General features: G+C 36.2%; 1 pseudogene; it reads left to right on the top strand.

Annotated features, from left to right (window-relative positions):
* The first annotated feature begins 83,068 nt into the window (after positions 1 to 83,068).
* On the top strand, positions 83,069 to 84,875 carry LOC128057583 (T-complex protein 1 subunit zeta-like; annotated as a pseudogene).
* The last annotated feature ends 59,304 nt before the right edge of the window (positions 84,876 to 144,179 follow it).

Here is a 144,179-nt window from a genome sequence, read left to right as displayed (position 1 = left end):
GGTATAGGAAGTATTAGCATGACCACATGTAAAACAGGTCATGTACCCCAATTGGAAGCTATGAGACACCGTTTCTAGACTTTCTTTGGCAAAGTATATAGAGCACACACTCTACTTTTCACATGAGCTTCTAGTCTGGAGCTCACAATTGGGAACTGGTTTGGTGTCACAGCATGCTGTCAGTGCACATTATTTGATGAATGTTCAGCTGTAACACGAAAAGAGAAGGTACTGGGGACATAGTGGAGAATCTAGGACCAGTTTCATTAAACTCTGGATTTTGAGTAGAGTAGCTTCAAGTTCCATCTCACTTTAAAGAAGCTTATGTTGAGTTTTCCTTTCACTTGAATTTTAAAAATAATATATCAGAAACCTGAAAATCCAAGAGCAAGGTAGGCTCTAAGACATCAATTTTTAAGATGAGCTAAGGTGCCATTTAGGGTACTGGGCTCCTTCTCAACTATCCCTTCTCTTTTGCCTTTTGTTGGTTCCCTACTTCCAAAGGATTTTATTATACACCCCCAAATCATATGTGCATAAAATAGCCTACCTCCTCATCACTGCAAGTTATATCTCAGAAAGTGAAAGTGAAGTTGCTCAGTCATGTCTGACTCTTTGCGACCCCATGGACTGTAGCCTACCAGGCTCCTCCCTCCATGGGATTCTCCAGGCAAGAGTACTGGAATGTGTTGCCATTTTCCTTCTCCAGGAGAACTTCCCAACCCAGAGATCAAACCTGGGTCTCCCGCATTCCAGGCAGACGCTTTAACCTCTGAGCCACCAGGGACTCAAATATATTCAAATTCAGAAATAATTGAATATAACATTAAGAGGTCTCAGTCTATCATCTGTTTGCAATATAGCTTAAAAAAACAAATGAGCAGGAAGTGAAAGAAATGTATACAAGTGCATGTAGCATTATAACAAATTTATCTCCCCTCTTTATATATATATATATATATTTACTTGACACCATGCTGTCTACCAAATATATTAAGCAACTTCATTACTTTTGAAGCTATACAGGAAGCAGAAACCATAAGATGTGGAGGATTTGTTTGTTATTCTGTGTAGCATGACATGTAGCCTCCAAGTTCATTTTCTCTGTTTTCCTGCCTTATTCTCCTCTTTCTCTTTCTTATCTTAGACTCCTTTACCCTGCTGAGTTTACTCTATGATCTTCCAGCAGCATCAGAGGGAGCTAGAATAAAAATAAAAATTTTATAGTGTAGTAATTAGAGTAACAGGTAGAAAGATCGCTGAGTACATGGCTCAGTCTAAATTCTTGCAGATGTTTCTGACTGAATCCTTGCCAACTGAGCTTGAAAGCAATATATGAGTGTTTCAGGATGCCACAGACAATCAGCTCTCCCTTTCTGCACTTTTAAGGCCAAGCTACTTGCAGTCAACATAATAAAACAACTTACATCTCTCCAGTGTATTTAGCTGAAGACAACATTTCATAATTGGGTGACTTTTTCAAAAACTCTCACTCTAAAACTTTTTCAAAAGCATGATTGTATTATTATTATAAGCAAATGTAGCCTTTAAATCATAATTATCTACATTTCAAACATCTGTTGATAATTAGCACTCTCATTCATACAAAATTATTTTTAGTCCAAAATTGTCCCAGGCATTTTGGATTCTGAGATTGTCTAGCGACTTAAATAAAAGTATAGATATTCTTAGATCCACCCTAATACTAATACACCAGAATCTACAATGGAGGGTCTTGTACCCATACTTTTATAAGACTCCCAAGTAATTTTTATACTCAGGCAAATTTTTAAAATATTGATTTGCTCTTGAAGTAAATTTAAAGTTGAAGCTCTCCTGCTTCTTCTTTAACTTCTATACCTGAAAGTGTAGTAACTATTCTTCTCTTCTTCGGTAAATCCGTTCCTCAGTCTATGCTAGAGTCTACATCTTCTGCCTGTGTCCTTCATATAAATTCTTGTTCCTAGAATTATACTGCTTTCCCCATGTTTTTGTTTCCTTGATACATAGCATGCAGTTACATCGTGAATTTACCTTTGGTTTGAGTAGGCTACATGATGTGAGATTAAATCAGTTTTCAGCACTCACATATTGCCATTTATTTAGGTTCTCAGCTACTTACGTGCTTTTAGTGTATGTCAGTTTGGGTGCTGGGTGGGAAACAAGAGAAATATATTGTAACTAACTTAAGCAATAAAAAGGAACTTATTGGAAGGTTATCTAGAGGCTCAGAGAATTATCAAAAAGACTAAATAAAAAGGTTTAGAAAATTGTCAGGAAAAATGAAACCTAGGCAATGTAACACTTACAAGTATCATTTCACAGAAACTGATTATTTTGGATGCTCCCAATACTCCTCCTCCATTGGCTTCCAGCATTACCTCTATACCATTGCTGTGATTAGCCATTTATATTTAAGCTATTCTTTCAATATGTAAAGTTACAAATGGAAGCATTTAAATGGGTGACTGTAGGTCAGGAGCCTACAACTTTCTAAGAGCTGAAAAAAGTGAGTCTTTATTCATCCATGGTATAAGCAGAAGAATAGTTCAAAATAACATAATAGGAGACCAAGTTACAATAGGTAATCTGTTCACATGCTGAGTAATAGACTAAAATGAATGACTATAATAGTCCACAACTTGGCTGCTCGACATACACATAAACCATTCTTCCTGTACATAAACTTCCAAACCAAAAATTTTCCTCCAAGAAATGTAATGCAATAATTTCTTTTTCAATGCAAATTTCACTCATATATAACCATGTGAACCAAAGGAAGCAAACCCATAAGCAATAAGGATATATTATATGGTACAACAGAGAAATATAGCCATCATTTTGTAATAGCTTTAAGTGGAGTATAAGCTATAGGAATATTGAAACACTATGTTATGCAGCTAAAATATATAATATTGTAAATCAACTATATTCCAATTAAAAAAGGGTGGCAGCCTCAACAATTCTAAACCGATATAATTATTTCATACAATTCTGAGTTCAAGATATAGTGATATTGTTCATTTCTCATCTAATTCTGATCGAATGCCTAAATATTATCTCGCTTATGGGTTAGGTTCAACTGGTAACCAGAAACAAAACTCTTTCTCCAAAATATATATTGGAGATAAGGAGTAATATATATATTAGAAAAGCAAGGCATTTATTCTAAAGGATAGTTCATCATTTCTACAACTAATAAAACCATAGATTGAATTCATGATTTTTCTCCTCCATTAACTACACTGTACTCCCTTTGATTTCAGCTATAACTCAACTAGTAAGGTGCTAGCTAAACCTTTTTTTTTTTGTAACATAAACCTTTACTTCTAAATGATATGAACTCATGGTCGTACTGCTTTTATACTTTTGCATTAACGTTCACTGGCTCAGAGGTTAGAGCGTTTGCCTCCAATGCAGGAGAACCGGGTTCGATCCCTGGGTCAGGAAGATCCCCTGGAGAAGGAAATGGTAACCCACTCCAGTATTCTTGCCTGGAGAATCCCATGGACGAAGAAGCCTAGTAGGCTACAGTCCATGGGGTCACAAAGAGTCAGACACTACTGAGCGACTTCACTCACTATTACATAAAAAAAAAAAGAAATATCCCCAAATAAAATGTGGACTCCATCCAAACTCTGCCACGTTTTCGATCTGTGAAAATCACCCAAACTAACATCAAAATTTCTATTTTTCTCCAAATGGCATGATAATCCTCAAAAGGCAACTTGCTGTCCTTTTCTAATTCAATGAAATCATGGCTCCACTAGCGGAAACCTATGTTTGAGGTACTAAAATCTCCAAGGTGCACAAAAGGACAGTCCTAGAAATAGTAATTTAATATTCTGTGAATGGATACTTAAAAGCAACTGTGAAAGTTATCATCTTCTACTTCTATGCATTACTTCTAGACCTATGCAGACTACACTTTTCATAATGCAGTTGATAACTGATACCTGACCTGGAAAACTGAATGATTTCCGTGGACTTAGGCCACTGCTGTCTTTACTTTGCTGTATAAAGGCTACCTCAGTCAAAAGCCTTGTTCTGTAAAGTACTAAGGTGGTTTGTCATCATCTAATCAGTATGTGGACTTTGTTACTGGTAGCGTCACAAAGTCACAATATTTTTGAAACCTGAATGAGTATCTATTCAAGTGAGGACAAACTGCTATACTCTCTAAGACAAAAGGAATAAATAAAATTGTTTTAAAGCTACCCTTTGCATATTATACAAGATTAGAGGTTTGAGGCTGTTAACTTCTACTAGCAGGTTTGTGTACTCAGTGGTAGCAATGACTGAAATAGCTATAGTTATGGGAAGTTCATGCCATTGTTTTCCTGCATAGCCTGCTCTTTGCAAAATAACTTCTTGCTTGTGATGTCCTTGTGAAAGCATTGCAGTGGCACTTGAAGGAGTCTCACACGTATTTCATTTAAGAAACTTTGTGCAGCTGATTATTAAAACTTCCTCTGACATAATGGCCTTTTGATAAGAATTCACATCTGACATAAATATGTTCACACTCTAGACCATTATACAAATATCTCTGCAAGAATCCTCCTCATTCTTTCTTATTTCTAAAACTTGCTACTTTCATTTCCTTGGATATCCTACAAAATTAAGCATCCATACTATGAACTGTGGAGTATCCTGACATTATGCCTTATCTACAAGTGGATGATAAGATGTACCACTCTCTCCTGACAAGCCATCCCTCATCCCCATGGCCTTAAGAACTGTTTCTGAGAAGGCTATATTATCACAATGCATTTTTCATTGTTATACTAGTATATAAGGAAGAATGGTTGATAAAATGTTATTTTCCACCTCCATTGCCAGATGATCAAAGAAAATTCCTTATAGAAAAGTGTGAGTTGAAGAAGAGACACTAACCTTGTGGGAAAAATCATAGTAGGAAGGTTAATGACCTGATTTGATCATGCAACTTATTTATGCATATCAAAAAATAACAAATATACTTCAAGTTCTGTTTTAGGATGGTGTGTACTTCAAACTATATAAATTCAACAAAAACAATTCATAAAGAACATATAGGATTTTATGATAATACAGTGACCATTCAGTATTCTTTAGTACTCTTCCATGGCCCATTGCCAACTTAAAAGCTATTTCTGAAAATTATCATGGTAATATGCAAAAGATGGCATGGTCTAACTTGGAAGTTAAAGTCTCTATTTTGGTTTCCAATCGTAGTTTGTTAAAGCTTCTGTGGATCGTTCTGAAATGTCATAAATGCTTTAGTGTTACTCAGTTTGTTGGGTTAAAGAGCCAAATGACAGACTCACTGAGCTATCATGAAAGTTAACTAGAGAAGCTTATCTTTCTGTCAGTCTCTTCTAGGTTTGGCGGTCTTTCAGATCACAAAGTGAACAGACTAAACAAATCTCTATGTCTCCTTTTTAATGATACTGAGGCAAAGGAATAGCAATTTATTCTCTGATGTGGAAGAATCATATAAATTTCCTGGTATGAATTCTTACACATTTTGTGGAACACATTTTCCCCTCTTTGATAAATGTATTATTCTGTCATTTAAGCTACTTGTTAATTTTAATTCTACAGTCCTATTGACAATGATATCAGTATAATGAGTTAGTTCATAAGTTGACATCTTTTGGAGTGAGGAGACACTAAAGATCCCTGAGGACTAAGTGATACCAAGTTTGAAATGACCTAACCCTCAGGAAATATATTAATGTACATTGGTGTGCCTACTAGGCTAAAGCAAACTATGACATGCTATATTCAGGAGGATAAAGAGAGTATCCTACATTAACAGTAAGATGCAAGTTGATAGGAAATGAATTGATTTGCTCCAGAAATACTTGATCTAGAAAAGAATGAGCTACAATTATGATTTTATGCACTATCAACCTCCAAGACTTCTTAAATTTCTGTTCAAACTTAGTGATTTAAGTTGGCTTGTAATAACAATCACCATCTTCATATATTAACACTCTCTAAACATCTATGGTTCAGGCAAAGATATGTAATTGCATTTGATAAACTAATTTGGTAGTGACAAAGAACTCCAGAGGTAGTGCTTAAGTTATTACTTTATTCTTTAGAACAAGGAATCAATGCAATGATATTGAATTTATGACAATTCCTAACGATATCTTTTATAATTTCACAGCTAAAATTTGCTACTGTTACAATTAAATGGGTTCAGGCAAGAAGGGGGATCCCTTCCAGGGCCCAAAACTGGGCTCTTGTCTAACACTCAGGAATGAATTGTCCAAGGAGACACATGTGCTGACAAAGCAAGAGATTTTATTGGAAAAAGATGCCAGGGTGGAGAGCAGTAGGGTAAGGGAACCCAGAACAGCTGGCTCAAATTCTTGGGTTTAATGTGTTGGGATTACTTTCTGGGTTATCTTTAGCCAATCATTCTGACTCAGAGTCCCTCCTGGTGGTGCACACCTTGTTCAGCCAAGATGGATGCCAAAAAGAAGGATTCTGGGAGACGGTCAGACATGTGGTGTCTCCTTTTGACCTTTCCTGAATTCTTCTGGTTGGTGGAGGCTTATTAGTTCCATGTTCCTTACCAGGACCTCCTGCCATAAAACAACTCAAACAAATGGTTACTATGGTGACTGGCCAGGGTGGGCAGTTTCAATCAGTGTGGTTCCCCTAACAGCTTCAGGTCAAATTCCATTTACATACCTTTTCTTCTATAAGGCTATATTCTAGCCAATTGACCACTCTCATATTCTGGGTATCTAGTAAATGTGAGCTCAGAGCATTCTGTTTTAATTCTTTAAATAAATTTGTTTTTCCTATTGCTTAGTTTTCTTCATAAAAATACCATGATAATTTTGCATCACCTTGGAAAAAGATTCATAGTAAGTATTTTTCTGTTATTATTTTAAGGTCATCTTTCAAATATATACCAGTCTTATAGCTATATATTTATTATGGATATATATATATATAAACATAAAATATTTAATGTAAAATAGCATTTTCTGCTTCAAAATAAATATCATATATGTTAGAATGCAGACATGATGAAATACAACTTTTAAGACAGATGAGGTGGAATCAAAAGAAATTTAAGTGGTTCACATACTGAGGATATGCTAGGAAATATATCATCTTTAGGGAACAGTATGGTGGGCCAAAAAAGATTGAGAGATTCCTGTTTTCAATAATAATAAACTAGATGTGAGAAAGAACTTCTTGCTGAGAACAACTATTTATTGAACTAAGTAAAAATACATCAGAGAAGAACAAGTCAGTGAGTCAGTGTGAAATCAGCGTCTGGGAGAGGAGAGAAGAGTAATGGGTGAAATGGACATCTGAGATTTTTTTTTTTTTAGAAAAATGTGATTTGGAAGTAGCATCTGTGAAGTTGGGGAGCTGAGGAAAGTTTTCCACAGCCTTATGGACATAGAAGAAGAAGCTTAGAGGTCAAGGCTACCTGGGGCCAGGGGGAAACAGAATTTGGAATGGACTCTCCAACATCTACAGTAATAGAATAAAAGTGAGCTAGATAGAAATACTTTACTTAAACTGAAGTCGGTTTCAAATCATCTCATCCTCATAATATTGCCAAATGAAAAATAAATTCTCTCCGGGTGAAGTTTATATAATCTAGAGCCTCAAATTATCTTAATGAAGTATAATAATATATGGCAAGCACTTAAAATTAACCAGGTACAAACATTTTGTTTGTTTGTACAAGCAAAATGTGAATGAAAATCAAGAGAAGCACTGGCTAGAAGTACTGACCCTTGGTGGATACAGATAGTGTTATCAGTGACAGACTTTAAAAGCAGCAATGATTAGCATGCCTAAGAAGCTGAAAGACCAAAGAAATACAGAGAGAGAAAGAATGTTGGCAGGGAACCAGAATTTATAATAAAAATGTAATTAGAACTAAGACATAATAAGTGAAATTAAAAACCAGTAAATTCATTGAAGATCAGATTAGGCACTGCTGAAAAAAATTATTAAACTAGAAGATACCCCCTGCCCCCCCCCCCCCAAATAACATGCAGAATAAAAGAGATATATGCAAACAATTGTGAACTATTTGGGATTATACCCAGCTTGTGATTCAGAAAAATTATTCTTTCTCGGTTTCTTAGATGCTGCCAGAAAGGGGGAGATTCTTCACTTAGGAGCAATGAACTTTAGTAGAGAACGCAGCAGGTAGCATGGTAGCTACCCACTGCCCTCCCCATTCTTAACAAATCCCATGGGGATAGTGCTGAGGTAGACCAGGTAGATGCTGGATTTGTTTCACAGCTAAGACAGATTTTGCTTAGCAAACCCCTAGTCTTCTAAGGAAGTTGCAAGCAAGCCTGTTCAACTCTTCCTCTAGAGGTAAATCTTACCTTTATTACTCTGGACAAAAAAGAATTCTTCCTTATACCATGGGGAAGACACCATCTCTATTTCCAATGTTATTTGGTTAATCAACCTCCTTGAAAATAGTCTGAATCAAAATCTGTCCCAAGATAAACATGGAGAATTGCCCACAAGCAACATATATCCCTCACTTCTGCATCACCACAGATTCTGGAAATTTTTTCTTTTGCATGTATCACCCCATTGTCTACTCCTGTTAATCTGAAAGACATGGGCTGACATTCAGTAAGACTTCAATGATCAGGGTTATAAGTAGCAGGATAAGGCTCATCAGTATGTTCCTCAGTACTATGTAAGTACGATGTAAGTTCAATAAAAGTACTGATATTATTTATAATAACCTCCACGCAAAAAACTGCTTGGGATTCCCAGGTGGCTTAGGGGTAAAGATTCCATCTGCCAAGGAGGAGATGCAGGTTCAATACCTGCATTGGGAAGATCCCATGGAAAAAAGAATGGCTACCCACTCCAGTATTCTTCCCTGGGAAACCCCATGAATAGTGGAGCCTGGTGGGCTACAGCCCATAGGGTCACACAAATTTGGACATGACTTAGTGACTAAACAAACAACAAAGAAATTGCTCAAATGATCACTATAGTAGAAAAGATTCACACATAGAATACTCCTGAAATTAATAGTACAAATTGAAACTACGTGAACTAGCAGAAAGGAATCTCGGGAAATAATTTGGAGTGAAAAAGTCAAATACAAAAAAGTACATATATGTCTAATTCAAATTACATAAAGTTCAGTTCAGTTCAGTCAATCAGTTATGTCTGACTCTTTGTGACCTCATGAATTGCAGCACGCCAGGCCTCCCTGTCCATCACCAACTCCCAGAGTTTACCCAAACTCATGTCCATCGAGTCAGTGATGCTATCCAGCCATCTCATCCTCTGTCATCCCCTTCTCCTCCTGCCCTCAATCCCTCCCAGCATCAGGGTCTTTTCCAATGAGTCAACTCTTCACATGAGGTGGCCAAAGTTAAAAAGAGACAAAACTAATACATGCAGTTAGAAGTCTGACTAGTTTGGTTATTCTCTGGGAGAAAACATCAGAGGGGTTGGGGACTGAGTGTAGTTTTTCTTAATCTGCACAGGGATTACATAGGGTTAAGTATATGGATATTTCATTGAGTTGTAGATCTAGGATTTTTTCATTTCAATAAAAGGGCCCCAAATAATCTGTAAGTATATTAACAAAATAAGGACAGAAAAGATGCAAATCATGACAACTAATTAATATAGATATTGTATATTAAGCAGTACAGATAAGGCATTTGATAAAAGTAACATTCATTAGTGGTTAAAATACTTAGAAATTTTACTGTAGAAATTCTCTATTCAAAATTAAAAGGTATGTACAGAAAATTTACATTAAACGCTATAGTTAATATGAAAGGTTGAACTCATTTTTTTGTCAGAAAATAGAAAAGATAATTAATTTTTGCTACTTTCACTCAATATTTTACTGAAAGTCTTAACCAATAAACTAGACAGAAATATTAATAGTATAAGAATTGAAAATAAATACAGCTTAATTACTCACAGATGAAATACTTGTGAATGTCCCACATCAAACATGTCTGCAAATAGATGATCAAAGTTCATTATATTTAGTAATGTATTTGAATACAAGCTCAATGTGCTAAAATCAACATACAATTTCAATATGCAAAATCAATTGCTTTTATATAGAAAGAAATCAAACAGTTATAAAAAACAATATAAAAGAATAAAATTTAAAATGTCAAATATCTAAGAATTAATAAAACTTACAAGAGTATCTATCAATATATTGTTGAGTAAAATTGAAGATGTTAGCAAATGGAGAGATATATTCTTAAATTTAAGGATTTCAAATGGTGAAAATATACATTTTCCTAAATTGATCTACAATAAATTCAATATAAATCCAATGAAAACTATAGAAGCTTTCTTCTTTTTTGACTTAATTGTCAAGTTGACTCTAAAATGTGTTAAAAAAATAAAATGTGTATAATGTTTCAAAGAATCAAGAACAATAAAAATAAAATGAACAAAAATTACTTACTGTAGTAGACATAATAATTTTTATAAAATGACACTAGTAAAAAATTCTGCTTTATTTCCTAAAGTACAGGCAAGGAAACTCAGGAATCAAAATAGCAATTTCAGAAAGAAACTCATTTAATTTAATACAAAATTAATATTTCAGGGCCTAACAAAGATTACTTTAAATGGTGCTGTGTCAGTCTGACAGTCTTATATAAAAGTATGAAGTTGACATTTACCTCATACTATTTGTACAAATGATTATTATTTTGCTGCTGCTGTTATATGCCTAAATGTGAAAATTAAGCCAATAAATCTTTCAGATTAGAGAATATCTTCATAAACTCAGAGCAGGAAACAATTCATAACTAAAACTTAAAAAGTTGTAAACATTAAGAACCACCTTGCTAATCAATTACATTTGAAAGAACAACTTCTCTTCATTAAAAGACAGAAAGGAATGAAAAAGTAAAGCAAAGAGGGGAGAAGCTAATTGCCACAAAGATAGCTAGGTGCTTCTATTCAGAACAGAGAATGAATTCCTAGAAATCAATAACAAAATGACAGAAAACACAGTTGAAAAATTTTAGAAGTGCTTCAGAAAAAGAAGAAATGTCCAAGGTGGTCATTTGGCAAAAGTACAAACTGAAAGAGACTCTGCCATCACCATCAGCACGGATACTAGCAGCTTCTACATCAGTAGACCTAGGACATGACTCTCCAAGGAAACATCCTTAGAGTGGGTATCAGCAGAACTATATCTCCTGCAATGGGATTAGTCTGCAAAGCTCCCAGTGTTTCTACTGACAATAATGAACTTTATTCAAGCAAGCCTGCGTAGTTAAAAAAAAAAAAAAACCCTCTCAGGGTATATGAATAGAATTGTATGAACAGAAGATCACTCAGAAAAGGTCCAGAAACAGTCCGAAACATTCCTAAAGCAACAGGGAAGGAATTGGACTGATACACCATTTTCTGAATGGGAAGAAATGGCACCAGAGATGCCATTCACAGAGGTGCCCAGTGAATATCCTATGTGATTGTTATGATGACTCTCTTTTATGATCATCCTAGCATGGCCACAGAGATATCTTTACATACAAATGGATAGCAGTCAAGTAATATTGACCATAATCCAGAGGAAATTAATGAGCTATAATTCATTATGAAAATTCTATGCATTTGCTCCTAAGCTTTTCATTTTTTTTTTTTTTAGCCAACTTATTCTAATTTGAAATAAGCCTTCTGGGAAATCTGCAGTCTTCAGGATAAGCCAGAATCACATTATGAGACAATTTTTTTGCTTACCATGATTGTTTTCCACAAAGGCCTTTGGCTGTTTAATGAACTAAGTCATGAAAACTGAATTCCTTAAAGTTTCTCAATCACGTTATTTTGTCAATCCTTCAGAAAAGCTAGTTAAGTTTGAAAAAGCAGCCATTTGTTTAAAATCAAAAACGTTGACATTTGAAGGCATAGCTTTAGGAAAGAATTTTTTTTCCCCACTTTTCAATGAGTGAAGCAAGAGTTATTTTCTAGAAGTATGTTATTTTGTGTTAATTTAAGATGCTTCTTTAGTCCGTAACAAACATAAATATAATTTTAAGCATATGAGGAAAATATTTTTAAATGTCAAAGGACAAAAACAGTTTGAAAATTAAAAAGGTGCCTTGAAAAAAAGAGATACTGTGTAATTCCAAAACCTGAAAATATCTTGCACAGATATTGTCCTTCAATTCATATTATTTTGCCAATGGAATAGCAACCACCCTTGTCTTGAATCTGAATTTCTTCTCCATGACTATTGGACCTAATTTATTCCTCTCTTAGTCACCTTGCTACACTTTCTCATCAGATGACAGTTTCCCATCATAGAATTTTTGTTCTGTGCTTCATTAACTCCCCCAGTGTTCCTATGCTGTTGCTAAGTCACAGGATGTCAAAGGCAACAAGATTTGATATGAATATTAAATAAGCCAGAAAAGAAACCAAGATAGAATTAAAAATACTTTGGAATCCATTGAGGGTGTCTTGCAAGTATAAAAAAGAAACAAATGTTTCTTCATTTGAAATGAAATACAAATTCAAAACCTTATCATACTAGTGAAAACATATTTCTGGAGACCAGTTTTAGAATTTTAACACATTTTAATCAATAAGACTGAAATAAATGCTGAAATTAAATTTCTGTCAATCTAAGAAAATTAATGTTGAGGTAATTGAATGAATAATTAGTTAATATTGAAATAAATTTTCTGTCAATTTGAGTAAATATACAAATCATCATAAAGAATTCCATTTATCCTGCACTAATCTCATAAACACATCAAATTGACTGATTTGACTATATTTTTTTTGCTCCCATCATTTCTAATGTGTTTGATTTTGATAGAAAAATATATTAAATGGTTCATTGAAATATAAATTTGCCAGGTTCAATGGGGTTGGCTATTTTTCTCCAATTGAGAGAGACGGGAATAAATGAAGATCACCCAAACGAGGACAAGACCACTCATCCAGAGCTTGCCCTCGGAGATAATAAACTATATACCATCACTTGTGTTTGCCAGAGCCTTGAAGGCAGACAAAAAGAGTAAGAAGGCTTTATGCTGGAATGAAAGGAAGGGCTTCCTATATGCCCTGATTGGAGATTGTTGTCATGGAGAAACTGGAAGTCACCTACTTAGTGAGGTATCCTATATGAATGGTTAGAGCATACTTGATTTTCCTTGGTTTTCTGTGTTTGGTTCTAAGTTGGAAGTAAAAGTAAGAAGGGGGGCAAAAACAGTCATTAAGTCCTGACCATTTGGAACCAATTGCTACAATACTACAGAGGTTCAGGTTTGGCTTCTGGGCTATTAAATATGGGAGAGAGTTTTGTGTGTCAGAATTCTGTTTTCATGTATGATCTGGCCATTGTCCACTGGTTTATTCAGTGTCTCATACTAATATAATGAATCTCAAATTTTCTTCTATTAGATATTTTCATGCTACCAATAAATGTGCATTTTTTTCAAGATATTTAACCCAATTTAGTGGCTAAAATTAATTTACATATAGAAAGATAGTGAATTTCCAAATACGGTGGAAACATTCACACCAATGTTAGTCACTCAATCATGTCCAACTTTATGCAACCATGGACTGTAGCCCACCAAGGTCCTCTGTCCATGGAATCCTCCAGGCAGAAATACTGGAGTGGGTAGCCATTCCCTTCTCCAGGGGATCTTCCCAACCCAGGGATCAAACCCAGGTCTCTTGCATTGCAGGTGGACACTTTCCCATCTGAGCCATGAGAGAAGTCCTCCTAACACATAAGGAGAAACATATGTAAGAAGAAACATATACGTCTGTTACCAAAAGCAGAATTAAATGCTTTTTGACACTGAAAGTCTTGGCAGATCTTTAGGTAGCAACTTGGTTTCTAAGAAATAATGCCTGTGAGAAGAGTAGTTTTTTCACATCACTTATATAATGTAAGTAAGTCTTCAGGAGTTGTTTTCAATTTCCTATTTGCAAGATGGTAATTTTGGTGGCTTTTCCAAATTTCAACATATGCAGGCCCATTTATGCAGAAAACAGAGAGGGCTGTTCAGTCTTACAACATATGTAGAACAGAGACTGTTAAAGCTGTGCAACTCCAACTCAGACACAGCCACTGAGTTGAGTGAATGAGATCATCCCAGAGGATAGGGGATCCCAAATACAGACAATACTCAATGGAATTTTGTGAAAGAGCTTAAAAAGAGTCAATGAGTCAATCTCATATCTTCAGGGTGGAGCCCTGGGGGCACAAATTTCACACATAGATATGTTGTTGTTGTTTTCTGTATTTACCTTTTACTGAGGAAGCCTTTCTCTATTCCTAATATATTCAGAGTCTTGGTAGTTGACTTTTAAAAAATGCTTTTGAGCATCTATTAAACTGACCATATATGTTTCTTCTTTATAAAATCAGTTGAGGAACTTCCCTGGTGGTTCAGTGGTTAAGACTTTGTGCTCCAATCCTTGGTCTGGGAACTAAGATTCCACATGACATGGGGCCTGGAGAAAAAAAAAAAAAAAAAAATCAATTGAAAAGTGTTTCTTTCTTTTTTCTTTTTAAAAAATGTGTAGAATTGGTGTTCTGGACTGTTGTTTAAGGTTAAGTTTTTGAAAATGAATTCAATTTTTGATAGATACAGCACCAGAAAAAAATTGTATCTGGCACCTTTGGTCATTGCTGATAAGTTTAATTTTTTTTTATAAGATTTGTTCATTTAATGTAAGTTGAATTCATTGTCATTATTGCTGTATAGTCACTTATCTCTCATCTTTTGTGGGCGTATAAGAGACACTTTGGTTGGCAACTTGCTCCAATTTACCAAACTTTCCTGCCATAGAAATATGAGAGGTTTATTTTTATTTTTTGGATAAAACCAGTTAACTAACAAAAATAATCGCCTTAGTTACCAGGTGAATCTAGGATGAACTACTCGTGACAAACAGTGCTGTCAAGCCCTCTTACATGTGATTATGAACAGAGTGGGTTGGATAAGCTTGGCTGTATAAAGGGCCGAGGTTTCTTTATCTTTACAATGTCTTTAGTGGATCCCTTATGATGAGCATCACATCGTGGATTAAAGCTTATGCAATATTAACACTGATTTTCTTCTTTTCTATCATTGTGGGAAAGTTTTCTGGAGATTTTGTGAAGAGATTTTCTCATATTTCCCCAACAATTGTGGGTTTATTTTTGGTTAACATTCATAACATATTGTTTCTTTGTAACAGTGTGGAGTTTTTAAATTCCCTTGAGTTTTATTCTTAGATGCATACATTACTTAGAGCTATGTTTCACAATTTTCAAATACTTGAACTTATTAATTTTTCTCTTTGTTACTAATTAACTCAGAATTCTTTTTTTCAATATATTAAAATTTCAAATGTGTTATTGTGGACGAAAATAGGACTTACATCAATAATTCTTAACTTGCAAGTACTTAATATGTGTGACTTTGCAGATATTAGTTCATATCATCTCTAAAACTTAATTTCTTATCTGTAAAATAAAAAAAATATGTAGTTTATTGTTTTAAGATATAAGTGAAAGTGCGTGTATGGAGGTGTTAAAGACTAGAATTATTACTACATGTATGTTTTCATAGGACACACATCAAACTCCCCATGCAAAAATATTTATTATTGTTGCTCAAAATTAGCCTGTATCTGTGATGAAATCAATATACTCTCATTACTAATGAGAGAATAAAGGGTGTGGTAAGCAATAGAGATAACATTATTCCTGAAAGACTGAAAGTAATATCACTATTTTATTGAGGAGGCAAGTTTCATATCTAATGGATAGTTAACTGAAATAGCAAATCACAATTTTTATCACTAGTTCAGTTCAGTTCAGTCGCTCAGTCGTGTCCATCTTTTTTCAACCCCATGAATTGCAGCATGCCAGGCCTCCCTGTCCGTCATCAACTGCCAGAGTCTACCCAAACTCATGTCCATTGAGTCGGTGATGCCATCCAACCATCTCATCCTCTGTTGTCCCCTTCTCCTCCTGCCTCCTATCCCTCCCCGCATCAGGGTCTTTTCCAATGGGTCAATTCTTCGCATCGTTTGGCCAAAGTATTGGAGTTTCAGTTTCAACATCAGTCCTTCCAATGAACACCCAGGACTGATCTCCTTTAGGGTGGGCTGCTTGGATCTCCTTGTTGGATCTCAAGGGACTCCTTGAGAGTCTCTTTGACTCTCAAGAGTCTTCTCTAATACCATATTTCAAAAGCATCAATTCTTCAGTGCTCAGCTTTCTTTATAATCCAACTCTCACATCCATACATGATTACTGGAAAAACCATAGCCTTGACTAGATGGACCTTTGTTAACAAAGTAACGTCTCTGCTTTTTAATATGCTGTCTAGGTTGGTCATAACTTTCCTTCCAAGGAATAAATGTCTTTTAATTTCATGGCTGCAATCACCATCTGCAGTGATTTTGCAGCCTCCAAAAATAGTCAGCCACTGTTTCCACTGTTTCCCCATCTATTTCCAAAGAAGTGATGGGACCAGATGCCATGATCTTCATTTTCTGAATGTTGAGCTTTAAGCCAACTTTTTCTCTCTCCTCTTTCACTTTCATCAAGAGGCTCTTTATTTCTTCACTTTCTGCCATAAGGGTGGTGTCATCTGCATAACTGAAGTTATTGATATTTCTCCCAGCAGTCTTGATTCCAGCTTATGCTTCCTCCAGTCCAGCGTTTCTCATGATGTACTCTGCATATAAGTTAAATAAGCAGGGTGACAATATACAGCCTTGATGTACTCCTTTTCCTATTTGGAACCAGTCTGTTCCATGTCCAGTTCTAACTGTTGCTTCCTGACCTGCATATAGGTTTCTCAAGAGGCAGGTCAGGTGCTTTGTTATTCCCATTTCCTTCAGAATTTTCTGCAATTTATTGTGATCCACACAGTCAAAGGCTTTAGCACAGTAAATAATTTTACCACTAATTATTATTTAATGTTTTGCACCAATCCTAAAATATGAGTTTTTCTACTTATACTCTAACTATAGTGTAGAATTTCAGTTCAGTTTTGCTCCTGGAGTTGTACCTTAATGATTTATCTGTGTGTGCTAAATGATAGTTTATTCAAATATATGGTGCTTGATTTTGGTTATTGTAACTACAATATTTACTTTTGCTTTTAAAAATGACATGCACAGAATTTTGGAGAAAAAAAGGCCCTGCTCCAAAGAATATTCATTTTTTATTCTAAGAATTTAAATGTTCTGACTTAGTTATTGAGTGTCAGGGAAAAGGCCAATAAAAATTTCAAACAATGAATAATTTATTATTAGGGGACATTATGTGATAATTATTTCTAATTTCTGGGCTCCTAATTTCCAAAGAATCAAAATCATTACATTGTTATTGGAATGGTGACAGTTGAAAGATGTAGAGATGTTAAAAGATGTTTTACCAACAAAGCATCCAAGATTATATCAACAATGACAACAAACATTAGACTTTTGAAGTTAGTCTTATCACAGATATTTTTTGTTTTCTAAATATTTTTATCGTATGCCATCTGCAATCTTAAAAAAAAAAGTTCAAACAATAAATACTATAGCACGTTAGGTAAAAATTTTAAATGAATATTCTCTTTGTAATTCAAAAAACTCATACAATATATAAGAATAGATATTGCTAAGTTTCCATTGTACTTATGAATAAGAAATTGACTAAAGTTTGAATGTCCATATATAACAGACATATTGTGAACTTATACAGGGATAACTTCAAATTTTTACTACCTCTTTTGTTTGTGATTCTCTGTTTTCAGTGTCCATAAGAATCATCTGGGCTAGGGCCCTTGAGAAATTATATTCAGGTCCCAGAATCCTATCACAAGTAATCTAATGAAACTCAAATCTGCCTTTTAAATAAGCACCAGTGATTTTTCACAAATGGCTTATCTACTGGCCACAGTTTGCTTTTCAATCTGTGCTTTTGTTCCTATTGAACTTGCATCATTAGCTTCAGGCATACACTATCTCTATTATGTTCCATCTTTCAACTGAAATAAACATAATACCTTTGTTTTTGTTACATGATTGTTGAGTGTGTCTAGAATACCCACAAGGTTTTCAGAATGTCAGACATTTGCTATCAAAACTTGCTTAAAGGTTATTATGTGTATTTTCTACATAAATAAATGGGTTATGCAAGTTTTTATGCACCCCTTAATTAAACCTGCACCCTAAACTCCAATTATATTTTCACCTCTTGTTTGGATTTGATTAACATCTTTTCTAATCCTACAAAGTAATTTCCAGTCTCTGTTAAATTATTGTACTATAAATAAGAAATAATCATTTAAACTTCAACCTTCTCTTTTCAAAGATTATGACAATCAGGTTTGATGGTATTACTGCAGAAATGTCAGCTCCATTATTTTTAGAATAATTAGCTTCATTACACAGAGAAGGCACACAGATATAAAATTCAGCTTCTTGATTCTTAAGTAGCTTCAGTAGCAATCAAATCCAAATTGAAAGAAGCTCACACCTGCTACCTTCATCCTTTGTCATTCTCCTATGGAAAGATTTACTATCATAGAACCTAATCAATTATTAACTATGAGCATAGAAATGAATTTTAAACATCAACACATGTATCCAGAAGTTACTGAATTAAAATCAACCAAACTTTTTTTTCCAATAATTGAAAAATACAATATGATATAGTGTTGCTCGTGTATCTACAGTATCGGAGATATAAAGAGGCCATATTATTTGATCAGGATAAAGCTTGAGATAGGTCTTTCCTGGTGGCTTAGATGGTAAAGAATCAGCCAGTAATGCAGGAGACCCTGATTCGATCCCCGGATCGGGAAGATCCCTGGAGAACAGACTAGCTTCCCACTCCAGTATTCTTGCCTGTAGAATTCCACGGACAAAGGAGCCTGGTGGGCTACACAGTCCCTGGGTTCCCAGAGAGTCAGACACGACTGAGCGACTAATACTTGCACTTTCACTTCACTTCAGGACTAAGGTGTTCTGACATAATCGCTTCTGTTATGCCAGTTTATCAGTTAAACACACTCACAGAACATAGCCATTTTCTGTATCAACTCAAAACTCTCCTGAGATGAATAAAAATTTACCTCTGAATCAGAAACTTTGACTGTAAGTCCATTTGATTATCCAAGTACAGAAATTTTTTTAAGATCATCCAATAAATTATATGTTTGTGGAGAAAAAGTAACATTAGTTTCAATTACTAGAAAAAATGAGGGTAAGGGAGTAAGATAATCATATACAGAATAAGTCAGGGGAAAAGAGTTAACAATTGAGGGTTGTTTGTCTGCAAATTAGCCCAGAGGATACACTGGGGCTTCTCAGGTTTTATACATCATTAGTTAGACAAGTAACACTTCATATCTGAATAAATAATATGAAGATATTTTAAAGAAGTAAACCTTGCTATACCCTTCCAGAGTTATGTCCATACAATTATTTGTTTGTGTGAGGAAGCAATTTCTGGGACTTGAAAGGTGTGTTTTTTGTTTGTTAGTTTGTTTTAATGTCTGTACTTGTTGTATAATGGTTAATACTTTATCAAAGGGAGATTACTAGATGACTTTGATTTTTTGTTTTACTTAAAATAAGAAACACTGTTGCTGTGAAAATTGTAAAGATACTTCTATTTTTACAAATAATTTAAAACTGTAATTTTTATTTACTGTTCTAAAATTGATGAATACATATGCACAAAAATATGTCTTAACAAATGGATGTAATTTGATAGCTAAAGCACTGCTAACATTAAGGTTATTGTATGATCCATGAACCAACTGGTGGGGTTGCTCAGCTTAAAGGGAAGCCTTTTCTTATCATAGATCTGGCAAGGAAAATTGCCACTTTAGTCCTCCTTGGGAAAGCATATTGATGTCGTTTTTTAAGACTTCTGTTGCAAAGGATTACTTGAACCATCTGATGAATCTTGGTAGTAGAGGATATTTTCTGGACTTTGTAAACAATCAAGCATTTAAAGAATGAGATTACTAGGAAAATGAAAAGGAAAGATAAGGTCAATGGTTGGAGAGGAATTTAAACTCAGTTTCTGGGTCCATAGGACAGCCAGTCAAGATTTTTAGACAGTGGGCTCAGAGCATCTTTAGATGGTACAGTGAAGAAAGCAGTGGAAGTCTGGTATATTTCCCAGTTTGCAATTTGATGTTTTTGATAATGATATAGACTAGATATTAGAGAAGTTTTGAGTCAGTGGTATTAATGGCACAACTTTCTTGTGAGACTATAATGTTAAGGCATATAGAAAAAAATGCATTCCATTCATAGTATGCACAGTGTGCACTACATCAAGTGTTGTTATATTATTATTCCATGAATGATTCAATATTATCTTGTTTATATTATTATATAAACTGAAATGTAGAAAACATAACACAAAACATGTGAAATGATCTATAATACTGAAGAATATTTCTCCCTAAGCTTTCAATATAAATATAAGCTCCATAAGAGGATATTCTGACTTCTAAATCTTTTCTACATTAGACATTTCTTAAGTACTAGAAACATAATTTTACATTTTATAAAGGCTGGCAGATAAGAAAGGAATTTACAGTCTCTCTTAGATTAAAATTCAGTTCAGTTCAGTTGATCAGTTGTGTCTGACTCTGCGACCCCATGGACTACAGCATGTCAGGCTTACGTGTCCATCACCAACTCCTGGAGCTTGCTCAAACTCATGTTCATTGAGTCAATGATCCCATCCGACCATCTCAGCCTCTGTTGTCTCCTTATTCTCCTGCCTTCAATCTTTCCTGGCATCAGGGTCTTTTCCAATGAGTGAGCTCTTCACATCAGGTGGCCAAAATATTGGAGTTTCAGCTTCAGCATCAGTCCTTCCAATGAATGAATATTCAGGACTGATTTCCTTTAGGACTGACTGGTTGGATCTCCTTACAGAGCAGGGAACTCTCAAGAGTCTTCTCCAACACCACAGTTCAAAAGCATCAATTCTTTGTCATTCAGCTTTCTTTATGGTCCAGCTCTCACATCCATACCTGACTACTGGAAAAACCATAGCTTTGACTAGATGGACCTTTGTTGACAACGTAATGTCTCTGCTTTTTAACATGTTGTCTAGGTTGGTCACAGCTTTTCTTCCAAGGAACAAGTATCTTTTAATTTCACAGCTGCAGTCACCACCTGCAGTGATTTTGGGGCCCCAGAATTAAAGTCTGTCACTATTTCCATTGTCTCCTCATCTATTTACCATGAAGTGATGGGACTGGATACCAGGATCTTAGTTTCCTGAATGTTGAGTTTTAAGCCAGCTTTTTCATTCTCTTCTTTCACTTTCATCCAGAGATAATAGATAAGGGTAACAGTATGCAAATAGCATACAGCTGTATATTCTGCTGTGCTATCACTGTTGTGTCTCCATTTTTCCACTAGTGAGCATAATCAGAGAAGAAAATTGAGTCCATATTAAGTGAGGGCATAATGTTGGTTATTTTACTCAATCACCATTAACTTAAATGGCATAGTCAATTTTTAAAACACTGACTAAAAACAAAGTTCATGTAGTAAAGTTAAAAAGTGTTGAGAAATGTACTTAGGTTTGGTAATGGATAATTTTCCTTAAAGTGAATTTCAAAATAACATATAAATCATTGTTTCCATCTAAAGTGTTTCAGTTACAGATACAGGGAGGTTCTTTTATAAGATGACTTCACCTTCAAGTCTCACGCCTTGTATTCTGAAAGACATTACATAAACATGTCCAGGGTAGATTTATATATTATACAATAATGCTCTGAAACACACTTCCAGCTCCCTCAGCTTATTTATGATGTTTATGAGATCAATGGATGAGCCCAAATTATGCAAGATGAATCAGTGCTTACTGACATCACACATATTTCTCGTGAAAGGGCAAGGGACCAGAAAATTAACAGACTGTGTCTGCTAGGAGGCTACCTGATTCTTTTCAAGGCACTTTGGATTTTTTCTCAATAACTGACTCAGCAGTTTTCCACTTCTAGACAGACAAATTTGGCTCCAAAGCCATCAGATTTAATCCAAAACCTGTAACTACCCCAGCAAGCATCACCAGTCACATGAAATCCATGGGAGGGCCTTAAGGAACATAGCCAGTTAATGTCACACCTCTCTTTATCCAGATAGATTGAGTCATTTGAAAAACTTTCATGTTAAAAGTGCTGAATTGGTCAGCACATGAGGGATGTTTAGGAAGAAATTAATTGATGTATTTCTCTTGTATTTTGCTTTTAGTTGAAAATGTCCCAAATTTATCCAATGATAAGAATCACAAAGGGTACTTTATTTATAATATTACTATTTCTAATACTAACATTAGTAATAACAATAAATATGAAACAACAAAATAGATATCTGTCCCCTTTCTTTGTTGGTATAATTTGTAACATCTGGGTTTTATTAAGACACTTTGGGAAACACAACTAATAGCTTAAAAGTCATGCAGAACACCTCAGGATATAGCATATATTGCAAAACAAATATTAAATATAGCTTAGCAATAGACAACAGAATATCAGATAATGGTAAACATGTGAAAGAAATGTAAGAGGACAAAAATGTATTTGAAAATAATGAAAATCTTGGAAATACACTAAAAGACACATAATTTATGATTTGCAGCCCAAGAAAATTTGTGGTATTATAACTGTATACATCACTTAACATTTGAGGGTTCCCTTTTTAGGTTGTAAAGTCTATTTTTCCCATTGCTGACCTGACAATCTAGAACTCATTTCTTTTCTATTAATATGTATTAGATCTGGGGCTATCTATTATATACATTCAACGTGCTTTCCACATGTATCTTGGAAACCATATGCACGTATAACAAAGTCACAAACTTTAACTCATACTGCAATTTGTGTGTATGCAAATTGTTACTGTGGCTGAGATACCTGGAACTTTTTCAAGAACAATACAGATTCCAATGTACAGGAACAATCTAGTTTAAACATCAGCCTTATTTCATCTTTCACACATTGAATTTCTGTTCTTCTTGGACAAAATTAATCAGTCCCTCCTTCATCCTTGCTGCTTCTTCATTTAAGAATAAGTTCATATGTTTGGAAGAAGCAGTATGGAAAGTTTTTAGGCACCATGACGTCTATCCTCTGGGATGCCATGTTTAAGCCACCTTAAAGCTGCTTGTTCTTCTATCCTTTTGCCTGGAACAATAGCATATGATGCTATTTGTTCCCTGGCTGACTGGCCATCCCTTACAATTGTCAATGCCATGGCTCTTTTGGCATGGCTCTGGCAGTCTGTTCTGTAGGCACGTTACAGCAGGAACATTACTAGCTCTCCTAAGGCAAACTCCCCACGCAGATTCCCAAACATCACACTTAAGAAGTAAAGGCAGAAATAAAACTTCAGGGACTTCCCTCTGTGTGTGCCTGTAGATCACCTAAAACACATTGATATGACCCAAACTCAAAGCGTTAGGAACAGCCTGTCTGAAGAGTCTAATTTAAGTGTCAACCCTGGTCTGCCCTCAATGATAAACTCACTAAACTATTTCCTTATCAACTGGTCAAAGCTCAGAGAGAGGAAAATCTTTCCCATTTGATTGCTTTGCCCTCCTTCCCATGATCCTTTATGCCCCCCAAATAGAGGAGTTTTCTTTTCAGATTCCCTATTTATTATGAATCTTTGCTATAATATATGTAGAACTGCCATAGGTATGAGATTGTTCTCTATATGATGCAAGAACAGTATGAACTGAGCCCTCCTATTTTGAACGTGATTTACATAAATGAAGAAAAAACAATCTGATAAATGAAAAAATTACCTCTCTGCTAAATACCTACTTCTAAATGTTGATCTTACTCTATAATCCCACTTTACATACCAGAAAGTGTTATTACCTTAGACTAACCTTCTATTTCCTTTTGAAGCCAATCCTAATTTACTTACACTCATATAAATATCTTAAACTAAAAAAGGCAATACATGAAAGCATATTAGTCATTTTCAAAATATCATTCCTAAAGACACGTATATTAATATTTTATTCAACAAAGCCAACAAAAATGTAAGTGATTCTTGAAACTTAAGAGTAAGCATCACTCTATCTCACTCCTGAAGGTGCAGCATTCTTGTGAAAGCAGTTGCTTCCCATGAAAGCAATTACTTAAAGAAAATGTCTTTTTCTCATTACAGCCTTTTTGATACTCAAGCTCCAATATGCTTTTGTCTTAGCCAACTCTTCAGCTGTTGTTTATATCTGTGCTCTCATTCATTACCCTCTCCTTCATTCAGCTAGAAAGAAAAATTTGTTTGCATTCTTTCTCTGTTACAGTATTACAGTTTCCTTCTCCCATCAATTACTCCAGAAAGTCAACACTTGTTCCTTTTTGTGCCTCCGTTCCTTGTTCCCGGTAAGAACTCAGATAACATCTCCCCAGTCCTTCAAATTCCACTTCTTTCTAGAGTATCTACATATCACTCAGTTAATTTTGCGGAGACATACTTATTAATATGTGTTATGAAATGTCTTGGAGAGAAAAAGGAGTCCCCAAATTGGAAACCTTCTGTATTACATGGGGAGAAATAGGACTAATATTACCATCATCCCTGCTTCAGATACCTAAAAATCAACAACGTAGTAAAATGCTGTGCTTGAAAACATATACTTTGTGATATTTATTCTGAGAAATAACTAGAGAAACATTTCAGTTCTATGCTTAGAATCTCATAGTTCATTTAGATGAGCCTTAAAATGTTTATATAACCTTGATGTCTCTTCTTTATTTGATAAACATACCCCTGAATATTTAAAAACTCATAATTTAAAGTAATGAGGAAACAACTATTTACTTATTATTCATCAGTCTTACAAGTAGCTGTTTCTATCTTAAATGCCACTGGAATAATTCACATAATTGCATATCACTTGCAATGCCATGTTTCAGTAACATCATTTCTAGTACAAAATGATCAAATTCTGCATTACAAGGTCAAAAGGACAGTGCATTTCAACTGAACAGAAAGTAGATATGATCTTTTCAGTTTTATTTATGAAAAACTAGAATGTCACTACAAAATTTTAGAGTTACAGCAATAAAACAATTCAAACGTGTTGTAGCCATTGTCATCTATTTTTTCATTTATTTAGTTCAAGTTGATTGCTATGGAGGGAATGTTTTTGTCTTTTGCAAACAGCCTGATTGAGTCCATTATTGTTTTCCTGGTTATGTAATGCATTATTTATGTTACCCTAAACCATTTTGATTTTGCTTTAAAATCACTCCGCAAGTCTTTTAATTTGTTTAGTCTTCTCAGAGCTTTGCAGAGCAGGCTTAGGGTCTAAAAAACGAGACTACAGCAATTCCCCTTCAGGGATTTTGCACTGACTAAAAGAAAGCAATCAAACTTATCAGCTGGAAACAGTCTTTGGCTTCAAGTGAACAGATCAGTTCATTTACTACTTTTAAAGACTCTTACTGGGGCAGTCCAGCTCTCCTGCAAAGAAACCACTATCCCAGCACAATAAAGGAGTCTTGAATTCTAACTGTAATGTTGTTCATCCTAACCAGGACCTGCAGTTGGGATCCTCAGGGTCAAGCAAAAAGAGATGGCCAGTACTTTTTAGGTGATTTATGATAAACCTGTCCAATGAAAATAATTCTGCAATTTAAAAAGCCAGAATCTTTCTATTTGTAATGCATTTTTATTACAGTGTGTAGAAGGAACTCCTTTGGCATTATATTCGCATTTTATTTCAATACATATCCTGGAATGTATTGGGGATAAAGAGGGGACAGAGCATTAATAAGTTCATTCCTCTGTCAGCTTAGCCAACTTTCTTCAAAAGTCGGTCGCAATATAATGGATGCAAATAAAAATAATTAAAGCAAGGGCTTAAAGAAAGCCCAAGAAGTCCCAGACAGTCTAGAGAGAGGAAAATGAAAATATGGGGGGAAGAATGGCCAAAAAAAAGCCATACTTCTCTACCATTATGCTTAAGGAGAGATATGCAAAATAAAGGAATCCTGTTAATCCTAATATAGAATATAAATCTTAAGCAAGTAGAAAAGGGAAAACATATGCTTTTTCCTTCTGTACAGAAGGGACTTCTACCAGAAGGACCTAGTTGTCAGCCTTGAACAAGCATATTATAGCTCATTCAAGATTTGTATCTGTTGGTCATAGAACATATTGTTGTATCCAGCATGGCTTCCAGGAGAAAAAAACAGTGTTCATATTTTCAACATGAATCTCACAAAGTAAATATTGTAATAAAAATTGGTAGATAAAATGGAATCACCTATGTTTAATAAAAGTTGTGACTTCACTAGCTCTCCAATACAAACATAGGCAAGGCAAATCATCTTTCTAATTTTCAGTTTCCTCATAGATGAATTAAGACCAGCTGAACTGGGATGAAAGATTTCCATTATTTTTAAAATCCATCAATAATTATCATTTTTTCAATAAATGATATTGAACTATTTATCTATACTTCAGTTGACAACACATGGCATTCTTTTAAATAACAGCAGGTTGAAATATACAGAAGTGGCTGCTCAGAAGCTGTATATATCCTAAATGCTAAAAAATTTTTAAAATAGAGCTATAAATTTTTAAACTATTTATAAATAGTTCCAAATCTGAGAGCATTCTCCAAAATAACATACAAAATGCTTTCACTCTTCCATAATTTAATTTAATTAGTCATTTAATTCTTTCATGCACAAATATTTAATTTTTGTTGACCACACTTTGTCTTATAAATCTGAAAACAAATCAGCATGACTTAATATTTGCTTTTATTGCCATGATTTTGAACTGTGAAGTTATTGTTAAAATTTTTAGACATCTGTGATCAGAAAATATTATTTTCAGATGTAAATTAGAAAGTATCCCTTGAGGTTTCTCTATAAGCAACACTGTAATTTCAACCTTTTTCCTAAGGGAATTTATTTTTGCAGTGTCTGTGTTTCTTTTTTATCATTTCCAGTCTCTTGCTTTGTTTCCATCCACTGGGTTTCAGAGTTTCTTTTTGATATTTCTAATTAAGATTGAAGTTTGCTGGGTATTTTTTAATGCTCATATGAAAAATTTCTTGGAACAATGCCATTATCCTAACCCAAAAAGCTGTTACTGTGAGTAGGCTTGCTCTTAGATAACTCCTTCTGTAGCAATGTTCAAGATTAATTAGCATTTCTAAAAAAGTAAATGAGTGTCTTGCTTTTCACTTTCTCTGAAAAAATGTTTGACATATTTTGAATGTTTGATTTTGCTGTATTGCTCTTAATATATGCTAATGCAAGCTTACAATGTGATAGAATAGCATAGTGATTAAGCAGGTATAAGAATCTCAGTGAAGTTATTAAATGCTTTTCTTCTTTAATAGTAAGGTGACATAGTAGCTTGTCTATTATTGATAAAGATATCTTAACCATAATCTAAAAAAGGAAAGGAAATTGATTGGGTTTTATACACCTGACATTCTTCTATACTCTTAATCTCCAGAGAGCATCTAGAACATTGAAGTAACTTTTTAGAAAATTTAAAAGTATTAGATTTAAGTTTAATTAATTGTCATCCTGCTTATTTAAATTATATGCAGAGTACATCATGAGAAACACTGGACTGAAGGAAATACAAGCTAGAATCAAGATTGCCGGGAGAAATATCAATAACCTCAGATATACAGATGACACCACCCTTATGGCAGAAAGTGAAGAGAAACTAAAAAGCCTCTGATGAAAGTGAAAGAGGAGAGTGAAAAAATTGGCTTAAAGCTCAACATTCAGAAAACGAAGATCATGGCATCCGGTCCCATCACTTCATGGCAAATAGATGGGGAAACAATGGAAACAGTGTCAGACTTTATTTTTTGGGGCTCCAAAATCACTGCAGATGGTGATTGCAGCCATGAAATTAAAAGATGCTTACTCCTTGGAAGAAAAGTTTTGACCAACCTAGATAGCATATTGAAAAGCAGAGACATTACTTTGCCAACAAAGGTCCTTCTAGTCCAGGCTATGGTTTTTCCAGTAGTCATGTATGGATGTGAGAGTTGGACTGTGAAGAAGGCTGAGCACCGAAGAATTGATGCATTTGAACTTTGGTGTTGGAGAAGACTCTTGAGAGTCCCTTGGACTGCAAGGAGATCCAACCAGTCCATTCTGAAGGAGATCAGCCCTGGGATTTCTTTGGAAGGAATGATACTAAAGCTGAAACTCCAGTACTTTGGCCACCTCATGTGAAGAGTTGACTCATTGGAAAAGACTCTGATGCTGGGAGGGATTGGGGGCAGGAGAAGAAGGGGATGACAGAGGATGAGATGGCTGGATGGCATCACTGACTCGATGGATGCGAGTCAGAGTGAACTCCGGGAATTGGTGATGGACAGGGAGGCCTGGAGTGCTGCGATTCATGGGGTCGCAGAGTCGGACACGACTGAGCGACTGAACTGAACTGAACTGAATGGGAATTTTCTATTTGTTCACTGCCACACCTCTAATTCCTAGAAGGAAATTGCTTTTTACCTTGAATATAAGAATTAAATATTTTAGATATTTTCACATTTACATCAAATAAATACTAATTTTAAAGAGAAGCAACCCACAAAAATACAATCAATTAATCTTGAACAAAGGAGCAAAGGCAGTACAGTAAAGACAATATAATCTTTTCAACAAATTGGACATCGACATCTGATAAAAAATTGATGAGTCTAGAAACAGACCTTACACATATGAAACATATTAAATTAAAAAAGACTACAGACCTAATTGTAAAAGGCAAAACTATAAAACTAGAAGATAATGTAGGAGGAAATCTAGATGACCTTGGGAATAAAGATGACTATTTAGATACAACACTAAAAACATGATCTATGAAAGAAATATTTGATAAGCTGGATTTCATTGAAATTAAACACTTCTTCCCAATGAAAGATGTTGTTGAGAGAATGACAAACCAAGCAGATAAACTGAGAGAAAATATTTGCAAAAGACATGTGTAATAGACTGTTAGCTAAAATATAGAAAGAACTCAAAATCCTCCAAGAAGAAAATGAAAAAAACTCTTTAAAAATGAACTAAAGATCTGTTCAGATCCTTCACTAAAAAAAAGGAAAAAGATGCAGATAGCAAGTAAAGATATGAAAATATGCTCCACATCACACGTCACTGCTGCTGCTGCTGCTAAGTCGCTTCAGTCGTGTCCGACTCTGTGAGACCCCATAGATGGCAGCCCACCAGACTCCCCCATCCCTGGGATTCTCCAGGCAAAAAAACTGGAGTGGATTGCCATTTCTTTCTTCAAGCACATGTCACTGGGGAATTGCAAATTAAAAGACTGAGATTCCCCTACATACCTATTGGAATGGCCAGTATCCAAAACAGTGATTAAACTATTCACTGCTGGTAGGAATGCAAAATGGCCAATTTGGAAGACAGTTTGGTTGTTTCTTATAAAATTGAACATACTCTTACCATATGATCCAGTAATAATACTCCTTAGCATTTAACCAGGTGAATAAAAAACAAGTGTCCACATGAAACCCTGCACATGGACATTTTAGCAGCTTTATTTTAAATTGCCAAAACATGTAAGCAATCAAGATGTCCTTCAACAAGTGAATCAATAAGCTATGATACATCCAGACCAAAAAGAGCTATTTTAGAGCTAAGAAGAACTGCCAAGGCAAGAAAAGACATGGAAGAACTTGAAACGCATATTACCAATCTTTCAGCTTCCCAAGGCTGTATACTATATAATTCCAAGTATCTGACATTGTGGAGAAGGAAAATGACAAAGTAAAAAGATCAGTAGTTATCAAGAGTTATAGAGCAGAAAGAATAAATAGTTGGAGCACAGATAATTTTAGAGTAGTAGACTATTCTGTGTGTGTGTGTGTGTGTTCACACGCCCATGCACTTAGTCACTCAGTCACATCTGACCCTTTGCTACCCCATGGACTAGATCCACCGAGCTCCTCTGTCCATAGGATTCTCCAGCAAGAATACTGGAGTGGGTTGCCACTCCCATCTGTGGGATCTTCTTGACCCAAGGATGGAACCTGGGTCTCCTGCATTGGAGGTGAATTCTTTATCATTTGAGCTACCTGGGAAACCCAAATTGTAAAATGGTAGGTACATATCATTACACATTTGTCTAAAACCATAGAGTATGTAACACAATCACTGATCTCTAATATAAACTGCAGATTTTGAAAAATGATGTCAATGTAGGTATATCAATTTCAACAAATATACTACTCTGGTGACAGATATTGATAGCGAAGGAAGCATAGCCTCCTCCTCAGACTGTCCCTCATATTTTACTGTCTTTTATATCCTTCATATCTTTCACTGACTCTGCTTAGTTATATTTGAGACTTTTCCTTAATATGGGTTTTGCCCAGTGGTTTCTCATGAAACCTTTTGGGTGGCAGCTGGTATATGGGAAATCTCTAAAATTTTTCTTCTATGTTGCTATGAACTTGAAACTACTCTAAAAGAGTCTATTTGAAAAAAAAAAAAAAAAAGCTAAATAAATTAGAGCTTAAAATTTTTGTAAGTCAGCCCTCACATTTAAGCCAACAGTACCTAGGTAAATTGCCCAAGGGCAGATAGGTATTTAGAGACAAAATCTTGAAGCAAAAAAAATTTCTTGTTCATTGTCTCCTTGTTCTAGCCTTCTACTAAATCTTAGGACAGATTTTGTTAAAATATTTTCTATAATATATAAATTTTGCTCCCTGTTTAGGACAATTTATTTCTTCATGCTGCTTGTTTATCTTCCAGGACTGTACTATCCATCACTGATATCTGTGATTCTTGATCACCCTAGAATTTGAGTATCATCAGTTCAGTTCAGTCACTCAGGTGTGTCCGACTCTTTGCGACCCCATGAATCGCAGCACTCCAGGCCTCCCTGTCCATCACCAACTCCCGGAGTTCACTCAGACTCACGTCCATCGAGTCAGTGATGCCATCCAACCATCTAGCCATCTCATCTTCTGTTGTCCCCTTCTCCTCCTGCCCCCAATCCCTCCCAGCATCAGAGTCTTTTCCAATGAGTCAACTCTTTGCATGAGGTGGCCAAACTACTGGAGTTTGAACTTCAGCATCATTCTTTCCAAAGAAATCCCAGGGTTGATCTCCTTCAGAATGGACTGGTTGGATCTCCTTGCAGTCCAAGGGACTCTCAAGAGTCTTCTGCAACACCACAGTTCAAAAGCATCAATTCTTCAGCAGTCAGCTTTCTTCACTGGAGGAGGCAATGGCACCCCACTCCAGTACTCTTGCCTGGGAAATCCTATGGGCACAGGAGCCTGGTAGGCTGCAGTCCATGGGGTCGCTAAGAGTCGGACACGACTGAGAGACTTCACTTTCACTTTTCATTTTCCTGCATTGGTGAAGGAAATGGCAACCCACTCCAGTGTTGTTGCCTGGAGAATACCAGGGATGGGGTAGCCTGGTAGGCTGCTGTCTAAGGGGTCACACAGAGTCAGACACAACTGAAGTGACTTAGCAGTTTAGCAGCAGCTTTCTTCATAGTCCAACTCTCACACCCACACATGACCACTGGAAAAACCATAGCCTTGACCAGATGGACCTTTGCTGGCAAAGTTATGTCTCTGCTTTTCAATATGCTATCTAGGTTGGTCATAACTTTTCTTCCAAGGAGTAAGCGTCTTTTAATTTCATGGCTGCAGTCACCACCTGCAGTGATTTTGGAGCCCCCAAAAATAAAGTCTGACACTGTTTCCATTGTTTCCCCATCTATTTCCCATGAAATGATGGGGCCAGATGCCATGATCTTCGTTTTCTGAGTTCTATAAATTAATTTTATACTTTATGTTATACAATCTTTTAGTGCTGTAATATGTGGAATGCTGTATAAACTTCTTTAAAAATGAATAAATATTTTTAAAGAATGGGTCAGAGCATACCTATATTTCATCCATTTTGGAACCAAGTCCAATCCTATGAATATGATGTGGATTAAGAAATACATTATTTGGAAAATCTATAGGAAAGAGACCTTTACTGACAGGAATTATTCATTGCTGAACTGAACAGTGAGCTGATATCATGATTTAGTATTTAGCAAAAAAAAAAGATTATATGTTAAATCCACTCTTTGGAAGTTAGATATAGTATTTGGTTCTGTGTCCCAGCTTTAAATTGAAAAATATATATATATTAACTTTTTCAATTATATGAAATATGTCTTTCTTTATGTTGGATAAACAAAATTGATATTTTTTTTTGCTTTCATGTCACTGAAAAAATAACTCACTAAAAATCTCTTAGATACTTGTATAATATGAAATATCTAATAATTAGTAGATCATCTAAAGGAGTCTTTGTAATCCATGCATATACTCAGACTTACTTGAATTAGATTTTTTTTGTCTACTCTGTTAGACTATTTCATAACTATGCAGGAAATTACTCTTTAATCAAAAATATATGGAAAAGCAATATATATGAAGAAAACAGCATGTGTTTTTCATTTTTCATCTTTTTATTTGGAAATACATTGAGACAAGAAAGGTGTAAAGCAATACATAGTATCCCAAGTATGTTAACATTTTATATAATCAAGGTACAGATATCCAACCAGGTAATTAGCATTGTTGTAGTTCCATTAACTTAGCTTTAAACCTTACACAAATTTTACCAGGTTCAGAACTCATGTAATTTTTTCTGGACAAGGATCCAATCAAGAATTCTATATAGAATTTGTCACATTTCCTTAGGGCCTGCTAATCTGTTATAGACAAGTTATCTGCTAAAGACTGTTCCTCAGTTCTCTCTGTCTTTTATAACCTTCATATTTTAATTGCCCCTGGCAATATAAAAATCTCATCTATATTGGAGATTTTTCCATAATTTGTATTTGCCCAACATTTTCTCACAACTATATTGATGTTACGGGTTTGGTACAAGAATAATCAATGCATCCTTATTTGAGTCCTTTACAGGACATCCTGTCAGGAGATACACGATGCCAGTTTGTCTTATTACCGGTGTTGTTAACATTGTTTAATGAAATACTTTTGGTTTTTTGGTATAAATAATTCAAATTAGTTTTCTGTCACTTTGAACAGAAATAGAAGATCCCCTGGAGGAGAGCATGGCAATTCACTCCAGTATTCTTGCCTGGAGAATCTCCGTGGACAGAGGAGCCTGGTAGACTACAGTTCGTGAGGTCGCAAGGAGTTAGGCACAATGACTGAGCGACTTCATTTTCACTTTTCACTTTCATGCATTGGAGAAGGAAATGGCAACCCACTCCAGTGTTCTTGCCTGGAGGATCTCAGGGACCGGGGAGCCTGGTGGGCTGCCATCTATGGGGTCGCACAGAGTCAGACACGACTGAAGCAACTTAGCAGCAGCAGCAGCAGCAGCACCTAAGCATTCCCAGCACAGACCTAATCCTATGGTACACATTTTAAGTATTTAAATATTTCCCGTATAGTTGACCCTTAAAGAATGTGAGGTAGGGGGTTGGGGTGCCAACACTTCTGGCTGTAGGCATCTAGCTTTACAGATGAAAATCTGCAACTAGACCTTCACTGTTGAAGGTTCTGCATCTCAGGCTCAACCAACTGCATATGGTGCAATTCTGTAGAACTGGAAAAAATCCTAAGTAGACCCATGTTTGTTTGAACCCATCCATATTGTTCGGGAATCAACTATATCTTATCATTGTGCACTTAAAATCTGCTTTGCATCTATTTAAAAATATTAACGTAGTGATTTTCAATAAGTAACATTGTAGACTAAAATCTATCAGGTTATCATATATTCCTATGTGCTGAGCAGTTATCCATACAAGTGAGCAGCTGCTTGGTCCAAGAATTGCTACCCTTATAAAGTCCAATACTACTTTTTCGGAGTCACACAAAGTAAACAGTTTTGCTTATTTTAACTATTTCTCGGAGGAATGATGAAATGAGTAATACAAAGAGAGTGATGTTAAAATGCATTTTGCTCAGTTTCATAAATTAAATTATGAGGTTTATGGTAGTATTACTCTCTCAATGAACTGGTAAGATGTTTATGACAGACTCATAGCAATCATAAAGGGCCTCTCTGTATGGCAAGTAATGTTCACGTGTCATATACATTACAACAAATAAAAGTGGAGTACATGGAGGTGAATGGCATTGTAAGACTTACTAGTAAAATGTGATTTAAATGTAGTTAAATAAGCATGCAATTAAAATACTCCAATTCTAAAATTAACAATGGGATTCTGCTTTTTATTTCTTATGCACTCATTATTATTTCACGGCCATGATATTTGTCCATGACAAGAATACCAGATGATCTCAGAGATACATGTCTCTTTTTGAAAATAAGAAGATAAAGAATGTGCTATAAAAGATTCTTCTTTAGGCTCAATACAGTATGTTAATTTGATCCAAAAATCTGAGGTAAAATATAAATTTTACCAACTTCTGTATAATGCATACCATTTCATGTTTGAATAAAAATATCTACTTTTAAGTTATTCTCATATTTGTAATAGTGGGTAGAATGTATTTACAATACCTAACCACTACAAAACTGTTCATGATTATCTCTATTATAATCTATGCTACAAGAGATAAATGATGCCTTTTCTGTTTCAGTGATTCATTCCTGCATAAGAATAGCTACAATACTTTGTAGTTTATATCAACAAGGATTTATTCTTTCTCAGCATTCTGTGGGACAGAAATTCATGCATTGTTGGGTTGGAAAGTTATCTTTCACATAGTAGTAGTGGCTGTTCCCTCGGCTTCATTCAACTGGTGACTGCACTGTACTAACTCTAAATATGTGAAATACACACACTCCTCATGCAAAATCTGTCCAAAACTAGCATTAACATGAAGGCCAGGACTGCATTATGTAAGTCCAGTCCAGAAGAGAGGGGATTTCTTTTTTTGTAGTTTCTTAGTTTAGCTTTTCTTTTCCCAGAACTAAAAAGATGTTACCTCAGGTTTCTCTTAATCTAAATATAGGTGTACAAAAATAAAAAGTATCTCCGCTCTTACCTTATGGGATGAAATATAACGATGAAGCAAGAACAGAAAAGAAAATCACAGAAATTTCCTAAAAGGTAGGAAATAATGCACATAGCAATCATTGGTCTAAGGTAGTTTTCAAATCCAATTGTGTGTATATTGTTAGAGATATTCCTGGAGCAGGAAGTGTTCTTCAGTTAAGACCTAAGTTTTCTCCTTGGGAATGTTTTCTACAGCTTTTAACACTGTCTTATAGAAGCTTCTGTCTGATCTTTGAGTTTACCATTACTCAATATTTTGGTAGAAAAAAAATAGCCTATGTTTACAGCTGAATATCTTTCTCAATTACTCACTGAATTTAAGATAGGACACCTATATTCCTCTTTGCTTCACCCCTTTGATTCCAACCTGAAGATTCTTTCATCAATATAGTTCTCTTAAAACCATTTTTTTTAATATTTAATTTGATCTGAGATCATTAGTTTTATTTTTTTTTACATGTTTTCTGTGTGTTTTTTATTTTTTTTATTTTTTTTTAATTTTTTTTAATTTTAAAGTCTTTAATTCTTACATGTGTTCCCAAACATGAACCCCCCTCCCACCTCCCTCCCCATAACATCTCTGTGGGTCATCCCCATGCACCAGCCCCAAGCATGCTGTATCCTGCATCAGACATAGACTAGCGATTCAATTCTTACATGATAGTATACATGATAGAATGCCATTCTCCCATATCATCCCACCCTCTCCCTCTCCCTCTGAGTCCAAAAGTCCGTTATAGACAGCTGCGTCTTTTTTCCTGTCTTGCATACAGGGACGTCATTGCCATCTTTCTAAATTCCATATATATGTGTTAGTATACTGTATTGGTGTTTTTCTTTCTGGCTTACTTCACTCTGTATAATCGGCTCCAGTTTCATCCATCTCATCAGAACTGATTCAAATGAATTCTTTTTAACAGCTGAGTAATACTCCATTGTGTATATGTACCACAGCTTGCTTATCCATTCATCTGCTTATGGACATCTAGGTTGTTTCCATGTCCTGGCTATTATAATCAGTGCTGCGATGAACATTGGGGTACATGTGTCTCTTTCAATTCTGGTTTCCTCGGTGTGTATGCCCAGCAGTGGGATTGCTGGGTCATAAGGGAGTTCTATTTGCAATTTTTTAAGGAATCTCCACACTGTTCTCCATAGTGGCTGTACTAGTTTGCATTCCCACCAACAGTGTAGGAGGGTTCCCTTTTCTCCACATCCTCTCCAGCATTTATTGCTTGCAGATTTTTGGATCGCAGCCATTCTGACTGGTGTGAAGTGGTACCTCATTGTGGTTTTGATTTGCATTTCTCTGATAATGAGTGATGTTGAGCATCTTTTCATGTGTTTGTTAGCCATCCGTATGTCTTCTTTGGAGAAATGTCTATTTAGTTCTTTGGCCCATTTTTTAATTGGGTCGTTTCTTTTTCTGGAATTGAGCTGCATAAGTTGCTTGTATATTTTTGAGATTAGTTGTTTGTCAGTTGCTTCATTTGCTATTATTTTCTCCCATTCAGAAGGCTGTCTTTTCACCTTGCTTATAGTTTCCTTTGTTGTGCAGAAGCTTTTAATTTTAATTAGGTCCCATTTGTTTATTTTTGCTTTTATTTCCAGTATTCTGGGAGGTGGATCATAGAGGATCCTGCTGTGATGTATGTCGGAGAGTGTTTTGCCTATGTTCTCCTCCAGGAGTTTTATAGTTTCTGGTCTTACATTTAGATCTTTAATCCATTTTGAGTTTATTTTTGGTACTGGCACAAAGACAGACATATAGATCAATGGAACAAAATAGAAAGCCCAGAGATAAATCCACACACATATGGACACCTTATCTTTGACAAAGGAGGCAAGAATATACAATGGAGTAAAGACAATCTCTTTACCAAGTGGTGCTGGGAAAACTGGTCAACCACTTGTAAAAGAATGAAACTAGATCACTTTCTAACACCACACACAAAAAAAACCATTTTTTATTTCAATGAATAAAGCTGAGATTCCCTCAATGCCCTCAAAGTCTTATCCATAATTCCATTGGAAAGAGTCATCTCTCTACTTTAGTCAGGTAAAGCTGCTATGAGGCAATGCCCCTATGGTTCTTAGAATCCATTTTGCCAGCTGCAAGAGGTTTAAATCTTTCAAAGACTGTAGTAAGAGACTTGAAGTCTCAACTTTTAGTTTTATCCACCCTGAAGCCAAATTTAATTGGGAAGACAATTCACTAACATTTATCATAATGCTATTTCTCACTTTAAGAAAACTTTTGTCAAGAGTAGAAGAGGATGAGAAAATCATATATTTTCTAACTTAGCAATTTTGAGTTTGAAATATTTTCTCCAAATTCTTTTTGAAAACTAAATAGCACCTCTTTAGTTCATCTCTCTTTTACAGGACCTCACTGTAGGTAACATGTCTTAATTAACCGGCACTTTGAACGTTAAATAAATCTTAAAATATGTTTAGTTAGTTCTAAGACTTGTTAGGTATATTTTCTACCATACATGTAGTGCAGTTCAACAGTCTTGCCAGTTTTTCCACCAAAACATAGCATCTTCAGTCTCCAGTACCAGTTTTCTGACTGAATTTCCTGCTGTCTTTTGAACTTTGCTTACTGTTTGATCCTGGAGCCAATACCAAATGGCTGGATTAGGCTTTTGTTAGAGTAGCAACCACATTCAAGGGGAAAGAATTTGTATGTTCATAGAGACAGGGAAAAATTAATAAAGAACTATCTTTGTAGATTATTTACTAGATGATCACTATCTGCATGTGATCTCTCTTGAATTTTGAAATATACTAAAGGGTGGAGCTGTATGACTGAAAGCTAAAAAGCATGTATTTGGTAAGTCATGGGTGTTTGGTGTACAAAGATGAACCTAGGATTTTTTTTTTCATAGATAATATTATATTAATATACTGAATTTTATATATATGACTATAACATGGATAAGCAGTAATATTAATTACTCAATATTTATTTCTATTGTAAATTTCTAAAGGAAGTGGTTCTTAGAGGAAAGTTGTTGTTTAGATTGTGGAAAGAAATATCTTCCTTTTAAAATGTTGTCAATTGTTTTGTGATATCTCTATCAATCTCACTTACACTAATTAACATGAATCCCATGTCTCGCTGTCTAGATAAGTGCTAATTGGGAATCAATATCCACAGTAGGGAAGATAGATGTGATTTTTTAATCTCACTTTCTCTCTTATTGATCTTGCATTAATCAGCTTGTTCAATACTATTGGACACTTTATTCATGTTTCTTTTTTAAAAACAAAGCATACTGTTTGGCTCAACTTAATAATTTAGAAATTGAATTAAATGAAGTGTTGATATTGGCAAGTAGAACCCGCCATACCACTACAACCTACTGGACCATCTCCGAGAAGTAATCAAATCTTCCATGATAAAATCTGCTTTAGTTCTCTATAATGTTAATACTCCACAACAAGGAATTAAAGTATTTTATATACAAATTATTTTAAATAGTAAAATGGTAAACATATATATTTATAACATTTCACTAATAAAATTATAAAATATATCTCATACTTTATAAGTATTTTAAAACATAAATTTATTTTAAAATGATATATTAAAAGCCTAAACATATCTTTCTTTATGACGATATGTTGACAACACATTAAAAGTTTTCAAAATTTGAGGATATATTTTTCCCAATGTAGACTTGGAAAGTTAAATCTAATATTTTTATTTCTGTGCCCTAACAGCCTATTAAAAAGGCCAAAACAGAAGCTATCTGTTAGAGTTTTACTACTTTGAAAATTTGCCATGATTTTTCACTGTATCTATTCTTAATATGAAGTGACAGCATGGCAAAGGAAGCAATTTCAACACATTTTCTTCATATTGGTTGCACATACTTTTCCTTCTGATCTCTTCAGTGATTTAAAAAAATATTTTATGCCAAGAATTTTTTCAATATTTGACTGAATTTCTCTCTTCACATAATTTTATAAGCCTTTTTAAATTTTTTTTCTTAGTATAATCATTGTACCTTTTTCTAACTTCTAGTATCTCAAATATTCTACACACTGTTAAAATAAGATCCAAGTAAACTGCCAGAAGTCATTCCTTTTCCTTCAGGAGGTGGGTTTTTTGGTTTTTTTTTTCTGTTTTTTTTTGCTGTTATATGCTGATCTATTAGCTGATCCAAAGCAAAATATGAAGACTCTAATATATTTCTGGTAATGTAGTCAATATTTAAAATAAATAAGCAAAGAGCTGTATCAAATTCTCTTAGAAGTAATATTGTTGTTGTTCAGTTGCTAAGTCGTGACCGACTCTTTGCAACCCCATCAACTGCAGTACTCCAGGCTTTCCTGTCCTTCACTATCTCCCTGAATTTGCTCAAACTCATGTCCTTGGAGTCAGTGATGCCATCCAGCCATCTCATCCTCTGTCGTCTCCTTTTCCTCCTGCCCTCAATCTTTCCCAGCATCAGGGTCTTTCCCAATGAGTTGGCTCTTCCCATCAGGTGGCCAAAGTTTTGGTGCTTCATCTTCAGCATCAGTCCTTCCAATGAATATACTGGGCTGATTTCCTTTAATATTGAATGATTGTCTCGTTCAACCTATCCTGAGATTGAACAAGTCTCCTTGCTGTCCAAGAGATACTCAAGAATCTTCTCCAGTACTATGATTTGAAAACATCAGTTCTTTGGCACTCAGCTGTCTTTATGGTCCAATTCTCACATCCATAAGTGACTACTGGAAAAACCATAGATTTGACTATATGAACCTTTGTCAGCAAAGCTATGTCTCTGCTTTTTAATGCACTGTCTAGCTTTGTCATAACTTTTCTTCCAAAGAGCAAGTATCTTTTAATTTCACGGCCACAGTCACAATCTGCAGTAATTTTGGAGAACAAGAAAATAAAATCTGCCACTATTTCCATGTTTTTTCTTCTTCTATTTGCAATAAAGTGATGAGTCTGGATGCCATGATCTTAGGTTTTTAAACGTTGAGTTTTAAGCCAGCTTTTTCACTCTTCTCTTTCACCTTCATCAAGAGGCTCTTTAGTTCTTCTTTGTTTTCTGCCATTACAGTGGTATCATCTGCATATCTGCAGTTGCTGATATTTCTCCCAGAGATCTTGATTCCAACTTATGACTCATGCAGCCCAGCATTTCCCACGATGTGCTCTGCATATAAGTTAAATAAACAGAGGGACAGTATACAAGCTTGACATACTCCCTTCACAATTTTGAACCAATCCATCATTCCATGTCTGGTTCTAACTGTTGCTTCTTAACTTTCATACAGGTTTCTCAGGAGGCAGGTAAGGTGGTCTGGTATTCCCATCTCTTTGAAGATTTTCCACAGTTTGTTGTGATACAAATAGTCAAAGGCTTTAGTGTAGTTAATGAAGCAGAAGTAGATGTTTTCCTGGAATTCTCTTGCTTTTTCTATGATCCAGCAGTTGTGGGCAGTTTGACTTCTGGTTCCTCTGCCTTTTCTAAACCCAGCTTCTACATCTGGAAGTTTTCAGTGTATGTGCTTTTGAAGCGTAGCTTGAAAGATGTAGAGCTTTACCTTGCTAGCGTGTGAAATGAGCGCAATTGTGTGCTAGTATGAACATTCTGTGGCATTTCCCTTCTTTGGAATTAAGTGAAAACTGAAATTTAACAGTTCTATGGCCTTTGCTAAGTTTTCCAACTTTGCTGGCATGTTGAGTACAGCATTTTAACAGCATCATCTTTTAGGATTTTAATATATATCAGTTCAGTTCAGTTGCTTAGTCTTCTCCGACTCTTTGCGACCCCATGGACTGCAGCATGCCAGGCCTCCCTGTCCATCATGAACTCCTGGAGTTTACCCAAACTCATATCCATTGAGTCAGTGATGCCATCAAACAACTCATCCTCTGTTGTCCCCTTCTCCTGCTGCCCTCAATCTTTCCCAGCATCAGGGTCTTTTCAAATGAGTCAGCTCTTCGCATCAGGTGGCCAAAGTATTGGCGTTTCCGCTTCAGCATCAGACCTTCCAGTGAAAATCCAGACCTGATCTCCTTTAGGATGGAGTGGTTTGATCTCCTTGCAGTCCAAGGGACTCTCAAGAGCTTTCTCCAACACCACAGTTCAAAAGCATCAATTCTTTGGTGCTCAGCTATCTTTATAGTCCAACTTTCACAACCATACATGACTACTGTAAAAACCATAGCCTTGAATAGATGGACCTTTGTTGGCAAAGTAATGTCTCTGTTTTTTAATATAGTGTCTAAATTGGTCATAACTTTCCTTCCAAAGAATAAGCGTCTTTTAATTTCATGGCTGCAGTCACCATCTGCAGTGATTTTGGAGCCTCCAAAAAATAAAGTCAGCCACTGTTTCCACTGTTTCCCCATTTGCAATGAGGTGATGGGACCAGATGCCATGATCTTAGTTTTCTAAATGATGAGATTTCAGCCAGCTTTTTCACTCTCCTATTTTCCTTTCATCAAGAGGCCCTTTAGTTCTTCTTCGCTTTCTGCCATAAGGGTGGTGTCATCTGCATATCTGAGGTTATTGATATTTCTCCAGGCAATCTTGATTCCAGCTTGTGCTTCTTCCAGCCCAGCCTTTCTCATGATGTACTCTGCATTTAATTTAGATAAGCAGGGAGACAATATACAGCCTCGACATACTCCTTTTCCTATTTGGAACCAGCCTCTTGTTCCATGTCCAGTTCTAACTGTTGCTTCCTGATGTGCATACAGATTTCTCAAGAGGCAGGTCAGGTGCTCTGGTATTGCCATCTCTTGAAGAATTTTCCACAGTTTACTGTGGTCTACATAGTTAAAGGCTTTGGCAAAGCAGAAATAGATGTTTTTCTGGAACTCTCTTGCTTTTTTGATGATCCAGTGAATGTTGGTAATTTGATCTCTGGTTCCTCTGCCTTTTATAAATCCAGCTAAAACATCTGGAAGTTCACAGTTCTGGCTTGGAGAAGTTTGAGCATTACTTTACTAACCTGTGAGATGAGTGCAATTGTGCAGTAGTTTGAGCATTCTTTGGCATTGACTTTCTTTGGGATTGGAATGAAAACAGATATTTTCCAGTCCAGTGGCCACTGCTGAGTTTTCCAAATGTACTGGCATATTGAGTGCAGCACTTTCACAGCATCAACTTTTCAGGTTTGAAATAACTTAACTGGAATTCTATCACCCCCACTAGCTTTGTTTGTAGTGATGCTTCCTAAGGCCTACTTGACTTCACATTCCAGGCTGTCTGGCTCTAGGTGAGTGATCACACCATCATGATGATCTGGGTTGTGAAGATCTTTTTTGTACAGTTCTTCTGTGTATTCTTGACACCTCTTCTTAATATCTTCTGCTTCTATTAGGTCCTTACCATTTCTATCCTTTATTGAGCCATCTTTGCATGAAATGTTCCCTTGGCATCTCTAATTTTCTTGAAGATATCTCTAGTCTTTCCCATTCTGTTTTTTTCTTCTATTGCTTTGCACTGATCACTGAGGATTGATTTCTTATCTCTCCTTGCTATTCTTTTTAACTCTGCATTCAAATGGGTATATCTTTCCTTTTCTCCTTTGCTTTTCTCTTCTCTTTTTTTCACAGCTATTTGTAAGGCCTCCCCAGACAGCCATTTTGCTTTTTTGCATTTCTTCTTCTTGGGGATGGTCTTGCTCTCTGTCTTCTGTACAATGTCAGGAACCTCTGTCCACAGTTCATCAGGCACTCTGTTTATCAGATCTAGTCCCTTAAATCTATTTCTCACTTCCACTGTATAGTCATAAGGGATTTGATTTAAATCATACCTGAATGGTCTAGTTGTTTTCTCCAGTTTCTTCAACTTCAGTCTGAATTTGGCAATAAGGAGTTCATGATCTGAGCCACAGTCAGACGTGGTCTTGTTTTTTCTAACTATATAGAGCTTCTCCATTTTTGGCTGTAAATAATATAATCAATCTGATATCAGTGTTGGCCATCTGGTGGTGTCCACGTGTAGAGTCTTCTCTTGTGTTGTTGGAAGAAGGTGTTTGATATGATCAGTGTGTTCTCTTGAAAAAACTCTATTAGCCTTTGCCTTGCTTCATTCTGTACTTCAAGGCCAAATTTGCCTGTTACTCCAAGTGTTTTTTGACTTCCTATTTTGTGTTCCAGTCCCCTATAATCTAAAGGGCATCTTTTTAGGGTGTTAGTTCTAGAAGGTCTTGTAGGTCTTCATAGAACTGTTCAACTTCAGCTTCTTCAGCGTTATTGGTCAGGCCTAGACTTGGATTACTGTGATATTGAATGGTTTGCCTTGATAATGAACAGAGATCATTCTGTTGTTTTTGAGATTGCATCCAAGTACTGCATGTTGGACTCTTTTGTTGACCATGATGTCTACTTCATTTCTTCTAAGGGGTTCTTGCCCACAGTGGTTGATATAATGGTTATCTGAGTTAAATTCATCGATTCCAGTCTGTTTTAGTTCGCCGATTCCTAGAAGGTTGACATTCACTCTTGCCGTCTCCTGTTTGACACTCCCAATTTGCCTTGATTCATGAACGTAACATTCCAGGTTCCTATGCAATATTGCTCTTTACAGCTTCGGACCTGGCTTCTACCACCAGTCACATCCACAACTGGGTGTTGTTTTTTTCTTTGGCTCCATCCCTTCATTCTTTCTGGAGTTATTTCTCCACTGATCTCCAGTAGCATATTGGGCACCTACTGACCTGGGGAGTTTATCTTTCAGTGTCCTATCTTTTGCCTTTTCATACTGTTCATGGGGTTCTTAAGGCAAGAATACTGAAGTGGTTTGCCATTCCCTTCTCTAGTGGACCGCATTTTGTCAGACCTCTCCACCATGACCCATCCATCTTGGTTGGCCTTACATGGCATGGCTTAGTTTCATTGAGTTAGACAAGGCTGTGGTCCATGTGATCAATTGGCTAGTTTTCTGTGATTGTGGTTTCAGTGTGTATAGAATGATATTAAAATCAGTCTTTTCAGTCTTCCTGATAAGTAAGGCATAGAGAAGGAAAGAAAGAAATGTAATTATCTATTACTAGAGGATCTAGAGTTAAGTTTTCTGATTAGTGACTAGTGTTTTTACTCACTGGTTATTCTTAAATTGATTCATTTAAAATTTAGATATTTAAATGAAAGAGTCTATATAAAGCTCTACTTTATTCATAATTGCCAAAACTTGGAAGCAATTGAGATATTGTTTAATAGAGGGATGGGTAAGTAAACTGGTACATCCTTAGAATGGAGTTTTATTCAATGCTTAGAGAAATGAGCTATCAAGCCACAAGAAGATATAGCAGAAAGTTAAATGCATATATTTTAAATGAAAGAAGTAAATTCAAGAGAGATATATGTGGTATGAAAGTGAAAGTGAAAGTCACTCAGTTGTGTCCAACTCTTTACAAAGTCATGGACTATACAGTTCATGGGATTCTCCAGTCCAGAATACTGGAGTAGGTAGCCTTTCCCTTCTCCAGGGGATCTTCCCAACCCAGGGATCAAATCCATATCTCCTGAATTGTAGGCAGATACTTTACCAGCTGAGCCACAAAGGAAGTCCATATGTGGTATGATTCCAGGTATATGACATCCTGGAAAAGGTTAGACTATACAGGTAGTGAAAAGATCCGTGCTTTCCAGAGACTTACGGAAATGTAGGGGAAAACGGGTTGAGCACAAGCAAATATTAGGCCAGTGAAACTATTCTGTAAACTTTAAGGGTTGATGCTACTGCTGCTAAGTTGCTTCTGTCGTGTCCGACTCTGTGCGACCCCATAGATGGAAGCCCATGAGTCTTCCTCATCCCTGGGATTCTTATATATTTGTCAAAGCCTGTGGCATGTACAACACCAAGAATGAACCCTGATATTAACCATGGACTCAGTAATAATAATACATTAATGTTGGTCATCAATTGTAACAAATGTACCATCTTGGTGCTTGAGGCTATTGTATGTGTGTGGGGAGGGCTATCAGAGAATTCTTTATGTCCCAGTCAATTTTGGTGTGAACCAAAAACTGCTCAAAAACATAAAGTCACTAAAGAAAAATGATATGAAAAACAGAGTACACTGGTAATAATAACATGCCTAAAAATTTAAAACCTAGATTTAGGTGTTTACAAATGAGATTAGAACTTTTTTCTTTTTTCTTTCCTTTTTTTTTTTTTTTTTTTGGTAGCCTTCCATGTGAATTTAAACAGCAGTTGAAACAGAGCTATTCTTGAATGATTAAGCTCATCTTGACTCCTAACTAGTTGTTCATTAGTAGGCCAAACACAGACTAAATAACAACTTGCATTTTGAGTTCTCAAATGGAAAACAAAACAAAACAGTGAATAAGCCATGGAATGCTGAAAACTCTTAAGGGAAATCTATCCTTTATAGGCAGTAAACATTTATCTCCTAAAATTCAATCATATTGTTTAATGCTATATTTTAAAAAATGCAATCATCTTTGTAGGAAATCAGCACCAGCAGTTCTACAGTTCTTCATATATCACTTCAAATTTTTTCATTTATAATTATTAAAACCAACATATTAATATTTGACAAACAAAACAGAAAAGGCTCACCATTTATATTACTTTTGTAAAATCCCTACTTCTCCTGATCTTGCTTTTATGTATTTAAAGTCTTAACATTTCAGGACTTCCTTGGTAACTCAACTGGCAAAGAATCTGCCTGTAATGCAGGAGACCCCAGTGAAATTCCTGGGTCAGGAAGATCCCTTGGAGAAGGGACAGGCTACCCACTCCAGTATTCTTTGGCTCCCTTAGTGGCTCAGATGGTAAAGAATCCACCACCAATGCAGGAGATCTGGGTTTGATCCTGGGTTGGGAAGAGCCCCTGGAGGAGGGCATGGCAACCCACTCTGGTATTCTTGCCTGGAGAATCTTCATGGACAGAGGAGCCTGTTTGGCTACAGTCCATGGGGTTGAAGAGAGTGGGACTTGGCTGAACGACTAAGCACACACACACTATCATTTCAGATGCTGAACCATTTTATTACAGTGTGCAAGACGACGTGAGTCCACCCAGTCTAGGGTTCTGTAGAACTAAGGGACAGCTGAAGGGCTCCACCTCCTGGCACAAGACCAGAGCCTCAGTGTGAAATTTCACATGTGTTTGTTAAAATTAGGTCCGGAATAAAAGCTTAAATATTTTTATGTCTTAAAACATTAACGTTTCTCCCTGCTTCTTTTTTGGTCACATAAGCAAATACACAAAGCATATTTCTTAGAGATTAATTATTGAAACCTAGGTAATAACTGCAATCAAAGAAATATGTATTCACATTTAAATTACTCTGGGTTGCTAAGCTCTTTTGACTCCAAACCCCAGTGATTTAGTCACTAATGAGAATCGTTTTCTTTCTGAGGACTGTAAGCTTAAGTATGTCTTTATGTAGCTATTTTTCCCCCTCTAACTTAAAGCTCATGAAATAGAAGCTGACTTTCCCTAGTTGCAGCTTTTTAATATACTGTTTGTGAAGAGTTTTCAGTGCTTAGCATTAAAATGTCACAGGATCCAAACAGCTTTTACTTTCTCTTAAAGAAAGTATTTTTCATAGAAATTCCAATAACACAGTAAGCAATGAACTGAAAGAATAAAAAGTTTTGTGTTTTTGAATTCCATATACAGCTTTCATCATTTTTCTAATTTATTTTAAAAAGTGAAGATAACATTTTTGCAGTTAAGGATTATTCTTTATTAATCTAATTCTAGATCAGATGGTATACTCTGGTTAAGCTGCACCCTTAAATTTCAAATTACCAACAGTTACAGAATTTTGGCATATGATTTCCATAAATATTCATTTTAAGCTGGCCAAAAGTTCATTCCATCTCTATAGATCACAATCTCCTATCTTTTACAGTCTATTTCAAGCATACTTATTTTTTGGACCATAGGTACGAATAATCATATGCTTATGTTCATAGCCAGACACCAGGGATGAGTTCCTATAATCTTTTATTTCCCTTTCACTTCCCACTCCCTGTTCTCACCTCCTGTTATAGGCAACCACTTAAGTTTCTTTATTTTCTAGTCTTTTATATACCTAGATAAAATATGTAGTGCAGTTTTATGGTATACATATTTTAAATGTTTCTAAGAAATGTGATTTATTTTTGCAATGTATCCATGTTTCTATGTGTATATTTATTTCATCTTTTCATTCCCTGCAAAAGCATTGTTCACTTTTGACATATATTTCTCAGTCTTGAACATAGTAATTATGTGCAACTCGCTGAGATCACACACACACACACGCACACACACACAGTCCTCTGTGATAGATGTTCATCAGCATATACAACTTTAAACATGGGGATGAAATTTTTTTTCCCTGGTCCATTTGCCAGAGTGGGTTTATTTGTTCCTAGGGTTTGAGTACTATCAAGTTGAATAAGTTTTCCTCTTAAGAATGGCCAGAGCAAACTATACTCCCATGAGTAGTGCCTTAGACCTACTATACTGATCTATAACACTTATTATCCAGATTTTTATTCTTTGCTAAATTAACTGCCTTAAAATATGTATTTTTAATTACTAAGCATCTTTTCATATATATACAGTACCTTGGGGTTCTTCTCCTCAATTGGGCTGCTTATATCTTTGGTTTGCGGCTCTTTTTTTCCTTCTATTTAAAAATTGAAGTGTAGTTGATATATAATGACATTTAAATACATTACGGAATTACCACCATCATAAATCTAGTGACCATCTGTCCCCATATGAAGCTAGTGACAGTGCCACTGACAACATTTCCTATGTACAATATGTCCTCCTGACTTATTAATGCTATTACTGGAGGTTTGCACCTCTTAATTCCATTCACTTATTTTACCATTCTTCCACCCCTCTCCTTTTGGAAATCACTTGTTTTGTTTTGTTTTGTTTTGTTTTTCTATGTATCAATGAGTCTGTTTTCCTTTTGTTATGCTTGTTCATTTGCTTTATTTTTTGGATTCCATGTTTAAGTAAGATCATACAGTGCTTAGTTTTATCTGACTTATTTCACTTAGCATAATACACTCTAAATCCTTCCACATTATCACAAATGGCAAAATTTCATTTTTTAATGAGTAGTATTCTATTGTGTGTGTGTGTATATTTACATTTATATACATATATATAAATATATGGTTTCAGTGTGTGACCAAACGGGCAGGTCATGGTGGAGAGATCTGACAGAATGTGGTCCACTGGAGAAGGGAATGGCAAACCACTTCAGTATTCTTGCCTTGAGAACTCCATGAACAGTATGAAAAGGCAAAATGATAGGATACTACCCCAGGTCAGTAGGTGCTCAATATGTTACTGGAGATGAGTGGAGAAATAACTCCAGAAAGAATGAAGAGATGGAGACAAAGCAAAAACAATACCCAGTTGTGGATGTGACAGGTGACAGAAGCAAGGTCCCATGCTGTAAAGAGCAATACTGCATAGGAACCTGGAATGTCAGGTCCATGAATCAAGGCAAATTGGAAGTGGTCAAACGAGATGGCAAGAGTCACCATCGACATTCTAGGAATCAGCTAACTAAAATGGACTGGAATGGGTGAATTTAACTCAGATGACCATTATATCTACTACGGCAAGCAGGAATCCCTCAGAAGAAATGGAGTAGCCATCATGGTCAACAAAAGAGTCCAAAATGCAGTACTTGGATGCAATCCCAAAAATGACAGAATGATCTCTGTTTGTTTCCAAGGTAAACCATTCAATATCACGGTAATCCAAGTCTATGCCCCAACCAGTAATGCTGAAGAAGCTGAACAGTTCTATGAAGATCTCCAAGATCTTTTAGAACTAACACCCAAAAAAGATGTCCGTTCCATTATAGGGGACTGGAATGCAAAAGTAGGAAATCAAGAAACACCTGGAGTAACAGGCAAATTTGGCCTTGGAATAGGAAATTAAGTAGGGTGAAGACTAATAGAGTGTTGCCAAGAAAATTCACTGGTCATAGCAAACACCCTCTTCCAACAACACAAGAGAAGACTCTACACATGGACATCACTAGATGGTCAACACTGAAATCAGCTTGATTATATTCCTTGCAGCCAAAGATGGAGAAGCTCTATACAGTCAACAAAAACAAGACCAGGAGCTGACTGTGGCTCAGATCATGAATTCCTTATTGCCAAATTCAGACTTAAATTGAAAAAAGTAGGGGAAACCACTAGACCATTCAGGTATGACATAAATCAAATCCCTTATGATTATACAGTGGAAGTGAGAAATAGATTTAAAAGCCTAGATCTGATAGCTAGAGTGCCTGATGAACTATGGAATGAAGTTCGTGACGTTGCACAGGAGACTGGGATCAAGAACATCCCCATGCAAAAGAAATGCAAAAAAGCAAAATGGCTGTCTGGGGAGGCCTTACAAATAGCTGTGAAAAGAAGAGAGGCGAAAAGCAAAGGAGAAAAGGAAAGATATAAACTTCTGAATGCAGAGTTCCAAAGAAGAGCAAGAAGAGACACGAAAGCCTTCCTCAGTGACCAATGCAAAGAAATAGAGGAAAACAACAGAATGGGAAAGACTAAAGATCACTTCAAGAAAATTAGAGATACCAAGGGAAAATTTCATGCAAAGATGGGCTCAATAAAGGACAGAAATGGTATGGACCTAACAGAAGCAGAAGATATTAAGAAGAGGTGGCAAGAATACACAGAAGAACCGTACAAAAAAGATCTTCAAGGCCAAGAGAATCACGATGATATGATCACTCACCTAGAGCCAGACATCCTGGAATATGAAGTCAAGTGGGCCTTAGAAAGCATCACTACGAACAAAACTAGAGGAGGTGATGGAATTCCAGTCGAGTTATTTCAAATCCTGAAAGATGATGCTGTGAAAGTGCTGCACTCAATATGTCAGCAAATTTGGAAAGCTCAGCAGTGGCCATAGGACTGGAAAAGGTCAGTTTTCATTCCAATCCCAAAGAAAGGCAATGCCAAAGAATTCTCAAACTACCGCACAATTGCACTCATCTCACACACTAGTAAAGTAATGCTCAAAATTCTCCAAGCCAGGCTTCAGCAATATGTGGACTGTGAACTTCCAGATATTCAAGCTGGTTTTCAAAAAGGCAGAGGAACCAGAAATCAAATTGCCAACATCTGCTGAATCATTGATAAAGCAAGGGAGTTCCAGGAAAACATGTGTTTCTGCTTTATTGACTATCTCAAAGCCTTTGACCGTGTGGATCACAGTAAACTGTGGAAAAATCTGAGAGAGATGGGAATACCAGACCACCTGTCCTGCTTCTTGAGAAACCTATATGCAGGTCAGGAAGCAACACTTAGAACTGAACATGGAACAACAGACTGGTTCCAAATAGGAAAAGGAGTATGTCAAGGCTGTATATTGTCACCCTGCTTATTTAACTTATATGCAGAGTGCATCATGAGAAATGCTGGGCTGGAAGAAGCACAAGTTGGAATCAAGATTGCCAGGAGAAATATCAATAACCTCAGATATGAAGATGACACCACCCTTATGGCAGAAAGTGAAGAGGAACTAAAAAGCCTCTTGGTGAAAGTGAAAGAGGAGAGTGAAAAAGTTGGCCTAAAGCTCAACATTCAGAAAAGGAAGATCATGGCATCTGATTCCATCACTTCATGGGAAATAGATGGGGAACCAGTGGAAAAAGTGTCAGACTTTATTTTTAATTTTTTGGCTCTAAAATCACTGCAAATGGTGACCTCAGGCATGAAATTAAAAGATGCTTACTCCTTGGAAGAAAAGTTTTGACCAACCTAGATAGCATATTCAAATCAGAGACATTAACTTTGCCAACAAAAGTCCTTCTAGTCAAGGCTATGGTTTTTCCTGTGGTCATGTATGGATGTGAGATTTGGACTGTGAAGAAAGCTGAGGACCAAAGAATTGATGCTTTTGAACTCTGGTGTTGGAGAAGACTCTTCAGAGTCCCTTGGACTGCAAGGAGATCCAACCAGTCCATTCTAAAGGAGATCAGCCCTGGGATTTCTTTGGAAGGAATGATGCAAAACTGAAACTCCAGTACTTTGGCCACCTCATGCAAAGAGTTGACTCATTGGAAAAGACTCTGATGCTGGGAGAGATTGGGGGCAGGAGGAGAAGGGGACGACAGAGGATGAGATGGCTGGATGGCATCACTGACTCAATGGCCATGAGTCTGAGTGAAGCTTGGGAGTTGGTGATGGACAGAGAGGCCTGGTGTGCTGCGATTCATGGGGTCTCAAATAGTCAGACATGACTGAGTGACTGAACTGAACTGAACTGAGCTGATATATGTGTATGTGTGTGTGTGTATATATGTATCATATCTTTATCCATTCATCTACATATGAAGGCCTGCGTGGCTTCCATATCTTGTCTATTGCAAATGATATTGCAATGAGCATAGGCTTGCACATATTTCATAAAATTTTGTTTTTGTTATTTTCAAGTAAATATCCTTAAATTACTGAATCGTATAGCAATTTTATTACTAATTTTTGAGGAACATCCATACTGTTTTCCATAGTATGGGAAGTACGGTTTACCACTTAACAATCCTAAAATTTCATGAAGGTTCCCTTTTTGCCACATCATTATCAATAATTGTTATTTCTTGTCTTTTTAGTGATAGCCCTTCTGAAAGATGTGAGGTGATATCTTCTGTTTTGATTTGCATTTCCCTAATAATTAGTGAGGTTGAGCATCTTTTTACATGTCTGTTGGCCATCTGTTTGCTTTCTTTGGAAAAATATCTAGTGTATTCAAGTCCTCTGTCCATTTTTTAATCAGATCATTCCCTTTTTTGATATCAAATTGTATGCATTTTAATATTTTTATATTAACCCCTTATCAGATATGCCATTTGTAAATATCTTTTCTCATTCAGTAAGCTGTCTTTTACTTTTGTTGACAATTTACCTCGATGTGCAAAGGCTTTTTAGTTGATATAGCCCCATTTGTTTATTTTTGTTTCTGTTTCCCTTGCTTGAGGAGACAGATCCAAAAAAAATGTTGCTAAGACAAATTGCAAAGAGCGTACTGCCCTATGTTTCCTTCAGGAAGCTTTATGGTTTCAGGTCTACATTTAAGTCTTTAATCTATTTTGATTTATTTTTGTATATGGTGTAAAAAAGTGGTCCAATTTCCCATTCTTTTGCATGTAGCTGTCCAGTATTCTCAGCATCATTTATTGAAAAGGTTGTCCTTTCTCCATTGTATATTCTTGCCTCCTACTCATAAATTTTACTGTAACTGACAACATGGTGTGGGTTTATTTTTGATTTCTCTATTCTGTTCCATTAATCTATATGCCTGTTTTTGTGCCAATACCATACTGTTTGGTTACTACAGCTTTGTAGTATAGATTCATATCAGGGATCATTATACCACCATGTCTGTGTTGCAATTAAAATGTATATTTGAGTATATACATATGTGAAATAAAATTTCCATCTTTACGTATCTAATATATATTTGGGCTAGAAGCATTTGATAAATATGAAACTTGAGAGCATATCTGTACCTGAAAATCCCAAAAGGAGATTATAGATAATATGGGGGAATATAATATTATGAAATATAAGAATATGTGTGCATGCTAAGTTGCTTCAGTCATGTCTGACTCTGTGACCCTATGGTCTGTAGCCCTCCAGGCTCCTCTGTTTATACTAGAGTGGCAAGAATGCTGGAGTGGCTTGCTGTGGCCTACTCCAGCGGAACCTTCCTGACCCAGGGATCGAACCCATGTTTCTTATATCTCCTGGAATGGCAGGTGGGATCTTTACCACTAGCATCGCCTGGGAAGCCCACATAAGTACATAAGAAGTGTATTTGTTAGATTGATTTAGTCATTGCCCCTTTAAGATTTTTGTAGACCTCAAGGCTACTGGGAAAGCTAATAGCTTTTAATCTGGGTCTTGCCACTCCAGTATAAACAGTATATGAGAGCTAGCTATGGTTTCAGCCTATAGAAAAACTTTTAAATGGGACTACTTAAAATACTGTGGCAAGATTTTTATTTATTAATTCATATTTTAATCATCCTTTCAACATATTTCTAAATTAAAACCTGTAAGATTCCAGGGGTTTATCTAAGTATTAGTGGTACAGAATTTTATCAATGCATGCAATTTTTACAAATAATGGGAGAAATGAAAAAAAAATTCAGGAATTATTATATATTCTATGTTAATAAATACTATGAAGAAATATAGGGGGTTGAGGAATACTGAGTTGAGAATGGGATTGCCTCAATGGAAGCTGATTTAAAAGCAAGAACTGAAGACCATGAGTATATTTTGGGGAGATATATATATTTGGGGGAAAATCATTCCAGGGAGAAGGAAGAGCACAAGGACACTCAGAAGAGGAACTTATTCAGCCCATTAGAGGCACATTAAGAAGCCAACATGATTGGAATGGAGAAGCAAAGGAGAGACTGCAAGGAGAGAAGGACAGAAATGTAGAGTGGAAGATTTCATAGTGTCTGCACATAATGCTGAGGGTTTTGGCTTTTACCTGGAAGCCAGAACTCACATTTGACCAGTCCCTGGAGCAGGCCAGAACAGACCCTGCACAGGAAAAAAAATAGAAAATCCGAAGACTCTATATATGTCCATGCATCTTTTCTCTTGTGATAAGGTTCTCTATACAAACTGTTGCCATTTTGAAGAGAGTCTCCAGTACTAAAGTAATTAATTCCCTGGTGGCTCAGAATGTAAACAATCTGCCTGCAATGCGGAAGTCCTTGTTTCAGTCTCTGGGTTGGGAAGATTCCCCTGGAGAAGGGAATGACTTCCCACCACAGCATTTTTTCCTGGAGAATCCCACGAACAGAGGAGCCTGGCCAGCTAGAGTACATAGGATTGCAAAGGGTCGGGTACATCTGAGCAACTAACACACACTAATTTAATACAATTAGATCTTTCTCACTACCAAGTAGGATATAGAAAAAGTGAAAAATTACAGATCACTTTTCTTTTTCTTCCCTTCCCTTTTTCCCTTTCCTTCCCTCTCTTTTTTCCTTCCCTCCTTTTTTTCCCTTCATTCTTTCCTCCTCCTTCCCTTTTTAAACAAAGCAATTCATATTTCTGTTGCAAAACAAAAAAGAGGATGATTCTTTCTGACTCTGGAAAATGTTCACTGATAAAGCTGTGTGCTTCACTTTTAACGACAGTCTTAATTGCTAAAATCCTCAACTATTAAAAGGGTTACCTGTTAATTATTTTCAAAATTATGTATTTATTTTCAGTTCTTTTTATTTTTTAAGTATAAATTTATTTATTTTAATTGGAGGTTAAATACAATATTGTGTTGGTTTTGCCATACATCAACATGAATCTGCCACAGGTGTACACGTGTTCCCCATCCTGAACCCCCTCCCACCTCCTTCCCCGTACCATCCCTCTGGGTCATCCCAGTGCACCAGCCCCAAGCATCCTGTATCCTGCATCGAACCTGGACTGGCAATTTTCAGTTTTGAATGAACTGGATGTTTGTGACTACATGCAGCCTTTCGTTACCGTGATTGGGGACTACTAATCTCGGTAGACTGTCTTCTCATTGTGGTGGCTTTTCTTGTTGCATAGCAAGAGCTCTAAGGCATGCAGGGCCACTAGTTGTGATACACAAGCCTAACTGCCCTGGGTATGTAGAATCTTCCTGGACCATGGATAGAACCCATGTTCCTTGGATTGGCAGGCAAATTTTTAACCAGTGAATCACCAGGGACCCTACCTGTTAATTATTGACAGTTAACACCTGTGGAAATCAGTGTGATCTTTGCTGCTGATTCTGTTCAGAACTTGATAGGAGAAAGGATGGTGGTCAGAGTACAACTGGCCAATAACTCAGAATTGGTGAGTGAGATTTCAATCTTTCCTGAGATCAAAGATTTTTTTCTTACTAACACAGCAGTTGCAGTCACATCGAGATGTTGAAGTATCAACTGGTCCAGTTGTTGGATCCAAAAGTGTTGGCCTCCCATGCAGACATTTTTTTTTTTTTTTTTTTAGCCAATGGAAAAATGGCCACCAAATCAAGAATTATTATCTAACCTTAATAACTTACTGGCTTTACTGACTCAAACTTAGCTCTTATCACTTCAAGTTGAAAGACCAAGCAAAAACACAACCACCAAAGTCAGAGGAAACAAGTTTTGACAAAAGAATGTCTTTAATTTTGACCCCTCGTGTTGGTCAGAAAAGTAGCTCTAGAATGAGTAGGTTTAGACATGGTGACCATAGAAGAGAAAATGACATCTGTAATACCCTGAGAACACATTTCTTTTATCCTATCCATAAAGAAGTAAAAGAATGAAGGTAGGAAGGAGAAAATGTGCTCTCACTGGTTGAGTATTCTCATAAAGTGTGTACTATTTGGAAGAAATTAACAGAATTGACAGGTGCCAATAAGGCAAACCTGAATACTGCACCCACCTGAATATTTTAGTTCCATACCTGAATCTGGCTAACCTGTGTTTAGGGACTGAAAACTTCTTTCCTTGCTGAACTGATGTGAGCATAACTTAATATTTGGAAATTTTTTTTAAGTAAATTATTTTCCTACAGTATGAATTTAAATTTAATGTAATGAGTTATCTAATCCAAAGAATTTGCATTTTCATTCTCAACCTTATTCATTCAATGAAATGTTTTTCCCCAAGTCAAAAGCATTTACAACATTATTAAGTATGAATGTGCATGCATTCTCAGTCACTTTGGTCCTGTCTGGCTCTTTGAGACTCTATGGACTATAGCTTGCCAGGCTCCTCTGTCCATGGGACTTTCAGGCAAGAATACTGTAGTGGGTTGCAGTGCCCTCCTCCAGGGGACCTTCTTGACCCAAGGATGAAAACCACATCTCCTGCATATCCTGCATTTCCAGATTCTTTACCGCTGAGACACCAGGGAAGCCCAAGTATGAATAAACTGGGTTGTAAAAAAAGATCTGAAAAAACAAGTTTCTTTTTGTTTAATGACCACAGTAAATAAATTGCACCATTGACCATATGCCTCCTTTGCATACTTTGTTAAACAGAACAGAGTCAAATTTGTGTTCTAACTAAAGATAAAGCAAAACAAAGCAAAATTATAGCACATTTTTCTGTACTAATCTCAATTCAGATTACACTTGCTTCTATTTCTTTTCCTGATTTTATAGAACTGTTATTTCAATTTGTGAAATAATATATCATAAAAACCTTTCCCTCTTCTCTTTTTGGTAAAAGTACTGGGAGGATTGCTAGATGAGGAGATAAAGATATCTTACATCACGCCGAATTACCAATAACAAATATTTTAGGTCAACCTCAAGAAGGATCTTTAAAGTTATTTTAGGAGATTTTTTTTTTTTCATAAGATGAAAACTCCCAAGAAAAGGCTTTATTGACTATGTCTACAAATTCTCTGCTAAGGTAACTACTTAATTGAAGTCCATTTTAAAATTGATTGATGGTCCAAGTCTAATCTCCTTTATCTGATTAATTAGCACAGTTCTTAGTTTGTACACTAATTAAAAACAGTTTATATTTAGAGCAATAAAAAGATGAATATAGATGAAAGTCAGACTTATGAAAGGATTTAATATTAGCAAGAATATGCAAAAAGTTAGTGATTTCTTCACTCATATATATACAGCGCAGCAAATATTTCCATTGTTTTCTTTGTCATGTTCCCACCAACAGTCTTGTAAGATAAGCTGATTTATCATATTTCTGTCTCTTAATCCTTCCAATCTAATTTTGGAAATGTCAGTATTTGAGTTAATTTCCAAAATGGTGTATAAAGCCATTTCAAGTTTTCCTCTAAAACAAAACTTTTTCAAAGAGATGAGGCAATATCCCCAGTTGAAGACCAGAATTTGTTTCTAAGTCTTCTTAAAATCTTGAAAATGTGGGTATTTCTTATATCTTAATATTAGTCATTATCATTGAAGAAAATGTGTATCTCATCAACACAAATAATTGAATAGATTGTAGCTGGTAAATTAATGAACATATTTTTAGGCTGATTTACAAAACAAGAACTATCTGACTCTCTTGTGTATTTTATAAATAGATGCCTAAGTTATTTTTTTTATGGTTTTCTGTTAAAATATAAGTAAGTGTTAGTCACTCAGTCATGTCTGACTCTTTATGACCCTAGGGATAATAGCCTACCAGACTTCTCTGTCCATTTGAATCTCCAGGCATGAATACTAAAGTGGGTAGCCATTCCCTTCTGATACTATATAAAAATGTCTGTAAGCTAAGAGGTTTGGACAGTTCATATGAAGGTATCATGTCTTTCTTATAGTCAAAGAAAACCCATTAGCCTTTCTAAAGTCACAAATTCCTCTTTAATTGTTCTCCTTGTATACACTATATCACAAGAAAATTTACCCTTTACTTCCTCCTTCAAAAATATTTCTCTCTCTCTTTTTCTTTCATAATCCTGCCCTTCCATACCCAAGAACTTGCTCTTAATGCATTAACAGATTAGGTTGGATAACTATGAAAATAATTAAAGTTTACTGGAGACACATATCACTCTAAGCATTGTGATACACAATCTCTATAACTCCTAATTACTCATATTTTGTTGCAAGAAAATAGAAGTACAGAGAGCTTAAATAACTTTCAAAAGATTACAGGGATCTGATTCAAGTCTATAGGCTAAATAACCCATTTTATCATCTCTATTTGATTTCTCTTCTCCTTAGATTACTCTGCCATTTTTGTCATTCACTTGGACTCTCTACATGATGTAGGGAAAGGACAAGTAGCACAGGATCTATCCCTGAGAGAGATACACCTGCGAGCCTGAGTCCCCTCTTCAGCTCTTGTCCACTGTTATAATCCTATTCTCTATTTATCTTGAAAATAAGAAAATTTAATGAAATTAAGTTTTATAAAGATTCATATAAAAAGGAACAATCCTGGACAGATAGGTAGGTAGATAGAATGAACTCAGGTCTAAATAAATAGTACAAAATTAGAAATTATGGCATATATAATAAATTATGTTTTGAATCAGACCAATGTATTTATCAAGAAATGTACACCAAAGAGAGAAAATGAATATGACTACCTAGAGGAGATCAGCCCTGGGTGTTCTTTGGAATGAATGATGCTAAATCTGAAACTCCAGTACTTCAGCCACCTCATGCAAAGAGTTGACTCATTAGAAAAGACTCTAATGCTGGGAGGGATTAGGGGCAGGAGGAAAAGGGGACAACAGAGGATGAGATGGCTGGATGGCATCACCAACTTGATGGACATAAGTTTGAGTGAACTTTGGGAGTTGATGATACACAGGGAGGCCTGGCGTGCTGCAATTCATGGGGTCACAAAGAGTTGGACACGACTGAGCGACTGAACTGAACTGAGAGAAGTAAAAGGGCTTCCCTAGTGGTGCAGACAATAAAGAATCTGCCTGTGATGTAGGAGACCTGGGTTCAATCCTTGGGTCTGGAAGATCCCCTGGAGCAGGAAATGGGATCCCACTCCAATATTCTTACCTGGAGAATTCCATAGACAAAGGAACCTTGTGAGCTACAGTCCATGGGGTCACAAAGACTTCGACATGACTAAGTGACTAACACACACAGAGAAGTAAAAGGGTGAAGGTATACTGTTCAAAATCACTAAAACATTCAGTGGTATAACAAGACTATTTCATGTGGGGGGGATACACAAAAACAGAAGATATTGCTCCAGCCTTTCGAAATGTGCTTCACCTACATATGATTGCTATGTCAATGACTTGATTTAACAAAAATTCAGAAAAAAAACCTGGTTTTTAATAAGTTTCTATTTGCTGCATTTCTCTATATTTAAAATTTTCTATTATCATTATCCCCATTCAGCTCCAGAGACTTATAAATATTATGTGCAAATGTGATACAGTGTCTTAGACTTGTTTTAGGGGAATATCACATGTTATTAATAGCACGTAGCAGCTGACAGCATATATTATACACTAGGGATTTGATTTGATTTACAGAACTCAAGAACTCCAAAGAAACTGTGTGGATTTACACCATTTGAGTATTGAGCCATGTTTATAAGTTTATATGATACTCCAAGGAGACATTTTTCTCATATAAAACATCCATGAAATTTTTAAGAAAAGTTCTAGCATTCTCAGCTGATGAGCAACACTCCCTTGGGTTACTGTAAAAGTTAATTATGAGTATCATAATTAAAAATACAATGAAATAATTTTATTAAAATTAATCTCTGATACTGTACAAATTGACAAATTCCTAACTACGCTTTTACATAGTAATGCCTTTTCATATGTTAATTTATGGATTATAAAATTTAATTCAAAATGAATGCCATTTTCTAAAACCATATTTGTGTTATTAGCTAGTACTCACGTTTTCCTTTTCCTTCGAGATCAATAAGATTTGTAGATAAAAAGAGAGTCACAGAATGTCAGAATTTGGTGAAACCTTAACGATAATTCAAACAAATGTATCCAGTTTCAATTCAGTTCAGTCGCTCAGACATTGTCTGACTTTTTGTGACCCCATGAATCGCAGCACACCAGGCCTCCCTGTCCATCACCAACTCCCGGAGTTTACTCAAACTCATGTCCATCGAGTCGGTGATGCCATCCAGTCATCTCATCCTCTTTTGTCCCCTTCTCCTCCTGCCCCCAATCCTTCCCAGCATCAGGGTCTTTTCCAATGAGTCAACTCTTCACATGAGGTGGCCAAAGTATTGGAGTTTTAGCTTTAGCATCAGTCCTTCCAATGAACACCAGGACTGATCTCCTTTAGAATGGACTGGTTAGATCTGCTTGAACTCCAAAGGACTCTCAAGAGTCTTCTCCAACACCATAGTTCAAAAGCATCAATTCTTTAGCGCTCAGCTTTCTTCACAGTCCAACTCTCACATCCATACATGACCACTGGAGAAACCATAGCCTTGACTAAACAAATGTATACATTTTTCAATTATGAAACACAGTGTTATGAAAAGTGCTCAAATTTATATAGCAAGTTACCAATAGAGCCAAATATACAGCACTGCTCTTAGCTCCCAAGATAAGGTCATTTTCATTATCTATACCATATTATCAAATCACCTGCTCATCTGAAGCTGTTGATGAGGATCCAGTCTCATTAATACAGAATATTATCTATTAGAAGCAATTTTTATTAAAAAATTTATTTTTAATGTAATTCCAGTATAGGGGGGGAAATGCCCATGTTAAATATCTTTTAAAGAAATCCACAGAAAGGTCAGGTGTATCTGGGTTTGTTTGCAATGATCCTACTTTGTTCTTACGATTCCAGCCTAAATATTAGGCGTTCTTACTTTCTTAATCAAGTAGGATTCAAAACCATGAGCTGAGTGTTAAATACAGTTGTGAGAAAAATGAAACAATAAAGTAATATTTATATATACTAAAAAAGTGAGCTTCTTAAGGGCACAGAATAAGATCACCAGGCTGTGTTGAATAGTCGTTTGAGTTATGTTATCATTTATTTAAAACTAAAGCAGTGAAATTGATTGCATGACTTTTTAAGAAGATAGTTGACTTCACCTGTGTCGGGGGTTCACCAGTTATAAGAAAGAGGCTAGTCAACTGATAAAGTTTGCAAAAGTTTGACTGTTATAAACAAGTCATGGAAATGAATCTGGGAAAGAAAGAAAATGTAGAGGTCAGTGCAATGGACACTTAAGAATAAATGTAGATGACTATTTCTATAGAGAATGGGAAAGATTGGGGATGATGGTCTAGGATATTCATAAACAGTTAAGTTCCTGTGATAACAAAAGTGTGACTGAAGGAGTTAGTGTATGTGAACCACGAGTTTAAATGAAGAGCACAGATGCCACTGAAGAAGTGACCAAGAGATCTATACATGGTAGCTGAGCAGAGAGGGAGTTTGGGTGTGTATGTGAGCCACAGAGAACAGCCGATCCATAGCACGAAGCCTTCCTTCTGGCTCGGAGACTTAACACAGTGAAAATACCTCCCTCTTCCTCTTGATAATCCTAAATCCAGGAGATGTCCTCAGGAACAGCTGTTAATAAAGACCAGAAGTAGAGAAAACATTCAGAGGTTGGTAGAGCAGAGTTCGAGCTAAGAGATGTGGGCTTCTTGGTGGCAGAGAGAAAGATAAGTTGGTAAGAGTAGCAGGATTCTAAAAGCCATGGCTGTGATAGAGTAATTCTGCAACTATACAAAACTCCAAAAAAAAAATAGGATTTTCCCACATGGAACACTGTATTTAGGCAGGCTTTAGCTGTATCACAATGTCAATCACTAAACATCATGAATTTATTGATAGGATGGGCTCCTGGGCTCTTAAAAATATTCAATTCATTTTTAGTTTGTTTTACAGCTAAAATGCAGGTTAAAATCAGTAAAATGACAGGGGGAGAAGCAGGGATATAAACATAGGCAAAAAGCAATAAAATAAAATAGCTAAATATCTGACTGAGGGAGATAAGGAAAAATACAGAAAATAAGGAGGTTAGGAGGGTTAGAAAGGAAAGAAAGAAGAGAAAGGAGAGAGGAAGGAAGGGAAAAAGAAAAGAAAGTACTAAAATAATATACATGTCTAATGCAAATTGATATGCTAGTATAAAGAAGGATTCTAACCTGTCCAGTCTCTAGAGGTAGTATGGTACTATGTAGCTTTATATTACCACACTTTGGCTCTTCCTGAACTATGGAATGAGGTTCATGACATTGTACAGGAGACAAGGATCAAGACCATCCCCATGGAAAAGAAATGCAAAAAAGCAAAATGACTGTCTGGGGAGGCCTTACAAACAGCTATGAAAAGAAGAGAGGCAAAAAGCAAAGGAGAAAAGGAAAGATATAAGCATCTGAATGCAGAGTTCCAGAGAATAGCAAGAAGAGATAAGAAAGCCTTCTTCAGCAATCAATGCAAAGAAATAGAGGAAAAGAACAGAATGGGAAAGACTAGAGATCTCTTCAAGCAAATTAGAGATACCAAGGGAACATTTCATGCAAAGATGGGCTCGATAAAGGATAGAAATGGTCTGGACCTAACAGAAGCAGAAGATATTAAGAAGAGGTGGCAAGAATACACAGAAGAACTGTACAAAAAAGATCTTCATGACCCAGATAATCATGATGATGTGACCACTAATCTGGAGCCAGACATCCTGGAATGTGAAGTCAAGTGGGCCTTGGAAAGAATCACTACAAACAAAGCTAGTGGAAGTGATGGAATTCCAGTTGAGCTGTTTCAAATCCTGAAGGATGATGCTGTGAAAGTGCTGTACTCAATATGCCAGCAAATTTCAAATCCTGAAAGGCGACGCTATGAAAGTGCTGTACTCAATATGCCAGCAAATTTCAAATCCTGAAAGATGATGCTGTGAAAGTGCTGCACTCAATATGCCAGCAAATTTGGAAAACTCAGCAGTGGCCACAGGACTGGAAAGGTCAGTTTTCATTCCAATCCCAAAGAAAGGCAATGCCAAAGAATGCTCAAACTACTGCACAATTGCACTCATCTCACACGCTAGTAAAGTAATGCTCAAAATTCTCCAAGCCAGGCTTCAGCAATACGTGAACCATGAACTTCCTGATGTTCAAGCTGGTTTTAGAAAAGGCAGAGGAACCAGAGATCAAATTGCCAGCATCCACTGGATCATGGAAAAAGCAAGAGAGTTCCAGAAAAACATCTATTTCTGCTTTATTGACTATGTCAAAGCCTTTGACTGTGTGGATCACAATAAACTGTGGAAAATTCTTCAAGAGGTGGAAATACCAGACCACATGACCTGCCTCTTGAGAAATCTGTATGCAAGTAAGGAAGCAGCAGTTAGAACTGGACATGTGACAACAGACTGGTTCCAAATAGTCAAGGCTGTATATTGTCACCCTGCTTATTTAACTTATATGCAGAGTACATCATGAGAAATGCTGGGCTGGAAGAAACACAAGCTGGAATCAAGATTGCTGGGAGAAATATCAATAACCTCAGATATGCAGATGACACCACCCTTATGGCAGAAAGTGAAGAGGAACTAAAAAGCCTCTTGATGAAAGTGAAAGTGGAGAGTGAAAAAGTTGGCCTAAAGCTGAACATTCAGAAAATGAAGATTATGGCATCTGGTTCCATCACTTCATGGAAAATAGATGGGGAAACAGTAGAAACAGTGTCAGACTTTATTTTGGGGGGTCCAAAATCACTGCAGATGGTGATTGCAGCCACAAAATTAAAAGAAGCTTACTCCTTGGAAGAAAAGTTATGAGCAACCTAGATAGCATATTCAAAAGCAGAGACATTATTTTGCTGACTAAGGTCCATTTAGTCAAGGCTATGTTTTTTCCTGTGGTCATGTATGGATGTGAGAGTTGGACTGTGCGCCGAAGAATTGATGCTTTTGAACTGTGGTGTTGGAGAAGACTCTTGAGAGTCCCTTGGACTGCAAGGAGAGCTAACCAGTCTATTCTGAAGATCAGCCCTGGGATTTCTTTGGAAGGAATGATGCTAAAGCTGAAACTCCAGTAGTTTGGCCACCTCATGCAAAGAGGTGACTCATTGGAAAAGACTCTGATGCTGGGAGGGATTGGGGGCAGAAGGAGAAGGGGACGACCGAGGATGAGATGGCTGGATGGCATCATGGACTCAATGGACGTGAGTCTGAGTGAACTCCGGGAGTTGTTGATGGACAGGGAGGCCTGGCGAGCTGTGATTCACGGGGTCGCAAAGAATCGGACACGACTGAGCGACTGAACTGAACTGAACAATCTTAGGACATTCAAGGTGTTATATTGTTGTTGTTGTTCAGTCACCCAGTCCTGTCTGACTCTTTGTGACCCAAAGGACATCAGTACCCCAGGGCTCCCTGTCCCTCACCATCTCCCAGAGTTTGCCCAAGTTCAAGTTCATTGCATCAATGATGCTGTCCAGCCATCTCATCCTCTGATGCCCTCTTCTCCTTCTGCCCTCAATCTTTCCCAGCCTCAGGGATTTTCCAATGAGTCGTCTGCTCACATCAGATGACCAAAATACTGGAGCTTCAGCTTCGGCATCAGTCCTTCCATGGATATTCAGGGTTGATCTCCCTTAACATTGACACCAAGGTTTGAGCTCCTTGCTGTCCTTGCTTTTGGGAGTCTTCTCCAGCACCACAGTTTGAAGGCGTCAATTTTTTGGCATTCTGCCTTCTCTATGGTCCAGCTCTTACAATCATACGTGACAATTGGGAAGACCATAGCTTTGACTATACAGACCTTTGTAGGCAGAGTAATGCCTCTGCTTTCAACACACTGTCTAGGTTTGACATCACTTTCCTGCCAACTTCCTGCCAAGAAGCAATTGTCTTCTGATTTCATGACTGCAAACACCATCAACAGTGATTTTGGAGCCCAATAAGAGGAAATATATCATTGCTTCCACCTTTTCCCCTTCTTTTTGCCATGCAGTGATGGGGCCAGATGCCATGATCTTAGTTTTGTTTTGTTTTTTAATATTTAGTCTTAAGCTGGCTGTTTCACTTTCCTCCTCCACCCTCATCAAGAGGCTCTTTAGTTCTTTGCTTTCTGCCATTAGAGTGATATCATCCACATATCTGAGGTTGTTGATGTTTCTCCCACTTATCTTAATTCCAGCTTGTAACTCATCCAGCTCAGCATGTCTCATAATGTGCTCAGACAGCCCTGTTGTACTTTCTCAATTTTGAACCAATCAGTTGTTCCATACAGGGTTCTAACTGTTGATTCTTGACTCACATACAGGTTTCTCAGGAGACAGGTAAGATGGTCTGATATTCCCATCTGTCTAAGAGCTTTCCACAGTTTGTCATAATCCACACAATCAAAGACTTTAACATAGTCAATGAAACAGAGATAGATGTTTTCTCTGAAATTCCCTTGATTTCTCTTTAACCCAGCAAATGTTGGCAATTTGATCTCTAGTTCCTCTTCCTTTTCGAAACCCTTCTTGGACATCTGGAATTTCTTGATTTGCATAATGCTGAGGCCTAACATGCAAGATTATGAGCATGTCCATACTAGCAAGGGAGATGAGTACAATTGTCCGACGGTTAGCATATTCTTTGGTACAACCCTTCTTGGGAACTGGGATGAGGATTGACCTTTTCCAGTCCTATGGCCAGATTTGCTGGGTCTTCCAGATTTGCTGACATAATGAATGCAAAACTTTGGTGGCATCATCATTCATGGATTTGAATAGTTCTGCTGGAATTTCATTCCATCCTCTAGCTTTATTAACAACAGTGATTCTTAAGGTTCACTTGACTTCACACTCCATAATGTCTAGCTCTGGGTGACTAACCACATCATCATAGTAATCCATTTCATTAAGATCTTTTTTTATACAATTCTTCCATGTATTCTTTCCATCTCTTCTGGATCTCTTTAGCATCTACCAGGTCTCTACCATTTTTATCCTTTATTGTGCCCATCTTTGGACTGAATACTCCCTTGATGTTTCCAATTTTCCTGAAGAGATCTCTAGTCTTTTCCCTTTTGTTGTTCTCTTCTGTTATTAAGCGTTGCTCATTGAAGAAGGCCTTCTTGTCTCTCCTAGCTATTTTTTGAAACTCTGTTTAATTGGATGTACTTTTCCCTCTCTCCCTTGCTTTTCACTTATCTTCATTTTCCCACTATTTGTAAAGCCTCCTCAGATAATGAGTTTGCCTTCTGGCTTTTCTTTGGGATGGCTTTGTTTGACACCTCATGTACAATATTATGGACCTTTGTCCATAGTTCTTCAGGCACACTGTTAACTAGATCTAGTCCCTTGTATCTATTCGTTACCTCTATTGTGAATTCATATGGGATTTAAGTCATACCTGGCTGCCCTATTGTTTTTCCCAGTTTTCTTTAGTTTAAGCCTGAATTTTCTATGGGAAGCTGATGATCTGAGCCACAGTCAGCTCCAGGTCCTGTTTTTGCTGATTGTATAGAGCTTCTCCATCTTCAGCTACAAAGAAAGTAATCAATTTGATTTTAGTATTGACCATTTGGTGAAGTCCATGTTTAAAATCATCTCTCGTGTTGTTGAAAAAGGGTATTTTCTATGACTAGTGCATTCTCTTGGCAGAATTCAGATAACTTTTGCCCAAACTCCGCTAGTTCTCCAACTTGCCTGTTGCTCCAGGTGTATCTTGACTTCCTACTTTTCCATTCCAGTCCCCCATGATGAATGCTGCTGCTGTTTAGTCACTTCAGTTGTGTCGGACTCTGTGTGAACCTGTGGACTATAGCCCACCAGAGTCCCCTGTCCATGAAATTCTCCAGGCAAGAGAACTGGAGTGGATTGCCATGCCCTCCTCCAGGGGATCTTCCCAACCCGGGGATGGAACCCTGGTCTCCTGCACTGCAGGCAGATACTTTACCACTGAGCTACCAGGGAAGCCCAATGATGAATAAAATATCATTTTTATGTGTTAGTTCTAGCAGGTCTTCTAGGTCTTCATAGGACTGATCAACTTCAGCTTCTTTGGCATTGGTGGTAGAGGCATAGACTTGGATTACTGTGATGTTGAATGGCTTGCCTTGGAAAGGAACTGAGATCATTCTGGCATTTTTGGGGTTGTACTCAAGTACTGTATTTTGGACTCTTTTGTTGATTATGAGGGCTACTCCGTTTCTTCTATGGGATTCTTTTCCACAATAGTAGATATAATGGTCATCTGAATTAAATTCGCCCATTCCCATCCAATTTAGTTTGCTGATTCCTAGAATGTTGATGTTTATTCTTACCATCTCCTGCTTGACCACATCCAGTTTTCCTTGATTCATGGACTTAACATTCCAGATTCTTATCCAATACTGTTCTTTGCAGCATCAGATTTTACTTTCATCACCAGATGCATCCAGTACCGAGATATGTTTTCACTTTGGCTCAGCTTCTTCATTCCATCTGGAGGTATTTCTTCACTCTTCTCCAGTAGCACATTGGGCACCTTCCAACATGGGGAGTTAATTTTTCAGTGTCATATCTTTTTTACCTTTTCATACTGTTCATGGAGTTCTCAAGGCAAGAGTACTGAAGTGGCTTGCCATTCCCTTCTCAAGGTGCTATATTTAAACAAAATTTTTTAAAGTTCAAATCACCAGGACCTGTCTTATACAGGAGCAGAATATATGTATGTGATTTTTAAATCCATTAAGTTAATGAAAAATACTTACACTTGGATACTAACTCTGAGTGTTTGATTTAAATGGTTATGTGTACCACCAGGGCAAAACATGATTTAAAAGTGATTCTAATTGAGAAACTGCAGTCGGCCTCTTCCCCCCAATCCCCACCTTTGGAATAGAAGTTTGAGCTGTTGCTATTTGAATATACCAATAAAATTTACCACTGCTAAGTGTAGATAGCTTATGTCTCATTAGTTAGCTGGGAGTGTCCTTAAAAACTAACACAGATTGAGTAACTTATTGTAATGCTCAACTTTGCTTATCCTTTATATCTTCTAGCTCTTTGTTAAACATTTATTGTATCTTCTTGGTCTGTGTTTACATTCTTTTCATAAAATCTTGGATCATCTTTAGTATCATTACCCTGAATTATTTTTCAGGCATTTTGCCTAGCTCCATTTCAGTTAAGTATTCCAGTGTTTCATCTTGTTTGTCTGGAACATATTCCTTTGCTGTCTCATTTTGTCTACCTTCTGTGTTCATGGTTCCATAGGCTGAAGAACTGTAGTTCCTCTTGATTCTGGTGTCTTCCCTCTGGTGGGTGAGGCTGGTCTAAAAGGTTTTTGCCGGCTTTCTAGTGGGAGGGACTGCTGTCTGCCCACTTTCTGGTGGACAGAGACATGTCAAGATGTGTGTTTAGAGGTGTAAGGGGGTCTCAGGAAGACTATAGGGAGCCTGTCTGCTGATGCACGGGGCTGTATTTGTTGCTCTGTTGGTTGTGTGCCCAGAGGCATTCCTGCTCTGGGGCCTTCCTCTTTGTCTTTGGAAGTAGAATATCTTTTTTGTAGGTTCTAGTCTCTCCTTGTTGAGAAGTGTTCAGCAACTAGTTGTGATTTTAGTGTTTTATGAGTGGAGGTGAGCTCAATTACTTTCCCATCTTGTCTCTGCCTTCAGAGGGGTAATTTAAATGACAGTTTATTTTCTCACATTTCTAGAGACTGCAAGTCCAAGGTGAAGGTGTCAGCAAGTTTGGTCTCTCCTGAGGCTTCCCTTGGTCTCCTTGGCTTGTAAGATAGCTAGCTTGTGTGGTGTTCTCACATGGCCTTTTCTCTGTGTGCACTCCCAGGGTCTCTTCCTCTTATAAGCACACCAGTCCTATTGGATTAGGGCCTCACCCTCATGACTTAATTTGTCTTTAAGAAAGTGAAAGTGAAGTCGCTCAGTCATGTTGGACTCTTTGTGACCTCATGGACTGTAGCCTACCAGGCTCCTCCTTCCGTCCATGGGATTTTCCAGGCAAGAGTACTGGAGTGCGTTGCCATTTACTTCTCCAAGGGGATATTCATGACCAAGGGATCAAACCCAGGTCTCCCACATTGTAGGCAGATGCTTTTACCATCTGCGCCACCAGGGAAGTCCAATTAATTTACCTTTAATTATCCTTTAAAAGATACTGTCTCCAAATACAATGACATTACGGTTGGAGTTTCAACATGTGAATTTGGTTATGGGAGGAGGGGGGCAAAATTCAATCCATAACATGTTTCCCCTATATTAATAAAATAGAATCACTTTTTGAATTATATGTAAATTTAATCAAGAGTTTATGGCTACCTTTCAGTATAAGGAAACATAGATGTTTCAATTCAAGCTGCCACAACAAAATAGTCCCCCATACCTGTGGGTTCCAGATTCTGAGATTCCACCAACCCTGGACCATATACTGTGTTTACAATATGCAGTTGTTTGAATACGTGGATGCAGAACCTATATATACAGATGGATGGAAGACTATGGGACTTGAACATCCTCTCATTTTGGTACCCATGGCAATTCCTGGAACCAATCCCCAACAAATACTGAGGGACAACTGTACCAGTGATTGGGAGACTTAAAACAATATGCTTATTTCTCTGTCTTAATCAGGGCCAGCATAATCTGGTTTTGGTGAGGCCCTTAATCTTGGCTTGCAAACTGCCACCGTCTTGCTGTTTCTTCACTTAGAAGAGAGAGATCACTCTGCTCTGTTCCTCTTCTTATAAGGACAGTAATCCGGTCGCAGGCTCCACCCTCATGGCCTCATGTTATCCTAATTACTTCCCAAAGGCCCACCTCCAAATAGTATCACAATAGGTGTCAGGGTTTCAATATATGAATTTTGAGGGGATATAAATGTTCAGTCCAAAAAAACAGAAAATAAGTATAAACTATATGACAGAGAATCAAACAGATGATTCCAGAGGAAAGTACAGCAACCTCATGTTAGAGAAAATCTGTACTGTACAAGTTAAATAGAGAAGGAAGACTTTATTCAAGAGAGTTCCAGTAAGGGTGGGAGAGATTGAACTCAACTCTACTGAAATAAAATGTAGTAGGATTTTCAGCATTAGAGTGAGCTTGTGAAAAAGTACTGGAGAATGCTATGGGGGGAAGGTGGGTGTTCAGTGTGACTAAGCCATAGGTGGTTGCTGCTGCTGCTGCTGCTGCTGCTGCTGCTAAATTGCTTCAGTCGTGTCCGACTCTGTGCGACCCCATAGACGGTAGCCACCAGGCTCCCCCATCCCTGGGATTCTCCAGGCAAGAACACTGGAATGGGTTGCCATTTCCTTCTCCAATGCATGAAAGTGAAAACTGAAAGTGAAGTCGCTCTGTCATGTCAGGTGTTTGCTAGTCAGTTCTTAATTGTCTCCCCTCACCCTTCCCATGAAACCTGGAACTGGGCACCCTATCTTCCTAGATAATTACATGTCAAAGGAAAAAATTCCAGGTCCTTAGAAAAATGTTCCAGGGTTGTAAAACTCTCAAGAAAATGTGAGATTTATACCTCAAATTGTCTGAGAAAAAATTTACAATTTCAGGTTTTCTAAAGCAAACGCTGTAAGAAAGAATAGGTCAAAGGCCTACAGTCAGGAAGATATCTGGCTAAAGTTTAGTCAAGCTGGGGGGAAGTTTAAGATCTTAGTCAAGGGCATCTGCCTCTGTTCCTTCAAGCCAATGGAATTTTTTAAAAGTTGAAGAAGGACCTCTGTAGTTTAAAAGAGACTTAAGAAATATCAATAGAATACTGGATAATACTTCTATATTTTAATATGGACTGATCTGAACACACCAACTTCAAACATACATTTTTGAGCCAATAGTGGTATTGGTTGTTAGTTGAAACATATATGTGTGTGTGTGTGTGTGTGTGTGTATATATATATATATATATATATAAAATGATATTTTATTATGAAAATATTCATATATTTGTTTTTTAAAGCTATATCCTATAGTACTAATATATAAAGGAAAGATATTGCTTGATAGCAACAGTGAAGAGAAAAAGAGAGCCTGCCTTCTTTCCTCTTTAGATTACTTTCTTCCATTCTTCTTTCCTCTGAGCACCCCTGGGAGCAATAATTAGGGCAACCTAGAATTTAAGACCTGGTTTCTAAGTACTTTAAGAAATGATCATCAAGACCAAGGCAAGGAAAGAATAATTTGAAACTGAAAGGTTTGCTTTCTGAGAAAAGTAAGGAATTACTCATAAAATGATGAAAGTGAAAGTGAAGTCGCTCAGTCGTGTCCGACTCTTTGCGACCCCATGGACCATAGCCCACCAGGCTTCTCCATCCATGGGATTCTCCAGGCAAGAACACTGGAGTGGGCTGCCATTTCCTTCTCCAGGTGATCTTCCTGGAATCTTAGGAACTGAAACCAGGTCTTCTGCATTGTAGGCAGACGCTTTACTGTCTGAGCCACCAGGGAATGGACATATCAAAAGGACATAGAACTTGCCTTCAAGGGGCTTCACTAATCAATCTAGATCATTTGCAGCATAAAAATACTACAAATAATGAGTTATTACTTATTGAATAAAATTGAAGTCTATAGGTCAAACAAATACTAGTAAACCAAAGGATAAATAAACAGAAGTAAAATCTCTTCTTTATCATGAAATACCAACTAGTAAGTGTAGAATAAATTATTAAATTAGAAAATTGCAGTTAGCAACCATTATATAAATAACCTACTTATATAAGAAATGTCAGTGAATGTTCAGATCAATGGGGAAAATGAAATGAAAAATGAGATTTTTACATGGTCTCAAAGCACTTGCTAATTGCAGTGGAGAAACCTAGCAGACACCATCTTAATCGAGAAACCCAAGTTAACATCACTAATTCAGGGTGAAATAGACATTTGAAGTCTTTTGACAGAATGAGATGAGAAGAATGTAGTATCACTTTTGTAATGATTTGGCCAACAATGAATAACTTAAATTTAATCATGAGAACACACAGAGAGAGATTCTATGAAATTATTGCTTTGTACTAAAAATGTTGTGGTCATGAAAGCCAAGAAAAGCTGAGAGAATATTCCAGACTGTAGGAATCTGGAAAGACATAATAGGTGAGTGCAATATGTGAGCCTGGCTTGGATCCTTTTGCTGTAAAAAAAAAAAAAAAAGTTATTGGGACAATTGAAGGGCCTTTTGGTGATAGGTGTGTGGAAGTTATTTGTTATTCTTGCAGCTATTTATTGAGCTCATCATGCACTCATCTTATATGATAGTAACGTAATGCTCAAAACTCTCTAAGCCAGGCTTCAGCAATACGTGAACTGTGAACTTCCTGATGTTCAAGCTGGTTTTAGAAAAGGCAGAGGAACCAGAGATCAAATTGCCAACATCTGCTGGATCATTGAAAAAGCAAGAGAGTTCTAGAAAAAAAACATCTATTTCAGCTTTATTGACTATGCCAAAGCCTTTGACTGTGTGGATCACAATAAACTGTGGAAAATTCGGAAAGGGATGGGAATACCAGACCACCTGACCTGCCTCTTGAGAAACCTATATGCAGGTCAGGAAGCAACAGTTAGAACTGGACATGGAACAACAGACTGGTTCCAAATAGGAAAAGGAGTATGTCAAGGCTGTATATTGTCACCCTGCTTATTTAACTTATATGCAGAGTACATCATGAGAAACATGGGGCTGGATGAAGCACAAGCTGGAATCAAGATTGCTGGGAGAAATATCAATAACCTCAGATATGCTGATGACACCACCCTTATGGTGGAAGGTGAAAAAGAACTGAAAAGTCTCTTGATGAAAATGAAAGAGGGGAGTGCAAAAGTTGGCTTAAAGCTCAACATTCAGAAAACGAAAATCATGGCATCCAGTTCCATCACTTCATGGCAAATAGATGGGGAAACAGTGAAAACAGTGGCTGACTTTATTTTGGGGGACTCCAAAATCACTGCAGATGGTGACTGCAGGCATGAAAATAAGAGACGCTTACTCCTTGGAAGGAAAGTTATGACCAACCTGGACAGCATATTAAAAAGCAGAGACATTACTTTGTCAACAAAGGTCCATCTAGTCAAGGCTATGGTTTTTCCAGTAATCATGTATGGATGTGAGAGTTGGAATATAAAGAAAGCTGAGCGCTAAAGAATTGATGCTTTTGAACTGTGGTGTTGGAAGACTCCTGAGACTTCCTTGGACATCAAGGAGATGCAACCAGTCCATCCTAAAGGAAATAAGTCTGAATATTCATTGGAGGGGCTGATACTGAAGCTGAAACTCCAATATTTCGGCCACCTGATGCGAAGAGCTGACTCATTTGAAAAGACCTTGATGCTGGGAAAGATTGAGGGCATGAGGACAAGGGGATGACAGAGGATGGCATCACTGACTCAATGGACATGAATTTGGATAAACTCCAGGAGTTGGTGATGAACGGGAAGGCCTGACATGCTGCGATTCATGGGGTCGCAAAGAGTTGGACATGACTGAGTGACTGAACTTAACTGAACAGTGCATATGAGTTTATTTATGTCGTCTAATGGATATATAAATGTAAGGAATTTCAATGAGTTTGGAAAAAGTCATTCTGGATAGCTATATTTTTTTTATATTCTAAGTCTGAAACTTTGATCATTTAGGTCATATAGAAAAAATTTTAAGAAACCATAAAATGTATTCTGCATCTTAAAAGTATGTGATGAAAAATTCAAACACATTCAAAAGTAGAGCTATTTTAAAATAGACACCCACATTTTTCTTTTTCTTTTAGTTGTAGGCAAAAAAATAAACATGAAAAACTTATTTGTTTTTTTCTTTCTTTTTTAAAGCTACTGGTTCATTTATTTAAAACTTTAAGACACTTTTTAAACTTGCAGAAAGTTGCAAGAATGAAAGAGCTTGAAAGAGAATGTGTGGTTTATACTCTGAAAATAAACACTCTTTTTGAGAAATAATTTCCTCACTGGTAGTGTGTTAAAGCTGGCTATAACTTCCTTATATGACTGGATTGCTTTGTGAGCTGTATTGTGCGGAGATTTTACCAACCTGAGATAATCTCTGCCTCTCTCTGCATAGCTTTATACTGAGAATAACTTTGACACATCATACTGTGATTTACAGGCGCTCCTTCAACTGTAAAATCTGATACCTAGCCTTTTATGAGTAACTCCTGGACTTGGCCTATTATAAGTTCATTCAATATGCCCCTAGAAATAGAATGATAATTCTATATTACATTTTATGATGGTGTTTAATCTCACCTATTACCTCAAAGAGTCAGACTTGAGCTGTTTAGAAAATTAAGAGTTGAAAGGATGTCCTCTTTTATTACAGCAATAATTATCACATAGCACATGTTAAGGACCTGCTGAGTACTACACAATTTGATACTAACACTTGTTCTTTCGTCTTCCTTTTTGTAAAGTTCTTTGAGTACTGCACTATTTTGTTTTAAATAAACCTCCTTTGTAGATATAGAGCTAAATCAGGTAAACTTTCAGAACCAAAGATTTTTCCTGAAAATGGTATAGAATAGTTAGTACCTACCTGTACCAAATCCAAATTACATGGTCTAATGGTTTTTATTGTGTTTTTCCATTAAATGCAAACATATATGCTTTCACTATACAATTTTTATGAGTCTAATCTAGTTGCTGCTTAGTGTAACCAGAGACCAAGAAAACTTTGAAGACTATTTACTCTTCCTCTTTTGTTCTCCATATCCAATCAATTATTAGTTTGCCAATGCCCTTGCCTCAATCTCTATAACATGATTAGAACTTTACATTTCATAAAACATTCAATGGATCTCCATAATTTAGCAAATAAGCACTAAATATATTTAAATGGTGATACAAGGCCCTTCATGATTTGTGCCTATCACTTTCCCCGCTTTTCATCCCTTGCAGCCAACAATTGCTGATTCTTAGATGCAGTGGGTCTTGGATGCTGCCTGCCTCTTGAGTAATCCAGTTCATACACCTGGAAGTCCATACTTCCATCAATGCCCTTTCCTCCATATCTGCCCTTCTTCCCCTGAGGTGCCTCCTGAACAGTTAGGATACAGATCAGCTGTCTTTTCCATTGCTAGCTTTACTTGACCTACCTGTAAAATATGATTGTGTGTCCTTTGTAAACACTTCTCTTCTAACTTTTGTTTCACAATACTGTAATAATGTGTGTACATGCATTTGCCTGTGTTATATATCTAAGCTTCTTAAAGACAAAATGGTTATTCCCAAATTATTTGTTTCCAGAAAGAAGTGTGAGTAAACCCAGGTTGTATACTCAGAAAATGAGTGATTGTATTAATTTAGAAAATGGTTATCAGAAAATTGAAGTGGGTAATGAAATAAATTTGAAGCCCCATTAAATCGAATCTTAAATAAAAGTGGTGATAGGAAAAAACAGTTGATTCTACAGATACCTCTTCAGTGTAATTTTGCTTTCACTGCTAAGGTTTTCATTCACATTTCTTTTTAATTTTTTAAAGTAAATTAATATCAATGATACTTCAATATTAAAAATCTTTGGTCAATAAGTATAAAATGCTACAGTTACCGTCAGTGCTATGAGAATATTATAAAACCCATATTCTGTTAAAGTGCATTATACTATATGAAGGGAAAGTTTTAAGCAATTAAACATCCATTGAAACATCCACTTTTGAAACACCACTCACCACAATCCTTTTCCTATTTGGAAAATACCAATATCAAAGTTAATACAGCTATTGAAGGAATGCATTTGAGTCAGTTCTAGGGAGATGGATGAACCTAGAGCCTGTTATACAGAGTGAAGTAAGTCAGAAGGAGAAAAATTTTGTGTATTAACAAATGCATATGGAATCTAGAAAAATGGTACTGATGAACCTAACTGCAGGGAAGGAATAGAGATGTACACATAGGGAACAGACTTTGGACACATCAGAGAAAGGAGATGGTGGGACAAACTAAGAGAGTAGTATTGACATATACACACTACCCAGTGTAAATAGCTGTAAGTTGCTGTATGGACATAGGCAGCTCAATCTGATGCTCTCTGACAACCTGGGGAATGGGGGTGAGGTTCAGGAAGGAGGGGACATACATGTACTGGTTGCTGATTCTCATTATTGTATGGCAGAGGCCACCACAATATTGTAAAGCAATTATCCTCCAATTAATTTTTTAAGCTAACATATAGTGAGTAATTATTTTGTTTTAGAGATTATGGTTGTCTCCGTTCACTTACTTCTCAAAATGGCCATATGGAGTAGGTAATCTGTTTCCATTTAGCGTATTGCTGCTGCTGCTGCTGTTGCTTCAGTCATGTCCAACTCTGTGCGACCCCAGAGACGGCAGCCCACCAGGCTCCCCCGTCCCTAGGATTCTCCAGGCAAGAACACTGGAGTGGGTTGCCATTTCCTTCTCCAATGCATGAAAGTGAAAAGTGAAAGTGAAGTCGCTCGGTCGCATCCGACTCTTCGCGACCACATGGATTGCAGCCTGCCAGGCTCCTCTGCCTATGGGATTTTCCAGGCAAGAGTACTGGAGTGGGGTGCCATCGCCTTCTCCGCCATTTAGTGTTAGGGATCTTTAAATTGGGGATGCGAAATATACTTCCCCATATCACATCGTTGGTAAATAGGACTGCATCATTTTAACTAGGTAATCTATCTTAAGATCTCTTGTCTTCAAACGTTACGACTCTAATATATTGCCTACACGGGCATCCCTTGTGGCTCAGCTGGGAAAGAATCCACCTGCAATGAGCGAGACCTGGGTTCAGTCCCTGGGTTGGGAAGATCCCCTGGAGAATGGAAAGGCTACCCACTCCAGTATTCTGGCCTGGGAGAAGTCCATGGACTATATAGTTATGGGGTCACAAAGAGTCAGACACAACTGAGCGACTCTCATCCATATTGTCTACATATGCCTTATCTTAAGGAAACTACATTATAAATCACCTTTTGATTACTTAGCTTATTTACGGCAGTGTTTTTTCATTTTAAAACTGAAGCACTTAATATACTTTTTTTTTTCCTTAGGATTATTGGAGTAAAAACATATGGATCTTCCTGTTAAGTATGTGAGCATAATTTTTATCTGACAGATAAGGTAATATAGCTCTATACAACTATATGAATTTTGTGAAACATTTTCTCCATTGATCTGTATAAAATAAGTCAAACATAAAATTTTGGCATTTAAATGTCAACCAACATATACTGTATTTTTATTTCTTCCTCTTAATTACTTTCTATGAAATTTACAGCTTATGTTATGCTCATGATTTTATAAAGTTATTAATCCGTGTGTATGAGGAATTAATGTTTCTGATTCAACCCTAACCTGTGAGAAGTCCTTCTAAATATTTGACTCATCATAAAACCCAAGCACTAGGAACAAGATCTGTGATTTACCTTGCTAGTTAATAGGGGCTAAAATACATCATACTATTTTATGATTTCATATTTAATAAGTTTTTTCCCATGTAAATAATCAGTAAACAAATGAAAGTTAAACAACAGTATGTGATGTCAGTTACAAAAATTTTTGGTCAACTTGGGCCTTTTTGTGTGATTGAGACTGTTTATAACGTATAACTGCTAAGTCAGATGTTGTCACTTTGGGAATAAGAGATTCTGCAAGTTCTAACACATTTCTCTCTCTAAAGCTTATTATTTGAAGGATTTAATGTTATCGTGCATATACACAGATTCTAGGTTCAAAACAAACAGGTAATGCAATGAAAAATATTTTTTCTCTTACCTGGAGCTGGAAAGTAGTCTTCAGAGGACTATATCAGTCAATGTAGGATGTAATAATTTTAAAGCATCAATATCTTAGAAACACGAAGATTTATTTCTTTCCTATATTACTATATGTCTGTCAATGGAACTGGCTCTTAAATGTCTCTGCCTGCAAGTACCACATGGGTGCTCTGCCTCTCAGGTTTCACTGTGCAGACCACATTACTTGACCACAACTTATGAAGATTAATGTAATTCTCCAGAATGCCTAGAATTCAAGGAGAACCAGTACAGGGGTACTATCTGTCAAATGTACCAAAATAGTAAGAAAGGATGCCATATTCTCAGGTTTGGCCTCTTAGGACCGTTTTACAGTTTTTCGTATTTTCATAGATTTGTTTCCTTACATAATTTTTTGTTTTTCTTTTCTAAAATATGTATTATTATTAATAATATTATTTCATGGATAGCCCAGGAATGTTATAAATATTTATGGAAGATAGGAATTTGATTTGATTTTTAAATGTTTTTAGAGGATTATTTTCTATACAATATGAATTTTAAATTTAAATTTTGTTTTAACAAGAATAATTTGCTGTTAAATATTGTTTAGAAGGAAGAGATATTAGAAGGACTGGAAAAATTAGATAAAAATGTCCAGCAATACACAGATGATGTCATCAGGATCATATTAGAATTCTGACAGTGGAAAGAAACAAATAAAAGATAAAAGATGAAGAGAGCATAAAGGAAATCATCTTCTAGAGTCAAATCTTGAGATTAAGAAAAACAAATCCAAGAAGTGTCAACTGACATCTAAAATGTCAGAGTGGATGTGTGGAGCTCCATGTAACCATCATCTTCTTCTTTTGACTGGAACCCCAAGGCTTTTCTGCTTCATACTACACTCATACAAGAAAAATCTGTAGAAATATCAGTATTTTTAAAGTGGCTTCTTTGTTACATCTGATACAAGGACTGAAAAAGTAAATCCAATTCTACAAAGTCACACATTATTTAAATTAAATCAGACCACTGCCTTGCTGTTTATAATGAGGCCTGTGATAATGCATTCTGTGCAAAATGTACGATTGACTTACTATTGTATGTGATGTCAGGTTTTGACCAGATAGAGCAGTGGCTTCACAGAGTGAATTGCTACAGAACTAGAGGCCATAGAAAAATAAAATAAATTTTCAGCTTTAAGAAGATAGATATAAATGTCCTTATGAGGCTTTTAAACACACTATTTCATGTATTTTTTCTTGTCTTATTCCCTGTATAATATGAATATTATATTAATAGCTACAGGGTTCTAAATGTATCATGCAGGGTAAGGATACAAGCTCTAAAGAATGAAAAATACAGGAATTAAAGAAAACAATATATTTAAACCATTTTTCTATTATAATATTGCTTTGCTCAATTTCATTAAAACTCAAGCCATGCTTCTAGCTATAGCCCAAAGACAATATTATTTATTTAAATATGACAGCATGTCATTTAAATAAAATTGTTCTGAAGAATTAATTCATACCTTGGCCTGTTTACAAGAATAAATTCTTTTTTGAGCTATAGTTGCAGGGCTGATAGGTACAAAGAAAGTGCTTTTCAAATTAAAATACATAATAATGTAGCAGCATGCTATTAAGGAAGGTGATTACATATATATCCATATTTAAGCCATTACATAAAAAAATGTATTTTAGAGTTCATGTCATGGATTTCAAGGATTAATACAATTGTCAGTAACAATTGCATTTGATATTTGAGGAAATTCATCCCCCTGTACATTTCCATGTATACCTTTTTCATTTAAATCTCCAGAGCATTAAAACAAAAATATGGTATATTTACGTAATAAGAGGTTAGTACGCAATGGAGTGGGTTGCCATTTCCTTCTCCATAGTACTCAAAAGCAACTGTCAAATATTAAACACATGGAACAACTTAAGTGTACTTTTTGAGATTTTTACTTTCTATATGGGTATCTATCTTTCTAGCTTTGTCTACTTTCTTCAAAGTATATGGGTGTGTGCCCTGACAGTTTCTTAAAAAAAACAATTCTTGAAGATTTCAAATAGTTGTAAGTTGAAGTTCACGAATTCTTGTAACTATCTTATAGCTATCTTATAATTCTTATAAACTATCAGAGTTACAATATCATATGAATGGCTTCTATCAATTTTTATTTCCTTTGTGCCTTGATCAGTATGGATCAAATTTTTTTTTTGATATTTATCTAAAACAATTTTAAAACAGAGTTTTATTTTTTAACAGATTTCATGAGCATCTTAATTTGCTTTTATACAACTGTGTTAATAAAGGCATGCATTTTTAAAGTTACTAAGTATAATATTAATTTGGGGTACAAAAAAAACAAAGCAAAACCAAAACAACCAAAAAAAACCCCTCCTACCTAAGTGTACCTAATTTTATGTTAGAAAAATTAAATCTCCTCTTTTGTAGTACTTCAAAAGCAAACTTTTGAAATAAATCTTCTTCCTTAAATCTAAAGAGATTATTTAAGAGAAAATGGAATGAGAATGAAATTCAGTGATGAGTAAACTAAAGTATAGGTGTGAAAGAATACCATTCTGAGAGAAATACCACCTTTGAGGGAACTAGAATGGAAATAAGACAATTTATTCAAATATTCAATATCTAGGTAATTAAATCTAAAATGTATATGTTACATATTTTTTATCATTATATCAAGACCATTTATTTACAGTTCCTTCAAAATGTTTATTTTCTCTGTGTTGACTGAGAATGCAACTTTTTAAGAGAAGGGAGCAAAGGCTAAGCTGTCTGGGAATTCGGGCTCTGAGGTTTTATAAGTTTAGTGTACTCAGTCATGTACAACTCTTTGCAACTCCATGTACTGTAGCCCGCCAGGTTCCTGTGTCCATGAAATTCTCCAGGCAAGAATAGTGTAGTGGATATCCATTCCCTTCTCCAGCAGATCTTCCCAACCCAGGGACTGAACCCGGGTCTCCTCCATTGTAGGCAGGTTCTTTACCATCTGAGCTACCAGAGAAGCCCTTTGGGTCCCATAATGAGGGTTAAAACATTCAGCAGAATAGTTAAGACTAGAACCCTTAGTTACAACAGAGGACAAAATGATAACCAAATAAGAAACAAGAAGATATTTCTCATTAGATAGCTAAATCTTCCAGTGAAAGATTGTAGCAGAAGATGTTATATTTGAAGAAATTATTCAGAGGACTTGTTCCTTTTTCTCTGGTAGACCAATTTCTTTGTTTCTTTTATACCTTCTTCAGTTGATTTTAAGGTTTTTACTCTGAAGTGCCTAGCATGAATACAGTGCTCTGAAAGATTTTAGATGACACATTATACTTGATTGACACGTTCCTCAAAGTTACCTATTTATATATGTAAATACTGGTCTCACACTTATTGGTACAGACTGGCTCCAAACTCAGAGCCATTAATGCCAAGGACTGTGTTTTAAGCATCATTCTATTGTTGCTGCTGAAAATACTCAATGGGACATCTCAGGCCCTAAGATATGCATCAAATGGAGGAACACAGAGTCTATTCACTTTTCTTGTAGTTTAACTTATTGAAGTGTAGGGGATTCCCAGGTGGCGCTAGTGGTAAAGAACTCACCTGCCAATGCAGGTAGAAGTAAGACACTCAGGCTCAATCCCTGAGTACAGAAGATCTCCTGGAGGAGGGCATGGCCACATGCTCCAGTATTTGTGCCTGGAGAATCCAATGGACAGAGGAACCTTGACAGGCTACAGTCCATAGGGTTGCAGAGTCAGACATTGAAGTGCCTTAACAGGCACATTGCAGTATAGTTGATTTACAATGTTGTGTTTATTTCTGCTCTACAGCAAAATGATTCATTTATATATATATATATACACATAATATATTATATATATATATTATTTTTCCATAATGCTTTGTCATAGGATATTGAATATAGCTCCCTGGGCTATACAGTAGGACTTTGTTGTTTATCCATCCTAATATAATAATTTGCATCTGTTTTTCCCAAATTCCTAATCCTTCCTTCTTCCCTCTCCCTCCTCCTTGGTAACAAGAAGTCCGTTCTCTTTGTCTGTGAGTCTGCTTCTGCTTCATAGATAAGTTCATTTGTGTCAAAGTTTTAGATTCTACATATAAGTATTATCACATGGTGTATGTCTTTCTCTTCCTGACTGACTTCACTTAGTGTGGAAGATTAGCTTCTTATAACATTTAGAACTTGCTAATTAAATGAGTCCAAAGAATACCTTCTGACAGTTTAGAAGGTTAAAAATTAGATCAGCATTTTCAAAATTGATGTTGGTTTGATACATGATAATAACTGCCAGAAATCCATCTGATAGGAGGAAATAGTTGTCATTTAAAAAATATTATTTGATGAAATGTGTTTGTAAAGCACTCTATTATTATATATCTCCCTCCTGAATATTCAAAGGGAACATGAATAAAACAATAATTTTAAGATTTCCTACACCAAAAACATCTGCTGACTTTTAACACAACATTTCTAACATTAATTTGAGCATGGAAGATATTTTTGAATCATTGTTTCATAGAATGGGTATTGGCGAAATCAGGCTTAAAATGATAGTGAATATGCTTAAAAATGGCTGCTGTCAATAGAAAACATTAAATCAAAATTATGCAATTTCTACATATAATCCAGGGAAAGGTAATGATTCATATTATAATTTTCTAAAGCTTACAAATATAACAAAAAGGCTCTCTCGATAAAAGTGAAGAATTATAAAGAACTGTGTATGTCTTGTAGAAGAAAACAACATAAAGAGAAATAAATGTCAAGGTACATTTAATACAGAACTTTGCCCCTGTTGGTTGTTTGAAAACAAACATTTCATCGAATACTCTTTTCTAAAGAGGAGAAGAATATACCAAAAAAACAAAAACAAAAACAGGCGGTAAATCGACTGCCTTAGCATTTACAGGAGGATAAGGAGAATATACAGAGTTTTATTGGATTTTTTTAGAGCAACACTGAAGATGGATGAAAACTGTGAAAAAAGACTAGGGGCCAAGAAAGAACAGAAAATTATTTTGCTTTTGTCAAAAGAGTGGGATAGAAAATGGAATCAGTAGTAGATACCTGGAGAGTTAGTGAATCTCAGATCATGTAAAGTCTTGTTTACCATCCAAAGGTACTTGTTCTTCATTGTCAAGGTCTTGGGAAGAAACTCAGGGGTTAGTCGAAGGGCTTGATGACATTGTTTTGTAGAAAACTCACACTGAAAGCATAAAGCTTCAGCGAACAAAGGGAACCATTGAGACAGGAATTGTGATTTCAGTGACCCTGAGGTATAGTTAAAGTGACCAGTTGTGAGGCTTGAGGAATAGGAGGGTAGTCTCAGATCTGGCCTAGTGACTGGATGATAGTACTATTGATGAAGATAGTTAGGATGCAGAACATGTATAAGGTGAATGGGGAATAGTGATATCCAGTAAGGTCAGGGAGAGATTTTAGTAGCTTGTAAAAAATACAGATATGACCCGCCACCAGATATATGTGAATATCTAGAAAGCAAGGTGAGGAATAAAGGGTGCAGATACACCTTTAAGAATAACTAATGCATAAGCAGCATGTGATTGTATAGATAAAAAATACTAGCAGAGACAAATGATGATATTGAGAAGGAACCATCACAGAGAGAAGAACCAGAGGATAAAGATATCAAGCATAGAGAAGCATTATATAAAGTGTATTATGAAGCTACCTCAGCAAAGAGATAGGGTAAGATCAATTCAGGGAAGGTTAGCTGAATTTGGCAATTAGAAACTCACTGATACTTTGTATAAAGAATTCTGAACTTGCAGTAAAGAAAAAGTAACTTGTTGGTCACACTGAACTGCCTCAGGGCTTTCCATATGCCAGGACTCTTATCTTCCTCTGCTGGGTCAGCTATGGTGGCTGTGAAAATCCTAAACCCCAAGTCCGAGGTGGCCTGAGCCCAAGCAGCATTGGTGGTCAATATCAGTGCAGTGCAGGGGTTCAAGGGATGTAGGACATGCTGAGGATCAACTTGGAACCTAAGGGTGCCATGAAGATGCTTGCTTCTGGTGCTGGAGACATCAAGCTACTAAAGAGGAAAATGTGCTTCTTCATAAATTGCAAATTCAACACCTGACAACCTCCTTAACAGCCAAAGTAGCAACCACCCAGGATGACAAAATTGTGGATGGTATACTTCCAATGTCCTAATCATTAGAGAGCTCCTAAAGCACATGGCAGGAAGTGAAGAGGAACTAAAAAGCCTCTTGATGAAAGTGAAACAGGAGAGTGAAAAGTTGGCTTAAAGCTCAACATTCAGAAAACGAAACTCATGGCATCTGGTCCCATCACTTCATGGGAAATAGATGGGGAAACAGTAGAAACAGTGTCAGACTTTATTTTTTTGGGCTCCAAAATCACGGCAGATGGTGACTTCAGCCATGAAATTAAAAGATACTTATTCCTTGGAAGGAAAGTTATGACCAACTTAGATAGCATATTAAAAAGCACAATCTAGCCAAAGCTATGGTTTTTCCAGTGGTCATGTATGGATGTGAGTGTTGGACTGTGAAGAAAGCTGAACACCAAAGAATTGATGCTTTTGAACTGTGGTGTTGGAGAAGACTCTTGAGAGTCCCTTGGACTGCAAAGAGATCCAACCAGTACATCCTAAAGGAGTTCAGTCCTGGGTGTTCATTGGAAGGAATGATGCTAAAGCTGAAACTCCAGTATTTTGGCCATCTCATGCAAAGAGCTGACTCATTGGAAAAGACTCTGATGCTGGAAGGGATTGGGGGCAGGAGGAGAAGGGGTCAACAGAGGATGAGATGGCTAGATGGCATCACTGACTCACTGGACATGAGTCTGAGTGAACTCCGGGAGTTGGTGATGTACAGGGAGGCCTGGCATGCTGCGATTCATGGGGTCTCAAAGAGTCGGACACGACTGAGTGACTGAACTGAACTGAAAGCACATGGCTCTCTACATGTTTGAAGATCTTCATCCTGGAATAATTACTAAAACTATTTGAAACGTCAAAGGAAATGCACTTCAGTTTTTGGAACAAAGTAAACAAAGAGATGGACAAGGAAACACTTATAGATAGATGTGCCCTGGATATCTCTATGAACTAAAGTTCATGCTGACCTTGCTGATGTATTAACAGAGGCTACAGTGAACTCTATTTTGGGCATAAAAAGAAAAGATGAACCTATTGACCTCATCATGGTTGAGATCATGGGGATGAAACATAAAACCTGAAACCAATCCTGGCTTAATCAGAGGTCTTATTTTGGACAAGGGGGCACAGCGTCCTGATATGGAAAAGAGAGTAAGAGAGGTGTGCATCCTCAAATACAATGTGGTGTTATTAGAATATGAAAAAAAAACAGAGATGAATTCTGTTTTTTTTTTTTTTTTAATTGCAAGAGTACAGAGGAGAAGGAGAAACTAGTAAGAGCTAAAACAAAATTCACTGAAGACAGAGTCAAAAAATAATAGACCTGAAAAAGAAAGTCTGTAGTGGTTCAGATGAAGAATTTGCTGTTCTTCGTTGAAAGGAAATTGACACCATTTTTTTAGATGCTTGTGAAAAGAAGGCAGACTAGATCTGAGAAGTGCTAAAAGGAGAAATACGGAAGGGCTTATGCACCAAATTCTCTTGGTGACCCAAATCCTGATTGTTTGGGATGTGCAGTACTTGTCTATGAATATCTATAGATTAAATACAAGCCCAGTGTGAAGGTCATGACACAACTTGGAGTGCATTTACCGATGCTTTGCTCATAATCCCAAAATTCTTGTTCAGCATTCTGTTTTAAACCTTTGGAAACATTAGTTAAAATTCAAGCAAAACATTTGGAATCAAGTCTACTTGTGGATGTGGACTTGAACACAGGTGAGCCAGTGGTAGCAGAAGATGTAGACATATGGGATAACTATTTTGTGTAGAAGCAGCTTCTTCACTTCTGCACTGTTATCGCCACCAACATTCTCCTGATTAATGAGATCATGAGAGGTGAAATGAATTCTCTAAAACACTGATCTGAAGCTTCCCTTGTATCATCTGAATCGTGAAAACTCTACAGAACGATCTAAGAATATAGCTACAGAATTTTTGTCCAAAATGCAAAGAATTTTCAAAGTATTTTCTTTTCTTTTTACATATAAAAAAGGAGAGAACTCTGGTACTTATTCAGATTCTGAAGTTCTAAAACTATAATCACAGTATTTTTGAAATTGCCCTGCAGTGCACACACATACAGGGGCCTTAAATTACCCAATAAACAGGATGTTTTGCTTTCACTTCCGTGATAGAAACACACATGTTAGATAAGCATATGTTATCTACCTTGTTATTAAATTTTCCTTGAAAAACACAAACAAAAAGAAAAGAAAAGTTGCAAAAATTTTAGATTTTCCAGATTAAGTACTTTTTCTAGAAATTATCTTGTTGAGCTTTCTATGAAATTAACTAAAATTTAGTTTCAGATAAGGGGGAAGTTAAAAAGATAAATTTTTCATTTATCTCTGTTATTTTGGTGAACAAAATTGAAACTATTATGCAAAATTAGAAATATTAAGTTGGACTATAAAGAAAGCTGAGAGCCAAAGAATTGACACTTTGAACTGTGGTGTTGGAGAAGTCTCTTGAGAGTCCCTTGGACTGCCAGGAGATGAAACCAAGCACTCCTAAAGGAAATCAATCCTGAATATTCATTGGAAGGGCTGATGCTAAAGTTGAAGCTCCAATACTTTGGCCACCTGATGCAAAGAACTGACTCATTGGAAAAGACCCTTATGCTGGGAAAGTTTCCTGAAACTTTCCTGCAGGAGGAGAAGGAGGCAACCAGAGATAAGATGGTTAGATAACATCACTGACTCAGTGAACATGAGTTTGAGCAAACTCGGAGACAGTGAAGGACCCTGAGGCCTGGTGTGCTGCAGTCCATAGCGTTGCAAAGAACTGGATGTGACAGCTACAACTACAACAATTTAGAAGAAAATTATCATAGGAAACTTCTTGTCGAGCCTTTTATTTACAGATTAGAAAACTGATGGATGGTCATATGGAGGAAATGGAAAACACACCTCATAGCCCTTCTTAATGAATAATCTAATATAGTTTGAGACAGGCAATCATCTAGCATTAAAATGGATAAGAAATTTGTGTCTTTAACTTTGTTCACTGACACAAAAATATTTGCCTCAACTCTGTTATAAAAATTGAATTTAGTCATGACACTTCTGGTTGACATTTGCCAAGAACTCATCAAGTAGGTAATTGAACTTACTTTTTTTCATGCTTTAATGTCATGATGATGGTATAAGCTGCACAGGGTATAATAAAACTTACAGATTAGAACTGTTGATTCTGAATTTTTGTTTCTTCCAACCAAATGATATCAAAACAAATTAAAAAATGGAAAAATTCCTACTAGTGACTTGTAATAAATCTGGGTTTAGTTTTCTATATTTCTATTCAGAGTGTTTTTTCTTTAGTGGAAATAAGAAATCATAATTGAAAAAAGAAAATAGAGAGTCTTTCCCTGGAGTAGCCAAAAAGAGCAATTCACTGGTGACCACTCTCAATTGCTTTAGTACAATAAAGGATATTACTTCATGGGTGCTACACAAAGAGTGAGGACTTTCAGCCCTAATGTGCCTAGAAGAGTAAATGATATAAGGGGAATAAGTTCAGGAGTAAAATGGGATCAGGGAAAATGCTAATATAATATTCTGTGGTGCAAAACTTCAGACCTATTGCAGTATTTAAAATGTAGCATGATTTTTTTTTAAATGCATGATAAAGCAGAACAAAATCAGCAGACCAAAAATAGAAGGAGATTACAGTTATAGGAACTGAGAATGAAGACAGAAGCTGAGCTGAACAAGACTGACAGCAAAAGGATAATGAGAGGTGAAAGTGTTGAGAGGCAGTGCAGAGGGAAAGCTACAAGCTAACCAGACAGAAAGAAGCCAGCTGACTGCAGGCTAATCAAAGAGTAGCTGCTGTATGATGACAGAAAGGAGCGAGAGTAAATCACATAAAAGGCAAAGGAGCGAGAGTAAATCACATAAAAGGCAAAGGGGAAACCATCTGTTGGAAACACTGGTTGATGTGCGAGAAGGAAATGTTGGACTTGTAAAAACAGTATTGTGTTTATTAAAAGGATGCTGCATCAATATATTAAACTTGATGTCAAATTAAAAGGCACATTTGGAATTTATACTTATGAACATATCTGGCATTTATCTTTGTACATCTGTGAGATTTTGGTGTGTTTTCAAAGGTCTACTAAAGGAAGCCATAAGTTTCAAGGTGGTGAGATGGGAAATTTGAAATGTTGTGAGCATGTAAAATGATTAGGTACAGTAGAGAATGAACACTTAATCAGTTAAATTTCCCAAAAGTAAAATAGTTTTGACAGGGCTAGTAAATTAAATCTGAACCCAAGGGGGTCAGTTCAATTAGATTAGTCTGCTTCTGGTTCATACTGGGGGTGAGAGAAGGTTATAGATGGCACTACTGAACCTTAAATGATTCCAGTTTATTTGATGGGGTTGACTACTTTCTCTTTGTGATATTCTTTCTTTTTCTGACATGTATCATACTGTCTGTATCGGCTGGTTTTTGTCATTGTTTTATTTATTTTTTTTAATTCTTGCCCACTCTTACCTCCATCTCACTCTCTAAATATGGAGGTACTTTCAACCCACTTTCTTTATACTCTCTGCCCTTCAAGTTCATCTACTTTTAGGAATGCAATACTTAATCTGGGAAAATAACTCCAAGCTGTGTCACTAGCTGTGAACTTCCCCTAGATTCTCCCACTGAATAGTGGGAAATTATACTTTTCTTTGGCTGGTTCTGAACTTTTTCTTTTTCATATTTTTTTTTATTCTGTTTCCTATTTTTACTCTTTTTGTTTCTCCTTCTGTTAATGACACTAATATCATCTCAGCTGCCCAGGCTTGAAACCATGGAAACCTTCACCTTACCCCTCTCAAATCATGAGTTATAAGCCCTTTCAATTCTTCAAAGTAATTCCACATATGATTCATTCATGTGTTCATTTAGCAAAATTTAATCTACTATTTCTTAGGTAATTTTTATAACTGTCAAACACCTGGGATATTGTTGCAAATGTCCCATCCACATTCCTTACCTCATAAATTTTCTAATGATGAAAAAGAATACAATATAACAGTTTAAGTAGTATGTGTTTCTCTTGGATGACATTTGAAAGTAAATACTTTACTTTCCTCAAGCTCAGTAAATGGCCACTCATTTCAAGATGCTGTTTATAGTCAATTCTGATTAAAAATAAAGTTTTTCCTAGAGTTGCAATCCATTGTTTCTTAAATGTACTGAATGACATCATTTTAAAATATTCTATCATCAAATGTGACCAAACCCTTGGAGTAAGGACTCCCTGAAATGCCCTGTATAGCAAAGTGGAGTTTGAAAGTCTATCTTACTCTCCAAAAATCCCTAAAATGTGATTTTTACAGCATTCTTTTAAAAATAGGTTTGCATGACACAGAGCTCCTAGTCAAGTATGCTTTCTTAATATGACTTGGCATTTTTTTTCTCACTTTCTCCTCAGTAAAGTAGAAAATAATAATAATGGAAAAAAGCAATATAATGCTTTCAACCTCACAGGAAGACATTCTGAGTCATGTTTTAGACTAAACAATCAGTATTTCCTCTAGCCTTTCTGTGTGAGCATTTTTGGAAGCTATAAATTTGTATTTCTAACTGCTACCTTTCCTCCTGGAAGTTCTTTCCGCTCACAAATTTTGTGGACATTGAAAAGTACATAGTAGTCTAATATAGTTCTGCCCTTCCCATATTTCTGTTTCAACTAAAACCCCTCATTTGAACTATCGTGAGAGCCTCCTGATGTTTTCTTATGCTCTGCTTTTCCAATCCAATCCTGTATTAGCTCTGGATTTATCATATTATAAAAGTAAATTATTTCATATTTATTTAGAATACACAATAAATGATCTAAATGACTGCCTAGATGCCATTACCCTTTTAAACTATCCAGAACATTCTAGATGCATACTACAATTAATTGTAACAAATATTTACCAGAAAATGGAGATACTGAAGGGAGATTTCACTAAATATATTGATAAATGGACAATAGTTTTCTATATTATTTTTTACTAGTCAACTTGAAAAGAGTGTCTGTAATTACTTATGTTTATTTGAATGCTCCAAAACAATTTAACTATTTATTGACACATCTATAATAATTTGCTATTGCCATTTCAGGTGAAAACACAAGAGTGAATTCAAAGATCAAGAAAGATTACACTGTTAGTATAATTCAGTTCTCTTCTATCACCAAATATTAATGTCTCTGATTTATAACATCTCTTCAGTTTTTCATACAGCAAATTATTTTCCCTTCCTTCTTCCTTCCTTCCTTTCTTTCTTTCTCCTGTCTCTCTCTATCTTTGTCTCTCTCTCATCACATGTAAACACACACACACACATGCACACACACACACAGCCCTATCACAGAGAGGAATTACTTTTTATTTGTCTGACCAGATTGGTACCTGTTGTAACACATATGCTATATTTGTTAATTAGACTCATGGGATTAAATTAATTTACCCCAAATCAAGACTTACTAACAATTCTAAGTGTAGACAACCACTATGCACATTCTTTTATGAGACCTACAGATATAGCCTCTGATTAACAACAACAAAAAAAATTATGCCTTTTTGTTTCACTTTAGGACAAATTTTGATTCTAAAATTAACATGCAGGATACTCAGTTCAGGAAGAAACACTACTCATGAAAGGAAACATTTCAGTTATTATCTCCCTCTCCTTGTCCATGCTCCTGCTCAATAGTGCCTAACTCTGCAAACCTTTGGACTGTAACCATCAGGCCTCTTTGTCTATGGTATTTTTCAAGCAAGAATACTGGGGTGGGTTGCCATTTCCTTCTCCAGGGGATATTCCCAGCCCAGGAATCAAACCTGCATCTCCAGAGTCTCCTGCGTTGCAGGCAGATTCTTTCCCTGCTGAGCTATCAGGGAAACCCTCTTCCTCTCATACCTTAATAATTACACAGATTAGGTTACATTTTCCGGCTGACCATGACCCCATTAATACATAAATTCCACATTTATTTGCAATAGTCAGTGATTTAAGAGCAAAGAAATCCTGTTGGTAATATTTTATATAATATTAGAAAATACCAAAAAAGTTATACAGCTTCAGTACTTTTCACCAGCACAGCATTATCGAAAAGGTTTGAATCAGAGAGCAATTAGGAGGGTTCTACTCACTCCCACTTGTCACAGTCCCATCACTCCACATGGGATGAAGCATGGCTGCTTCCCACTTATAAGTTAATTCTGAAATCCAATCCACTAGAGACCCCTTAAAAAAGAGAGAGAGATTGTCTCTTTTCCAAAGCTACTGCTCTCATTTGTGCTCAGAATATGAATCGACGCTTTGTACTGAAAAGTCCATGCTGTGCCTTCTTCGTTCCCCTGGACCTGAAAGCTCACTCAACTCTCACTTATTTTAAAACGACCACCATTTTTTTTTTCCTTTTTTTGGTTGAGAGTAAAACAGAATGTTCATGACTAGTATCTAAGTCTTCCACACGGCTTTAATGGATACCCACTGGTACTGAAGAGGTAAAAGAAATGAGTCCTTAGCAATTTAAAAGTACAATTAAAGAAGAATATATTTATGTCTGAAACTTCACTTTATATAATCATAAAATTTTAGTGCTTGGAAAGAATATTAGCTAATTTCTTCTTTCAGTGCCAAAGAAATTGAGGCCCATAATGGAAAACCAAATTACTCAGTTGATGATTATGCTTGATTCATGCTCGTATCATAAGCCATGTCTTCTTCTCAATGACTAGAGAAGACTCATTAAATACTCTTTTCTTCAATACTTATGGTGCAGGCAGTAGGTAGTGGAGTAAAATACAACAAAACAGCCTGATGACTCCTTTCCCTTCACTGAAAGAACTGGCCTGCCCTAGATACTGACAAACACTTTGGTTCAGTCCTAACTTTCTGTCTTCCTTTCTGACACTTTCTGACACTTCCCAGTCTCATTGTCAAAGCTGAAACTGCTTGCTCTTCCTCTCTAATATTTTAAATTAAAATCTATTTTAATTTAAATATAAATAATAGATTTATAAATAGAAAAATGTGTATGTACATATAGAATGGATAAACTAAGATTAATTGTAATGCTGTGTTTGCCTCATAAAAGTCAGAATTTTTTTAATGCATGTTTTTCTTAAAGAAAATTTATTTAGGCATATTATGTCTTATTATTTTGTTACAATTTCACTTTAGTATGACTGGTCAATAAGTAATACTCATAATTTAAATTGTAATTTAATTTAAATTTAAATTAAATGTATAACATATATAATGAATTAAATTATAACTAATTTAAGCCTTTTTATTATAAATCTCCATCCTTTGTCCAGAGTGCTTTCTCACTCTGTACATGTTTAATGTTAAATACAGAATGGAGATTCTAGCTCATTATTTTATTTAAGATTGCTGAGAGCTTATAGTCAATTAACTTTCACTAATGTTGAATGTCTCAATAAATCTATATATTTCCAATAAGATGAACTGATACTGTAAAGACATCCTCAAAAGGATCAAGAAGAGAAGAACAGTTTGTCGCTAAATGATCTATCTAAGGATAAAATCTTGGCCTTCTTCCCTGTAGCATTAGTTTTCTCTGGTTAATTTAGTTGGCTTGTAGTAAATGACTTGAAGGCTGACCTAACGTCTACATATTGCTCTGTGAAATGTTCTGTATTTTGTGTCTTCTATTTACTTTGGAGGAGTCGATATTTCTCTACTTAACTGCAAACCTAGTTTTGTATTCCCTTGTTACTTTCCCTAGCAAAGTTAACGCTATATTATTATCTTTTTTAACAGTAATAGTTGACTGCTGCCCTGCAGCCCCTAACTGCTTCAATTCCCCTTGGTTTTCGAACGAAAAGATTGGAAATGCACATAACTTCAACTTTCACAAATTCATTGAACCTGAAAAGCTAAGAAAACCTTGTTAAATGCTGGAGCAGCACACGAGAAAAAGTCTAAAGCAGTTGAGGAATATAACGGAATTAAAGATCTCACTGCATGAAGAAACAAAATAAAAGTAGAAGAACAAAGAGGATATTTAAATAGAATGGAAAGTGGATATAAGTGTGTTTTAAGTATATTAATTAATACAGAGTGCCAACCTCTAGCTTTAAATACCTACATTTGCATTTATAGATAAGAATGCTCAATTTTTAATTAATTGTTTAAACTAAGGAATGTGTTAGACTAAGCTCTGCTTTTCCAATATTTTTTTTTCTTTTTCAATATTATTACCATTATTTTGGATTTAATCATTTATTTCCAAATAGTTCATATACTTTATTCACTTTTTGAAATTTTCACAATTAAGTGCGACTTCAAAAATCTGTTTGAATGAAAAAGAATACAGCATAGTAATTCTTTTCTTCAGTAAAATATGTTAAACTTAGAAGACAGGAAGATGCACTATGAAGTGAATCCTAAAATGCACAAACATTTGAAACCGGTTGAAGGCCAAGGAAATACTTTATTTAGAATTTCCTTTACAGTATATGCAATTATTTTATTAAATGTAGTTGTTTTATTAGAAGTATCACATTTCCCCTTATATACTATGACTTTGTGCCTTAACACCAAAACCTAAGTTCTTTAAGTGGAAGATTAATGCTTGTTAAAATTTCACTTGGTTGGTGAAACTTGGTGAAAATAGAAAAAGCTTGGTTTCTATTTCTTGTTCTGAAACATTTGTATAGTGCTTTATTAATATTATTATGGTGCATAGAATGAGAAAAGAAAGACAAATAGAACAAAAAGAAGGAAGAGAGAAAATCAGATTATTTAGATAATTATATGAAAGTATAGTGAAAACAGGTGGGCAATGATACTTAAATTAGGACAGGAACCATAGAAATGTTTGAGATGGTCAGCACAATGTAAAGAAATATCTTATTTCTAGGGTGGCATCTTTCTAGTGTCCAAGACACTAGAAATATGTAGATTCCGTTACTTTAGAAACAAAAATATCAATTAAGAACTCAGTTGTTGTTGTTCTTCAGTTGCTCATTCGCATCCGACTCAGCAACACCATGGACTGCAGCATGAAAGGCTTCCCTGTCCTTCACTCTCCCATAATTTACTCAAATTCATGTCCATTGAGTCGGTGATGCTATCTAACCATCTCATCCTCTATTGTCTCCTTCTCCTTCTGCTCTCAATCTTTCCTAGCATCAGGGTCTTTTCCAATGAGTCTGCTTTTCATATCAGATGGCCAAAGTACTGGAGCATCGGTACTTCCAATAAATATTCAGGATTGATTTCATTTCAGTTCAGTTCAGTCTCTCAGTCGTGTCTGATTCTTTGCAATTCCATGAACTGCAGCACACCAGGCCTCTCTGTCCATCACCAACTCCCAGAGTTAACTAACACTCAGATCCATTGAGTCAGTGATGCCATCCAATCATCTCATCCTCTGTCATCCCCTTCTCTTCCTGCCTTCAATCTTTCCCAACTTCAGGGTTTTTTCAAATGAGTCAGCTCTTCACATCAGGTGGCCAAACTATTGGAGGTTCTACTTCAGCATCAATCCTTCCAATGAACACTCAGGACTGATTTCCTTTAGAATGGATTGGTTGGATCTCCTGGCAGTCCAAGGCATTCTCAAGAGTGTTCACCAACACCACATTTCAAAACATCAATTCTTCAGTGCTCAGCTTTCTTTATGGTCCAATTTTCACATCCACATATCACTACTGGAAAGAACATAGTCTTGCCTAGTTGGACCTTTATAGCAAAGTAATGTCTCTGGTTTTTAAAATGTTATCTAGGTTAGTCACAACTTTCCTTCGAAGGAGTAAGTGTCTTAATTCCATGGCTGCAGTCACCATCTGCAGTGATTTTAGAACCCCCAAATTTAAAGTTTGTCAAATTTCCACCATTTCCCCATTTACTTGCCATACGGTGATGGGACCAGATGCCATGATCTTAGTTTTTTGAATGCTGAGCTTTAAGCCAACTTTTTCACTCTCCTCTTTCACTTTCATCAAAAGACTCTTTAGTTCTTCTTCACTTTCTATCCATAAGGGTGGTATCATCTGCATATCCGAGGTTATTGATATTTTCCCAGCAATCTTGATTCTAGCTCGTGCTTATTCAGCCAGGCATCTCTCATGATATACTCTGTATATAAGTTGAATAAGCAGGGTGACAATATGCAGCCTTGACGTACTCCTTTTCCTATTTGGAACCAGTCTGTTGTTCCATGTCCAGTTCTAACTGTTGCTTCCTGACCTGCATACATATTTCTCAAGAGGCAGGTGAGGTGATCTGGTATCCCCATCTCTTTAAGAATTTTCCACAATTTGTGGTGATCCGCACAGTCAAAGGCTTGGCATAGTCAATACAGCAGAAATAGATGTTTCTCTGGAACTCTCTTGCTTTTGTGATAATCCAACAGATGTTGGCAATTTGATCTCTGTTTCCTCTGCCTTTTCTAAAACCAGCTTGAACATCTGGGAGTTCATGGTTCATGTATTGTTGAAGCCTGGCTTGGAGAATTTTGAGCATTACTTTGCTACCATGTGAGATGAGTGCAATCGTATGGTAGTTTGAGCATTCTTTGGCATTGCCTTTCTTATGGATGGATTGAAACCTGACCTTTTCCAGTCCTGTGGCCACTGCTGAGTTTTCCAAATATGCTGGCATATTGAGTACAGCACTTTCACAGCATCATCTTTTAGGATTTGAAATAGCACAACTAGAATTCCATCACTTCCACTAGCTTTGTTCATAGTGATGCTTCCTAGGGCTCACTTAACTTCACATTCCAGGATGTCTGGCTCTAGGTAAGTGATCATACCATCGTGATTATCTGGGTCGTGAAGATCTTTTTTGTACAGTTCTTCTGTGTATTCTTGCCACCTCTTCTTAATATCTTCTGTTTATGTTAGGTCCATACTATTTCTGTCCTTTATTGAGCCCATCTTTACATAAAATGTTCCCTTGGTATCTCTAATTTTCTTCAAGAGATCTCTAGTCTTTCCCATTCTATGTTTTCCTCTATTTCTTTGCACTGATAGCTGAGGAAGGCTTTCTTATCTCTTCTTGCTATTCTTTTGAACTCTGCATTCAAATGGGTATATCTTTCCTTTTTTTCCTTTGCTTTTCACTTCTCTTCTTTTCACAGCTATTTGTAAGGACTCCTTAGACAGACATTTTGTTTTTTTGCATTTCTTTTTCTTGGGGATGGTCTTGCTCCCTGTCTCCTGTACAATATCACAAACCTCCATCCATAGTTCATCACGCACTTTGTCAATCAAATCTAACCCCTGAATCTATTTCTCACTTTCACTGTATAATCATAAGGGATTTGATTTAGGTCTCACCTGAATGGTCTAGTGGTTTTCCCTCCTTTCTTCATTTTAAGTCTGAATTTGGTAATAAGGAGTTCATGATCTGAGCCACAGTCAGCTCTTGGTCTTATTTTTGCTGACTGTATAGAGCTTCTCCATCTTTGGCTACAAAGCATATAATCAATCTAATTTTGATATTTACCATCTGATGATGTCCATGTGTAGAGTCTTCTCTTGTGTTGTTGGAAGAGGGTGTTTGCTATGACCAGTGAGTTCTCTTGGCAAAACTCTGTTAGACTTTGCCCTGTTTCATTCTGTACTCCAAGGATTAAATTTGCCTGTTACTCCAGGCAAATCAACTTTGCTTGATTTCCCTTAGGATCGACTGATTTTATCTCCTGAAGTCCAAGTCACTCTGAAGGGTCTTCTCCAGCACCAGTTTTAAAGTCTCAATTCTTCAGCACTCTGCCTTCTTATGGTCCAGCTCTCACATCTGTACATGACAATTGTGAAAACCATAGCTTTGACTTATATGGACGATTATCAGCAAAATGATCTCTATGCTTTCTGATTGACTGTCTAGGTTTTTCATTCTTTTTCTTCCGAGGAACAAGCATGGCTGCATGTTACTGTCTGCAGTGATTTTGCAGCCAAGAAAAGAAAATCTATCACGGCTTTCACTTTTCCACCTTCTACTTGCCATGAAGTGATGGGACTGGGTGTCATGATCTTAGTTTGCTTAATGGTGAGTTTTAAGCCAGCTTTTTCTCTCTCATCAAGAGGCTCTTCAGATCCTCTACACTTTGTGTCATTAGAATGGGCTCATCTGCATATCTGAGGTTGTTGCTATTTCTCCCAGCCATCTTCATTCCAGCTTGTGATTTATCCAGCCTGGCATTTCACATGATGTACTCTGCATATATGTTAAATAACCAGGGTGATATTATACAGCCTTGTCTTACTCCTTTCTCAATTTTGAACGAGTCCATTGTTCCTTGTAAGGTTCTGATGGTTGCCTTTTGACCTTCATACTGGTTTCTCAGGAGACAGGTAAGGTGTCTGGTATTCCCATCTTTTTAAGAATTATCCATGGTTTGTTGTTATCCATGCAGTCAAAAGCTTTGGCTTAGTCAATGAAGCAGATTTTTTTTTTTTTTTCCTGGAATCCCCTTGCTTTCTCTGTGATCCAATGAATGTTAGCAATTTGATCTTGGTTCCTCTGCCTTTTGTAAACCCCATTTGTACACCCGGAAGTTCTCAGTTCACATACTGCTGAAGCTGGGGCTTGAAGGATTTTGAGCATGACCTTAACTCAGCTGACCACGTACCAAATCCATTAGAAGACTTACCAAACTATGATCAGAATGTGTATCTACTTGGCAGTATATAAGTTTGGTACTGCATGTCATAGCCTTGTTATTCAAATTGTAGTCAATAACTGGATTAAAATTGTGATGTTTTTTATCAATTCCATCATGGAACACAATTAGTATCTAAAAATAAGTTATCTTGCACTTTTAAAATGTGGGCTTAATCAACATTGAAATAATAACCATAGCACTGTGTTTTAAATAAGTAAAGTCACTTGTTTTATTGTAAAAACTATTAACCACTTAAAGAGAAGCAGCTTAAAGTGTTTTCTTTTCACTTTGGAAATTAAGTGCACACACACACACACACACACATACACACACATAACAGCAAAGGAATGATATAATGTGGAACTATGTAATGTGAGAATATGTTCTTATTATTGTGTATAAATAAATTGTCATTTCCAACATTATATACAATTATAGCAGATATCTGTTGGGGGCAGAAAAGAAATTTTTTAAATGGAAAGTCATAGATTAATACAACAACAATATGACTGCATTTACTTAATAATATCAGGATTTTAAAGAGTTATGCTAAATATGTGATACTTATTATTTTAATGACTTAAGTGAGTAAGAAGTATGTGATTATCTGAGTTAGAACTCATCTGGCCATATGTTTTTATTTTTAAAAGTTTACAGAAATAGCATACATCCTTTTGCTTAGGTATTTTCTCACCATATAATTTTAATATTTTATCTATAGAATAAATATTCTAGCTTATTTTATTTATAATTACTAAGGACTTAAAATAAATAATGTTTTATTTATATTAGCTTTCCTAGTACATCTATATACTTCAATAATATGACATAGAACTAAGAAGCTATTCTCAAAAAGATGAAAGAAGAGCAGAGTAGTTTATCACTGAATTATCCATCCATAGCATAACATCGTGAACTCTTCACTGGAAAAAAAAAAAAAAGGTCAATGAAATCAAACAATTCTCTCATGGCAAAAGTTAGTAGTGAAAGATTACATTATAGAACATTAAAAACATTTTATTAATAGACTTCATATTTTAGAGACATGTTAGAGTTTCAGAAAAATTATGCAGAAGGTACAGGTTTCCTTATGCCTTTTACCCTATTCCTGTCACTCAGGCCTTTTCATTGTCTACAAATGTAAGTCACAAGTTTCCATATTTGGAAAAACTTAATAAGCAATTATTAGTAAAAGTAATCTGTTAACAGTCCATAGGCCTTCTTTTCCATTACAATAGTTCCAACATAACCATGTCTTCAAGGAAAATTGTCCAATTATTTCACATATTTTATGTATTTCCCACGAACAAGATATTTATATGCACAAAGAATCATAGCTGAAAGATAAACATTGTATTTTATTCAGGAGAACACTTTGAATCATGTTTAAGCATTTTAATTTCATCATAAAAATGTCATTTTTTAATAACCTAGGTAAGTAAGTCTAACTTTTTGTGACTCACTACATTATTTCATTTTTGAGGAAAAGAAACTTAACCAAATGGCATAGTAGTGTCCATCTGTGGTATGAATAGAAGGTGAAAATAGTTTTACAAATGTTATTAACTCCTCCAACACATACCAGGATAAGGATAGGAATAAAGTACAGCACACATTAAGCCCTGGAATATAGTGTAAGATGGTATAATATTGTGTTAGAAGTGTATCTGTCTCTTCACTCCTCTGAGAAGTAGCATGTGACCTTGCCCAAGTCATTTGACTCTCAGATCTTCCATTCTTTTCTCTGTGAAACAAAGTTTAACAAAGATCATTTCAAAGTCTATTAGAATCTTAGAGATCTGTCCACTATTAGAAGTCCATACTTATGGCAAGAACACATTGCTATGTATTTTTTCATCTTGAACCAAAATACGATAAGCTAGCACTTAAAAAATATTCCTTTTTTTAGGGACATATTATGGAGTGATCATTTATACATGAAGGAAGTTAATGTTATGTTCTGAAAAAAAATTTCAGTATTAATGGTCAGCTACTTCATGGCAAATAGATGGGGAAACAGTGGAAACAGTGGCTAACTTTATTTTGGGGGGCTCCAAAATTACTGCAGATGGTGATTGCAGCCATGAAATTAAAAGACGCTTACTCCTTTGAAGGAAAGTTATGACCAACCTAGACAGTATATTAAAAAGCAGAGACATTACTTTGTCAACACAGGTCTGTCTAGTCAAGGCTATGGTTTTTCCAATGGTCAGTATGGATGTGAGAGTTGAACTATAAAGAAAACTGAGCACAGAAGAATTGATGCTTTTGAACTGTGGTGTTGGAGAAGACTCTCGAGAGTCCCTTGGACTGCAAGGAGATCCAACCAGTCCATCCTAAAGGAGATCAGTCCTGGGTGTTCATTGGAAGGACTGATGTTGAAGCTGAAACTCCAATACTTTGGCCACCTGATGCAAACAGCTGACTCATTTGAAAAGACCTTGATGTGGGAAAGATTGAGGGCAGGAGGAGAAGGGGACGACAGAGGATGAGATGATTGGATGGCCTCACCGACTCAATGGTCATGGGTTTGGGTGGACTCCGGGAGTTAGTGATGGACAGGGAGGCCTGGCGTGCTGCGGTTCATGGGGTCACAAAGAGTCGGACATGACTGAAGGACTGAACTGAACTGAACTGAACTGAACTGAAAAGTGATGTGGGCTGCCATATGCTAATAAGGGTCAAAAATTTCTTAGTATTCCTTTTTGTGCAATGACTTTTATTGAGAGAAGCAATATAACAAGTATATTTATAAAGTTATGAAAAAAGGACAAAGTCTTTTTTGCCTTTCTTTTATTACATAGAATTGTGTGGAACTTCACAAAAGATAATCAGTGCCCCAGGGAATTAGTAGCATTCAATTTGCTGATTAATTATCCTAATAACTTTGTGCTCTGATTGTTTTAGTAGTTTTCATTTGCTCTCATTTTTAAATGTCTTATTTGTGTAGCCTTATTATATGAGAAAGAAAAGCAATAGCCAGATTTTTATAAAAACCCATCTGTAATTAGTTTGATCTGTGATAGTTAGAAGCTGCCAAATAACCAGAAAAAATTCAAATCTTTTTTATAGATTAATGTACCACAAGGATAACAAATTCATAAATTATTTTTCTTCTTTAATTTTTAAAATTAATTTGCAAAGATTTTTAAATGAAACAAAAATAATACAATTCATTTTAATTTTAACAACCTTGCTTTTGCTCCAGAAAATACACAAGTGATTTAACTCATTATTAATATTACATTATATGAATTAGTTCTTAAAATTGTACTTTATTATATTTTAGCAACATGTCTGCAGTCTGTTATATAATTTCAGCAAATGCTCTATATTCTCTGTAAGCTTTTCATGCTTTCTCATCCAAAATCCATGGGATTTTATTGGACTCTATGAACATTACTACCATTCTATATAAAGAAATTGGAACTTAACTGGAGAACAACAGTATTACATATGAATCTTTCACATTAGCATTAAGTGGCAGACTTTTCTGTGGGGCCAAATGCTTCATGTTTTTTATAAAAGGCAACAGTGGATATTGTATTTATGTTTTTAGGATTTATAGATGGTAACCCATGCTCATGGATTCCAAAAGTGTTTAAATTATACTTTATGACTACTCAGGCTTCTCAGAAAATTTTATTCACCATTTATGAAGGATAGTTATGGTTTTCTTGATGTCTTCAAGTTCCACATATATTTTAAGAGGATTTTTTAAGATATATAAGCATATTTGTTTTAATTCTAAGAAATGATAATATAGAAGCTAATGTCACATAAGTGTACATGACATACATTTTTGAAACTGATGATTTTTCATTTTAGTATTTTATAGTATTAAAAAAACCATTTTCTTATTATCTATTGCATGACTCAGAAAGAAATGGAGTTTTCAAAGTACGCTGCTGCTGCTGCTAAGTCACTACAGTCGTGTCCAACTCTGTGCGATCCCATAGATAGAAGCCAACCAGGTTCCCCCATCCCTGGGATTCTCCAGGCAAGAACACTGGAGTGGGTTGCCATTTCCTTCTCCAATGCGTGAAAGTGAAAAGTGAAAGAGAAGTCACTCAGCCGTGTCCAAATCTTAGCGACCCCATGGACTACAGCCTACCAGGCTCTACCGTCTGTGGGATTTTCCAGGCAAGAGTACTACAGTGAGGTGCCATTGCTTTCCCCGTTTCAAAGTATAGCAGAGTCTAATTAACTGGGCAAAGAAATGCCTATTGCAAATAAGTTTATTATTTTATATAATATACAATAGTCCAGATTGTAGGGTAAGCCAGAATTAAAAGTTTGAGTGATATTATTGACAAGCAAAAGCAGATAAATCTCTCTCAAGTTCTAGCTGTGTTTCTAGAAGCATTTTTCGTGTTATTCATGAACAATAATGGATGATTTGTGAACACAACTCAGAATTTTTGCACGTGTCTCCTTAGAGCATCTTTCCTCTAGATATTTGAATGGCTCTATCTTGCTCTTCACTTATTTGGACTCTGGTCAAATGGCACCTGGAAGGTGGGAGGGAGGTTCAGGATGGGGAACACAAGTACACCCACGGTAGATTCATGTAAATGTATGGCAAAACCACTACAATATTTTTAAGTAATTAACCTCCAATTAAAATAAATATATTTATATTAAAAAAATAAAACAATATTCTTGACCATTATGCTCTCTCTTACAAAACTCCTGCTCTTATTTTGAATAAACATTTTATTTTGAATTTATTTTAGACCTACAGAAACATCACAAAGGTAGTATAGTGAGTTCCTGTATGCCCATCATTTCCCCTGTATGACAGTGGTACGTTTGTCAAAACTGAACAAACAAACAAAAAAACCCCAGAGGTTACTATGTTACTATTTTTTTTTAAATTTATTTGGGGGTTCTTTGTTGTAATGCATGGGCTTCTCATTGCAGTGGCTCCTCTTGTTACATGGGCTCTAGAGCGTGGGCACTTCAGTAATTGCAGCACACAGGTTAGTTGCTCCATGGCATGTGAAATCTTCCTAGACTAGGGATCAGACCAGTGCTCTCTGCATTGGCAGACAGATTCTTAACCACTCACTGGGCCATCAGGGAAGCCCCAGTATATTACTATTATCAAAATGTAAAACTTGAAATTTCACCAGTTTTTTTCCATGAGTATTCTTTTTGTGTTCTAGGAATCAGTCCAGGGCACCACATTACATTTAGTTGTCAAGTTTGCATTGCCTCCTCTGGTATGTGAAAAGATTTTAGTCTTTCCTTTATCTTACTAGTAAGTACCTTACTAGTCAGGTACTTAGCCCTTTGGGTTTGTGTAAAGTTTTCTCATGATTAGAATGGAGATATTATTCCTATTACTTTGAAAAAAAACTTCTAAAGTTTCTGAAAAGACTATCATAATATATACCTATTTTATATCTATATAGCATAGAATTTATTCTTCTAGAAAGAAACATCTCTCTAATTTCTCTCCCTCTCCTTTCTCTCTGACAGTCTGTCTCTATTTCTACCCCTTTCTCCTTGTACCCCTCTGTCGCTCTTTCCTCCTTAATCTGTTTTTCTTTAATTTTTATATATTTTAATTGTTTATATGTCCATAATCTTTTTTCTCTGCTCATATAATTATAATTAAGTACATTATAATTATATTTTTCAGCATCTTATTTGTAAAGGTGCTTGCATCCTGGTATACATACAACAATAAAGAAATATTATATTTGACTACATGAGACTTAAATTCATGAAAGAGGACATAAGTATCAAATAATTAGGTAAATGTAGAATGCTGGATGGTAGTAAGGATTTCAGAGAAAACAGAAACAAGGGTAAATGTGATACTAATTTAAATAGGACGGTCAGTAAAAAATTTACAAAATGATTTTGAGGATATAGCACAGAATGAATAGATGGAATATTCCATAGCAATCCATGAAGAAGTCCATTAGAAGGAAGAGTAGTCTCAGTTACCCTTGAATGGTAAAATGCTTTGCTTTGTGTGTTTAAAGACCATCAAAGAGAGTAATTTGGCTAGATAGGAAAGACTGGGTGAGAAGTCAAAGTTGAGATCAAAGAGCTGATTCAAATGCGAATCATATAGGCTAGTTTATGTACTTTTACCGTGAGTGAGATGGAATGCTATTAGAAGATTTAGTTATTATGTGATTTATATATTTTTTAAATTGCCACTTAGAAAATCCTAGGGTTGGGTGAGTAAACAGCACAGGGAAAAATCAGAGAGAGAAGCTAGGAGTTATTACAATAATTCAGCTGAGGAATCATGGTGGATTGTACAAGTATATTAGTAATAGAAATGATGAGAAACAGTCAGATGCTGGATAAATTGTTAAGTTAGATCAATAGCATGTATTGATGGAATGGTGCTAGAAATGAATCAAAGATGCTCTGAAAATTTAGGGCCTAAACTAATATAGCAATTACCTTATCATTAATTAAGAAGGGAAATATTTCAGAAGTAGGAGCTTTAAAAGAGTGAAGATAAATATCAACATTTTGATTTGGTACCCTTTTAATTTGAGATACTTATTAAAATTAACTGACAAAATGTCATTTAGGCAGCAGGTTATGAGTACAGAGTTCAGATAAGAGGTTCTTTCTGAGGTTATATATTTGAGATTTATCAGAATATAAATAAAATTTAAAGCATTCACTCTCAATAGGGTTGATATATCCCTCAAAGAAGTGAAAACTGATTCTTAGAGGGTGGAAAACTCTTGGCTATTACAGTGTGCTGTGACTCTCCATAGTTCAAACCTATATGACAAATTCATATTCTTAATATTTAATTTCTCTCATTAGGGAGAATATAAATTCAATTTAATTTTTCTCCTTAGGGAGACATTAATGGGAAAATGTTTTAGAAACATTGATTTAAATTTATAAAATTTGACATGGTTGTCCTAACTATGAGTTCATATAAAGAAAAGAAAATTCTAAAGAATGGTCCCTGGGGCACCATAAATGATAGAAGTTCAAGAAATAATAATAATAAAAGCAGTAAATGAAATGAAGAAGGATTGGCCAGGGAGGTAGGATGAAAACAAGTGTGGTCCTATATATCGAGTGAAAATGTTTTTCATGAACAAAGGAATAATATTCAGTGTCAAGTGTTATAGAAAATATGTTACAGAAAACATTATCAACAATTCTTTTGAATGCTTTACTCATAAGTGCAAGAAAAAAGCCACATAAAATGGAGGATTTTGTGTGCTTTGTGCTAAATAATGAGATATTACTGTGTACCTGTATGCTTATGATAATAATATAGGAGAGAGAGTACAGTGATATGAACAGATGAGAAGCCATTATCTGGATTAGTATATTGGAATAATTAAGTAACTATCAATTCTAATGAATATGAAGAGTTGACATTAGCTATAATCACAATTTCAATATTCTTAATTACAGGAAAGATAAAACCAGTACAGCCACAGAAAAAGATATATTGGTATGTGTCAGTGATAGTCCTTGGAAAACTTTTCTCATTGTTTTTATATTCTCTATAAAATGAAAACAAGGTCATTAAGTGATAGTGAAGAGGAAAGCGTGTGCTGGAGCTTTGAGGAGAGATGAAAAGGCATTTAATAATCTTCAAGGAGAATAGAAAAAATAAAAAGCAAAGTATAATATGATTCTGGGTAGTTTTGGTGTCCTATTTGAGATTAAGAATCATTAACTAAAGTGAGCTGACTTACTATGGTTTTACATTTAACTGTAGCCATAGTAAATGCTTAAGTGGAGGTTGAGAACATGTGGAATTTTGTATTTGTTTTTATTTTCAGAGAAAGAAGAAAATAGATTAAGGTTTACACAAGTAAATGATTGTAATGATGGACAGTGGAGTCTAGAATGCATAAGGAAGAAATAAAAGCATGAAGGAACAGGGCTGGGAAAATTGAGAAGATCAATGGATGGAATTGAGAACTATAGAAGCTGAGAAATCATTTGGAGTCAACTGTTGTTTTGAGATTTAAAAATAGTTAGAGATTAGGATATTTGAAATTTAAATTATGAGAAAATGTTATATTATTGGTAATGTCAAATTCTAGAACATTTTCATGTATATCAGGGGCCCAAGTAAGATGGAAGACATATTCATAGTAGGGGGATGTTCAGGATTCTAAGAACAATTGATATTGAAAGACTATCTGCTTGGTTATTAAAACACCAAGAGCCACGACAGAGTAATAGTAAGTGAAGTCGCTCAGTCGTGTCCGACTCTTTGCGACCCCATAGACAGTAGCCTACCAGGCTCCTCTGTCCATGGGATTTTCCAGGCAAGATTACTGGAGTGGGTTGCCATTTCCTTCTCCAGAGAATCTTCCTGACCCAGGGATCGAGCCTGGGTCTCCTGCATTGTAGGCAGATGCTTTACCATCTGAGCCACCAGGGAAGCCTAGTAATAGTAAAATATTTTTTAAAGAATAAATGCAATTAACATCTGTACATTGCAGAAAGGAGTGGTAGTGTATAACATCATATGATGTCGTAGCATGAATCTTAACTCTGGGGATTTTTAGGGAGAAGGATTTATAATGGCATGTAGATAGTAATGTGTTTCATTTCACTTCTGCTAAATTTCTTTACCTAGCATAGTTCCTGGAATTTAGTAAGATCTCTTCAAACATTTGTTAAATGAATGAATCTGTTAATGCAACTGAAGAATGAAAGAAATTGATAGTAATTCTTAAAAGTAATTCCTAGCTCTAAAATTTTAACATTTATACCTGTGAATATTACTCAACATGTTCTGTACTTAGGGATAGTTATAATGAAAATGATGCTTAACAATTTGTACCACATCTAATTATACTTCATCCAGTCCAATCATTCCTTTAATTAAGTCCTATGCCATTATCTTTATTTTAATAAGTACTGGACTCAGCAATAAGTCATTTTTAAGTGCTTTTTTTTTAATTGCTCTAAAGCTACAATGGATACATTTTTAAGTCTTTGAATACCGATCTTGGAGACAGAGTTTCTAATATCTGTTATAGGTCTTGCATGTGTTCTTATTCTAATTTCCTCCAAATTAGAATCCTACTAACAACCTACCACACCCTTCCCCAGTGGACACTCAGCGTCTCAGAGTTTGCTTCAAGAAGGTTTATGAGTATGCCCTTACATTTTGCTCATTTTAAAGCAATGTTTATTTAGTTATGGCTGTGCTGGGTCTCCGTTGCTGTGCGGGCTTTTTCTCTAGTTGTGGCGAGCTGGGGCTACTCTCTAGTTGCAGTGTTTGGGCTTCTCCCTGTGGTGGCTTCTCTTGTTGCAGAGCACAAGGGCTTCAGTAGGTGTAGCACGAGGGCTCAGCAGTGGAGGTCCACAGGCTCTAGGGCACAGGCCCAGTAGTTGTGGCGCATGGGCTTCATTGGTCTGCAGCATGTGGGATCTTCCAGGATCAAGAATCAAACCTATGTCTCCTGCATTGGCAGGTGGAAACTTTACCAGGGAAACCCTCTGCTCATTTTTTTATTTCAACTAGTTTTTAATATATATGTGTCAAAGTCTTTTTTATTTTTGTAATTCTATCTCTTCATCCTATCTCTTGAATCAAAAGCTTAGCTTGCACGTATAATTCTGTATAAGACCCTGACTTTATCTACATTCCAATCTGCCTTACTTATTCCTTTGCATACTATGACTGCTTAGATCTTGATCATGACAAATGTGAAAGTTTCTTTAGAGAATTTTGTGTGTGGTGGGGGGGGGGGGGGGACATAGAAAAAAATGTGTAGCATGTTTTCAGCAAATGCCTAAATAAATGTGCAGTTCTTTAATACACCACAAACCAACAGTACGTGCTGGCATGTATAAATGACAAAAGAAGTCAATGTAGGTTTCAGAATTGACAAAGATATTCCATGAGGAAAAACATAGACAGTAGTTCTGTTTAACACTATGTAGGTATCAGAGGAAGAGCTCCATGACACCAAAGTTTCAGACTGCAAAAGATAAAAAAAAAAAGAATATGTAGTTTAGTCATCTGGTTTACAAGGCAAGGAAATTGGAGTTCAAGGTAGCATGTATTAGAAGTAAAAGACTCATTCCCCACTCTTGATGATTTCTTCAGTGTAGGAGGAATGTATTTTAGCTTTGAACTCCTGTTCATTTTCGTATTCTCACTAATTTTTCCCCTGGATGAATAAAAACTCAGCTGGGCATGACCACTTCAATCTCTTCCTCTCTTCACTCAGAATCTGACTTGCCAATGGAAGCATATTTTCTGTTCTGTGTCTATATGGAAGTTTTATATTATATTTAATTACTAAACTCAAAAAGCCCTTCTAGTACATTTTAAAATGATTTTCTGGCATACTTATAACATTTTTTGCTAGCTGCTTTCTTAAATTTCTTTCCTCTTTCTTTGCTCTTTAGCATCACTTACTCACATAATTCGAGTCTTACATTCTCCCTGTTTTCCCTGAAATAACCATGCTCCCTAAATAGTGATTATATGTAGTGGTTAGAAATTTAATCTCCGTACTTATGAGCTGTGAGAAATTGAGCCAGTGACTTAATTTTGTTGTTGTTGCATTTCCACATGTTTAAAATGAGCTGAATAAGTGCAGAAGTACTTCCGTGACTTTAATCATTCGTCATTCTTCCTGGAGGAGACTAGCTCCTCCACAGCTTCTAGCACACTGGCAGATGGACAATCTCAGGACCTTTCTAATACATATATGTTTTTTTTTTAATCTTACCCCCAAGAAAGTACACTTGCTATTTACACTGTCTTAGGAAATCAAACTACATGAGGTTCATGTCGTTCAGTCATGTCCACATGAATAACCTTATTTTTGCAGTGGAGCACTATTCTACAAAAGGTTCTAACAGTATGACCAAAGGAGAAAATCTGTTTTTCCACATTTCATGGAAAACATACTGGTACATTTTTAAAAATTACAGAAATAACTTTAATGTTCAGTTCAGTTCAGGTCAGGTCAGTCGCTCAGTCATGTCCGACTCTTTGCGACCCCATGAATCGCAGCTCGCCAGGCCTCCCTGTCCATCACCATCTCCTGGAGTTCACTCAGACTCACATCCATCGAGTCTGTGATGCCATCCAGCCATCTCATCCTGAGTCATTCCCTTCTTTTCCTGCCCCCAATCTCTCCCAGCATCAGTCTTTTCCAATGAGTCAACTCTTCACATGAGGTGTCCAAAGTACTGGAGCTTCAGCTTTAGCATCATTTCTTCCAAAGAAATCCCAGGGTTGTTAGTAAGGTAAAAAAATTTCAATGTAAAAATTGATTTGTTCATTGATAAGAGGAGATTCACATGTATGTCATAACGGCAAAACATCCTTCAATTTGTTCACTTACTTTGATACATACATGACATTTGAGAAAGCATTACACCCTAGGAAATAATGTGAATCCATGGTACATATGTGCATTTAGATGAGAAAACAAGAGTTTTGATATGATCATAGTATATCTTTGTAGAGCACCCAGTCACTCACTTTTCCATATGGAAATAGTGATATTTAAGCATTAAATTTCTCTAAAGAGCATCTCTCTCTGGGGCCAAGAAGAAATGAAAAGATTATCTTCTCTTTGTTAAGAATAATGTTGGTGTGAGAGAACTCTATGAGTGAAAAATAGATATTTACATTAAAATGGAGAATTATTTGTTGCTTGTTTTTAACTATACTGTTTTTTGTCTTTTTTGTTCATTAACTATAGTTATGATTTTCTTATTTTGAAACCAGTCAAATCAATTTTACTGCTCTTTTTATTAATAGAATTAAATGTCAATTTCAACAGGAACATTATTTTCTTTCTTTAGGGATAATCTTCAGGATATTTTTTAGAAATATATTTATATAAAATATGGATTTTTCAGTTCTTAAAATACTTGCTAATCACATTAGTATAAACAGTATCAGTTGCTTAAAATACAATTTAGAGATAAACTTTCTAGCATTTGCTTTCTGAAAATAAAATTTTCACTATCTACCCAAAATAATTAGAGTCATCGAATATTGAGGTCAGGCTATGCACTGTAATCGATCAGCAGCCTGGCAGTAATGGTATCTGTAAGAAATACATCAAACTAATGAGCAGCTAAGAGCCACAAGAATAACTCCTGGTGCTTTAGATCTAAACTTTCAATGACTCTCTGCAATACTTCAAAGACTAGGAGCATTAATTTTTTGAATAAGTCCTTGAAGTAAATGTCTTGAATATTTTTTCCTTACAGTTGAAAATCAAATCAAAGCAATTTCAATTGAAATATTTATTGTAGAAACAAGTCATTGTGAATACATGAAAGTGAGCCCCATTGTACTTCCTTTTCTCAGTGTCTTGCCAAATGAATCCACCATTGGTGAACAGAGACTTGGAGGCTTCCCTAGTCTTGCTCTTTAGAAGAATTTATACAAATATAAATGAATAAGAAAAATAGCTCATAATGCTTATGGTTATAATTTTCAAACATATTTTAATGTTTCAAATTTCTGTGTACAAATACTTGTCTAATATGCATGGTGTTCGATAAATCCAACTGGTAAAATTTGTTTTCTTTACCATTTTTTCCCCTTTTAGGAATAATGTTATACTTATGACTCGGTTTGATAGTTTGTAACAGAGAAGTCCTTGCCTTAATAATGGGAATTACTGCCATTATTCTTATTTAACATGCACAATTATTATAAAAAAAATTTTTTTTAACTGTTATGGCTATCAAGTTTTCTTAGGAATGGTATGTTCCCAGAAGTATTTTACATGCATTAAAATAAAACAACCCTATCATATAATTTCTGTTGGTATTTCCATTCTTCAGTGAGACAGTTGAGATGTAGTATTATGAAGTAACTTGGCAAACATATTCAGTTAGTAAATAGTGAAAGTCTTGTTTGCTCCTAGGTAGTGTAGGTCTTATGACAGAAAGCAAGCAAGAATTAAAGAGCCTCTTGATGAAAGTGGAAGAGAACAGTGAAAAAATTGGCTTAAAACTCAACATTCAGAAAGCTAAGATCATGGCATCTGGTTCCATCACTTCACGGCAAATAGATGGGGAAACAGTGACAGACTTTACTTTTTTGGGTTCCCAAATCACTGCAGATGGTGACTGCAGCCATGAAATTAAAAGACACTTGCTCCTTGGGAGAAAAGCTATGACCAAACTAGACAGCATATGAAAAAGCAGAGACATTACTTGGCCAACAAATTTCAGTCTAGTAAAGGCTATGGTTTTTCCAATAGTCATGTATGGATGTGAGAGCTGGACTATAAAGAAAGCTCAGTGCCAAAGAATTGATGCTTTTGAACTGTGGTGTTAGAGAAGACACTTGAGAGTCTCTTGGACTGCAAGGAGATCAAACCAGCCCATCCTAAAGGAAATCAGTCCTGAATATTCATTGGAAGGACTGATGCTAAACCTGAAACTCCAACACTTTGGCACTTGAGGCAAAAAACTGACTCATTGGAAAAGACCCTGATGCTGGGAAAGATTGAAGGCAGAAGGAGAAGGGGACAACAGAGGATGAGATGGTTGGATGGCATCACTAACATGATGGACATGAGGTTGAGTAAGCTCCGGGAGTTGGTGATGGACAGGGAAGCCTGGCATGCTGTAGTCCATGGGGTTGCACAGAATCGGACACAACTGAGCACTGAACTGAACTGAACTGACAAAGAAGAGGGAGTTACAAAGTAGAAGGAACAGGGATGAAAAGAATTCTTATGAATGTGCTTATACTATAACTTTGTATGTTTTATATAATCAGAATGTTAAATGAATGTATAAAGAAAAATCTCTTAATTAAAATTAATTAAATAAATATAACTAATTTATATAATTTTGGTGATATAACCTCATAGAGTAAGAAAAATCAGTCCAAGTGTTTATGCAGTCTCAGAACTCTATATATAAGGGCAAAAAACATGTGTAAAGAAATCTCAAATTTTATCAGTTCAGTTCAGTCACTCAGTCTTGTCCAACTCTGTGCGATCCTATGGACTGCAGCATGCCAGGCCTCCCTGTCCATCACCAACTCCCGGAGTTTACCCAAACTCATGCCATTGAGTCAGTAATGCCATCCAACTATCTCGTCTTCTGTTGTCCCCTTCTCCTCCTGCCCCCAATCTTTCCCAGCATCAGGGTCTTTTCCAATGAGTCAGCTCTTCATATCAGGTGGCCAAAGTATTGGAGTTTCAGCTTCAACATTAGTCCTTTCAATTAACACCCAGGACTGATCTCCTTTAGGCTGGACTGGTTGGATCTCCTTGCAGTCCAAGGGACTTTTAGGTGTCTTCTCCAACACCACAGTTCAAATTTTATTCTGTCATAGTATTGTCATCTTGTGCAGACTTTATGTATAGTACTCTTGCCTGGAAAATCCCATGGACGGAGGAGCATGGAACTGCAGTCCATGGGGTTGCTGAGTGTTGGACATGACTGAGCGACTTCACTTTCACTTTTCACTTTCATGTATTGGAGAAGGAATTGGCAACCCACTCCTGTGTTCTTGCCTGGAGAATCCCAGGGATGGGGGAGCCTGGTGGGCTGCCATCTATGGGGTCGCACAGAGTCGTACACGACTGAAGTGACTTAGCAGTAGCAGTAGCAGGATAAAAAAATTAAGTAATTATGGTATTATTTTAAAAATAACTTTCAGCGTGTAGAAAAATATCCTTTCAGCATAAAGGGTAAAAATAGTAAAGCTTATATTTGATTGAATAAAACAATGCATGTTGTTTTTTATATTCTTATTTCTGAATGCATGTTCTAACACTGTCCATTGAAAATATATAAGGGCAATAGAAATCCAGTAGTAATAAACCACCCCTAGCAGCCAGATTTTTGTTCATTAAATGACTTTCAACAATAGAAATCATGAGGATGCTCAGAGAAAATCTTTAAGTGGTGGGCAGGAAACTCAAAAGTTGGGAGCATAATGTTGAACATAAAGAATTCTACCAAAGATTAGAAGCTACTAAAGTATTATGGGGTCTGTACAGAAGACACAGAAGTCATTAGATCTCATTGCTTTAGTTTAGAGTCTATTGTGATTTGAAACGAATGATCACTAAAATATGTAGAAAATGTCAAGTATATAAATATCCCAGAATATATAGATAGATATAGAGGTATATATATATATATAAGCACAGAGAAATAAATCAATGCTCCTTATGAAACACTTGAGTTTGCCAGGGTACTGACTCATTATGATGAACACTGATAGTTAAATGAGAAAAATTAAAAAGTTTTTCTGCACCTTCTGTATAGACTACATTTCAGTGTTGTTAAAACAGTACTAGATGTGGTGGGAAGGATGGTTTAAAACACAGGATAACTGAAATTAATAAGTGCAGAATAACTGAAAGAACTAAAAATGTCACAGTTTTGCACTTCTTAATATGATGTATGATTTAGGCAATGGTGTGATTTATATTGGGCTTCCCTGGTGGCTCAGAGGTTAAAGCTTCTGCCTGCAATGCAACCCTGCCTGCCTGCAACCCAGGGAGATCTGGGTTCAATCCCTTGTTGTCCCAAATAAAGAAGAAGGGCTTCTGTGGTGGCTCATCGGTAAAGAATCTTCCTGCAATGCAGGAGCTGCAGGAGACCAGGAGACAGGGGTTCAATCCCTGAGTTGTAAAGATCCTTAGAGAGGTAGTGGCAACCCACTCCAGTATCCATGGCTAGAGAATCCCATATACAGAGGAAACTTGTGGACTACAGCCCATAGGGTTGAAGAGTCGGACACGACTGAAACGACTTAGAACACACCCATGCAAGGTAAAGTACTAAAGATAGAAAAGAAGAAAGAGTTAATTGCATTCTATCCCAGAAGGTTTTAATATTTTTTAATCTAAAATTAAATTCTCTTCACTTGTGAAAAGCTTCATGCTCAGCTAGGAGGCTGCTATGAAACATTAAACACTGTCAATTCTTACTGTGATGCTGCATTAATACTGCATAACATCAATATTTTATATTAAGAATGTTAATTATCCCTGAGATTCTGGAATGCCTAACAGTGTTAAAGTACTAGTGCACTAATTTTATTTTTAATTCATTTTCTTTTTTCTATTGGCTGTTCTCCCTGGCTCTGATTCTTCTCCCTGCAGTGAGAAACGAGTTAAATCAGCTCTCACTGTCAACCAGAACAGCCTTGGAACTAAGTTAATCCATCACCTACTGACAAAAGGTTAAAAATATTGAATATCAATATCCAGAATGTTTTCCAACTCACAGCAATTGTTTGGGAGTGCTGATGTCTAAGCTCTGGGAATAAAGTGCAAGTTTTTGGCATTTTCCATGTCCTTGGAGTTACCTTCTGAATGTACTTTATGTATGAATATAAACGTAAGCTTTTACTTTTAATGTAGTTCATACTAGATATATAAAATTTTTGAAATAAGATAATACAACAATAAAATGTGAATATATACTTTCATAATAAAAGCAAACTTTCACAACTGATTTTCAGAATTATCAGCTGGATCTATTGTGTATAGACTCATGCTTATTCATGATTATCTGATCACACATTCAGACTCATCACCTACAAAGACTGAACAATAGAATCATTTTTTTGAATGAATTTAACTCAGTTAACTTGTGCAAAGAACTCTGTTAGACATTGGGAAAATTAATGCAAACAATTCTGTCCATAAACACATGGAATCAGTATTCTAGCAGTTCAAGAAAAGATATATATATATATATATATATATATATATATATATAGTGTGTGTGTGTGCTTGAGCACAGATGCATTATAGAGAAAAATATATTAAAACATATGATAGCTTAGATCAAAGTTATTTTGATTTTTGACTATGCCCTTGGAAGTTACTTCAGTGACATTTGAAAATTTTAAAAAGTAATAAAATGGGCTTAAAAATAGGAAAAAAATATGGTCAGTGTGGATCATCACTCTCTCCTGTATCTCTTACATTCTTATACAGAGAATATACTGTGAAGTAATGGGTATAGGAGAATGAATAAAAATATTAAAGTTCCCAGTTGACTTTTAAAAATACAGTCTGAATGAATGGAGAGGCTCAAGGGACCTTGATCACAAAGTCCTTAATGATAATAACAGCAACAATAACCATTAATTCTGCAGAGGCAAGAAACATAAAACTTATTTAAGGATGTTTTAAATCAGGAACAGTTACAGAGACTATAAAGAATAGGAATCTTCCATCCAGTTGAAGCTAGACGATATGCTATTAAGAAAATTTTATAGGTAAAGAGCAATTACAGTATTCTGGTGTGAACTAATGAGGGTCCAGGTCTAGGGTTTTTGTCATGGCAAATTGACTATAGGAAACATAAACTTGGAGACAACATCCATTTGACTTGGTAGACAGAATGAGATATGATTCCATAGTTTTAGGTTTCAATGACTCATAGGATATCCATAAAGCTGTGATGCTTCCTGGAATGTAAGAGAGAAAACAACTCAAGGATGAGAATAGGTAGACATTTATACATGTGTGTTTTTATAGATATATAGATGACACCATTGTCATTTGGAAAGGAATATATCCCTGTGGGCTTAATATTGAATTTTAGTAGTCTCCACAGAGTATCTGAATGGTGATTTTCAGAGGGCAAGGTAGGTGTATGACCTGAGGCCATGGTTAGAGGATTGAATGGGTATCATCAACATAGAAAATCCAATAAAAGAAGTAGAGATTATTCTACTTGTTTAAAATTGAAATCTTATCTTAGGCTAAGTGGGAATAAATTTTAACATATTCATTTTATAGATTTTCTTTTCTCAAGATTTCATCAATATTTGGATAGAAAATATTTTACTTATCAGTATTACTTTTTCATGTATACAAACATCAACCTTTATTTCATTTTGTTATGTGGTTGAACAGGATCCTGTTGATTTTCTGACCAAAAGGTCTCTAATACCAGAGGTTCTTATAACATGTTAGAATTTCTAGAGATCTTCAGTTATCAAATCCTTAAGACAACCACAAAAGTGAATTGGTAATTTTCATTTATATAGTATTGGGCAAATTATTTTTTGGCCTTATATAGAATGTATAATAATATCTGCCTATAGCTTTAAGACAATATAGGGCTTTAATCTGTGTAAAATCAAAATAAATATACATATTTCCTCTAGTGATATGGAAGATTAAGTTTGTTTCAAGCTTTTTGCTATTATAATATACACTGTGGCATAATGCTTTATACACACCTACCAGAGTTTCGAGGTCATATTCTACGAGTGTAATCCATAGGTTATGGATATCATCAACTATAATTTAAAATGTTAAATTGCTTCTGAAGTTGTAAGACAGGGATATGATATATACTTTCTTCATATTGTTCCATACTTTTCCAATTTACTTTGCTATCATTCATTCATAGAATGTACATCAATAGTGACTGCTACTGCTACTGCTAAGTCACTTCAGTCGTGTCCGACTCTGTGCGACCCTATAGACGTCAGCCCACCAGGCTCCTCCGTCCCTGGTATTCTCCAGGCAAGAACACTGGAGTGGGTTGCCATTTCCTTTTCCAATGCAGGAAAGTGAAAAGTGAAAGTGAAGTCGTTCAGTCATGTCTGACTCTTCGCGACCCCATGGACTGCAGCCTACCAGGCTCCTCTGCCCATGGGGTTTTCCAGGCAAGAGTACTGGAGTGGGGTGCCATTGCTTTCTCCACAGTAGTGACTACTGACTTCTAAAGAACTGTGTACTATGTCATAAACGCTGTTGCTCAGCAGTGCAAAAATTAAAATGCAATACCTCTGTACCTCTGGTTTTCATTTACTTTTTTATCTCAAAACTGTTCATTTATCTCAATAACTCTCGATTTTTGTTGCTAATGAAGAAAGAATAATTGTGAAAAAATGAAGAAAAATAATCTAGAAAATGAGACATTTGATAGCAATGTAACATTGGGGCAAAACAAATGCCAGAACTGTCAATATTTGAGAATTCAGTAATGTTCTGTACAACAAGGTCTAGAAATAAAAATTTGCCTCTGAGAATTATACTGTAAATATAACATCTAATTAATAATCATAGACACACACAAAATGATCTTAGTCAGACTTCTAAGGTGGTAACATTTGACCATACCTGTAGTAAATTATACGTAACAAGTCTAAAGAAATAATTCCTTGGTAAATGACAGTAATGTTACCACTAAAACATAGACTGTCTACATTTTTTCAAGTTGTATAGAAGCCCTGTCAAAGAAAGGATGTGTTAGAATTTGTTTTCCAAAGCAGTAGCAACTAAACAAACATGGCAATTAAATTTTAATTATAACTTAACTAAAATTAAAACTCATTTAGTTATAACATTCACATTCCAAGTGTTCAACAGCCACAAGTGACTAGTGGTTACAATGCTGACCAGCATACAGAACAGTTCCGTGGTCACAGAGAATTCTACTGGATAGTGCTGGTTTTGATCATAGATTTCAAATATTTAGATATCATTGTGGAAATGACATACTAAGTTGTAGTTTGACAACTTGAACTACTCTAATCATATTTCTAGACATATTCTCACTGTGTGATAAATTTATAACGTTATCCTAACGTGACACTCTTACTGAGGCACTTGACTGCTCTTCTTGTAACTATGTCACTAAAGAACCTTTACATTGTTGCATCTTCCCATGTTCAAGTTTTGTCTATTAGTATAGAATGAACTTCCCATGAATACTCAGCTATGGACATATAATGTCAACAAGATATATACATGTACATACACATAGCCAGGTCCCCAGAAAGTGGCTCAGGTCTGTAGCTCCCAATTAGTTTCCTTTCATAAATAACCAACCACTTTCAAAATGTTGGGACTCAGACAGCAAAGAATCTGCCTGCAAGGCAGGAGACCCAGGTTCAATCCCTGGGTTGGGAGGATCCTCTGGAGAAGGGATTCACTACGTGGAGAATTCCATGGACAGAGGAGCCTGGTGGGCTACAGTACATGGAGGATGCAAAGAGTCAAACATGACTAAGCAACTAATACATATAAATTAAAAAGTAATACCATCCTACTGAACTGAGCCTATTATACATAATGAAGTGAGTCAGAAAAACAAGTATCATTTATTAACACATACATGGAATCTAGAAAAATTCCAGTGATGAATTTGCAGAGCAAGAATAGAGAGGTAGACATAAAGAGGAGACTTGTGGACACAGCAGGGGAAGGAGGGGGTGGGACAAATTGAGAGAAGAGCATTGAAACATATGCATTACCATATATCAAATAGATAGCCAGTGGGAATTTGCTGTATGATGCAGAGAGCTCAGCCCAGTGCTCAGTGATGACCAAGAGGGGTGGGATGGGGTGGGGAGTGGGAGGGAGACTTGAGAGGGCTACTAAATCTATATGTACACCTATATATATGTATACGTATGGCTGACTCACGTTGTTGAATGGCAGAAACCAACAAAACATTGTAAAGCAATTATCCTCCAATTAAAAATTTAAAAAATAAATGAAAACAGTGATATTATCTTGAGAATTTTTTTCCACAAGATAGTTAAGTTAGTCCAGTGAAACATTAGACTGCATATTTTTAAAAGGTACAAAATGTAGCAAAAATCTCAATGTAGTGGTTGAAATAATTCTTCTCAGGAGAGATCTTCCGTTCTTCATTATTTCACTTTTGCTGATTTTGCATGCCTCACTTCTGGGATTTCTTCATTTTTCCTCAACCTCTAACCACTTTAATGGAGCTGTGGCTGTTCAGTCTTTTCAACTCTTTGACTTGAATGTGTTGCTGTCTTCCTCAGGGACACTCATCACCTAAGTTATTCTTCTATACACATTCACCCTTGGAAGACTGATTAAGCATAAACCCTCAGGAGTCATCCTTGACCATCTTCCCTTCTCCACTTTGGGTAAGCTTTCTTTCTCTACTTTGCATTCCCTGGTACATTTCCTTCATGGCATTAACTGTGCATTTCTTCAGTTTTATTAGATTTTATTTAAAGGTTCCATTGTTTAATTATTTTTAATCATTATTATAGATAGTACATCCTAACTGTATTGTCACCTCACTAAGGTCAGTGGTTTTATCTCAAGAATAATCCATCTCTGATTTAACACCTGGCAGATACATAATAAATATTTGTTAAATGCATTAAGAAGGCAAGACAGAACTAAGATATCTAAGGAATAGTAACGCTACTTTTAAACTGACCATAAAGCAAGACTTCTTTGATAATTTGAAGTTTTCTATTACTTTATGTTAGATAACTGAATTGTTTTCTTGTAATTTACTCCCTAAAGCTATGTTGGTTTAAAATTGAGAGATTTCTCTATGTTCTATTGTGCTTGAGAACTATAATATTTTCTTTTCAGTTTTAACCACATTAAAATTCTAATTTTATTTTGTTAGATGGCTATGAAATCATGTACTTGCTTTCCTATTAAAAAAAGGTGCTTTTGTAACAATTGAAAATTTGTCACCTGAGAAATGTATTCCAAATCCTTGTAAGATGATTCAACACGTAATAAACTTTGAGAGTCAACATTAGCCAGACCTAGAGAATTAAAACATTCCCTATGTCTGAAGAAACACTGTTTAGTTTCTGTCCTTAAATCCTAAACTGGATGATGGACTGCAGGACAACTATCCTCCAATATAAATATATATATTTTTTAAGGCGTGGCAGGTCACTGCATCCAACCCATGACACCTGACACTACAGAAAACACTTTAGTTTAATGTCACAGAAACAAAATGTACTAATACAGACTAATGATCATCATTTGGTTGTTTTTTGTTTGTTAATTGAACTGCGTGTGATTCAAAAAACATTTTATTGAGGTATAACTGACATAGAAACAGTTGTACATATTTAATATGCACCACTTGAGTTTGGAGATGTCTATATCTTTGAAGCATCATCATAATCAATGCCATAAACATATCCATCACCATCCTCTTTATTTTTGTGATAAGAACACAATATAAATTCTACTCTATTAACAATTTTTAAAATACATTATACAGTATTGCTAACTACATGTAATATGCTGCGTAGTAGTTAGTCATCTCATATAACTGAAACTTCATACCTTTTACCAACACCTCCTTCCTTCACCCTCCCCTTAGCCCTTGGTGACCACTATTCTGTTATCTATGAGCTTGACTATTTTAGATTTCTCACATAGTGAGACCATAAAATATTTGTTCTTCTATGCCTAGTTTACTTCACTTAGCATAATATTCTCCAGGTTTATCCATGTTGTCACAAATGGCAGGAATAATACTATATTCTATGTAAAATGGTGTAGCCACTGTGGAAAACTGAAGTATGGAAGTTACTTGAATATGAAAATTATTAAAAATTTACAATATGACTATCATATGATTTAGTAATTTTCACTTCTTGGTATATACCAAGGGACCTGAAATCATGATTTTGAAGAGAAATCTGCACTCCTGTACTTATTTCAATATTATTATTCACAATTATTATCTAGTTTATATGGCAAAGTTTTCAAACTGAAAGTGAAATGAAATTTTAAACCTGGAAATATAGTAAAATGTCAATCTTTATACAAAAAATCCTCTTGTGTATCATCTTTAATACAGTTTCTAAGGATATCATTTATTTCTCTTTATGTTAATTATGAAGCATTCCATAAATAAAAGTAGAAATCCTAAATGACATTTTTCAAATACATACCTCTGACCTAATTTTTATTACAATAGTTACCAAGGTCATGATTATTCTCATCTCTTAATTTATCATTTTACAATATTATAAGATATTAACAATATGGCTCTAATGAGTGTTAAACAGGAAGAATCTTATATATTAAACAAAGGATCGCTTACAAAGTGTGTGAATGGGTGCATGTGATTGGTTAAATCTGGCATATATATACACAGGAGTAGATCATTTCTTAATATCCCTTCATGTACTTGACAAAATTATTTTGAGTAATAATTATGTAATGAAACGAATAATATATGGCCAAAAGAAACTCAGGTAGAGATAATCTTCTTGCATTGACCACTATGTGTGTGTGTATATATATATATATATATAAACCAATCAATAAATAAAATTTGATAGTAGGGTAAAAATTGCTTTATTAATATATTTCAATTACATCTATGTGTTTTTTTAAAGAAAGGGAAAATCTTAATTATTAATAAATAATGTGGTGGACAGGGAAGCCTGGTGTATTGCTGTCCATGGGGTCGCAAAGAGTCGGATGCGACCGAGTAACTGAACTGAACTGAACTGAATAATTTCTTACATATAGAAGAAATGGTAGTATAAAGGAATGCCAGATATTTCTGTGATCTTTATAGGGAGCAACTACCTGCTCTACCTAGAGAAACTAAAGGCAATAATTCTTCATGGTATTGTCTGAAATGCAAAATTTTAATGTTGATTTCTTTCCCCTGTGAAGGTTGCTGTTTTTGTTAGTTTCTTCTTTGTTTAGTAATTTGCCCAGGTTAGATCTATGAAACTGGTTTTCCCCGTAATGTTTGGCATTTGATGTTTCTTAGTTTTGTTTGTGTGTGTGTGTGTGTTTGTGTGTGTGTTTTGTTGATATTACTTTTTAGTCTGTTCTTCCGGGTTCACCTCCATGTTTGTGTAACTCAGAGGTCAGCCTGTGATGGGACAGCCATGTTTTCAAACCCCTTAATCCAGTAAGGCACTCATTTTCAGGTGGGTCTCTGGGTGGGCAGGCAGGGAAGGGAATTCAGGGTTTTCAGGGTTGCCCTGGCTTATACTTTCTTTTCACAGGGCCTTGATACCCCACTTTGGTGGCCAGAGGCACAACTTCAGGGTTGTCTGGGAGTGTTGGGTTAGCTTGAGCCCTCTCTGAGCCTCCACTAAGCAGATATACTATCTCAGCCAGGTGTATGTTTGTTCCAATCAAGACAAAAACCTCAGGGAGAGGAGGTTGCCTTCCCAACTGATCAACCTCTGAAATGATCACTCCCACAGACAGTACTGCTGCATCGGCCAGTGCTCGAAAATGAATGATATTCCGCTTTCCATGACAGAGAGAAGCCAGTCCTCAGACTCACCCTTTACCCTGTAGAACCTTCATGCCTATTAATGGCACAGGGTGGGTAGAGGAGCAGAAGGGATGGGGCTGAAGAGAGCAAGCCTAGGAGAAAAAAAAGTAACAGAGTGTTCTCACCCCAATTTTGGCATGTTTTCCCCAAGAATAAAGGCTTCTGTGACTATTGCACCCCTTTGAACCATTTCCAGAGCACTGAAATGTTTGCTTCTGCCAATTTTATTGAGCTTTATAGTTGTTTATTGCAGAGAAAAGTTTTCTGATTGCCTCACTTGACTATAATGACAATAATTCTTGTTCTTTCTGAAATAGATGGAGCATGTTCTTGCCTGGGTCTTAGCAGGTACTTGTGCCTCTGCCGGGATGCTCTTCACACATACACGTACTTGACTTACTCCCTCAATTAAGTCAGGCTTCACTTTCAGTATCATCCTATTGGGAAAGCCAGTCTTCCCTGTACAAATATATTCTGCTCTGTATCACCTTCACCTTTTATTTTGTTTTGTCCCACTTATCACCTCTTATATAACTCTTCCTTGACTTACAATGGAATAATGTCCTGATAAAACCACCAAACGTTAAAATATTTTAAGATGACGATGCATTTAACACACCTCACCTACTGAACATCATAGCTCAGCTTAGCATATGTTAAAAATGCTCAGGACACTTCACTAGCCTACAGTTGGGCAAAGTCATCTAACATAAAGCCTATTTTATAATATAGTGTTAAATATGTCATGCAATCTATGGAATATTGTGCTGAAAGAGAAAAATAGAATGATTGTTTGGGTACAGAATGGTTATAAATGCACTGGTTGTTTACCCTAGTAACGTGTGGCTGACTAGCAGTTGTAGCTTGCTGCTGCTGCCAAGTATCACAGAGTGTACCAGATTTTCACATATTGCTAGCCCAGGAAAATATAAAAATTCAAAATTGGAAACATGTCTTTTACCAAATGCATACTGCTTTCATACCATTGTAAAACTGAAAACTCTTAAGTCAAATCAAGGTAAATCAGGGACCATCTGTAAAAGATACTTATTTTATGTCCCTCTCCTGATATGATTGCCAACTGTTTTCATTCATTGCTGTTTTCTCAAAACGTACAAATAATATCTGGTACAGAAGTGATGCTTAATAAGTATTGAATGAATGAATGAGTTAGTGATTGAGTGAACAAAGTAAAAGGTAAATAATAAAGCACACTTTGCCAGAGCGTTTTTTTCCTCTTTTGAGTTAGCACTAAAGATCACTGACAGGAAGAAATGATGGTCTTTAAGATTAAGTCACCATTGTATTTTCCATTCAATTTCCTAGGAGGGTTTTAATATCTTATAAATAGTCTTTGAAAAAGTCTCTCTTCCTTTTTATGACAATATGGCTTGAGGACATTTCTTCAAGGAATATCTATTTCTTGGATGTGGCTGAGGATCCCAAAGTCAGAGCTAGCATTAAAAAAAATCATTATTTTCACACTTAAAGAACTATACAGTGTATAATTGCCCCACTAGTCTTAAGGTACTACAGGAAACATTTTCTATAACATTATCACAAGACAAAGTTGATATCTGCATTAACCACTGAAAACCAACGATTTTACATAATAATGTTTCTGAGGGTCCTATTGAATAGGGAGACATCATGGGCACAAGAGTAACTAATGAATAGGCAGAAAACAGAAGACCAAACAACTGAAAAACAGAACAAAACAAACAGTGGAGGTGCTATAGTAGTTGAAGGGAAGAGGAGACAAAACCAATTGGCCTGTTGGAAAGCTTCAATAAGAGGTGGTGTAGATGAAATATGCCTTCTTTTTCCTGTGTCTTTATATAGAGTGAAGTAAACTCTTATCAGTACACTCCATTGAATATTTAGTAATAAAATGACCAACAGGTAGACAATGGACAAGTCAGTGGAACAAATAAGTAAGAATGAGATTATTTTTTCCAGTAAAAATATGTTAATAAGTAATAGTGTACAACACACATTTAGTTTGAAAATTAATTCCTTGTATTAATTATTAAGCAATGCATTTTGTGTATTCTGAAGCAGCATGTTTTTATAACATGTAAACAACCAAGCCATTGACTCATTTTATTTAAGTAGTCCTGTTGGAATTTCCAGAGCTACTTTGGAGCCATCATTTTTTCACCTGCAGGATGTTCCTGGGTTTACTAAACCAACTTGAAGCCATAGAATCTTTTTTCCTATATTGGAGGAGAAAAAAAATAGTTTCAAATGCATGAAACATACTTTAAAAGAAACCACAATGCATCAATGTTTGTAATTGGCTGCTGAACTTGAAAGAAGTCATCTAGAGAAATACATAACAATTTCATTCAGTCTCCTCTGATGTGATATGTGCCATTGTAGAAAAAAGAAAGTGGCCCACTATCAGCTCTCTAAGTCCATCCAAATGCAAAGAGAAAAATATAGTTGGTTATTTGATGCTTCATCTTAAAATGGAAAAATGCATTTAGAAACACTTATTTCATTGAATAATGCAGATTAAAAACTCTTAAAATAAGATGTTTTTAATCTAGATGGGAATATGTTGCTTATTTACTTTAAATTTTATGTTTCAGTAGACATTTGTTTACCATCCTAATGGATTTTCACCATCAAACATACACTTAAAATTTATTTAGAAGGCATAATTTTACTCTGAGTATAAAGTAAAACAAGGATAACAAATGTCTCTGACCAAGAAATATGGATCTCTGGAAAGGTAAGGTATTTACTAAGCACTAGAGGAGGGCACGACAATCCACTCCAGTATTCTTGCTTGGAGAGTCCCATGGAAAGAGGAGCCTGGCAGGTTATGGTCCATAGAGTTGCAAAGAGTTAGACATGACTGAAGTGACTTGGCACATACCAAGCAGTAGAGCCTTACATTTTCACAGGCTAATCATTCAAACCACAATCCAGGTGAAAGATGTAATTTTGTGACTTCCTATCTAGTATTTTTATACATCTCATCTCCTAATTTTATCATTTTAAACCTGTTAACCGCAAAGCAAAACATTTTTGTATGTTCTCTTTGGCTTTAATACAACATAACATAACTTGTAGTTTATTGGGATCCAGGGATTAGGCACATTATGCTACAGTCTCATTTAAGCAATATAACATTTCAGAATTCTGTCCTCAATTCCCCTAACCATTTATTATAAAACAATATATTCAGATCCTATCTTTCTATATGACAGTATTTTGCCTAGAAAGGAATTTCCATTTTACTCAGACATTTTATTTAGTTGAACAATCTGTGTGTGTGTGTGTGTGTGAGAAGGGACTACTTTGATCTAGATTTTGAATTGATTTAAAAATCAATTTTGTTGTTGTCAAACTAAATGTAAAGCCTAACAATTAATGTTACTTTCAGTATACCAGGCTTGTGGGGACTTTCTGTTTCTTCCAATCAAGTTCCTTTTGATAATTTTTGCTTGTATTAAATAAGGCTAAAACTAAGCAGGAATTAATTGCTATCATCAGCAGGTTGTCAGGTTTATGCAAATGAAGAATTAGAATCCTTCAATGCCATTTAAAAAGTTTTTAAATCCATCCTTCTCTTTGTGAACAGGGAGATTTGGAGTCTGAAACCCCTCCCTCTACATTTGTTTCCTTTTCTTCCGTGTAGAATCAGACAGTCGAATGGAGTAGTACCAACGTAGTTGAGGAAATCCGTGTTTTATTTCTCTAGCACCTCTCAGATGAAGAGCCAATGATCGCATGAAGGCAAGTGGGGGCCATTTCCATTTTTGTAAACTACTGCTGTGAGACTGACAGGTTAAACAAACTTCAGCCATATTCTGCAATTACACGTTTTCATGTCTCTAGCCATATGAAGCTACATAATCTGGTTATTCATTTGACACTATTTGAGCTATACTTCAAACCAAGGCATTGTTTTGCCCAACACATTGGACACTGCCGACTTATATGTGACTCTGATTAAAGGAGCTTCCAACAATCACGGTTTAACACTCTTACTATCAGGACACGCCTCCCCAACCTGTCCCACTTCACAATATAAGAGTTTGGTCTTGCCATATAATTGACTACAGTGTTGAAATATCTTGACAGTAGCTCAGCTACTATTTCAAATGACTATGGAAAAACTAGAGTTTGTGATTATGTAACAGGCTGTATATTGTCACCTTGCTTATTTAACTTATATGCAGAGTACATCAAGAGAAATGCTGGACTGGAAGAAACACAACCTGGAATCAAGATTGCTGGGAGAAATATCAATAACTTCAGATATGCAGATGACACCACCGTTATGGCAGAAAGTGAAGAGGAACTCAAAAGCCTCTTAATGAAAGTGAAAGAGGAGAGTGAAAAAGTTGGCCTAAAGCTCAACATTGAGAAAACGAAGATCATGGCATCTGGTCCCATCACTTCATGGCAAATAGATGGGGAAACAGTGGAAAGAAACAGTGCCAGACTTTATTTTTTGGGGCTCCAAAATCACTGCAGATGGTGACTGCAGCCATGAAATTAAAAGAAGCTTATGCCTTGGAAGAAAAGTTTTGACTAACCTAGATAGTATATTCAAAAGCAGAGACATTATTTTGCCGACTAAGGTCCGCCTAGTCAAGGCTATGTTTTTTCCTGTGGTCATGTATGGATGTGAGAGTTGGACTGTGAAGAAGGCTGAGCACCAAAGAATTGATGCTTTTGAACTGTGGTGTTGGAGAAGACTCTTGAGGGTCCCTTGGACTGCAAGGAGATCCAACCTGTCCATTCTGAAGGAGATCAGCTCTGGGATTTCTTTGGAAGGAATGATGCTGAAGCTGAAACTCCAGTACTTTGGCCACCTCATGCGAAGAGTTGACTCATTGGAAAAGACTCTAATGCTGGGAGGGATTTGGGGCAGGAGGAGAAGGGGACGACCGAGGATGAGATGGCTAGATGGCATCATGGACTCGATGGACTTGAGTCTGACTGAACTCCGGCAGATGGTGATGGACAGGGAGGCCTAGCGTGCTGCAATTCATGGGGTCGCAAAGAGTTGGACACGACTGAGCTACTGAACTGAACTGAACTGAAGATACTCACATGTATTTTATGCTCTAGTATTGTGGAATCCAATAGCAAAATGACTTATGCATGACTAAAATGCCATGGATAATGGTACTAATGGGACTATTTTGGAGGCCAGTGATTTCCATCAAATTATGTATAATGAGTAAAATAATTCTACTTTATATATCTTTTCATATAGTTTTGAATTACACAACATAGGGATTGTGAGGTCTTATAATTCTTTTCTTTACCAATTTGAAACATTCTTGAATTATTCATTCATAGGCATTCAGTTCAGTTCAGTTCAGTTCAGTCGCTCAGTCGTGTCCGACTCTTTGCGACCCCATGTATCGCAGCACTCCAGGCCTCCCTGTCCATCACCATCTGCCGGAGTTCAGTCAGACTCAAGTCCATCGAGTCCATGATGCCATCTAGCAATCTCATCCTGAGTCGTCCCCTTCTCCTCCTGCCCTGAATCTCTCCCAGCATTAGAGTCTTTTCCAATGAGTCAACTCTTCGCATGAGGTGGCCAAAATACTGGAGTTTCAGCTTCAGCATCATTCCTTCCAAAGAAATCCCAGAGCTGATCTCCTTCAGAATGGACAGGTTTGGATCTCCTTGCAGTCCAAGGGATGCTCAGGAGTCTTCTCCAACACCACAGTTCAAAAGCATCAATTCTTCGGCACTCAGCCTTCTTCACAGTCCAACTCTCACATCCATACATGACCACAGGAAAAACCATAGCCTTGATTAGACGGACCTTAGTCGGCAACGTAATGTCTCTGCTTTTGAATATACTATCTAGGTTGGTCATAACTTTTCCTCCAAGGAGTAAGCGTCTTTTAATTTCAGGGCTGCAGTCACCATCTGCAGTGATTCTGGAGCCCCAAAAAATACAGTCTGACACTGTTTCTACTGTTTCCCCATCTATTTCCCATGAAGTGATGGGACCAGATGCCATGATCTTCGTTTTCTGAATGTTGAGCTTTAGGCCAACTTTTTCACTCTCCTCTTTCACTTTCATCAAGAGGCTTTTGAGTTCCTCTTCACTTTCTGCCATAAGGGTGGTGTCATCTGCATATCTGAGGTTATTGATATTTCTCCCAGCAATCTTGGTTCCAGCTTGTGTTTCTTCCAGTCCAGCATTTCTCATGATGTACTCTGCATATAAGTTAAATAAGCAGGCATTGCTTATCTTAATCTTAGAAAAAGAGTTTGGGGGTATAAAAGTTGGAGAGAAAATAAATGTAGATATTTAAAAAGTGATTTCTCATTTTTGAATCTTATGAAAATGTTCTGGATTCAACCACAGACCTAAGCAAACATTGCAACAGCAGCAGCAACAACAACAACAGAAAACAGACCACATGAGAAAATATAAAACAGAGTAAGAGAAAAATACCATTTGACAGTCATTGAATGTGGTGAGCTGTTTTTAGAAATGACCACTTTAATTTCATTAGATTTTGAGGACATCCACTGTCTTCTTCATAGGGACTAACAACTTTTGAGTATTTATTCTGAGTAAGGTACAGTACACAAACTTTCATATACAACATTTTTGTTAATCACCCAACAATTCAAATTAGATACCAATAGTATCACAGTTCTACAGATTGGAAAATTGGGGCTTAAAAAAATTGTATAAATTGTGCAAGTCACACAAATGATAAATAGTTAAGTCTGTTTTCAAACACAAATATATCTGGTACCAGAGTCTAGATCTTCACCTTCATGTAATATTCCTGAGAATTATGCACACATCTCTCTCTCTCTTTATATATATATATATGTATAGTATTAGATTCCTGTTATTGTTACTACAAAATTTTAAGAGCATTATATATAATAGTTATTAATTATCTCTGTACTTGTTTGAAAAAATGTCATATACCCACTCAAGATAAATCCCCCAGTGAACTAGAAATAGAAGTAAACATTTTAGCTTTGGAAAGAATGTCTACAAAAATCTCACAGATAAAATCATACTTAATGGTGAGAAACTCAAACCTTTCCCATTAAGATCAGATACAAGGCAAGAATGCCCCCTTTCATCATTCCTTTTCAACATCCTATTGAAGTACTGCTAATGCAATAATATAATTAATAGAAATAAAATATATATAGATTGGGAAGAAAAATTTAAGCTCTTTATTTGATCATCTATGTAGAAAATTCTAAAGAATCTGAAACAACAACAGCAACAAAATTCTGGAACTAATAAATGACTGAAATAAAGTTACAAGGTAAAAAGTTAATATACAAAAGTCAGTTGCTTTTCTATGCCAGCAACAGACAACAAAGTTTGAAATTATAACTACATATCATTTATATTAGCTCCACCACAGATGAAATACATAGTTATAAATCTAACAATATTATATACAAGATTTAGTTGAAGATAACCACAAAACTCTGATGAATGAAATCAAAAAATAGCTAAATAAAGGAGATATATTCCATGTTGGTAGAAACTATCAATATTGTCAAGATGTCAGTTCTTACCAACTTTATCTTTGGATTCAAGGTAATCCTAATTGTAATCCCAGCAAGTTATTTTGCAGATATTGACAGACAATTAGTAAAGTTTACATGGAGAAGCAAACAATTCAGAACAGCCACCGTAGTGAGAAAGAAAACAAAACTGGAGGACTGACACCACCCTACTTTAAGACTCACTGGAAATCTACTGTAATCAAGACTGTGTGGTACTGGTGAAAGAACATACCCACATGGATATAGTCAACTCATAGTTGACAAAGGAGCAAAAGCAATGCAATGGTGCAAAAGAAATTCTTTTTAACAAATGTTTCTGGGACAACTTGAACATCCACATACCAAAATAAAAGTAACCACAGACTTTACAGCTTGCACAAAAATTAACTCAAAGTGGATTAGAGACATAACTATAAAAGATAAAACTCTAAAACTCATAGAAGATAGCATAGGAGAACATGTGTTACCTTAGATATGGCACTGAATTTTTAGACCCATGAAACAAATAATTGATAAGCTTAATTTCATTACATTAAAAAAAAATCTGCTACGAAAGGCAATATCAAGAGAATGAGAAGACAAGTCACACACTGGGAGAAAATGTTTGTAAAAATCACATTGATAAAAGACTGTTATCCAAAATAGAGAACTCTTAAAACAGCAATAAAATAACAAACTGATTAAAAATAAGCTAAATAACTTAATATACACCTCACCGAAGAAATTACATAGGTGGCAAATAAGCATATCAAGAATTGCTACACATCATATATCATCAGAGAAATGCTAATTCAAACAACCGTGAGATACTACTGCATACCTATTAGAATGGTCAGTATCTGGACCATTGATGGGATATGGTGCAGCAGGAACTCTCATCTATTGCTGATGGGAATGAAAAATGGTACAGCCACTCTGGAAGACAGTTTGGCAGTTTCTCATAACACTAAACATACACTTACCATATGATTCAATAACAATGCCACTTGATAATTACCAATATAGGTAGAAAGCTTATGTTTACACACAAACCTCCCATGGATGTTGTAAAGTTTTAAAGAACAATACTCACAATGGCCAAAACTTTAAAGCAACCAATGTCTTTCAGTAGGTAAATGTATAAACAAAGCATGGTGCATCCAGAAAATGGAATATTATTCAGCACTAAAAAGAAATGGGTTTTAAAACTCTGAGAAGATATGAAAGAACCTTAAACGTATATCATTAAGTAAAAGCAACCCATCTGGACAGCCTATATACAGTATGATTCAAACTATATGGCATTCTGGAAAGGCTAAACTGTGGAGAGAGAAAAAGATGATCAGTGTCTACCAAGGATGTGGGGAAGGGATGAGTAGATTGTGCACAGAAGATTTTTAGTGCAGTGAAAATAATCTGCATAATATTCCAACAATGTATGGTTGTCACCATGCATTTCTCCTAACTCATACAATATATAACATTGTATGTACAGTGAACCATAGTGTAAACTATAAACTTTGGATAATTATGATGTGTCAATATAGATTCATCAGTTGTAACACCTTGAAGGGGGATGTTCATAAAGGGAAGGCCATGCAACTTGGGAGCAACAATATATGGGAAATCTCTCTGTACCTTCCTCATAATTTTGCTGTGGACTTAAACTGCCCTAAAACTTAAAAAAATTAAGCTATACTAAATTATCAATATTGGGTGCAGCACTTTCACAGCATCATCTTTCAGGATTTTAAATAACTCAACTGGAATTCAATCACCTCCACTAGCTTTGTTCGTAGTGATGCTTCCAAAGGCCCACTTGACTTCACATTCCAGGATGTCTGGCTCTAAGTGAGTGATCACACCATCGTGATTATCTGGGTACTGAAGATCATTTTTGTACAGTTCTTCTGTGTATTCTTATCACCTCTTCTTAATATCTTCACGTAAACCATGAACTTCCAGATGTTCAAGCTGGTTTTAGAAAAGGCAGAGGAATCAGAGATCAAATTGCCAACATCTGCTGGATCATTGAAAAAAAAAAAAGAAAGTTCCAGAAAAAATCTATTTCTGCTTTATTGACTGCGCCAAAGCCTCTGAGTGTGTGGACTACAATAAACTGTGGAAAATTCTGAAAGAGATGGGTATACAGGACCACCTGACCTGCTTCTTGAGAAACCTGTGTGCAGGTCAGGAAGCAACAGGTAGAACTGGATGTGGAACAGACTGGTTCCAAATAGGAAAAGGAGTATGTCAAGGCTGTATATTGTTACCCTGTTTATTCAACTTATATGCAGAGTATATCATGAGAAATGCTGGGTTGGAGGAAGCACAAGAAGGAATCAAGGTTGCCAGGAGAAATATCAATACCTCAGATATGCAGATGACACCACTCTTATCGCAGAAAGTGAAGAAGAACTGAAGAGCCTCTTGATGCAAGTGAAAGAGGAGAGTGAAAAAGTTGGTTTAGAGCTCAACATTCAGAAAACTAAGGTCATGGCATCTGGTCCCATCATTTTATGGCAAATAGATGGGGAAACAGTAGAAACAGTGGCTAAATTTATTTTTACGGGCTCCGAAATCACTCCAGATGCTGATTGCAGCCATGAAATTAAAAGATGCTTACTCCTTGGAAGAAAAGTTTTGACCAACCTAGAAAACATATTAAAATGCAGAGACATTACTTTGCCAACAAAGGTCCATCTAGTTAAGGCTATTGTTTTTCCAGTGGCCATGTATGGATGTGAGTGTTGGACTGTAAAGAAAGCTGAGCACTGAAGAATTGATGCTTTTGAACTGTGGTGTTGGAGAAGCCTCTTGAGAGACTCTTGGACTGCAAGGAGATCCAACCAGTCCACCCTAAAGGAGATCAGTCTTGGGTGTTCACTGGAAGGGCTGATGTTGAAACTGAAACCCTAATACTTTGGCCACATTATGTGAAGAGCTGACTTCTTAAAAAGACCCTGATGTTGGGAAAGATTGAGGGGAGGAGGAGGAGGAGACAACAGAGGAGGAGATGGTTGGATGGCATCACCGAATTGATGGACCTGGGTTTGGGTGGACTCCGAGTGTTGGTGATGGACAGGGAGGCCTGACATGCTGAGGTACATGGGATTGCAAAGAGTTGGACATGACTGAGGAACTGAACTGAACTGAACTGAAATTATCAATGTCATAAGGTTTAATTACCATGATATTGAATGGTTTGCCTTGGAAACGAACCAAGATCATTCTGTCGTTTTTGAGATTGCATCCAAGTACTGCATTTTGGACTCTTTTGTTGACTACGATGGCTACTCCATTTCTTTTAAGGGATTCCTGCCCACAGTAGTAGATATAATGGTCAGCTGAGTTAAATACACCCATTCCAGCCCATCTTAGTTCACTGATTCCTAGAATGTCAACATTCACTCTTGCCATCTCCTGTTTGACCACTTCCAATTTGCCTTGATTCATGGATCTAACATTCCAGGTTCCTATGCAATATTGCTCTTTACAGCATCGGACTCTGCTTCTATCACCAGTCACATCCACAACTGGGTGTTGTTTTTGCTTTGGCTCCATCCCTTCATAATTTCTGGAGTTATTTCTCCATTGATCTCCAGTAGCATATTGGGCACCTACTGACCTGAGGAGTTCATCTTTTTGCCTTTTCATGCTGTTCATGGGGTTCTCAAGGCAAGAATACTGAGGTGGTTTGCCATTCCCTACTCCAGTGAACCACATTCTGTCAGACCTCTCCACCATGACCCATCCATCTTGGGTGGACCCACATGGTATGGCTTGGTTTCATTGAGTTAGACAAGGCTATGGTCCATTAGTTCAGTTCAGTTCAGTCACTCAACCATGTCCGACTCTTTGCGACCCCATGAACCACAGCACACCAGGCCTCCCTGTGCATCACCAACTCCCGGAGTTCACCCAAACTCATGTGCATCGAGTCAGTGATGCCATCCAGCCATTTAATCCTCTGCTGTCCCCTTCTCCTCCTGCCCCCAATCCCTCCCAGCATCAGGGTCTTTTCTAATGAGTCAACTCTTCCCATGAGGTGGCCGAAGTATTGCAGTTTCAGCTTCAGCATAGTTGAGCTATTTCAAATCCTACAAGATGATGCTGTGATGGTCCTGCACTCAATATGCCAGCAAATTTGGAAAACTCAGCAGTGACCACAGGACTGGAAAAGGTCAGTTTTCATTCCAATAGCAAAGAAAGGCAATGACAAAATATAATGCTCAAACTACTGTACAATTGCACTCATCTTACACACTAGTAAAGTAATGCTCAAAATTCTCCAAGCCAGGCTTCAGCAATATGTGAACTGTGAACTTCCAGTTGTTCAAGCTGGTTTTAGAAAAGGCAGAGGAACCAGAGATCAAATTGCCAATATCTGCTAGATCATCAAAAAGGCAAGAGAGTTCCATAAAATATATATTTCTGCTTTATTGACTATGCCAAAGCCTTTGACTGTATGGATCTCAGTAAACTGTAGAAAATTCTGAAAGAGATGAGAATACCTGACCTGCCTCTTGAGAAATCTGTATGCAGGTCAGGAAGCAATAGTTAAAACTGGACATGGAACAACAGACTGATTCCAAATAGGAAAAGGAATATGTCAAGGCTGTATATTGTCACCCTGCTTATTTAACTTATATGCAGAGTACATCATGAGAAACACTGGGCTGGAAGAAGCACAGCTGGAATCAAGATTGCCGGGAGAAATAGCAATAACTTCAGATATGCAGATGACACCACCCTTATGGCAGAAGGTGAAGAAGAACTAAATGGCCTCTTGATGCAAGTGAAAGAGCAGAGTGAAAAGTTGGGTTAAAGCTCAACATTCAGAAAACTAAAATCGTGGCATCTGGTTGCATGGGAATTAGATGGGGAAACAGTGGAAAGAGTGGTGGACTATTATGGGGGGCTCCAAAATCACTGCAGATGTTGATTTCCACCATGGAATTAAAAGATGCTTACTCCTTGGAAGGAAAGTTATGACCAACCTAAATAGCATATTAAAATGCAGAGACATTACTTTGCCAAAAAAGGTCCGTCTAGTCAAGGCTATGGTTTTCACAGAGGTCGTGCATGGATGTGAGAGTTGAACTGTAAAGAAAGCTGAGTGCCGAAGAATCAATGCTTTTGAATTGTGGTGTTGGAGAAGACTCTTGAGAGTCCCATGGACTGCAAGGAGATCTAACCAGTCCATCCTAAAAGAGAACAGTCCTGGGTGTTCACTGGGAGGCTTCATGTTGAAGCTGAAACTCCAAGACTTTGGCCTTGTTATGCGAAGAGCTGACTCATTTGAAAAGACCCTGATGCTAGGAAAGATTGAAGACTGGAGGAGAAGGAGACAACAGAGGATGATATGGATGGATGGCATCACAGACTCAACGGACGTGAGTTTGGGTAAACTCCAGGCGTTGATGATGGACAGGGAGGCCTGCCATGCTGCAGTTCATGGGGTTGCAAAGAGTCGGACATGAATGAGCCACTCAACTGAACTGAACTAAAATTTTCATTTATATGACATATGGTGAAGAATAATAAAAATTAGAGAAATCTGAAACTTTTGTATAACATCTGATTGTATTATACAAAACCATCTAGTTTTGTTGTGTGTGTACTTAATCACTCGGTCCTGTCTGACTCTTTCCAACCCTTGGACTGTGGCCCACCAAGCTCCTCTCTCCATTGGATTTTTCAGGTAAGCATACTGGAGTAGGTTGCCATTTCCTTCTCCAGAGGATCATTCTGATCCAGGGATTGAACCCACGTCTCCTGCATCTCTTGCTTTGTAGGCAGATTCTTTATCTATTGAGCCACTGGGGAGGCCAACGTCTGATTATAACATTGTAATATCCAATAAAACCACAATACAGGATTTCATTACAATGAAGTATATCAGTTGCTAGAAATGAATTATGAAACCTAATATTTGTGGAATGTAATCTTTTAATGTGTATAACATTCTTATATATCCTATATATAATGTATATCTTATATAACCTATATAAAGAATATTATATACTCATATATAATGAACATACCCATTATAGTCTATTTAAAAGAATTTAGCATACCATAAGACACATGACAGTTTGAAAATTCATCTGATCCTCAATGAAAATAAACAAGGGCCCTAAGAAGTCCAGGGATCTATAGAAACTAACAAAACCAAGCTTAACGAGAATCTGTCAACAGTTGTGAGCAAAAGAGAATAATTTGAAGTCATTCATCATTGCTTCTCTTCTCTATTTCTTTTTAAGTAATAGTACTTACAAAACAGAGAGAGATGCTTAAGACCATTGGTTCTGCATCAAACATAGAAATTCCTGCTCTGCTATTCACAAGCAACATGGCCTGGGACAAGTTATGAATACTAGCAAACCACAATGCTGTAAGCTCACATAGGGACATATACTCACCTGGTTACATTGCTGTGTCTGTCAGATTATGGAAATAAAATGATTTAACACAGCACCTTACTTAGTAAGCACTCCACAAGTGTTAGCTGTTTATTATTTTTCTAATCACCTCTCCATTAGGGAAAATGCCATATTTATCATGCGTGTGTAAATACATAAATTCATGTCAGTAAATATTTATTGTGTACTTTCAATGCTGGCAGTGGAAGTAGGCTATGTGTAGCAGATGTACCTAATATTGCTGACAGATGCAGTTGCATTTTATTTCTATGAAACCTTGAAATGTCTGAAATATATGAGCAGAGGACAGAAGGAGAAAATATAGTGCTTTGCTCTAATAAACAGAGAACTTGCTTTCTTGCTCAATATTCTGGTTATAGCAAGATCCTTGATTGTTCAACAACTTGGTATAGTAGATTATTGTATCCTGGTTTGAAACCATAAAAGTTTAACTTGTTCTCAAGCTATAGTTTATTAGCCAGACCTAGTTTAAAATATACTTCTGCTTTCAGGAGAAATTTTATGTAGTTCTTAGATTTGATACATGTTTTAAAGTTTTGTTTTTCAATTAAGAGTTTTCATTACTTTTAGATGTAGAAATGTAAGATGAAATCCTCTGCACTTGTCATAGGAGTCACTTTATATTTTTCAAGGACTTCTTTATTCCTTTGAAAGGAAACTAAACTCATTTTTTTTCCCCTTCAATTGATGTAAGTAGAAATTTGAAACTAGATTCACATTCTAAAATGTTCACCCTACAGTGATACTCCCCACAGCTAAACATGTGACTTAGTGTAATATAAAATTATTCATTAAGATGAAACATTTGACCTAGCAAGCTTTATTGCTATTAGCAGAGCTGCCATTGAAAACCTGCTTTGAATACCAATCATAACTGTAAATCAACAGATCCTACTAAGGTTGAGGTACGTCGATGTGGTAAAATTCCCTGCAACTAAAAGCACAAACTTGAGAGAGCATCTAAGGCAGCCTTGGACCTGAGTGCTAAACTACGGTGTATTCATTCTAAATACATGGATATGGTGGTCCTCACAGCGCCTTTATTTTCTTCTCATTCTTCATGATCCCGTCACTGCCCTCTCCAAGACTTTCTGTCATTTTCTTCTTTCACTGTACCCTCCAACACCTTGACATTTTCTGTACTTTTGTCTCCTGCCTTCCTCCGTAGTCATTTACACCCTTCTCTAAAATGAAAAAGACAAAAGCAAAAAAACCCATAACACATCAAAACAAAAAAGAAACCCGTCTAGAAATCTTTTCAAAGCAACATCTTTTCAAGATAAAATATTCCATAACACTTTAGCATCGACTCAGCAGTGATATATCAGGCACATTTGTGTGAAGAATGTGTTCTTATATAGAGTAAGTGTGCTATCCATTACTTAAAGGTCAATTTCTTCATGGCAGAATATTTTAAAATGATTTCCTTTTGAAGTCATATCTTAACACAGTTTTCTCAAAGGATAATTTTCAAAATTGAGTGCTTTGCTGGACATCAAAGAGTTTCTTAACATTTTCTTATTTCTACTGTCCACTGTATCAATAAAAATATCTTTACACAAGGGTTTTAAAGGGGAAAATGCACAGAAAATAATTTTTACTGTGGCCATGAAGCCTTACAGAGGGCTCACGTGTGAAACAGACACTGGACATGGTAGTTAAATCTACACTTCTCTTACTAGCTAAGGCTTTAATCCTAAAAACTTTATGTAGCTGCCCTTAGTTATGTCTGTAGTTTTTCATATACAGATAATGATAACTGCTATGAAAGAAACAAAAGCAGTAATGTAACAGCTAGTGAAAGTATAGAAATAGGAACAGTGAAGTGAGGTTATTTTAGATTGAGTTACTGTGGAGCTGAAGAGGTAAGTGTTATGAGGTTATGGTTGATCTCTAGTGTAATAGACAGTCATTTCAGAGTTTTAAAGAGAGGGATGACCCTAGCTAAATTTGAAAATGTTAATCTTGCTGCTGTGTGGAAAATAATTTGTAGATGAGTAAAAGTAGATGCTTGGGAGGCAGACAGAGGTTATTGAAATTTTTGGATTAAAGAATGAATGTGGTCTGACTTAGATGGATGCCTGGGATGATAGATGTGGATGGTATGATTCATTTTGGAGGCAGAAACAAATAGACTAAATGGTGCATTGACTATGAGAGATGAGAAAATTTGCTTTAGGCCCATGTTCTAAATGAGGAAGAACATAGGAAGAACAGATTTGGGTGGAACAATAGATGGATCTGTTTCAGGTTCATTAGGATTTAGGTGAGGAATATTAAGATAAGAGGAATTTGTGTTTGGAATTCCTCACTTTCTCATTCAAATGTCAGACATTAGACCAGACATTAGACCAGATACCCAATAAACATTTTTTTTTTTTCTGAAGATGAAGACTTTTCTATTTTATTTTTATCAGAGGATTATGGAAGGGATGATTTAGTGAGTTCCCAAACCCACCAACTGAGTAAAGCAGGACAATCTACCAATAAAGAATACACAGAACTTGTGCTCTTTAACACAAACAAAACCACAACTGTGGTGGTACATGCTACTGGGTTGATGTCTGTGTATTTTCACATCTCTCTAGGCAAGGAAAATGGGTATTTTGCTTATTTTTGGCTTCCTTAAATTCCGGGCCAAGTAATATACTGATATATCAATATAAAGAACTGATAAATAAATACATGTATGGAAATAGTGACAGATAATGCACTTTTGGAAAAACTTTAATACAGTACAGATAAATCTTCTGACCTTAATATACTGGGAGCAAGTCATGAATTTCTAAAAAATTCTAAGTGCTGACAATGTGATGACAATCGTTGGCTCACTGAGAAGTGTCTAAGAGACACATCTATCTCCATTCCTAAGTGGACTGGACACAAATATTTCAGAATAGGTCTTTTTCTTTCAAAGGAAACTTTCACTTTGTATATTGGAAAGGACCTACTGAGGGACTGAAGGATGTTGTTGTAAGTGGAAAAAGCAAATACTTCACTCTATCAGAATGCTATGACTAGGAAAACACATTATATATTTAACCTAAGAAATCACATTCTCATTTTGTTTCAGATGTATCCTTCTATTCAAAATGCAAGTAAAGGAGTTTTTAAAGACTAAAATCAAAAGCAATGGTTTACTGTTTGCCTATGGCCTACTTCTTGAGAAACCTATATGCAGGTCAGGAAGCAACAGTTAAAACTGGACATGAACAACAGACTGGTTCCAAATAGGAAAAGGAGTATGTCAAAGCTGTATATTGTCACCCTGCTTATTTAGCTTATATGCAGAGTACATCATGAGAAATGCTGGACTGGAGGAAGCATAAGCTGGAATCAAGACTACTGGGAGAAATATCAATAACCTCAGTTATGCAGATGACACCACCCTTACGGCAGAAAGTGAAGAAGAACTAAAAAGCCTCTTGAAGAAAGTGAAAGAGGAGAGTGAAAAAGTTGGCTTAAAGCTCAACATTCAGAAAACGAAGATCATGGCATCTGGTCCCATCACTTCATGGTAAATATTGGAAATAGTATCAGATGTTATTTTTGGGGCTCCAAAATCACTGCAGATGCCGATTGCAGCCATGAAATTAAAAGATGCTTACTCCTTGGAAGGAAAGTTATGACCAACCTAGATAGTATATTCAAAAGCAGAGACATTACTTTGCCACCAATGGTCCATCTAGTCAAGGCTATTGTTTTTCCAGTGGTTATGTATGGATGTGAGAGTTGGACTGTAAAGAAAGCTGAGCACCGAAGAATCAATGCTTTTGAACTGTGATGTTGGAGAAGGCTCTTGAGGGTCCCTTGGACTGCAAGGAGATCCAACCAGTACATTCTGAAGGAGATCAGTCCTGGGTGTTCATTGGAATGACTGACGCTAAAGCTGAAACTCCAATACTTTGTCCACCTCATGCAAAGAGTTGACTCATTGGAAAAGACTCCGATGCTGGGAGGGATTGAGGGCAGGAGGAGGAGGGGATGACAGAGGATGAGATGGCTGGATGGCATCACCAACTCGATGGACATGAGTTTGAGTGAATGCCGGGAGTTGGTGATAGACAGGGAGGCCTGGTGTGCTGCAATTCATGGGGTCGCAAAGAGTCGCACGTGACTGAGCAACTGAACTGACTGAACTGATGCTATCACATTAATTAGATTAAATAAGGATGACTTTTAAATTTAATCAATTGTTTTAATTCATGAGAGAAGGAAGCAATCCCTGGAGTTGAATACATCTGCCCATTCAAAATAAGGTAAACTGTGACGGATTCATGTTTGGAGACTGTCAGTAATTATAGAGTATGAAACCTAAAAATAAACACCCTAAATATGAGGTACTCCAATCAGTTTATTGTGTCTTTTCTTTTTTTTCTTTTAAAAAGTTCAAAGTTTTGGAACTACTAGCTTTTGCTCCTCTTTTCTCTTCTCTTCCTGCAGTTCTTACAATTGGGTTTGGCCTTACTAGTGTCTACAGAAATTCTGGAAATTCAAAGGGAGAATTTCCTTTTAATTTTTATTTTTCTTCTTGATAAATATTTTAACACTTTAAGTTTGCTGTGTTTACAAGAGTGTGTTTCAGTGGCAGCTGAAATAAGAATTTTTGAATCCAAGAAACTTGACGTAAGGCTTTAATAAAGTATGAGAAAAATGGTAAAAATATCATTGTTAACCTTGGGATACCATTGTTATAGTACCTTAGATATATACATGTGTACCAGTTCAGTCTCTCAGTCATGTCTCTTTGTGACACCATGGACTGTAGCCCACCAGGATCCACTGTCTATGGGATTCTCCCTTCAAGAAAATGTCCATGGGTTGCCATTTCCTCCTCCAGGGGATCTCTCTGGCCCAAGGATTGAACCTGTGTCCCCTGCATCTCCTGCATTGGCAGGTAGATTCTTTACCAGTGCATCACCTGGGAAGCCCCACTTTAGATATATGCATATATACTTATAAATATGCTCTAATATACATGTTTGAGAAACAAATGAATCATCTGATAAGTATTTGTCAAATAGAAAATTCATGCATAATTAGTAAGATTACAATTTTTTGAAAACTATTAATATTTTAATACATTTTCATTTACTTTCAAATCACAGAAAGTCTTCATCAAAGATGAACTTATCACAGCTTATCTTTGTTAATTTTGGCAGCAGTATTTCATTTCTCACACTTTTATTTATTTTTTTTAATTTTTATTTTTACTTTATTTTGCTTTACAATACTGAATTGGTTTTGCCATACATTGCCACGGGTGTACATGAGTTCCCAATCCTGAACCCCCCTCCCACCTCCCACCCCATATCATCTCTCTGGAGTATCCCCGTGCACCAGCCCCATGCATCCTGTATCCTGTATCGAACATAGACTGGTGATTCGTTTCTTACATGGTAGGATACATGTTTCAATGCCATTCTCCCAAATCATCCCACCCTCTCCCTCTCCCTAAGAGTCCAAAAGTCTGCTCTACACATCTGTGTCTCTTGCTGTCTCGCATACAGGGTTATCATTACCATCTTTCTAAATTCCATATATATGTGTTAGTATACTGTATTGGTGTTTTTCTTTCTGGCTTACTTCACTCTGTATAATAGGCTCCAGTTTCATCCACCTCATTAGAACTGATTCAAATGCATTCTTTTTAATGGCTGAGTAATACTCCATTGTGTATATGTACCACAGCTTGCTTATCCATTCATCTGCTGATGGACATCTAGGTTACTTCCATGTCCTGGCTATTATAAACAGTGCTGCAATGAACATTGGGGTACATGTATCTCTTTCAATTATGGTTTCCTTGGTGTGTATGCCCAGCAGTGGGATTGCTGGGTCATAAGGCCATTCTATTTGCAATTTTTTAAGGAATCTCCACACTGTTCTCCATAGTGGCTGTACTAGTTTGCATTCCCACCAACAGTGTAAGAGGGTTCCCTTTTCTCCACACCCTCTCCAGCATTTATTGCTTGTAGATTTTTGGATCGCAGCCATTCTGACTGGTGTGAAATGGTACCTCATTGTGATTTTGATGTGCATTTCTCTGATAATGAGTGAAGTTGAGCATCTTTGCATGTGTTTGTTAACCATCTGTATATCTTCTTTGGAGAAATGTCTAGTTAGTTCTTTGGCCCATTTCTTGATTGGGTCGTTTATTTTTCTGGAATTGAGCTGCATAAGTTGCTTGTATATTTTTGAGATTAGTTGTTTGTCAGTTGCTTCATTTGCTATTATTTTCTCCCATTCAGAAGACTGTCTTTTCACCTTGCTTATAGTTTCCTTTGCTGTGCAGAAGCTTTTAATTTTAATTAGATCCCATTTGTTTATTTTTGCTTTTATTTCCAGTATCCTGGGAGGTGGATCATAGAGGATCCTGCTGTGATTTGTGTCAGAGAGTGTTTTGCCTATGTTCTCCTCTAGGAGTTTTATAGTTTCTGGTCTTACGTTTCGATCTTTAATCTGGTCTTACGTTTCGATCTTTAATCCATTTTGAGTTTCTCATGCTTTTAAATTGTAAGATCCATATATATTTTCTTCATGCAGAAGATGAATTATACAATTATACAATTATATAATTATACAATATATGAATTATTATACATTATTAACAATTATATTATATTTTGTGTATTAATAATTATATGATGTATTAATATATAATTAGAATGGATCTTTCTCTGTGTATTGTGTATATATATATGTATGTATATATGTATGTATATGTATTTAACTAATACCTTAAAACTAAATATAGTGAGCTCTATTATTAAAACATTGAAAATGTGGTTTTTTTGGTTGAATGGCAATTCTGTTTATAAAAGCTGTGTGGTGATTTAGCCATGAAGTTGTGCCCAATTCTTTTGTGACCCCATGGGACTGTCCATCGGATTTTCCAGGTAAGAATACTGGAGTGGGTTGTTATTTCCTTCTCCAAGGGATCTTCCTGACCCAGTAGTTGAACCTGTGGTTCCTGCCACATCTCTTGCACAGCAGGCAGGTTCTTTACTGCTGAGCCACTCAGGAAAGCCCTTTAAAAAGCTAACCTATATATTAATTACATTTTAAGATAGTATAATTAAACATAAACTTAAATCCACCATATAAAATCATATCAGATATAATTTATCATCATTTTAAATTGTGTGTGTATTGTTGTATTATGGTTACATATATAACCATTATTATGGCTTTTTCTCCCTACCTATAATGCAAAATCCTGTTTGTCTAATTTTTCCCCTCCTTTTTCCTTTCTTTTTGCACAAGGCCCTCAGACAAGTTATCTTAATTTTTTTTTCCTTTTTCATGTTTTAAAATTCCTCTACACAGTCTTCTTTGGATTTCACACAAATACGATTAATAGCTTTCATGAATTTTCTTGACACTTCCGTGCCTTTCAGCATAGTTCTTCCTTTTCTCTATTAAATTTAGGTTCTTTCTACTCGAATTCCACAGCCACGCTCACCTGATTCTCAATTTTTCATGGGTTTGACTTCTAACTTCCCTGGAATGTTATTTTTATACTACATTCTGCTGCATTCTGTTTTTCAAATCTTATCATTTTCTACGTGCCCTCAGATTTCATCCCAGCTCAAGACTTGCATTATACACTGATAAGTCACAGATTTATATAGCTCCATCAAGGTCTTAATCAAGAACTCCAAATTCATTCATTTATTTTGCATTACTGTGTATCTTCATTTGGAATGTCCATAAGCACCTGAAAGCCATTGTGTCCCAAATGAAACCGCCCCAACCCCGGGATTTCAATCCTGATAACTCTCCTCTGTGTACCCTCAATAGAAGCATCCCATTGATCCAGGCTCCCATGTCAGAAGTGCAGAAGCATCTCAGTCCTCCTCCATTTCCTGTAAAAAGATGAACTCTGACTCGTCCCTCTCTTCTACTTGCTCTTTGTCTCTGATAATTCAGCTTTCATTATTAATCTACTCTATTATAAGTGTTCAGAGATCTTCTCTCTGCCTCCAGGTTTGAAAACTTCCAATCTACTCTCCTCATTGCTATCACGGGAAACATCGTAAATTGAAAATCTGATCACGTCCCGTTAGTATTCAAACTCTTTCGCTGGCTCTCCTTTGTGTTCTGGGGAAAAAAAAAAAAACAATGCAAAATCTGAGTCATGGTTAACAAGGTCCTTTGTGATCTTGCCTCTGCATTTAATACATTCTCAGCTACCTTTTCTCAGCTCTTTAATTAAAATAACTTGTACTCTAACTCAGCCACAGTGCTTGAATGTTCTTTGCTACATATTGATACATTAATTTTCTCTCTTTGTTATGCCTTTGTAGATGTTTCCTTCATTTGACTGAAAGCTTCCTCCGTACAGCCTCATCTCTTACCTCTTTCCTACCAGTACACTTTAAAGACTGGTTTTTTTTTTTCCAGACTCAGCTCTTATTTCTCAGTTATCCATGTATTTATTTATTTATTGAACTAATTCTGAGCCCCTACTAGGTGCCTGGCTGTATGTAGGATACTGCCGTTTGGCAGTAAACCAGAGATATTGCCTCTGCTCTCAGTCTTTCTCCAAATCTGTAACAAAACCAACATCCTCTCTGATGCAATAATATTCAGTCCACCCTTATGTTGTATGTTATAGCCATTTTTACTTGCAATGCAATCCTTGTTTCGATTTTTCATGGTCTCTATTGTACAGAGTCCCTTGATAACTGAGATTTTGTTCCTTTTTTAAAAAAGTCAATCCAGGTTTTATCCTCATCGCTGATATAGAATATGCTTTCTAATACTTAGAAAGTTAATGAATAGCAACTAGTAATTTCTGATTGATTTAATATTGAGAAGACTAGCTTCCAGATTTCTTGATCTAAGTGATGCTCTTATAAAGCCTACTTCAAAATAGCCATATTTCAGGAAGCCTGGAGCAAATTCCAGGAGATAGTGAAGGACAAGGAAGCCTGGTGTGCTGTAGTCCATGGTGTTGCACAGAGTTAGAGGCAACTGAACAACCATGCACGATGCTTCCCAAGTGACACAGAGGGTAAAGAATCTGCCTGCCAATGCAGGAGACACAGGAGAAGTGGGTTTGATCCCCGGGTTGGGAAGACCCCCTGGAGTAGGAAATGGAAACCCACTCCAGTATACTTGCCTGGAAAATTCCATGGGCAGAGGAGCCTGGTGGATCGCAGTCTGAGGGGCTGCAAACAGCCAGGCATGACTGACTGATGGAGCACACACATGTATACACATGCATGATA

This window comes from Budorcas taxicolor, chromosome 12 (genome assembly GCF_023091745.1).
Source record: "Budorcas taxicolor isolate Tak-1 chromosome 12, Takin1.1, whole genome shotgun sequence".
NCBI lineage: Eukaryota > Metazoa > Chordata > Mammalia > Artiodactyla > Bovidae > Budorcas > Budorcas taxicolor.
The sequence above is the reverse complement of the archived record's forward strand: the minus strand, read 5'-3'. Positions and strand labels throughout refer to the sequence as shown.